This window comes from Carex rostrata, chromosome 12, assembly GCF_964058835.1.
Source record: "Carex rostrata chromosome 12, lpCarRost1.2, whole genome shotgun sequence".
Taxonomy (NCBI): Eukaryota; Viridiplantae; Streptophyta; class Magnoliopsida; order Poales; family Cyperaceae; genus Carex; species Carex rostrata.
The window spans coordinates 1,739,242-1,880,225 of NC_135929.1; the positions used below are offsets into that span (position 1 = coordinate 1,739,242).

Consider the following 140,984-nt stretch of genomic DNA (forward strand, 5'->3'; position numbering starts at 1 on the left):
AAGAAGAAGTAGTGAATTGGAGGTTATGGTCCCATTTTCACAAAGGAACATCTGGAGTATCTGTCATTGGGCATGAATATATAAGTGACAAAATTTCATGCTATTCACAAAGGAGAATGCCATGGAGGGTTCTTCGAAACCTCGCCATGGCACCTTTAGAGTCAAGGACCTCCTGTACGCAAATAGTTTGATTAGTACATAATTCAAAAACATGAGGGTGTGCAGTGGCTAACGAGCATTGAGCATGCCATGTATCAAGCCAAAAACCACACACTAGATCCATTTCCTAATCGATATGTACAACTCATTTGACCAAGATGTTGCAACTTACATATTTCTCTCCAACTCGTCCCATTCTCTCATAAGCTGAGTTTCAAAATTTGCATAACTCAACCGTAAGAGAAATAGCAGGGGTCCGGATCTCCTAAAGCAACCCAAAATTTGAGTTTAGATCAAGACCGTTCAATTAAAATCCGGACCAATCTGGTCCGGAGGTAAAATTCAAGGAGCTTTTTAGTAATCATGCAGATTATGATCAAATGGTCCAGATTATGGGGGTAAGGCTACGGTGCTATGACTCAATATTCGAGTTTTCAAAATTCTAATGATCAATCTGAACTGTTTATCTTGTTCTCCATATTAATAAGTGTTTGGAGACCAAAACATTTTTTGAAAATTTTTTACTATTTTTTTAGATAGGTAGAAAATCAAATATCTGAATGGTGCATAATTTTTAGATCAACTGATTTTCAAACCTATTTTAAAAAAAAAATTCAAAAAATGTAAAATTTGATCTTCAAACACATATTAATATGGATAACAAAATAAACAATTCAGATCCACCGTTAGAATTTTGAAAACTCAAATATTGAGCCGTAGCACCGTAACTCTCTATGCAACCCATAGCACCGTAGTCTTGCCCCATATTTTGACTTAAATTTTCATTTTTCAGTTACTTCAGAGATCCGAATTCGAATAGCAGTGGAGCTAGCCCCGGAACAGGAAGAAACCTCATCCGCTCGATGAATTGAAAGGATAGGATAAGGCCACGTAGAGCAGCTTGCTCTGTCTGTTCATCCTCCCTTCCTCCTCGATTCATTTTGTCTGTTTCGCATCTTTTGTAGTAATGCGTGTAGCTTTCCATTTTATAAGTGCAATGTATGGTTTTGACCCACCACATTTATCGTTGTACTAAATACAGGGCAGAATATCATTTAATGTAGTAGTGTACTTAATAAATTGACAATCATTACAAATAATTTGAAATTTGGCATGATTAATAGTCAGTCTAATATGGTGCATTTCTCAAGCATAAGGATAAGTATTAAATAAATTCAAACTTTTTAATCCTTTTGAATAGACAAGTATTCGTTTTGAATCATGCATAGTTCACGAAAATGATTTGAAACTTGTTCTTTTTTTTTATTTAAATTTAACGTGTATTGATGTTTCAACAGATAATATTCAAACGTGTGGAATTTTAGCTATCGATCTGTCCGCACATATATATAAATTTATTTGTTTTCATATTCAAGCTTTATTTAACAAGTTCAGACTTCAGAGTGACTGAAAAAATTACCAAAATTTAAAATCTAAATTTTGAAGCTCCGAACTCTAAGAGAAGTTTAGAAGTTTGTGGAGAACACAACTATCAATCCATGTTAAAATATTTATTATTTTTAAAACTAAAAAAAGTCCAAGAAGAGGGATATTCAAGTTTTATTTAACAAGTTCAGATTGACTGAAAAAATTACCAAAATTTAAAATCTAAATTTTGAAGCTCCGAACTCTAAGAGAAGTTTAGAAGTTTGTGGAGAACACAAGTTACACAACTATCAATCCATGTTAAAATATTTATTATTTTTAAAACTAAAAAAAGTCCAAGAAGAGGGATATTAATGGTCTAAAGCCTGATTATATATAAGCTGAAACTTCTCCAAATTCCAAACTGGAAGAGGACGGATATCATTGTTCACTATCAATCCAATGTTTGATATTGAGCCACCACATCTCTCACTAAATTTTAATCAATGTTTGTAGTTATTAATTAACTGGAATTTTTGTTTTTAATTCAGTACAAAATCAATTGTATATTCCTCTTTCAAATTCAAAATTTTACAGTGCAATCATATATCAATTTCTATTGCGGCGGACGAGTCGCCAATTTTGGTAAAAAAAAATTACTTGGAGAGTAAATTAATATATTCGAGAATGTTTTCATTTTTTAAAATTTATATGATAATTTACACAGTATAGAAATTAATTGTGGCTTTTGTAATAGCTGAAGCTATTAGAGATATATTTTCGACCTTCACCGTAACAAGGTACTAATTACTATTTTTCTTAAGCAATCATCAATTAATAGAGTAGAAATTGAATGGTAGAAAATATACGTGGAATAATGGGAATAGATTCGCTTTACTAGATCGATTCTTTACTAGTTTATCTTGGGAAAATATCTACCCAGCTAGCTCTATTCTTGATTTAGGAAAATATGGTTCTGACCATTGTCCGCTTATCCTTCAGATTTCTTCAAAATTTGACTCCCCCACAAAATTATTTCGTTTTGATCCCCTTTGGCTAGACCAGCCCGATGTTATCCATTTAATCAATAAATGGTGGCAAGAATTTCCTTTAGATAATACTGATATAGCCAAAAGTTGGAATGCCAAATTGAAATTCCTTCGACAAAAAATTTGGGGTTGGACCAAAAATTTCTATAGGAAAAAGAGAGAAAAAGGAGCTCTATTATCAAAATTAAAGGATCTAGAAAGGATTTTAGAAAACAGAGATCTTACAGAAGAAGAAAATGAAGAATGAATTTTTACCAAATGTTCTTTAGACAATATATATTTAGAAGAAGAAAAACATTGGCACGATGGAGCTAAACAGAAATGGCTAGAGGAAGGGGACAATAATATTAAGTTTTTCCACACAATAGCCACACACCGATCTAAGAAAAATAAGATTCGAGCTCTCGACATAGATGGCACTACCACTACTACCAAATCTGAAATTTCACAGCACATACAAAAATTCTATAAGGACTTGTTAGGTCAACCTGGACATATTTGTGCTTCCTTAGAACCAGATTTTTGGGACCCAAGTGACAAACTTACAAATTTTGAAAAACAAACGTTAGAACTGCCATTTACTGATGAAGAAATTAGACATGCTATTTTTGCTTGTGAGCCAAATGGCGCTCCGGGCCCCGATGGTTTCACTTTCAAATTTTATCAAGTTTTTTGGGATTTGATCAGTGGTGACTTTTGTCGATTATGTTCACACTTTTATAATCATTCCACCAAGCTAACTAGTCTGAATAGATCAATCATTTGCCTTATCCCCAAAGAGAAAGATACCAAATTAATCACTAAATTCAGACCGATTAGCTTGGTAAACTGTAATTTCAAAATTATATCTAAGATATTGACTTTTCGTTTAGAATCAATCATGAATAGGATCATTGATAGTGGTCAAGCCGCTTTTATCAAAGGGAGATATATTCTAGATAATGTCGTACTTAGTCAAGAACTCATACATTCTTGTCAGGTTAGTAAGGAAAAATGAGTGATTGTCAAAGTGAATTTTGAGAAAGCTTACGACAAGATTAATTGGACATATTTGTTGGATACATTACATAGTAGAGGTTTTGGGGAAAAATGGATACAATGGATTAAAGAATGGCTAATTAGTTCCCAATCGTGTATAAATATCAATGGCGACCTTACTAACTATTTCTTTTGCAAGATGGGGGTTAGATAGGGTGATCCCTTGTCTCCCTACCTTTACATACTTGCAGCTGACACTCTAAGTAAAATATTCATGAAAGGGCGAAATACAGATACTATTATAGGATTAGGACCTCCAGTTTAGTGATATCTCCATATTATATCTAAATTACAGCCCTGATTTACACTGAAACCTGTGCTTTAAAGCCTATAAATGTGGACTTTTTACTTATATTTCGATGAAATGTGGTACTGCTATGCTTTGTTTGGTATTTTGCAGGAAAAAGGGCGAAAAACTGGATCTGACTACTTTTCATACGGCCCGTATGACATTTTGTACGGCCCGTACAGGATCTGCCCAACTGCACATAAGGTTCCACAAAAGAGGCACAAAGTCTCCAAGACAAAGCACAGGCATACGGCCCGTACGAGGTCCCCTACGGCCCGTAGGGCGCTAATTCGAAAAATCCAGCTGGAATCTGAAATGAGCATAATTTAAGAAGGCCAAAAAGGAAGCCTCTGGGGGTGCGATCTGGGGCATTAAATGAGATATTTCCTCACCAAAAAGGGAGATTCACCACTGGAACTTGGACAACCTTTCTTGGGGCAAAAGACAAGAGGAGAAGAAGAGGAAGAGAAGTGAAAAACGCGAGTTTGCAACGGATCTTCGGATTTCTCCACTGTTTGGTCATGAACTCTTTTATTTTCTGTTATTTGTGTTATCTTGTGAACATGAGTAGCTAATTTACTTTGTTTCTAGGGTTAAGATGTAGTTTCTAGTTTGGTTTTGCTTGCATGCTACTTGGATTTTGTGTTGAATGCTTTGTTTTTATCTTGTTGAGTAGTATTTTGATTGCTTTATTTGTGCTTGCTTGAATTGATTAGTCATCCCGTTAGATGAATGCGCACATCTAAGTGTTAGGAGCCAAGTCTATGACATTTAATCCAACCGAATAAAGTATATGAAGTAGGGTGAAACCAAGGAGTACCCGAAAGGTGAAACTTTCCTTGAGGCGAAAGTCCTTGGATACTTTTAGTAAACCAACAAGTAACTTAGATAAATTATGCCAAAATGCGAAAGTTGAGGTTTAACGCATCTAAGAGGGAAGTATTTGAGTCCGGTAATCGGGTACTAGGCCAAAATGCGAAAGTTGAGGTTAGGTATCTAGATCTGGTCGATAGAAACCCTAAACATTAGTATCAACACAGAAAACAGTAGCTGCAGCATTAACTCGGGGTCCCCTACGGGCCGTATGCCTCGGGGCTGAACAGAAATGAAATATGAACCCTAGAAACGCCTTTCTATCAATTGAAAACAACTCTAATTCTCTTTTATTGCTTTTTAAACTTGTCATAAATCAGTAGAATTATTAGAATTAAATCAAACCAATTTCTCTCACTTCTAGAATCTCAAGTAATTTTAGGATAAGTCCGGTCATTTTCTTCCGTCCCTGTGGATCGATACCTGAGCATACTCATCGATAGGATAGTGCACTTGCTATCTGATTTGACAGAGTATAACAAAGGTTTAAAAGGTATAGCTTGCTATACTGAAACTTTGTAGCATATATTCTGTGCGAACATTTAGCTAATCATGCACATACCAACTGTCATTATGCGGACGATACTATCATTTTTCTTAAAGCTGATGAAGCTAACATAGAAAATGCTTGGTGGGCTCTCGTAGCTTTTGAAGCAATTTCAAGCATCAAAGTCAATTATTCCAAGACTTCTATGTTTCCTATCAATATATCTGATGTCTCTACCTATGCTTCCCATTTTAGATGTACACTTGCATCTTTTCCAATGTAGTACTTAGGATTACCTTTACATACCCACAAAATGTCTTCGATTGAATGGACTTTTCTTATTGATAAAATAGAAAAGAAATTACAGAATTGGAAGGGTAACCTGTTATCAATAGGAAGGCGTTTAATTCTAATTAATTCTGTATTATCTTCAGTTCCACTTTATTTCTTATCTATATACAAAATTCCTGATGGTGTGATAAACAAAATTGATCAAATTCATCATAGATTCTTATGGCAAGGTAGTAGTACAGGGAAAAGGAAATGTACACTAGTCAACTGGCAACGAGCATGTTTTGCCAAAGAGTATGGGGGACTAGAGATTTTAGATCTTAAACAAATGAATCTCGCTCTTCTCTTGAAATGGTGGTGAAAATATCGAGACCCTTCATATGTCAGCCCCTGGAAGGATCTGATTCAGTTCAAATATAACACCCCATCTACACTTAAATCTGAATTTTGGAACAATATCTTAGCATACGAACCGGGAGTCAACTCAAATATTCTGTTCTGGACTGATATTTGGTACCAAAACTGCCCTATGGCCTCTAGGTTCTCTTTTCTATTTAATATATGCTTTAACCCAAACATCTCCTTGCAATCTGTCATTAACTCTCAAGGGGAAGCCCTTCAATTTCGTAGATCTTTCGATGAGGTTCAATATGCCGAATCGCTAGCCATACTAGATATTCTTAGTCATTTTTCTTATACTCATTTACAGGATAAGCTTAGTTGGAGATGGGAGACAAATGTGAACTTTTATGTTCGATCCCTATATAAGATTTTGAATTTTAGAGGAGTAACCCCCAAAAATGCAATGTGATGGTGGCAAATCCTCATTCCAATTAAAATTAGGATCTTCATGTGGCTTACCCACAAAAACAAAATTTTGACAACCGAAAACCTCAAAAAGAAAGGATGGGTAGGAACAGATAGATGTCAGTTTTGCCAACAACCAGAATATGTTGACCACTTATTTGTGTCATGTCAGTTTACCAAACAAATCTAGTTCTACTTAGGGTCTTGCCAAAACATTAGTATTGTTTGGAATAGATTTTCAGATGTCATTAAATATGCCAATCAACTCCCCAAAAAATACAAAACAGCTTTCTTAATAGTTATAAGTGCATTTTGTTAGACTATGTGGAAATATCGAAATGAACTTTGTTTTGCTCAAGGGAATAAAAAAACAGTTAGACAAGTTGTTTTGCTTATTATTTCTCTTGTCCACTATTGGTCAAGTAAGGTGAAATCCCAAATCTCAGAAGCAACTGCACTGTGGCTTCCAGAGGATCTGAATGTGCAGCCCCTTGCGAGTTGGTGTCCAGATGATGAAGCTGATGCGACTCAAGGAGCTGAAGATGAAGGGATGCAAATAGTGATTTATGAAGAATGAAGCAAGAGAAGGTCCTGGGCTTTTCAGCCAAATTTTGTGTTTGTTTGTGCCTTAGCCTCATTGTGAAGCTTAGATATAAGGTTGTTTTGAGTTGTTTTATGCTGTTATGGTTGTGTTTTTTGAACAATGTGTTGATTTTGCTTTTATGGTATGCATCTTTGTGGGGTGTTGCAGCTTGCATGCTGCAATTCTTGAGTTCAAGTATTTGCTCCATGAGCATTACGAGTTTAGATGGGTTTGTTTTTTAATAAGGTGCAGTAGTCAACTGAAAACAGTGGTAGAAGTTAACTTTTTTTTTTCAATGAAAATAGGTCTTTTTAATCAAAAATTACTGTTTTTCTTACTATCCAGTTTAATTTGCCCAGAATCAGACTTTTCAACATAGCCCCGGTCCTTTAATTTTATTATCAGAATTTAATTTAATAAAAAATTACATTGAAAATTTCTAGAATTTAATTTAATAAAAAATTTAGATGCAAGTGTCATTACATAAATGATAAGATTTTTGTGTCATACTTCCTACAATGCCATTATCTTATTTCTTTCAGTTTTTTTTTCTCATTTCAACGCATGCTTATTTGCTCAACATACCAGAAATAGTAAAATCATCTTTTCTTGTAGACAAAAACGGAGATAATTCGAACCTTTCAATGTCGACACGGAATAAACTGATCAAATTAAACAACGCTATCATCCTTTTATTTCCGAGTCAATTAGTGGACCCAGCCGGGCACCTGTCCCGGTCCGGTCTGAACCGGGCAGGAAGCATGCGATCCCATGAGTCGACACGTTTTCAGTGGGCCACACATTTGATCATGAAACCCAACTAACAGATAAAATAAAGACAAGCAAGTACAAAAACCGACGGTCCCGATCTAACCTCCGGTAAAATACGAAATAAAGACACGGGCCCTTCAGCCCCTGTGTAGATAAATAGTCGTTATCGTCTAGAAAAGCGGGCCCACCACCCAGTCACCCACCACACCTGTTTTCCACTTTCCTGTTATTTGTCATCAAAGACACGTGTACGACTATTAGATGACCATCTGTTAAGTGCTCCTTTCCAGTTGTCCACTTGTCCTAGTCTAGACCATTACGTAGCGACCAAGTCAAGGTGCGTCTCTTTAATCCCTGCAGTGTCACGGTCTAACTCAGAATTTAATGCCATTCATTCATTAACTATATAAAAATAAAAATAAAGTTTCATGAAAATAAATAATATTCATGGTTGCGAGGAGGGCTGGGCAAAAAAAAAATCGAAATTGTAACTCGCTCAACTACAGCTCGTTTAACTCTGCTCATTTACAACTCGAATTGGTCAACTCGTTTAATAAATGAGCTGAGTTTGAGTTGGCTCCAACTAGCTCATTTATAATTCGGGTTACATAAAGTTACATAGTATTAGTCACAATAAATCTCAAAAATAATTAAATTCAAATATCTAGACTGTTATTTGTGCTTTGAGATTTGTGTAAAATATGTTTGAACTTGTATTGTATATCACTGGTTAAACGAGTTACAAATGAGTTGTGAGCCAACTCGAGTTGATAACGAGTTGAGTTCAAATTGGCTCTACAACTCGTTATTATCATCTTAACTCGAGTTAGCTCACTCGTTTATTAAATGAGCCGAATTCGAATTGGAGATAACTCGCTCAAACTCGGCTCATTTACAGTTCTTACTTCCGAGATTTAGATATTTTCATGAAAATAAATATCTTCAACGAGAAAACTCAATCAGTACTTTATTTATTTTTAGTACACTGCATCTGCACAGACTGAAACGAGGTATTCACGTGAACACGTCCTGGAAAAAGAATAGATTCATTTGCTTGGTCAGATTCACGTGGCATTGCCTGATTGGTCGGGCCACTTCAGTTCCCAACCATAATCTCAGTTGGTGCATTCAACTAAATAGCGGGTCAAATCTCGGAAACCCAAACCATAAATTACTGTCTTTAATGTTACTACACATATTCTTAGACAGACATCGCCACAGAATTTTGAGAAGATCTAGCTCAGTAACGCTTGTACCAGTCTCCACTTCCCTCCCGACGAAGTAATCTCCTTAATGCACCTCTAGAAAAACATTTAATTATCAATTCTAGAAACGCTGTCTCTTTCCAGTCGCTTGACATTTTTGGCCCTTTGCACGCGCTTTCCCTCTCTCTCTCTCTCTTTCCTGGAAATTTCTCTCAGCTTCACCTAATAAAACGACCTCCTCCCCTCCTTTCCCTCTCTCATTTCCAACACTCCCAAATTCACACCCCTCTACCAAATTCAGTTCTAGTGAAAAAATTGTTAATCGAATTTAGTAAACATGGAGGGGCTAATTAACGATTTGAACATGAGATCAGAGCAATCGTCGTTCTGGCAATTCAGCGATCAGCTCAGGCTCCAAACCGACAACTTCTCCGGTCTCTCTCTCGGCGACAGCATATGGAGCGACGGCGACCACACCTACTCCTCCAAGCCGGCCTTAGAAGATCGCCGGAATGTTGATGTGGTGAATCCTGATTGGAAGTCCAGTTTCTTGCCCCAGAAGCTCGCCTTTGGCAACAGTAACAACCTGAATCGGTATAATACACTTAATACTATTGAAACTGGTTATTCTAAAAACAGCACTGGAATAGCTAACAAAAATAACAACAACAACTACAACAACAACAACAACATCAGCAACGATTTTAATTATAACAACAACAACTTCAATGGGGAGATTAAGAGTTATTTCAACAAGGCTGTGACGAAGCCGATCGGCAACGGGTTTGCAAACTCAAAGAAGAATCATAGCAATAACGAAGGGAATGGGAAGAAAAAGAATGGGAACAATAACAATTACAACAACGGGAATAACAACAGTGCAGTGGATAAGAGGTTTAAGACTCTGCCTGCGTCAGAAGCACTGCCGAGAGATGAGGCAATTGGGGGTTACATTTTTGTGTGCAATAATGATACCATGGAGGAGAATCTCAGGAGGCAGCTCTTTGGTATGTCTAAATGCCTTTTTAATTTTATTAATTTTAATTATATTTTAGTCATCAGGAAAGAAATCAAAGAAAAAAACTATGTCACTAAAAGATTTTGCCTGCATGTGAACGGTTTATCTCAATTAGATTATTATTTCTAGAGTTTAAAAGATAGAAACAAAGACATATGGGTATGATAACTCCGATTTGGAGTATTGTATAAACTTCAAGCCAAAATTGAGTAATTAATGATTTCCTTATCACAAAAATGTGGTATTGGTGTTTAGGTAAAATTTCCTGAAGCGAAATTAAAAATCATATTATTGTATTAAGCATAAATTGTTGCATAGTTTAACAAATTTTGAAAAATTAACAGGATTGCCATCGAGATATAGGGATTCAGTAAGAGCCATAAGGCCGGGGCTTCCCCTTTTCCTCTACAACTACTCCACGCACCAACTCCATGGCATTTTTGAGGTCCTTTCTCTTTATAATTTCTTCCAATTCAAATTGTATCGTTTCTTCCACAGTAGTACTCGAAAATAAAAAAAAAACATTAATCAGTGAAAACTCTTGTGCTATATAAATTGTATTGATTGTATGTACTGGTTGTTACAGGCTGCTAGCTTTGGAGGAACAAACATTGATAGAGCTGCTTGGGAGGATAAGAAGTGCCCCGGCGAGTCTCGCTTCCCTGCTCAGGTTTTTTTTCCCTTTCCCTTCTCTTTTTCCTAAAAAATAATTAATAAAGTAAACGACCCGTTAATTTGTCCCTTCTAGGTTTTTGGTGGGACTTCTTATTTTTCTTGGTAATAACTTTCCAACAAGAACCATTAAGAAACTCCTTTTCTGGTTGAAAAGCTAGATTTATTCATTTTTGTTTGGAGTTGGCTGGATCAGTTAATTCTATACTATAATTATGGTAAAATGTGCCTGTATATAGTCCAGATCCAATTGGGACCTAATTCCTTGCGCAAACTGAAATATGTGCTATGGGAAGCTATTTGCTTTACAAAGCACTAGTAAGTCTGATGAGCGTATCCAACCACCTCCAAGTTCATAATTTCATTAATAATTTGCCTCATAGGCGCGGTTATTGGAGTAGGTTATTGGAGTAGATGTAAAGCGATACCTTTCAAAAACCACACAAGTCTAACATTAAAACCTTTTGCTTTTATTTAATTAATTAATTTTGGTTTGATGTGGATTGGGATGGGCCAACCACCAACTAATTTTGTAATAATTGTTATCCTTGCTAGGCTGATTGCTGAACCTAACACAAAAATCTTTCATTCACTTCAATTAATTCATTTCGTTTGATGTGGTTTGGATGTCTCGACCACCAACTAATTTTCTAATAATTTTCTAATAGTTGTTCTCCTAGCTATCCTAATTGCCGACATAATTGCTCTGCTTACTTGGTCCAAGATTGATTGCTGATATGATAAATTAATTTATTTTCATTAGGTGAAAGTTCTTACTAGAAAGATCTGCAACCCCCTTGAAGAGGATGCCTTTCGACCTATTCTCCATCACTACGATGGCCCAAAATTCAGACTTGAACTTAGCATTCCAGAGGTACATATTACAATATTCTTAGTTTAACAAACCATTGAACATTTCTAATTATAACAACCATTGAACTTTTCTAATTATTGAGACATGGTCTGATGAAATTTTCCAACTTGGCCTACATACAGAAATTGATTGTTTAATCTTATCTTTTGCAAAATGACAAAGTACTATTCAAAGTTCATTTTTTTTCCTTTTTGACTGGTAGTAGCATTCAGAGTTTGCTTTACAAAACTTCATAGTGTGTTGAAATGTCAATTCACCTAGTCACCATTAATTGACTTTTTGCAATCATGCATTTACTAATAAATATATGGTTATTTGCAGACGATTTCTCTGCTTGATATTTTTGAAGACAGCAATGCTTGAATTAAGGAACCAGGGCTTAGATGTGGTGTTCTGCTAATATACTAGGCCACATGAAAGTGGTGCAGGATTTTGAAAGAATGAAACATGCCTATGCTTGTATAATAGCGAAAAAGAAAAATAAATTATAGCGGTATTATTAGAGGATAGAAGTTTGATGTTAAGGTGCGCCTGTTAAGTGTTCGGTCTTGTAAAAAAATATCGAGATGTTAATAGTTACCATTATGATAATATTTTTACTGAACTTATGTGAGTCTTTAAAATCCAAATCTATTGGAGTGTGTACTTAATTATAATAAAATGCTCATTTATAAGCGATAGTAACCACAAACATATTTTGGAATGTTACCACGGTAATATATATTATCCACTAAGTTTAATCTGTGTAATCGGATGGAACTCATATGTTGAGAACGGGGACCGATGCGATGCGATGCAGAAAGGAAGAAAAAGGAAAAAGAGGAAATGACTGGGTTCGGTGCCTGTCAGATCTATATGCCAATGCACTACCAAGATATTGATATAACTTTCGAACGTATTGTATCGTGTGTTCCACGGTGTCTTCAAAATTAGGCAGCTATAAAACTGACCGCAGTTGTTCGTAATCCGATGTTTGAATTGAAAAGATCTCTCTGCATTTACTTTTCTTGGGGGAAATCAAAATGTAGATGCTGAAAAGTCAGCAAACTAAGTCAACAGTAGAGAAAAATCTAACACGCTCAAGCTCCTCTTATCCTCTTCTAGAAGCTAATTAAGACAGGTGTTTAATTCACTTTTTTTTTTTTAATGGGTCCGAAGTTACAATCGAGAAGCAAGTTTCTAATAGTTCGGCTGCAGCAATCAGTTAACAGGAAGTACAAAAAATGTGTTTTTTGTGTGGAAATATTATGTTCTTTTATTGAAGGACGAGAAAATCTTTCAATTGCTTCGATGAAAATTAATATCTTATAAGATTTACATTTGAAACTACGCGAACCACCAACTACTGGATAAGAAAACCAGAAATCAGGCCTAATAGGCCCCATACTACATTATAAGCTCAACAAAGAAAATTGAACTCAAGATCACATTTTTCTTATAGTCGGTCCAAGTAATTACATATTATACAAGACCCAAAAGAAAATTTCAAAAAATGCCCCCAGGTGCAAAAGCAACCACAAGTAAAACAGCGCACCAAGGGCTGATGGCAAATAGCCACATATCTCTACAATAACACTCTCAAGACACGTCTCAAGGAAAGAGAGGAAAAAAAAAATTGACATATTTGCATACCACTCGCATCTTATTAGAGAGCCAAAGGTGAACAGCACCCAGTGTATGCAAATTACGTCAAATCCACAATTACAGGAAATCTCAAATGTCAATTTTCTTAGACTGACTTGGTTAATTGAGCGTTTTAATAAAACAACCGTGCTTTGCATACTTGAGAGCTTTTCACAAATAACTAATTTTGTTAGTGGGACATTACAGAGGTTATCCTTCTACGGGCCAATCAATAGAGAATTTATGACTGTTTTTCTTTTTAGTTTCTTTGTTCTTTTGCAGATTTACTTGGAATTGCATGAACATGTAATTTTCAGTACTTACGATGGCTTTCAGCAATTTGAAAAATAAAATAAAAAGAGGTGAATTGTTGAAAATCATCCAAGAAAATTGAATTGGTTGGGAGCCCCGTCCAATAGTATAGGGGAGCTATGATGATGAACCATGTACCATCGGCCATTGTGAAACTCATACACATTGGTCACATGAAAGGGGCCTGCATCAACATCAGCAAAGGCTTTGAAAGTGAGCCATGCCATGTCACTGAGCACACGGACCCGCACATCCTGGAGCTGGAAACCCACTCCTTGGCCCGCTCCTGCTGCCCCTTGTCCCCAGTTGAATGCTAGTGCCCAGCTATCTATCACTGCACTGTACCTGTTTACAAATCCAAAAATATACATTAAATGATATGAATTGGAAACAACAATCATAAAATCTAGATTCAAATTAGAATAACCAGCAATTGGAAAGAACAATCATGAAATCTAGATTCACATTAGAATAACCAGCAATTGGAAAGAACAATCATAAACCCCAAAGGACACCACTCCCAATTAATGCAGTTTACAACGACAAAATACGGTAGGTTTCATTTCCATAAAGAGGCTTCGACAGTTAATGCAGCTTTTTACTTGCAAGAAAATAATGATGCTAGGTCACGATTCCAAAGCAACCCAAAAGTTGCATACACCAGTGCAACTCAGTCGCCTGGGACTGAGTTAGGAATCACAAGTAGACATACACAAACCCCCCCCCCCCCCCACCCAACCACAGGCTCACTCTTTGAACATCCTATACTGTCTGTATTCCAAAAAAGGAGGATGGTAGAACAGAGTTCACTCAAACAGTAAACAGCATAGCACACCCTTTCTGTTAAGAAAACGTATTGCTCAACCGTCATTTTTAACAAAAAAAAATCAACCAACTCCTTGGTTACTTCAAACATACAAGACACTTAACTTGAGTGCTAGGTTAGAAAATGCAAATTTCAAGTAGGGAACAGAAAGCCAGCTATGTAGAATTCAATACTTGTAAACATTGGAGGTTTATTAATTAGGTAGAGGCAATACCCGGAAAAAAGCTCTCCAGAGGAATGCACACACTTAACATAATCAGCATTAAGCCAGAATCGACTCATTGAAGGAAGTGATCTCTCTCTTATTATATTGTAGAATTCAGAGTTAACAATAATTACAGCTCTTGTGGCTGCATAGTACGCCTTCCATCCATCCCTTGGGTTTACATTATATTGCTCTGTAGTGAAGTCCTGATGGAACAGAAAACTTAAAATTAGAGTATAAAAAAGATTACTCACTGAAGTCCTCGGAATGAAGTGAACCATAAAAAAAAAAAGTAAAACGTTAATGGTTATCAGCTTAGCGAAAAAAAAATAGCTTCTGCAACTGACTCAAGTATTGGAAGTAATTTGAGTGATGTTTTCCTTGCAAAATATAGGTTGCAATGTGCGGTGCTGTCAGATCCTTGATCTTGGGGCAGCTGTTGGATCCGGTCATCAAAAGTGTACAACAATTCTTACATCTTTTTTTTCCACTTTTTCCTTAAGCAGATAACATGTATGAAATTATGAACTAAGATGAATTAAGGTGTCATTCACAACTTCAAAAAGATCCCAAAATTAAAGCAGATGTAGCAAAAGTAATAAAACTAAAGAAAATTAACATTAAAAAATTTCAGTAGCTTCAAGAAAAGGTCCCTTGATAAAATCACCAATCGGATTCAATAAAGTGTCATAAAAAGTATCAAAAGAAAACCGAAAGATGATGATGAATTCTTATAATTTCTCCTACAAATATAAAAACATAGGAAAAGGTCGAAAAGATTCGGAAGTATACGCCTTCGTTGCTGAAGAAATGTGAGGGATTTTACTTCATATTTATATGATATTTGAAAGCAGATTAACATTGCCTCCAAAAGTAAACACACACTTAAACTAAGTTATGCTAAGTACAAGACACGGTAAAAAGAACTTAGCAAGACAAAATAAATAGTAATGAAATAAGTTTATATTCCAGGTTAATTCAACCAGTTAGCGGTCATAAAATTAAAAGCCAGCAGGGATCTTAATTTCTTTTCACGGAATGACTAAATATCTAACAAAACATCAATTTTACATAATCATCCGAAACATCATCAATGTATACATTTTAATCCAAAAAGTAATTTCAGAGAGACCGAGTCAAACCTTTTTATAGAGAGCCTTCCAAGCGCCATCATCATTAGCAGCGCGCCTCATGGCAGAGTTAGTCATGGACAATCGACATAAGCTCGTATAATCTAGATAACTGAGCGCGTGAGTGGTAATCTCTGGTACCAACTGCTCCATCATGGATCCACCTTCTTTGACCTCCACATCCATTGCCTCTGACCCCATCTCTCCGTTCCTCCTTTCACCTTCGTGTTTCGCTCCGCAACAAGTGCAACCACACTTGGTTCTTCTCCTCTTCAACAGAATTTTGAAAAAGAGAGGAGCGGGATCGGATCGGACGGTCCAAAAAGCGCATATAGAGAAAATGGTGGCTGCTGCAGCGGCGATCAGGATCGGGCGGAGAGCGTGCATCGGGAAGACATGAGGAAAATCGGAAACCCTAGCGAGATTGTCGGAACTGAGCGAAAGAGACGTAAGGATTGGATTAGAGCGAGAGAGAGAGAGTCACAGAGACGAGGGCTAAGGCCGCTAGGGTTTTTTTCCTAACCTTTCTTGGAATATTTTCTTTTTGTCGGGATGGTATCTGACTCTCTGAACGGTCAAGTCGGGGGCGGTTTCTCCGACTAGTGGTAGGGGAAGCGTATCCTCTGCGGAGGTTTTACCTGCGGTGCTGTGCGATAGTTTTGATCTGGTCCGTTCGTTTCGGATCGGACGGACCAGATCAGATCTTGCCCGAATTTAAAAAAACTCAAAATTTGGTGAACCCTTAATCCAGTCCGTCTGATCCTAAACGAACGGACCAGATCAAAAACACCGCACAGCACCGCAGGTAAAACCTCCGCAGAGGATAGCGTTTCGTAGGAGTAGCGGAGAAGCTGGTTTTGCAAGGATCAGAATCTTTCCAGGTAACTGACTCAACACAATTAAAACGGACAGTCCAGATTTATTGTCATCCGGTGCCTATTCGGGATGGCGCAGGAGACAGTATTATTTTTATTTTGAGATTCGTGCCAAGTTAAAAGAACGGGCCTGAGCCGTCCATTTCAATTGTACTCCGTCAGATAACTGAGGGGATATGAATTCGTTTTGCTGCGTTACACTTTTTCGTTGGATCCCTTTAATTTCTTCGCCGACATTTTTATTTTTACCCCATTTAAAAATTATTTTAATAATAATAACCAAAGTTTAGCAACAATTTTAAAAATACCCCACCCGTGAAAAATTTTCACATGCTAGAATTTTAATTCTAATTTAAAAAAAAAAATTGTTTTTATTTTTTATTTTCTGTATTGAAATATTAGAAATGTTGGATATATTTCTTTGAAAATAGATGGAATACAATATAATTTGATTTATTAGAAAGACTGTAACAAATAACCCGGATCAATATTTTTCAGGTCGGATTTTTCGCAGCTGTAAGAAAAATTAATATATTTCTGTATGTGTTATTGGAAAAAAATAAAAATGCTTAGATTCTGAGTTATTGATCCCGGTTCAAAAGTCACTTCTATGTAATCTAGAAAATATTGTGATCACATTTAATTTATAAAAAGTTGTATCTATTTTGATAATTTTTTTTGAATAATAATTATTAAATAACTTAAGGTTTTTATTTTTTTTCAAAAATAGACACAACTTTTCATAAATTAAATGTCCTAGAAGGATCACAATATTTTCTATATTACATAGAAGTGACTTTTGAACCGGGATCAATAACTCATAATCTATGCATTTTAATTTTTTTCCAATAACACATACAGAAATATATTAATTTTTCTTACCGTCGCGAAAAATCCGACCTAAAAAATATTGATCCGGGTTATTTGTTACAGTCTTTCTAATAAATCAAATTATATTGTATTCCATCTATTTTTAAAGAAATATATCCAACATTTCTAATATTTCAATACAAAAAATAAAAAATAAAAACAAATTTCTGTTTTATAAAAAAAAAAATTTAAAATTTCAGCACGTGGAAAATTTCCACGGGTGGGGTATTTTTAAAATTATTGCTAAACTTTGGTTATTATTATTAAAATATTTTTTTAATGGGGTAAAAATAAAAATGTCGGATTTCTTCGGCAGCCCTCTTTTGTGTATTGAGGATTAAAAATCTAATTCTTATTAACGAACATATGTTTAATAAAATAATAGGATTAAGAATTAATATATAACGTGAATAAGTGTGGTTGTGATTTGATAGTGCGTGCACTGATTAACATAAGAAAATGTATTTGCAGACTAAATAAGTTTCATTCTTGTTCTTCTCACATTTTTTTTTTTTCAAAGACCCATTCTTTCTGGATTTTTCCTTTTTCCCTTTATTTAGTCGTTCTCGATCCAAATACAAACCGTTCGATTTTTAAATCAATAATTTGACTCATTTAGCCAAAACTTTTATCCATAGTAAAAAAAAAATGAAAAACGGTATAGGCAAATTTTAAAAATGAGAAGACATATACGAGATGTAGGCTCTGTTTACAAAAAAAAACTGGCATGCCATACGGTATATAGGTCCCGATTTTTCTTTTTAGATTTATGGTTTGGACTTATATGATGTTGTGTTATGTTATATTATGCTATATTAAGTTTATGTATTTCGAACTAGTTATGTAATGTTATGCTATATTATGATCATGTATTTTGAAATTATTATGTTATTTTTTTGAGAAAAGGTTTCTGTCCACCATTTGTCCACAACCTTATTCACTTTTATCTGTCTTTTTACAGTATACAAGATTCAATTGAAAATTTACAGTATTATTTGAAAATTTTACAGTATACGAGATTCAATTTTACAGTATATATTTTACAGTATGCAAGATTCAATTGAAAATTGTACTGTATACAAGATTTAATTTTTACAGTATACAAGATTCAATTGAAAATTCTACTATATACAAGATTCAATTTTACAGTTCTGCTGATTCAATTTTATAGTATACAAGATTCAATTGTAAATTTTACTGTGTAGAAGATTCAATTTTACAGTATACAAGATTCAATTAAAATTTTTACTGTATACAAGATTCAATTTTACAGTATGCAAGATTCAATTTTACAGTATACATGATTCAACCCAGTGCGGACGCTAATAATTAACTCTAACTGTCAATAACCGCTAATAACTTCCTATAACTGTAATTTTCGAAAGTACAGTTTGAAAGTACATTTATTTTGTCCTGTTGTGCAAGTTGCAATTTTTTTCTAACTATCATGGGACCACTTCAAATAGTTGCTGGATGTTTTGTGATTAACTGATATATTTTATGTGATATATTGTATAATTATACAGCATATAGAAATAATTTTACAGCATTCGCGCAAGTCAAAGCTGTGGACAAATGGTGGACAAAAAGCTGTGGACAATTAGACGCTTCCTATTTTTTTTATGTAATTTAGACATTTTATGTTATGTTTGTAACTAATTCAGATCACTGGTTATACAATGGTATTTCTTATGTTATGTTATGTTCAAATTTACGAGGCAACAACTCATTTTAGTTTGTATGACTTTTTAGAATTATATGTCTGTAGCCCTCATTTATTTTTTTTCATTTATTCTTTTTTAATATAATTAACTAGATAGTTTAATTAATTGGATGAGTAGAACTAAGGTGTTCTTAAGTTCACCAAATTCTTTTGCGAACTCAACTCTAAATTACGGATTGGCTTCAAACAATGAATCCGGATTGTTGAAACCAGGGTTCTAAATAGCGTGCTATAGTGTTCTCGGACCATAAAAGCTATGACGCTATCGAAGCTATAGCAGCGCAATATGGGCATAGCGTCGTTTTTTTAGTCATTCCGCTGTGATGCGATAAACGCTATTCAAACCTTTGGTTGAAACCCATCTATGCATCTACATGCGAAAATTTTAAATTTTGAATTAATTTTGCATAGAGTTAAATGGTAAAAAATATTACTCGTAAAATAGATTTGTTTCAACAGTTCGAATTCGTCATCTGATGCCAATCCAATAAGTTTTAAAGTTAGAGTTCATAAAAGAGCTTGGTGAACTTAAGAACACCCTAATTCTACTCATCTAATTAATTATTCTTAAGAAGAATAAATGAAAAGATAAATGGGAGTTACAAACGTATAATTCTAAAAACTTATACAAACTAAAATGAATTATTGGCTCGTGAATTTGAACATAGTATAACATAACATCACATCAAGTAATATCATCACATATCAAGTGATATGAATTAGTTGCAAACATAACATAAAGTGTTTGAATTACATAAAAGTAAGGTAATAAGTTCAAAGTATATTATCACATGATAGCATAACATAACAAAATTAGTTCGAAATATATGACCATAACATAACATATATAACATAATTTTTTTTTTGGGACGGTCTACGTCTCGTCCAAGATACATACTTTTCTATTTTTAAAATTTCCCCGCATCCATCTCCATTTTTAACTGTTTATTTTCTTCTATTTACTAGGAATACAAATTTTGGTTCATTTAGACATAGCCTTGTAGTATCCGCTTTTAGCCGCTCCGTCTATTTACTTCGTCTGGCCCAGTCCGACACGTAGCTTCTGGATTCAAAATCGTGATGGTCGGAGAACAGATCGGACGGTCGTAAACTGACTTACTCAAATGATAAGGTAAAAGTGGCTTGTAGACCCGGTTCATAAAATCCTTGCTGAGAGCTGCAGACCCGATAGTGACCAGAATTCGTATCCAGTAGGGTACCGCACAAGGGAATTTAGAATGATTCCCTAATTGGTGGATCCGGACCGTTATTTTAACTCGGCACAAATCTCAAAGCTCAAAAATATTGTCCCTTATTGCGACCCGAATCTCAAACAGATTGAGATTTAATCTCAAACCGTAAAGTGAGGGTGGTCCTCTACAATAATACGGATTCTAGTGACCAAGCCCAATAGCGAACGATTGCTCATTTGCTCTTTCTAATCGTCTCCATTTTAGTACTCAGCTCGTCGGCGCACCGTACAGAGATTCATTTCCTCCGTCTCTTTCCTTTCGTTTCTTTTCTCCTCCTCCAAGCAAGCAGCAGCCTCTTCCCTTTGTCAATTTCTGTGAAGATGCCTACCGGTACGATTGCCTTCTTTTGTACTTGCAATTAGCTGCTCTCTTAGACAGTTAGACGTGTGCTATTATCAACTCTCCCTGACTTAAATTCAGTTGATTTTGGTTCAATTGATTCGCTATTCTGTTTTGTTGCTCTAAGAAATTGTTTGTTTTGTGTGGCAAGCCATTTGGTCTGGATTTCTTAGTTATGGTTTTGGTTAATACAGCTGAGAGATCAAAACCAGAAAGGGGCATCCAAAAAAAAAATCTTATCGTGGCTCCTTCTGTTAGCTTCTCAAAGAAGAAACCTGTGAATTTTTATCTTATTACTTAGGAAGTTGTATAGGACCTGGCTGAACATTTTCTTAGGAACATTATTTTAGGGTTGCGTTCCTCAATTTTTGTTTTGTCGAGAATTGCAGATTTGCAGTACATTTTGCAAATGGTAACTTTGGAGACTTATTTAAAGTCTTTTTAAGCTAAGAAATGTGGATGCACAGATAAGAAAGAGCCAATATATTAAACACTGTCTTTTTGAGTTTTTTCATATCTATGTGCTTTTCCAGTGAGTGTGAAATGGCAAAAGGAGGTTTTTGCAAACATAGAGGTCGACATGAGTGAACCGCCTCTTGTCTTCAAGAGCCAGCTGTTCACTCTCACTGGGGTACCCGTAGAAAGACAGAAAATCATGGTCAAGGGTGGATTACTTAAGGTATGAGTTATACATCACAAATAAATTAAATCTCATTCTTCTATTATAGGAGTAAAAGGAGAATCATATTTGATTTATATTTTGTATCTGACATGATTTTGGTGTAATGTAGGATGATGCGGACTGGACAACTTTGGGGATTAAAAATGTGAGAATTTGTTACCAGATTTTTTTCTTAATTTGCTAGAACAGTAAATAATTTAAATATGGAGGGTAATTATTTGATGCAGGGTCAAAAATTGATGATGATGGGGACTGCTGATGAAATTGTAAAAGCTCCCGAGAAAGGGCCTGTTTTTGTCGAGGATCTTCCTGAAGATGAGCAAGTTGTTAATTTGGTAAGACTTTCATTTTTCCAATGATATATATTGCTATAGTGCTCTGTGCTTCTAATTTTTAAATAATAAAGAACATTTTCTGATCTACTGATTTGCTGTTGGTAGGGTCACAGTGCGGGTCTATATAACCTGGGAAACACCTGCTACATGAACTCCACTGTGCAGTGTCTTCACATTGTGCCCGAGTTAAAATCAGCTTTGCTGAGGTCAGTTTTTTATATTTATCTACAGGATAGCTCACATTTTAAGTGAAGTTGTGATTATGCTAATTTGATCTCTTTTTTTTAAATAATGCAGTTATACAAATGCTTCTAGACCGAGTGAGGTTGATTTGAATTCCCATCTGTTAACAATTGCTACTCGTGATTTATTCAATGAGCTTGATCGAAATGGCAAACCTGTTGCCCCTATGCAGTTTCTCTCGGTTAGTATTTTCGGAGCAAACATTCTGGTATCAAATACTTGTTAAGATATATGAAACCATCCAATTCTTCGTTTTTAAAGGTAAATAATATTATGTGCCTCCTGCAGGTGTTGCGTAAGAAATATCCCCAATTTGCGCAACAGCATAATGGAGCTTACATGCAACAGGTTCTTTTTTCAGTCATATCACATGAAATTCCTGTATTCATCTTTTGCATTTGAGCATTCAGTGATTTTTCTGTGTGATGGCGCTTTGTCGTACCTATTATAGGATGCAGAGGAATGCTGGACACAGCTTATGTACACACTTTCTCAATCTCTTTCACCATCACCAGGTTCAAGGTAACTAACATCAAATTTTAATGCAGTTTGAGGTTCTTTATGTCAGACTGCATCTCTTTGATTTTCCTGTAACAACTTTTGCCCTTGTTATCTTTTGTTGATGTATATCCAGTTATTTCTGTTGCTATTCAAGTGAACTTTTTTAAAATATTGTGATTAAAATTCTGAATGTAAAGAAGTAATAATGTAGTCACAAAACTTTTGAAAATTTGACAGTGATGCAAATGCAGCAGTGAAGACACTTTTTGGGGTCGACCTCGTCAGCAAGTAAGTTCATACTGAAGATGTATCATCTTTGTCCTCTGTTGAATGAATGCTTCCAGATAAACATTAATTTCTTCTGATTGTACTTGTATGTACTAGGGTGCACTGTCCAGAAAGTGGGGAGGAATCATTAGAGAAAGAATCAGTGTATGCACTGAAATGCCACATCTCACAGGAAGTCAACCATCTCCATGAGGGGCTTAAGCATGTATGTACTCTGTAACTTTGTACAATTGCCATGTTATTTTGTTATCGGACTTATTAGGCATCCTCATAAATTTTGCAACTCAACAGGGTCTGAAATCTGAACTGGAGAAAGCCTCTCCAATTTTGGGGCGCACTGCTATATATTTAAAGGAGTCACGAATTAGTGAACTGCCAAAGTAAAGTGTTCTTGTTTGTTCTTAATTCTGTGGACTTGAGTTAATTTGTGTTACTATATTGTTTTTGTTGTTGTTATCATGGTGTTGGCGGTAATTATGAAAGTGCTAACATCATTTGCATTTCAGGTACTTGACTGTACAATTTGTCCGTTTCTTCTGGAAAAGAGAATCCAATCAAAAGGCAAAGATATTACGGGTATCTCTTTGATCCACATTCTTTTCTTTTTTCTAATATTTTCTGAATGTATGTCTTCTCTTTTATTATAATTACTTATTTGAACATCCAGATAGCTAGGTGTTTGGAGGAATACAACTTTGTCACTTGTTACCTTTCTCATATAACGATAATTACTACATGGTTTTTGATTTGTCATTGTGTGAATGTCTTTTGAGTGCTGTATGTAGAAAGTGGACTACCCATTAGAACTGGATGTGTACGATTTATGTTCAGATGAACTCAAAGAACAGCTTCAAGGGCCTCGTCAGGTTTCTTTTTACTTTACCTTTTTCTTTTTCATCATTTGCTTAACTTTTTGGTGCACTTTCTTATGTTTAAAATTTTGTTGTACTATAACATAGATGTTGCGGCAAGCAGAGAATGTGAAATTCGGTCTGAAACCAGATGGCAAAAACAAAGACCAGAAAGATAACGAGTGCGATGCACCTACATCTGAGGTACTTCATTTTTCTTAATTGATTTATCTTTCTACTTTTATTTTTTTACTTTGTGATCATAACTTGGAAGAATGGTGAAATAGTGTACAATTTTTGGGTCTCTTGATGCGAAGAAACCTTTGGTATGTGTTATGGTCAATGTTGTTTATCAGTGTCTTTTTTTTTTTTTTTTTGACAAAAGTGGTATTTTTCCCATCGATTTGGGATTAATATTCTTAGGGCAAGATATTAAACGTCTAGTATCAATACCCTAAGTAGTATAGCTACCTACTACATCCATTACCAAAATATTACAATTCTTACCCTAATCAATAACAAAACCACTACACATCCAACTCCATTATTACATTTTCAATATTACCCCTAATCAAAGCAAAAATTACCGAGGTCTTAAAAGCAAAAGAAAACATGAACATCTCCTACAACTACTAGCCATACCAAGCAAAAAGTAAGCCCCGCATTTTCTACGTATCCTACAAGTCTTCATCTGAATCGGTTCCACACATTGCCATATCCATCGTACCTATCACTGGAATTATATCCTTGATATCACACAGGAGAATGAGAGTAAGTATAAAATATAAATTGTCCCCCCTACTCTTACACCAAAACAAAGCTAATGCAGTTATGTCAGCGGCTATACTACTTATCGGTTTACACAGTACATTATTAAAACATACTCTACTTCTTTCATTCCAAATCAACCACGGTATAGCCCCTCTTATTAATTCTATTAAAGGTCTACCTTTGAGAGGTATATATGCGTCTAGTATCCATATATCATTTATAGTTTCACAATCAAAATAAAAACCATTAAATTGAGCAATCCAGTTCCAAATCTGTAAAATAAAAGAGCAAATCACAAATATATGATTCACAGATTTTGTCACAAAAACTACATTTATTTTCTCCCTGCCAACCCCTTTTGATTAGATTATCCTTGGTCAAAATTTTGTTATGTCTAGCTAACCATAGAATTTTTTTGATTTTGAACGGTAATTTTGATTTCCATAAGTTGGTAAACTCACTATTGGGTATACCTCCATACTCAAGCCATTCATAAAAGGAATGTACATGAAAAATACCATTAGTAGCTCATCTCCATATCACTACATCTTTTTCAGAATCATTTAACTTAAAATCCTGTGATTGGGTTTCATTTCTAGCCTACCCCCAACTTGTTTGGGACTAAAGGCTTGGTGGTTGTTGGTGTTGTTGTATTTAACTTAAAATCCTGAAATTTCATAATTAACTGTTTGTCTATACTTCAATTTTATTGAATTTAGAATATTTTCCTAATTACGTGCTCCTGTTATCCTTTCTTTGCACTCTTTTTGTTGCAAGCATTCTAAAATAAATTGATGCCAAATTATAATCTGAGCTACTTCTCTTTACCAGGGAACATCAAGTGATAAAGGAGAAACAACAAGCATGAATATAGATACGCCTAATAATAAGCCCCAGTTGACTGGAATATATGACCTAGTAGCAGTGTTGACCCACAAAGGAAGGAGTGCTGACTCTGGCCATTATGTTGCCTGGGTTAAGCAAGAAAACGGTCCCTTCTCTTTGCTTTTCATTTCACCTTTTTTAAAGGTTTTATTGCATTCAGTTAGCACTGTGCAAGTTAAGATGGCTAATTTTTTACTTTGGTAAATTCAGGAAAATGGGTTGAATTTGATGACGACAACCCCGTTCTACAAAGAGAGGAGGAGATCACAAAGCTCTCTGGTGGAGGTATTTCTATATTCATAATTTTATGCTGTTTTCTTTTATGGATCTATAGAATGTATCTAATGTCGTTATTATGCGCATCACTAGAAAATATTGGACATTTGCAAGGCACATATATGAAATATTTGTATACCCTTGTAGAGTATATCAGTCTTTCCCAATTTTGAAAAATCCAAGATTTATAATAGCGTGTAGTGGTTTTTAGCGGTAAAGTGAAATGACTAGGATTGTGACTTGTTTTTTTTTTTTTATAATTTATTTTAATTATTTTTTGTGAAAGCTTTGTTCTCTGCACTTGCTAACTTGCTCCCTGGACTAGAAGAGAAAAGATAGGAAGCCTAATCAGTATTTTACATTATGTATATGGGCCAAATTATTTACTTTTAGGCCTAGTAATGAAAACAAAAGAGAGCCTGCTGAACTTTATGATGACAGCACCCCAAAATGTAAATGTCATGGAAAAAACTTTATTGCTGCTTTATCACCTAAATCGCTAAACGTGGTATCTTGCTCCACGGATTAAAAATTCCACTAAACATGCTTTACTGCCGCATAATTCTGATTTATAAATTTGGAAAAATATGATATTCGTACTAACATTGCTTTCATAAGAGGGAACGATGGTTTGAGCTTATGCACTTTTTCATATAAACAGAAGCACATTTAGTAAACTTTTGGGTGGTGTGTATGTTGGGGGAGGTGGGGGTTACTATTGCATTATATTATGGATTTATCATTTATGGAATATTTCTTTGCGACGGTACAGGAGTTTTTTTCTTGTTTCCTCAACCCAAAAGCTGTTGATAACAATGGGCGAGATCTTTTTTCATTTATGTTTTTTCTTTTTTGTTTGTAACAGGTGATTGGCATATGGCATACATCTGCATGTACAAGGCCCGTGTGCTGTGATTTTGAAATCATAAGTTTGAGTTATGGAGATTTGTGTTCTTTAAATATGAACAATAGTTGGTGGTATTTAGTATTCTGTGATTCAAGATTGCTTTGGAGCGCATATGAGATAGGCCGTGCTCAGTTGTATGAAGCATGGCATGTCGGCTTTATGTGCATAAATTATGCTTAGCTCGTACAATTTTCCTGTTCCTAAGGAATCATCTGGAACTGAAATTTCACTAAAAACGCCTTGTCTTTAATATTTTATTAGCTGAACTCTATATTGTATACTTGATGAGGTTTGTGGTTGTACTGGCACGTAACCTTATTTTCAATTTATATATTTATGAAATCCCAAACTTTTAGAAGGTTTATCATTCTATTAGAGAGCTAGGATAATAATGCAATTGCTCTTGAAGTCCTACTTTGTGCACACACAAAAAAAAATACTCGAATTGAAAAAATCATAAAATTAGTTTCAATCCCCAGAAATGAAAAATTTGTCAATTCAAAGATCCGATAGAAAAAAATTTGATCCTAACAAATAAGCTTATTCAGTATATTAAGAATAAATGAATGATTACTGAGATCGCTAAATATACATACGACCAAACTTTGCATGACTAATTTTGTTCTTTTTTTGTTTAAAAATAAAATTCTACCGCTATGGATAATTATAAAACAATACGTATTATATATTTTCCAAACAATGAAAACAACAAAAAAATTCTTCTGCCTATGTCTCAAAATATAGTTCTTTCCACTTCACGGCTAATCTAATGCACTGCCTCAATATTATTATATGAGGGATCAAGTTACAACAATTTTTGAGTTACAACAAGTTATCAGAACTATTTTTTATATTTTCAAAGTTCAAATTGTCGATCCAAACCGTTAGATGTGATCTCTACAATAAAATGCGCTTGGAGACCAAGTTTTATATTTTTTGAATTTTTTTTACTATTTATTAAGACGGGTACAAGATTCAATGATATGGATTTGACTAGTTTTTGTACCCATCTTAATAAATAGTAAAAAAATTTCAAAAAATATAAAATTTGATCTCCAAGCACATTTTATTGTAGATATTGCATCTAACGATTTGGACTTTGAAAATGTAAAAAATAGTTGTAATAACTTGTTATAACTCAAAAATTGTTGTAACTTGATACCTCTTATTATACAATCAAAGCTGAAAATATTAAGAGGAATTTTACCATGCAGCTTTGTAATTTCAATCTTCCATTGGAACCCTGAACCCTGAGACTGTTTTATCTAATTTGCTTTTATAAATGCTGTATTTTCAGCTTCTAAGTTTTCTTTTAAGCAAAAATACTTTTGCGTTGTCACCTAGGGCTGCAAACGAATTGAACCGAATCAAATTTATCTCAGTTTGAGTTTGAGTTTGAATAAAATTCGAATCGAATTGGTTTAATTTGTTTCAGAACGAATTAATTTCGAATCAAATTAATTGCAAACTGCAAATTTTTCGAATTGAAGTCAATCGAATTATGAACTACAAATTTTTTTAGCAACTCTAGTTATACTAGTAGTTTATGCATTAGTTTTCTTCACGTGGAACAAAATTCACACGGTTTCCTTTTACCTTTCACAAATTCACACTGATGGATCATGAGCTAGCTCAAAATTCTCTTACCTTTTACGCTGCTGGATTGATTAAAATCACGGCATGGACCTAGTCAAATGAAATTTATTCTGTTGTTAATTTGTTACACAGCTGAAATATTTTCCTATTATAAGTTATCATTATATTAACAGTTTTGAGTTATGATATAAGTTTGGTTCTTGTATTATTAAAGATTATTAAAGATTGATGGTAGAATCCATTAGTTGCATTATTTGATATTCGAACCTAAATAGTTTGCGAATCAATTTCGAACGAATTATACTCAGTTTGAGTTTGATTTGAATAGGATTCGAATCGAACTGATTTAATTTGTTTCAGAACGAACTAATTTTGAATTGAATTAATTGCAAACTTTTTTCAAATCGAATCAGGAACTACGAACTTTTTGTGCAGCCCTACTATAGGAAACTACCAACTAAATATCAACTCTTGTTGAAATATCGATTCTCATATATCTCAGTTAAGGATTGCATTTTGAGTACAGATCTATAAATAAATGAGGAGGGATCCGATTACACGCTTTTTTGGTGACACCGGATTACACGTTATGTTTACAAAGTCCAAACAGTTGATCTAAACCGTTCAACTTGTTGGATATGTTAAAATGTGCTTGCAGATCAAATTTTACATTTTTTTAATTTTTTTTACTATTTATTAAGACGGGTACAAAAATTCAACGGTTTGAATATAGTGATTTTGTTAAATATTTAATAAATAGTAAAAAAATTCCAAAAAATATAAAATTTGATCTGCAAGCACATTTTAATATATCCAACAAGTTGAACGGTTTGGATCGACTGTTTGGACTTTGTAAATTTTGAAAATGGAGAGTGTAATTCGGTGTCACCAAAAAATGATGTAATCGGATCCCTCCTCTAAATAAATATATATTGTCAAGCATTGAACAAACTTATATAAAGTATCGACCGTGTATTAACAAGTACTAACAAAACTAAATAAGCTGTAACAATGTCTTTGAGCTTATCATCTTCATTGATTTGGAGAAAATTTTAGCTCTCCGCCTAAATGTACCAATACAAAATGACTATATTATAGTAACTTTACAACATTAATAGCGTAATGGTGCAAGAATTTAAATAAGAAATAATAATTACCATGAAAATAATCTAAGATGAGCATTGACGAACTATGAAAATTTAAAAATCTCTAAGTGCTATTAGAAGTAATTGTTCTGTTTGTTGTATACTTGCATTGCATAATGCTTATTTTAAAAAAAATATGTTGTGGGCTTTTAAAAAAATATGCTTATTTTAAGAAATAATAATTACCATGAAATTGTGGGCTTGTGGTACATTTAACATGTTCAATCCATATAAATTTCAAAAATTGTATGTAAAAGGTTGACTGGACTGTAAAGGTCTATTTGAAAAAAAAAATTATATATTTATGGGGTTGAGTTATTTTTGACAAAAAATGTTCATTTTGTCATTATATCTGTAATTCTTATAATAATACATTAAGAGAGTTGAATTTTCAACCATCTTAGCCATATTATATCATTCATACCCTCAATCGTCTGATCATGTTTCTCTTCTCGTTTATCCTGGTTGGACAACTAATATTTTATTATTACATGATTTTATTATTTCAAAAACAAATCCTATACTTATTATTTGTGTTGAAATTTTAAGGTTTTCAATAAAATTATTTTATTTTAAAATTTTAACTTTTTTAAAATAAATTATTTTCTTTTCAGAATAAAATTCAAACCTAGTAACTGTATCGAGGTTTTGACATCTCGTATTTGGAGTCGTCATCTTTTTTTTTTTAATTATCAAAAAAGAAAAAAGGAACAAGAAAAAAAAAATCATGTGTTTACTTTAAGAAAAGAAAAAAAATCGTGTGTTAGAGCGGTAGTTTGTATTGCAGAGGTTTACAAGCCCAACCCAAGCTGCTCCGATCAGAAAAAGAAACGGGACACTTGATCTAACGACCGGAGCTGGTGTCTACTCCATAATCTCCTTTCGTGTTTCTTCGATCTCTCGCTCGTTCCGATTTGTTTCTAGCTTTTTGAGATGGTTTTGAAGCTGTAGCTACACCAAATCGCGAAGCCCTCTCAATTTCTGTGATTTTCTTGAACAGTCCAATAGCTGGTATTTGGAATTCAAATTCAGCTTGAGGATTGGTTCTTCGGGTTAATCTTAGCCAAACTGAGTTAAAAATCGGGTCGAATTTGGCTTTATTTTCACCGCAGTTCCATTAATATGTTGAGAGTAGCTATAACCTATCATTTTTCTACGAAGGTAATGTACGATTCTATTAGCCTGATCATGTCATACATAGAGTCGTGAGTGTAGTGAAAAGATGAATTCAACCATGGATGAGATAAGCCTCCTAAGACAGGCGCAGAGGCACCAGTTAGTGGTGAGAGGCATTGGAGAAGAGATTGACCTAGAAATCGGACCGGGTGACGACCCATCTTTCTCAGCTTCAGCCTTAGTTGGTGTACCTGGTACGGATTCAGTAGGACCTGAAGATCATGAAGACCAAAAGAACCTTCTATTGTCTTCTAGTGAAGTGGATCAACAAGATATGGAGATGAGTACAATGCCCCAACTGAAAAAGAAGAAGAAAGTGGTGAAGAAATGGAGGGAGGAATGGGCTGACACTTACAAGTGGGCCTATGTGGCAGAGCATGATAACACAAATCGAATATTTTGTTCAGTTTGTAAAGAATATGGAAGAAAACATAGGAGAAACCCTTATGGGAATGAAGGTAGTCGAAATATGCAAATGAGTGCATTGGAGGAGCATAACAATAGTTTACTTCATAAAGAGGCTGTCAGATTGCAAATGGCTTCTAAAGAGAAGGCTCAGCCAGTCGTCGAGACTCCAATTTATGTCAAAGGTTAGTACTTTGCTGGAATACTTTACTTTGAAATAGAATAAACAATTTTCAGACCATTATTCTGATTTTGTAATTGAACTTCTTTTCAGCTTTGTTGTCAAAAACAGCCGGGTCAATACTGGAAGCAGTACTAAAGAGAGATCCCCATGAGGTAGAATTTGTACAGTGTGTTCAAGAGGTTGTTCACTCCTTGGAACCTGTTCTGGCCAAAAATTCTCAGTAGGTTCCTTGCTATTTCACTGGATTGAACACAGCATGAGCTTTATTTCTTGAAGTAATTAACTGTCTTGTTTGGTTATCTTTGGACAGGTACATGCATATATTGGAGAGGATGATAGAGCCGGAAAGATGTGTTGTGTTTAGAGTGCCGTGGGTTGATGACAGAGGGGAGATGCATGTCAATCGCGGATTTCGGGTGCAATTTAGCCAGGTTTTGGGCCCATGTAGAGGTGGTCTTCGTTTTCACCCCTCCATGAACCTCAGTATTTCCAAGTTTCTTGCTTTTGAGCAGGTACTGTACTTTTTTTTTCCTTGTTTGTCTATTTATTTATCTATTCGTTTTTTTTTGTTTCAATGTGTAAATTCCCATACCTAGAGACAAAGGTGCGTGGGGAAGGGGTGGGGTACCAATGATTTCACAATCGTGTTTCATGCATTCTTGCATTAGTACGTTTTTAACTCTCGAATTTTCATTATTAGACTTCCACCATGCCTGTCTAATGATTCGAGAATCGATGAGATGGTCAGTGATTAATGAGAACCTTTTGAGAACCTGGGAAAGACATTAAATAGTAGTAATAATAAATCAATGATTGAATTCACACTTCTCCACTTTTGACTTTTCTGAAAAATTCAATTTCCATAGTTTAGCCTGCCCATGCTCTTATTCTGGCAGAGCAAACCCTTAAAAGGAACAATCTTCAAAAAGCACATTTCTGTATTGTCTTTGTAACTTTCTTTTACTGCAATCTCTTCCTTATAAAGAATTTGAATAATAGATGGGAATCTAGAAGTAAAGTTTTTAGTTTCTAATTAAAACCTTTTACTAACTTTTTTTGTCTAACTATTATAAAATATCCGTCATGTTATTTATGAGAGGCTTTCGTTAGTTTTTTATCCAAATAAGTCATTGATCAACAGTTGGACAGAACAAAAGTGAAATTTCATACGGTTTTCTGCTGCTTTGGGCCAAATGTACAGTTAAAAAGAAGTTTACAATCCATTGTACGTAACATAAACTATAATCCAAGTTTAAACTCATCTCTTGCTATTTTAATGTGAACTAAATCATATAAGACTATGTCCTCCAATGATAAAATCTTTGTTTTGGCCCTGCATATACGACCTGTTGGGAATTTGATTGCGCGATCATTGTGTGTAAGCAGCTAATCTACTGGAGTTCAGTTTCATGAAAATTTATTTATGAATTCTTTTTATGTAGACTTTAAAGAATGCATTATCGATGCATAAACTTGGTGGTGCCGGAGGTGGTAGTGATTTCGACCCCAAGGGAAAGAGTGAGAGTGAGGTAAAAGTTTGACATTTCCTAAAATACAGAACCTTTATGTTTATTTTGAAGTAAGTTAATGATTACAAAGATTTAGAATACTGGCAGATTATGCGCTTCTGTCAGAGCTTCATGGATGAGCTTTACAGATATCTTGGCTCTGATCAGGTAACAAATTTAACAATAGCATCATTTTATCATTCTGTTTTTATGTCTACTTGACTTGAAAGCAATTTAAGATTTCTTCATTTCTAATCAGAGCTTTATTAAAAAAAATGATAAATATAGGACCTCCCAGCTGAAGATGTAGGTGTTGGTCCAAGAGAAATGGGTTACCTCTTTGGGCAGTACAAACGACTTTCTGGTCACTTCCAGGTACATCTTATTTTATTACAAATTTCATACTACACTTCTTAATTTGGATAAATGGAGGGTTGCTTGAACGATTAATTTTGTTTGTTCGGTACAGGGAAGTTTTACAGGACCAAAGATCTTCTGGTCAGGTTCTAGCCTCCGTACTGAAGCTACTGGATATGGATTGGTGCGTTAAAACTTTTTTATATTTACAACTATTACCATAATTTCAACAAATATTATACCATTGATAATTGCACATGTTGTCTGCGTATGCAGGTCTTCTTTGCACGGCTTATACTTGCTGAGATGAACAAGGAACTTAAGGGACTAAGGTTCTTCATGTCATTAGTTCATACAATATCTAATTATTTGCGTCTCCTGTAGCTTTAATTTACAAAGTTTGGCATAGCAGAATTCATCTTGCCTGTGTTGCATACTATTAGAAAACTTTACATACAGCGGACCAGCATGCACTTGGTTCTAAGAAAAGTTCATTACCACAAGACCAACATATGACTATCTTTCATTACTTTCTAATCTCCAAAACCAACATGTGAAAGGGGAGGTAGCACAATTGGCTAGGAATAAGTCCTACAGTTGTTGTACCCAAAGGTCGAGAGTTCGATTCCCCCTCACGACTTCGCATCTTCTGCGAAGATTTTCAAAAAAAAAATATAGAAAAAATCAAATCCAGGGATTGCTTTAGTTTTGAATTTATAATGTGAAATGTTTCCTACCCGATGTAGTCTCTTTTTTCCCACTGTAATAGGTGTGCAGTAAGTGGTTCAGGAAAGATAGCAATGCAAGTTTTAGAGAAGCTCCTTCCATGCGGTGCTATCCCAATCACTATATCAGGTTAGTTGTCTATTCTATAGTAAGGCAATTTAACAGGCTAATGAATTAATTTCCCCTATTCATGTGATTTGACTTTTTTGGTTAGATTCCAAGGGCTATTTACTAGATGAAGAAGGTTTTGACTATGTTAAATTTTCGCTTTTACGGGACATCAAGGTTCAGCAGAGAAGTCTCAGGTCCATTAATTCACATTATGCAATCCAATATTTACAATGTGCCAACATATATTCTAATCTTATTTATCTAAACACAGAACATATATTCTAATCTTATTTATCTAAACACAGAGACTACTTGAAATCATATCCAAGAGCAAAGTATGTAGAAGACAGAAAGCCATGGAATGAGAGGTGTGATGTGGCATTTCCTTGTGCTTCCCAAAATGAGATTGATCAATCTGATGGCCTCTCTCTAGTTACTTCCGGATGTCGTATTGTTATTGAAGGTATTATGTTTTTTCATGCATCTTTTTTATTCTAAGAGTAATTTGCCTTCTTGTTGCTGTTTAATGAAGCTTCCTTTTAAATATAAATGAACAGGTGCAAATATGCCATGCACTCCTCAAGCAGTGGATGTCCTTAGAAAGGCTAAGGTGCTGATTGCTCCTGCTAAGATAACTGGTGCTGGAGGGGTAATTCAGTACTTTTGGCATACTTTTATTTTTGCCAAGTATTGTAAAAATAAGGCTTGTTATTTTTCTTGCTTGGCATCATGAATGAACAGGTTGCAGTTGGAGAGCTTGAGCTCAATCATGAGTACAATCTAATGCAGTGGTCTGTGGAAGATTTTGAAAATAAAATACATGTGAGTATTTTTAATTACCCTAAAAAAGTTTATTACTAGTGTTTTTGTTCCTCTATATATTTCACATGGGTAAGTTTTTATTTCTTCTTCAGATGATTCTAAGTCTTGGATTGATGATTTTTTAATGGACAACAGGATACAATGAAGCAAACATACGAGAGATCTATTAAAGCTGCTTGTGAATATGGAATCCTTAAGGATAACCCTGAGTAAGTTATTTTTTGCTGCACTTGTGTTACAACCAGAACTCTTCCCTAGCCCTTTCTGGAATACATCTCAAAGATAGTGTTTGTATAGTAAGTTGCTATCAAGCTTCAATATGAAAAAATCTTGGATAGTGTTCCTGCTATGCCGTGGTACCAAATAACTGTTGCCTGGGGATCTTAAATTTTTGTTTTCTTGGTACCTTCATTAAGACCTCTCTCTCTCTCTCTCTCTGTAATGCAGAGCACTGGTGCATGGTGCAAATATAAGTGCATTTCTTAATCTTGCTCAAGCTATGATTGATCAAGGATGTGTGTGAATCCATGTACACAAGTACAGATCATCTCTTGATTATGCTGGAAACCTGGCCTAGGATAACATTAGCCAAGCTTGTGCTGGTCCTTGTGGACAATGTGTGACTTTGTATGTAAAGTAGAAGCACATCAAAGGTAGAGAGCTTATTTGACAACCTTGTAATCATATTTAACTTGACTCATTAATTATTGTTTAGACAACAGTAGAGATCATAAGAAAGTTTCTTTTTAAATCATTCTAGAGGAGAAGTGGTATGTACCAATTTAATTAATTCTATGGTTTTTTGTGGATTTCTTCTGAAAGCACTTGAAAACTGGAGTTGAACATGGATTAGACGAATATCTTGCTCTAGGGAAGAAAGCAGTGATGATTATATCACCGGGAGAAAAATCATACATGAATTAGTTGCATTAGGTTGTTTAATTATAGCTTAAAACCTCACTCTTTCTATACCTCTCCAGTACGATGAAAATTATGAATATGATTGGCTTGTGTTTGAATCTTGATATTAACACTAATATATGCTTCTGGAGTGGGTAAATTTACCATAGCAATCAGAAACAACATCAAGCCATGTCAATATATCTTTTTGATAACAAATATATTGATAAAAAAAAATATTTACAAAATCCTGGATTCTATCTCCTCTTATAACAAAAAGTAAATATTTACATTCATACTCGATCGGAAAAGAGCATTTGGTACCTTCTCAAAATCTAACAAAATGAATGTCAAATATATTGATTGTCCCAGCTACCAAAATAAGTTATGCTTGTACCATCAAAGAGAATGAAAATGAAATATGAACAGAACACTGATAAAAGAAATGAAATAGATAAAAAAAAACACTCGAAAGAATAGAGGGTCTTTTGGGATTTGCACATATCCAATAAATACAGAAATCAAAACTGCAAGTATCCAGATGTTACAGACCATGAGATATATAATGTGGCATAATTGCCTTGTAAGCATGTAAGACTGGAGCAAAATAACAACATAAGCAATTTACTATTAAGATAAAGTCCTTTCGTATCCATAGAACTGATTCTGAAGTACAAAAAGAGTAGATTCGAGTCAAGAGAAAAGGTATAGTCTGACGTTCTACTAATTAAACTCAAACCAAAATTTAGGTCACTATATTTGATGGTAAAACTCAATTCCCTTTTCTAGCCCTTATTTTATGGACCCCTCAGCTGATTTTTCTGCCAAATAATGCTCGAGCATGTCTTCCTCGTCATCATCTACAAAAAAAAAAAAAAAAAAAGTCATAATTCTAGCACTAGTTATTTTTATCATTTTAACTCATGTAAGATGTCATGTACTTGCAACTTATATTGCTTTTGATGAAATCGTTGGTTGGCTTTGCGCCAACTTAACCTTTCAAAAAAAGTTATGTAAGATTATACTTTAAGACTGTTTGTTTAGTAATCTAAAAAAATGTAATTTTCAATTATAAAGTGCCAATTTGTACATAGAATTGCAACTCGAAGAAAACCTTGTCAGCTAATTACTTTTACTGGCTTTTAAGTTTTAATTTGCATATTCTTCAATTAACTTATTGGAACTCATTCTAGAGAGTTTGACTGATCACAGTGTATTCAAACACCAAGCAGACTGAAAGAGTGAATACTAACAGATAGAGACTTGTAGCAATTAACAACAGCAAAAAAGTTTGTCAAGAGTTACCTTCAAAATCTTCATCGAAGTCAATGTCTTCTTCTTCCTCCTCAGAGCCCTCTGCCACCAGAGTTGCCCCTTTCTGTGCTCCAACAAAAATGAAAATTGAATTTATAAAGCCGTAAAGGAACCAAGAATCTCACAAGTAAGATTATTATTTACATAATTAGTAAAGATGATAAAGCAGGAAAAAGAATATAAGGTTTACCGTGGAATGTCTTCCACTTTCAAAATATTGCCTTCCTGTCAGCCTTTTCTCCTTTGGAGCTGTCAGAGCGGACTCAGGCATCAGCCTGTTCCATATTTACAAATAAGAAGTAAATTCGATCACTGATAGGCACTACTATACAATTTAATCCCAGATAACAGAAATAAAAGAAGATCATTGTTGATAATTATGTACTTGGCTCGTTCAAGTGCAAGCTCAGCTTCAAACCGTTCTCTCCAGGCAAGAAAACTCTCTACTGTTACTGCTTCACCATGAGGCACTATTACCTGAATTATATCAGAATTATTTAAAACAGAAGGCATTGAAGGTCAATTTGCAAAAAGTACCCACACATAAAGACAAAAACAAATCAAGATAAAAGGAAAGAGACGAAAAATACATACCTCATCTTCTTGTTTCTCAGTTTCTACGGGCTCCTCCACAGCATCACTGCAAAATTTCTCAGTTAACCATTCTTTCGCTGATGTGGCAAGTGTGTACATCATTGCCATGCCAAGATTTTCTTTTGCCTGACCAATGGAATAAGTTATGAAACTGATGAATAGTAAAGGAAACAAAGATAAATCACTCTCATGTTCCTGAAAAAGCTCCAAGTAATGCTTTTATGGCAACACATGAAATATCCAATATGACTGTCAAAAGAATAGAGGATATAGCATCTGCTCCAATCACGAATCTGTAATCCCAGTTTAATTCAAACACAATATTATTTGACCATCAAAAGATTACAAAAATGCTGCCGTAGGAGTTTAAAAGGCAACTAGTATTTCCTCAAAGGGATACCTCATTTTCAAGATTCTCTTTGAGCAAAGCAAGATCTTCAGGCCGAATTCCTTTTATACTACACAGTAGAATGGCAATTCAGTAATAGAAGTGTAATCCAACTAAAAGGTAGGAATTAAACTGAACTATTATTTGATTGAATTTAACATAATAATGTAGTAGGCAAACCTTTTGACATTAAGGAGTGGAGGTTTATCAGGATATTCCTCAGTGTGGGAAAATACAAGTGCCAACTGAACTGAAAAAAAAAATATATATATATCAATTTTGCTTGCTGGTACTTTAACAAGTTTTTGATGCATAATGATAATATATTGTAGTATATTAACGGAGCAAATTGAAGGCAGCATTTAAAAAAAAAAATTGAAGAAAAAAAAAGACAAACCTGGAACTTGACTCGCTTCGTCAAAATTATCATCCTAGCCAATTGAGAGACAAACAAGTCCATGAGGAATATTAGCAAGAGAACAAAAAAAAATGGTATAGCCTAAGAATTAGCCATGAACCCTGGTTAAGAGTTACATAAATTGTTGACTTCTTTCACTAGCTTAGAGAAACTAAAGATGAGTATATGAAAGAATGAGAAATAATTTATTGTGTAAACCTGTGGGCAGAGCACAATTTGGAAGCATCTATTGCTTGTGTTCAGGCCACTCTCAGAGCTATCAATCTCTAATAAACGAACAACAAAAACACAAGCACATCAGCATAAGGTCCCAATTAAATAAAAAAAAAAAAAAATCTAGCGTCTAAACATTGAAAAGAGAAAAATTATTAAGAACAAGCCTCGAAATTCGTCCATTAAGATAGCTTCCAATGCTTCGATCTCCATCTCCTGCTCCTGCAAGTAGTCTGATACGAAAAAAATGAAAAAAAGAAACACAAAAAGAACTTCAGGATTTCTCCGAAACAGAGAAACAAAAACTTAAGAAAACAAGTAGCGAGAGAATCGCAACAGGCCACTTACCCGTCATGATTGCTTTGATTTAGGTTTTGGAGAGAATTTGAGATTGAATTGGAGCCTTCGGAGAGTGTACAGACCGGCGCTAGTTCTGGACCTTCTGGTAAGGTGGAATTTCTCGTGTACCCTTCTAAAATTATAAAATTACACTTCACCACTGCTAAGTGCCTGTATGTGCCAATTATTCGGATCATTAGTTCAATTATATATGGCTTTTGGATCAGTGCTAACTGCTAAGTTGGAAATAAAAGAATTTTAAGTAGCAGTCAAAAACTATAAAAAAAATGATAAAGGGAAAAGTTTCATATTTCTCCCTCCAATATTCATAATATCATATCTACCTTTCTACTCTTCTAAATTTACTCAATTTATTACATTTTCTATTAAAATTCATATAAAATATATAAAGTACCCAATTCACTCTTTATTAAAAATAAAATAGATAGTATGTGTAAGAAAAATATTCAGTTTTATCTACTTGTTACACTTGTATGGTGGTATTTAGGCATATGCTTGTGTTTGTGTCGCATGTAGAAAAAATAAATTATTTGTACTCACAAATTGATCAATAAAAAAAATTGAACGTTTCTCTTAAACATGCTACGTATTCTTTCTTTTTTAATAAGGGTTACAATAGGTACTTAATAAAATTAAAATGAGATTAAATAGAAAAGATAAAAAAGGGTAAGTTTGTGACTTTTAGAAATTTAGAAGGATAAATTCATGAATTTTAGAGAGAAGATACGCAATTTCCAAGTTTATAGAGGGTATAAATGAATTTTCCCCAAATTATCAAGTAGGCGTGTTGAATCTTATTTTTTTACATGTCACATTTAAAATAAAGTTAAACTTGCGGCATCAAATCAAAATATTTCATCTACAGAGCATTGCTATTGTTGTCGTTTGAAAATTGAAGATGCTAGCAATGACAGGTTTTTATAACTGGTGAAATACACTGTTAAAAAATTATAACATGATAAGACGTTATCACTGTCTCTTGTGAAGCGCCAATGATAAGATGAAATAACGGTATGTAAATAACGGTATGTAGTTATCGGTGTTGTAATACTAATCAGTATTGTAAATAAGGGTATGTAGTTATCGGATGGACAAAGTAACACTAAGCGATTAATCGAGAATAATCGTTCACATTCGAAAATAATTATCTAATTAGTCAAAAAAATCTATGACAGTTTGATCACGGTCAGACATTTTTTACAACACTATTACTAATAAAACGCTGTCATTGCTATATATTAATAGTTGTCATTTTACCATGTAGTATTTCAATTGCTACGAAGGTGGTTTACTTGGCTCGATACTTCTTTTGTGATTTTTACTTGTACAACAGTAAGTTGTAAGATACGATTAAAGACAATATAAATTAAGATAAAATTTGATATGATTTATATCACTTTTATTGTACATAGATAAAAGAACGCACTATTTTGGCTCGTTTGAAACAAAATTCACAAGTCTGTATAAATTATTGACACGGATGGTTTGTTTGTCTCGTCTCATTCTGTGCTTTAGGTTACTTATGCAATAATGCAAACAAATTTTATAATTTTACAATTTTTAAAAAATGGTATCGATGAGTTATAGTAATTTTATACTTTAAGATTATAAATCATTGTGGTACACTAGCACATAATTTCTGATGTGAGATGTTATGAGTTCGAAATCTGTATGGAAAAAATCATTTGCTATAATAATAAGAAGCAAATAAAAATATATTTATTTGTTACTCATAGATGGGTTATCAGAAAAAAAAAAACCATGAGTTTTTTATTTTTATTTTTATTTTTATCAAAAGCTAATTTAACAGAGGATGACCTCTTTAATAGATTTAAAAAAAATGCTTATTTTTATGTTTTTTAAACATAAAAATAAAAATATACTTAAATTCAATATAATTACAAAAATAAATTATGTCTCATTCTAAGATTTTATCCCATTCTATAGATTATTTTGACTTCAATCCCTATCTCTTGGAAAATAAAAATGTAAAAAAGTTGATGCATTTTGAATTTTTGATCCTTCTAAAAATATATACCACTAGCAACGTGCCTCGCATTGCTTCGGCAATGGTTGAGGTTGGTTGAATATTATGTTGGAACTTAAATGAATGTGTAACATGAGTAAAACAGTACAAAAGTCATAGTTTAATTATATTAGGATAGGAGCTGTACATATGAATTTGTGGCAAAAGTAATACAAAAGTCACAGAAGTTAAGTGAAATTTTTTGTGCTGTGTTTGGAAGAGGGGTAGCAGCTTTGTGAAAGCTTGTTATACTTACAAACACAGTTTTTTAACAAAAAATTTTCTAGTTTAGCTAAGAATGTGACATTACTACTGGTGGTAGGTAGTTAATTAACTAATATTTACAAAACACAAAAGATGTGACATAGTTTTTTCAGAGGTGGTGCTATTATTTTCTGCTCTTGTTTGTCTTTTCCTTTGCCAATTCCAGTGCTGCAAATATTGGAAATTTTGTTAGTTGGTGGCAGGACTGATGTGATATGAAGAAAAATATATTTAATCATATCGTACAATGAATAGATTAAGCAATCTGAAAGACTATTTATATTGTTTGATATAAAGTTTGTAAGATGTAAATGTTCATATGCATTACAGCATCAAGTGTAAGATATTGGATTGTTCTTTTTGCTCCTAGTACAATTTTGGCAAGGTGGTTAGGCCTATGAGGATGTGATTACAGTAAAGAATCATTCCTATTAAAATGGTGTCTTTTATTTTTGCTTTATGTTCTAACTATCATTGTGTTGTGATATATTTTACTTTAGATTTTCAACTTGTGGACAAGAGTAAAATTCAACTAAACTTGTTCATTATACTAGGCATGTAATCCAAAAGAATTGGAAGCTCAATTTGTGATAATATTTTTTTGAACAACCCTGAAATTACTGAAGAAAAGAGAAGATGTGGACCAGTGGACAATTACACTTGCATTCCCTCTTGGGCAGCAGTTGGATTGGAGCAGGCATTCATAGTTGGCATACTTAAAGAGTCAAAAGGTTCAATTGTGATCAACGCTGAGTGTAAATTATGGCTAATCCAAATAGAAGGGCATAGTTGGAAATTTTTTACCTTGTTCGTAGCTTTATGAGTTGTTGTTGCAATATTTAGTTCTTACTCTGAGCTGTGCAGATAAGTTAATTTTAGATTATATAAGAGCAAGAAGGAAAGATGATGAAAAGTAGATTAAAGAAGGCAGGTTGCATAATTGTTGGAAAGTAAGAAATTCTTTTTTGTTGTTTGAATAACATTCATTATAAGGAATAGTTTCGTAATTGATGTTGAGTTAATCGGTGGTGTAAGAAAGTGGGAAATGGAAAGAACATCTACTAAAAAATCTACTGTTGAAGAGCCATTTTTTGTGATTTGATATAGTGGTGTTTTGCAATATTTAATTTATCATAGTTTTCTATATTGTATTTATTACAAAGGCCAAGCTAGTGATGACTAATTAGTAAAAGAGACTATCAAAAAGTCAATTATGTTGTATTTTTCCTCATTGATTGTGAACCCTGGTTTTTCTTTTAATTATACTTTGTTTGATATTTTAATGATCTAATTAAGTGAACTCTGGAGTCACATATAGTAGTAATCTTTAAAGACAAATGAACAATCTAGTGGTGGATACCAAGTGTAAGAAAATCTGATTCGGTGGCCCAAAATAAAACATATTGATTTATGTGCACCCTTTACATGGGCTGATTTAAATGGCCTGTTTTAAATCACGTAATTAATTGACCTATTAAGTTCTGCACAAGGTTCATGCATGATAACATTTGATTAAAGGGCGCATATTATTAAAAGGTTTAATTAAAAGGTAGATAGCGCTGGATTCAGTGCACGTTGATATCCTTAATTAAAAGGTGCATAATTGACAGATGCATACTGACTAAAGGTGCGCTTAATTAAAGATTCCATATTAACAGATGCTTGGTGTGCAAGTCAACTAGTGTATATCTCTATATTCAGCACAAGATACAGTGTTAATTGACAGAGCTATTAAAGGGTTTGATTAAAGGGTGCAAATGTCCATGTAAGATTTATCTCCCCTGTAAATATTACTTTAATGACAAGCAATAGAATGAACGAAAATTATAATAGTAAGGTTGATCCTCTCTTCATCAATATTTCATAAAGAACAAGTTGTTATTGCTTAGAAAGAGAAAGAGGAGAGAAATCGCTTTGCAGTTCTTCTGACGGTTTGTGAATAACGATTCAAGTGTTGTTCTAAAGATTACTATGGATAAAGGTATGTAATCTATTTGATTGATTCACATGTGGAGACTTTGATTTCTAAGATCTTTGATTTGCTTTTGATGATTTTTTAATTCCGCTATCGAAACTTTAAAGATGATTAGTTGTACTTATTTTAATAATTGTGTAAGTAGTTGAGCACGAAAACATCTACTTACACCAAGTACTACAATAGGGAAGTAAGTTGGCATGAAATAAATGTAATGAGTTTAATTATAGGAGAAGGAAAATTGGTAATGATTTTCTCTATTTGTGTTTTGTACTTGTTGTTTTGGTTATCATCTGGTGGTATTCATGGTTGTGCTTTTGGCTCCTTTATTTCCATGGGTGTAGGGGATGTCGTAGGGACAAAATCTATCTCAAGTACTTGATAATTTGGAAAGGCTGCTTTGAATTTATTTTTGCCCCAGGTTACCGTGAAAAGCATTTTTTTCTTTCGGAGCTCGTCAAATTTTGGCGGCAATTCTGTTTTCTTTGTTTGTTGTGCCAATAGTTCATGTGCTATGTTTCTAGCCAGCTTTTCTGCCATTTTTCTGATGAGGACAAAGTTGGCTTCCCTGATGCTATCTTGAACTCAAAAACAGAAATTCAACCTGAAGATGAGAAGACTAATAAAAAATTCTGTCCTAGGAAAAATATTGTACATAATAAATAATTGTACAGAAAAATAGTTGTAAGAGTATATTTTCTAATATATTAGTAAATGAACTATTGGTAAAAAGAGTTCATCTTATTAGATTATTTCAATAGTAAGATTGGAGATTCAATTAATGAAGAAGCTGTACATCTTACTTTCAATGGCTTTGTTAATGTAGTGGACTTACCATAGCAAAGGTAGTTATAAGTCAGCTTCTCATTTCAGGCAGTAAAATGAGGTATTTGTCGTTATCACACGATTTCTGTGTATGGGACATGAGAGATACCATCCGTGTTCATCTAGAACTTCATTGATTTTTGTCACAACATCAAACAGTTTGTTCTGTATTGTGTGCAAACTATATAGTATTTTTTTTTGAAGAAAATTTACGGAAGAGAGCAATGTTGACAACTTTGTAATAGTATTGGAGTATTTATAGATATCTTAATTTTTCATGTATTGTGAATCGACTTAATATTGAATATCTATAGAAATATCAAAATGCTAATTAACTATTCCAACTTAAGCAAGATAAACATATGTAAGTAGTATATATTTTGGGTATTTGTTCCGTTTGATAAGTTTTTCCATTAAGTTAATAAGCAAAATTAAAAAAAAGGCAAACTTTAAATATGCGTTATAGATAGAAATTCATAGCAAATTTACTAACTTATTATAATGTAATTTTAAGAGGAATATCTTCGCAAAGGAGTTATGTATGAAAATGCTAGTTAATTAAGATTTATATCTGAATCTGATTGTTTGCAAAGAAGTGGTCAAATGAACTCAATAAGTACAACTTTTGAAGTAAGATACTTGCCTCGTTGTCTGTTGTGCATAGTTGTTGTAGATTTTTAATATAGATGCACACTGGAGCTGTTTTGTTGACCTCTTGTTGCAATGCTGGAGCTGGGTTTGTTACGGATTGAATCTTTTTTTGTGCAATTCTGATAGCAGAGATCATCATCTTTTGTTATTTTTGTTTGATAGTTGTAAAATATTGTCAGTTAGAATGTTAATTAAATTATTATTATTACTTGTTTAAGAAGTCTCTTATTTTTGGTATAGATTCGTCTTGATATATGCGAGTTGCCGAGTAGCTTTTCATGGAGTAGTTTTTGAAAGAATATTTGTCTGCAATTTTGTAGAGATGTTAGTATGTATATTGTTCGCACAAAAGCGTGCACACAAAGTTTCAGGTACAGCTAGCTGTACCCTTTTAAACCGTGATTGAGCTTTCGTATTAGGTTGCAAGTGCACAACCTTTGTCCAATGGTACAATCAGGTATCGATCCTCAGGGATGGTACAATTCGAGTCTAGATCACTACTTATCCTAGTTAGGTACTAGAAGTGAAGAGTTTGGTTTGAATTCGTTTCAATTTTCTAAATTCAATAACAGAGGATAACAGAAAATAAATGTTGGTTCAAATTGATTTAAAATGAAGTTTCCAGGGTTTCAGATTTCATCCTCAACCTTGCCTCTCTGGACCTTCATGCGACCCTTGTGACGCGACCCGCATAGTCTCCCATGCGACCCGCGTGGTCCTCGAGTGAATGCAACATTGAACCCGTTTCTGAGTTATTTACTTGTGTAAGGATCTATTGACTGTACCTAAAGTTCCTGAACCTCAACTCTCATTTATTGGCTTAATGAACCTAGTAAGGAATTGCAATTTCACCTTCTTAGATCTACAACCTCAAACTTTCGTTTACAAGTGTTCAATCTAAGTCATTTGATCGGTTTGCTAAAGGTATCCACTATCTCTCAATAGATGGAAATCTCACATCTCGGTTCAATTGATCTATCTTTTCAGATCCAAGACCTACCTCAAGTACTTGATCAAATTACAAGAAATATCAAGGTCTCAATATTAGAAGAAATGCAAGAAACATTCAACAATAGACAACAAGATTCAATCAAACAATCACAATCAAGCAATGGAAGAATAATACTCAATCAAATGAACACAACAACAACTCAAATTCAAATTCAATGCATTACAATCAAGGTTTTAGATTACATCAACCCTAAAAACAAAATAGAACTACTCAAGCATCATAGAGAAAGAGAAAGAGATAAAAGGAGAAATCATGATAAAACCAAATGAAACAATCTAGCAAGAATCTTCACTCTTTCTTTCCTTTCTTGCACCACACTCCAAGGATCTTGAGGTTTTGAATCTTCAAATTCGGAACCCCTCCCTCTGGTGGCAGGGGTGGTCTATTTATAGACTTTTCAAAACGAGTACTTCAATTTTGGGCCTTTATTGGGCCTTTGCTGTCTGCTCTGGAGACTCGCGATGCGAGTCGCGTCACTACTGATGCGACCCGCGTTGGAGCATGAGGGATGCGACTCGCATGAGATGGCATTGCGACCTGCTGGTGCGACTCGGAGGACTGGATGCGCCTCGCGTCAACCATGATGCGGGTCGCATCAAAATCTCTTAACTTCAGAAATTCTCCTGATTTCACCAATTTTCTGCAAAGTAAGAATGAAAGCGCAGCAGTACCAAATTCTACATGTATTCATTATAATAGACGTTATTTGATGGCTTAAAATACATGTTTTGGTACTGAAATTGGTCAAAACAATAGCTCAGATATAGCAATATCATATATGATATGTTTTGTGTTAGAGGTAAGTTATAACAAGGTGGCAAGCTTTTATTGCAATACATAATATGTGTAATTAGTTACCTATGAATACTTGAATCTAGATAGAGCTGAAAGCGAGAACAACATGTTGCGTTTTTTACTGGTTTATTATATTTTGAAAATTTTCGATGTAATAACTATCATGGTGAATAATATTAGTAATCTTACAAGTTTAAAGCTGAATTTGATTGAATCGGATGGAACGATAAATTTCTGACATTTGCTTTACGTACTCTTTAAAAAAAATGAAAAAGTCATTACCTTTCTAATTATATGACTTACTCATATGATTTAAAAATAAAAGAAAAATGTTATGAAGAAAATATGTCATTTCATAAACCATTGTCTCATAATTGTCAAGTATAGTGCATAAATTGCAGAGGAATATTATATATGATTTCAAAAGCGTTAGGGGTATGTGTGATATTTCTTTTCAAGACCTGCATGACATTTCAACATTATGCTATAACACATTAAAGTATTATTTTCCTTTTGCCAAACTCAATGGTTAAATGATATGATTAAGTGAAATTTAAATCAAATTTGGGTTTATGAAAGATGCATGTCAATAATATTCTAGAAATATCATATGTGATTTGGAAAGTGTTAAGGGTATTCTTACAATACTCTTAGAAGTGGGATGAGCAAAAGAAGGTGAAATTAAGAAGATGTCAAACTTTGTAGATAGTTTTATTTTTGAAGGGCATTTATCTATAAGGTTTATAAAGTTTGCAAGGATGATGTGGTGATAGTTTTGTAGATGTGATATGTAAGTAATAGTGGCATCAGATGTCTTGTATTTTAGAGATATAATAATGAAAAATTGATGAATTGGTGTAGGCTTCATGCAGTTTTGTAAGAAATATGATGGAGAAATGAGAAAACATTAGATTTTTTTTAATGTCATAATTTCCAAATAGTATGAGTCTAATGTGGTGACCAATGACCCTCATTTAGGAGGGCTATAAAAAAAGGTGAAATTGAGAAAGCATTGGAGATAGGTTGTCAACCTGATGACCTATAAAAATCTTATACATGGGTTGTGCAAGATATATGAAATTGAGAAGGGATATGGGTTTAATAGACATCGTAAAAGTCCAAAGGTTGCGACTCTAATGTCATGACTGTAGCACTCTTGTGCAAGAAGGGTGAAATGGAGAAGGCATTGGATTGTCTAGATATCTTGATTTCCAAAAGGGATGATCCTAATGCATGACTTATATGGTTATAAATAGGCTTTGCAAAACTAGTGAATTTCATGACCTATAGCACTGATGAACCTAACATTGTGACTGAAAATCATGAGCTGCTCTGCCAGTGATTTCATTTTTGCTTGCTTTTTTGTTCATTGGTAAAATGAAAAACTATTTTACGGAAGATATTACACAATCTCAAATTCTTAAGAATGTTGACGGCCATGAGTATAATCTGAACTGTGGTACCCATTGGTATCAGTATAATTTAGGTAGTGATAAGTACTTAGCTATGCAAGAAAGGTGAAACCGAGAAGATATTGGATTTACTTGAAATCGTGATTAGTGAAGGGAATGACCTTAATGTTGCGACCTACAGATCTTTATTAAGAGGTTTTGCAAGGAAGTTGAAGTAGAGAAGGCATTGGACTCTATACATTATGTGATTCGTAAAATGACATCAATCTGATGTTGCGACCTATAAAATCCTTATAGATAAATAGATGGATTGTGCAAGAAATGTGAAATTGAGAAGGCATTAGATTATATAGATGTCAGAAAAATCCAAAAGACATGACCCTAATGTCGTGAATGATGAAATTGTGAAGGCATTAGATTTTCTACATAACTTTATTTCCACATGGACTGTACATGAATGATGAAATTGAGAAAGGATTGTATTTAATATATGTCTCAAAAATTCGAAGGGCAAGGTGAAGACTTTCTTTAGTTATTCGTAATTTGGGAAATTCTCATAGATATGAACGAACGAACATATAAATCGAATTTATGAGAAACGTACAAATCTAATTTTCTCACAAACTTACAAATATAGTTGAAAGCATACAATCTATAAAACTAGAAAGCTAATTTCTCACAAACTTACGAATCTAATTTTCTGGAAAACCTAGAAATCTTGAAAATGTACCAACTTGATTGCTTTGAGCGCAACGCTGAACTGCTTTCCTCCCTTCTAGCTGGAATATTAGCAAAGAACACGGAAGGAAGAGGCCATCGTAAGGTGGAGCAAGGGGCGACAGGTTGGAGACTGAGAAGAAAATGATGGGAGAGAAGAGGAAGAGACAAAGGAGACGGAAGAAACGTTTAGGTTAGGCAAGGGTGAGGCGGAGGGTTCAAGGTAATGAAATGAATGAAGAAGGAAGAGGAGGTAATAGCTAGCTGAGGGTTTAAGAAAAATTAACGAACGAAGAACACGCGTCACACTAATAGACTTGAATTTGTGACAATACGTTGGATCCAATTTCAACTTCTGAGGAGATGACACCACTTCAATAAACAATACCAAACCCTTCCAACCTTATATATATAATAGATTATAGCTAGTTGAGATTGTATAGTCAAACTTTTTTTTACTCTTTCTTCTCACTTGAGGTCCTATTTGGCACTGAGGATTGAGTGAAACCAGTCTAATTTTAAAACTAGAGAGGTATGAAATACTTTCGAGGAGAAAAAATTAGTGGAGTTATTTTTTAAAATAAGAAATCTTTAACTCCGACATCAATTTTTTTTAGATGTCTTTTACATGAAATATATATTCATCCTTTAGACGAACCGTGCTAGACCTGTGATTTAAAATAAATTGAAATTAAAATTAAAAAGTTGAACTTAATTAATTTTAACTAATTATGCTCATTTTCGTATTAAAAAAATTACTATTATTGGGATATGGAAATAACTTTTTTTTTAGTAATTTTTATCCTAAAATAAAATATAAGTAGCTATTTTATATAGAGGAGGGTTCAAATGCCTCCATGTTTTTGTGCCTCCATCATGCCTCCATCTCTCTCCATCATTTTCAAAGTTCAAACAGTCGATCCAAACCGCTCAACTTAACCTCCATACTAAAATATGTTTGGAGACCAAATTTTATATTTTTAGGAATTTTTTTACTATTTTTTTAGATAGGTACAAAAATACTGTTTTTAGATGGTTCAGATTTACTGATTTTGTACCTATCTAAAAAAATAGTAAAAAAATTTCTAAAAATATAAAATTTGGTCTCCAAACATATTTTAGTATGGAGGTTAGGTTGAACGGTTTGGATCGACTGTTTGAACTTTGAAAATGATAGAGAGAGATGGAGGCATGATGGAGGCACAAAAACATGGAGGCATTTGAACCCTCCTCTTTTATATATTCTACCAAAATTGAACTGTTACTACTCTACCAAAGTATTATTGGTGCTGTTATTTTATTGTCATTAGTTAGTACTTAGGAGTTTTTTTATTCCAATAAAATAATTAATACAGAGGGTGTTTAATTTCTTTCCAATTTTTTGATACTGTAAACACTAAACAAGCATTTTCTAGGCAGCATATACTAGTCTAATTTCTAAACACGATAATATAAGAATTTAAGTAGAGTGTAAATTTCAGAAGAGGAGGGTTTCAATACCTCATACTTTTCATACCTTATCATATCTCATATTTTATATCTTTGTTTTGAAAGTCCAAACTGTTGATCCGAGCTGTTCAACATAATATTTATACTAAAATATGTATGGAGATGAAATTTTATATTTTTTGAAATTTTTTTTTACTATTTTTTAAGATAGATACAAAATTATTGTTTTTTGAATTCATCCCTAACTATATTTAGTATAGATATCATGCTGAATAATTCGAATCGATAATTTAAAATTTAAAAAAGAAAATATAAAATATGATGATATATGAAAGGCGGGCATTAAAACCTCCTCATTTCAGAATTAAGTACAATAATTCATTTCGAAATTAACGTGCATGTCAAACGGGCCCCACTGTCTAATAAGGGATGAAGGGAGCAGCAACGGGCCTGACACAATTTAGATCGGAGAAGTGGATTTATTTTATTTTCATTTTAACCTATCCCGACATCCTCTCCTTGAATTCAAATTGTATAAGTAAATTAAACTCTGAGGTTCTATAAAACGAATCCTGACCGTCAATCCGTATGAGGCACGGATATTTAAGTACTTCGTGCAATAACCGGATTGGCCGAAATTCTAATTGAACGGCTCAAATTACAAACCTAATATATGAGGTAATGCAGAGAATATGGGCTCTTCTTCCCTTCCCTTTATCAATATCCTCTGCATTAACGTACCGTTCGGCCGTGTGATCTAATTTCGGGCCAATCCAGCCCACGCCTATAACTCTCGGGGCCTTCAATATCTGTGTGGATTTAAATCAAACGGTCCAGATATTAAGTCAAACGGTGCGTTAATGCAGAGGATCCGGATTCCCCTCCCCTTCCCTTCCCTTCCCTTCTCTCTCATCAGCGGTTCTGCCTCTTACCCCTTTACGGCACTCTCTGTTTCCACTTACCCCTCCCTCCGCATAGGCGGCAGGGACGAAGCACAAAACCCCCCGAACCCTTTTTCCCCTCTTTCTTCTCCACCTGGCACCTAACAAGGCTTCCTCTTTCGCTCTCTCTCCGCATAGAGAGATACTAAACCCAGGTAACCCGGTCTCTCTTTTAGCTGCGTCTGTCCATCTCTTCTTCTCCCTCATTGGGCCGTTCCCTCTTTCTTCCCCTCTCTTCACCGCAGAAGAGTGGCTGTCAGGAGGAGTCGGTTGTAACGGAGAGGAAATCGAATCGGGTAAGGTCTGTCGTTTATCTCATAATCTGTAGATCAGAACCTTGAGCGGTTTTCTTTTCTCTCTTCCTCATCAATGTTGCTATTCTATTTTTCTCTGTATGGCGTGATTTTTTATGAGCGCTTTTTTGCCCTAATTTTTCACTCTTTTTTGACATAAAAGAAAAGGTTATCTCCTTCTGGGGTTTTTTAAAGGAATTTTAGTATTTACTTTATCATATTTAGTTTTCTTATAAACGATCCTCCTGAATAAAAGAAATACTAGTTTTTCATATAGTTTGTAAACCCTAAAAATATGTTATTTATTTATATAGTTATTTTTATCTCCAACTGAACTGATCCTCGTTTGCTTTATTAGGCAGGGTTTTCTACTGTAATGTGGTAAGAAAAGTCGCTGTCAACTACTCTATTTGCACATCTACAATCAGCTCAAAACTCTTCTGCAAAGAGAGAGATGAGTAGTGGTGATGAGAAGGTGGATGTGAGTATGGCAGATGAAAGATGGGCCCCGATCGAAGACAGGTCACCAGGGACACTGGTGTGGGTCCGGCGCCGAAACGGGTCATGGTGGCCTGGCCGCATCCTCTCTAAGGAAGAGATTCCAATCAAGCTTAGGAGGCCTCAGAGATCTGGCATTCCTATTAAGCTCCTCGGCAGAGAAGATGGAAACATGTAATCTCTCTCTCTCTCTCTGGCCCTACCCATGTGCATGCAAGTAATTATCTCACTCTATTAATGCGTGATCTATGATTAATTTCTGTAGTTAATAATTTAGCATAAGCTGACCTAGGCTACTGGACTGTTCTATTCTTTTCTTTTATTGCTGTTTGATGCGTGGCAAGTTTCTGCGTGGTGTTTTCCAAAATTGGAAAGGAGGCGTTACATATAGTGTACTTTTTTTCATATCTTTAATACCCGTCTGCTAATCGACAGCCCCAACTTCTTAATCTGATCACTTCCTTAATTTGTCCAAAATACCCCTTTTCTGTCTTACTACTAATTCCTATCTTCTATTTCTCAATCCTCACTTGCAACGGCACTTCGTCCTGCTTTGTTTGCTAGCCTCTTTGTTCTGACAAGCATCTTGCTTCTCCTTAATATTGGTGAATTTCGTGAAGTAGAGAAGATAATTTGGGATTCTGATGCAATATTTCTTAAATTGTCAAATCTAGATGGAGATTTGTTATTCAATATTTGGCCCAATTTTGCAAAATCATTGATTTACTCCTGATCTTTTCCAAAATCAAAATGACCTCAGAGCTTATTTGGCAAGAATCGCGAGCGGGTTCTGTTCATGCTACTGTTTCCTAAGGCACTTTTCAGTGGTGAATCACTAAGACACGGTTTGGCATCTAAAGTATCAGCAATCTACGTGCAGGAAAGGCATGAGGTCGGATGTCTTATTGCCACAGAGAAGTGCCTAGAGAAAAAATGACCGGGGAATTTGATTCTCTTGAATTACAGGCTCGATTATTTAAAGTTTCTGGGAGTTGTTTTGATTTTAATTTGGGTTTGCAATCCAGTATAGATTTAGCATAAAGAGGTCTCAGCAGTTATGCCGATATCTGTTTAATGCAAAGATAGCGTCTGGAACTTTTTTTCTGTGAACTAAACTACAAAATGAAAAACTAAAAAATCAACACCAATTGAAAAAAAAAAAAAAACTCTTCAACTCTCAATTTCATTAAATATCTAAACTTCGTCCATAAATGATTTATGAAGTCTAAGCAATCTCTGTAGAAAGTAGAAACAAATGTAGATTAGATACGTTTGGGAAGTTATAGTACAATCTAAGAGGCAGTCTTCCAACTTGATTCATGCATTGTTTATATTGGACCTTATCGATACTATATTACTATGGAATGAAATTGAGATGAGGTCGTTATCTCTGAGTTATAATTATGGCTGATGTTCATGAAACCCAAATCTTAAAACAAAAATTGAACCACATTTTTTAGCATTTAATGAAGTAAACAAGGTATGTTGCATGGGGAATGGTATGCAATGTTGCACAGGGGGCTCTAAGGCTTTGGTCTCAGAGAGCCTAAGTTGTGGTTACTACTACTTATCACTCCATGCATGGAATGTTGTAAAAAGGAAGTTGGAGGGGCATGGTATTCGAGGTACAAGAGAACTAAAAATATTAGAGATTAGAAGTAATGGAAGTTAGAAGTGATGCCTTGGTTTTTTTAGCCAGTATGCACAAGCTAATCTGACGATATAAAATTATGTGAAAACTTAAAACTCATTGCTAGTGCTCAATAGTTTTCTGTACCAATGACCTAGTGTATAGTTTGGTGAGGGGCTTTGAGTCTTCTCCACTAAATTAAATATCATTTGGCTATTTGGGAGAACTAACAAAATCTAGGTTGTTGTGAGGCAATTAGGTAGACAGTGGCTTAGCACGTGCTGCTATTTATTCAGAGAACCCCCACAAACTAAGGATACCAGAACTTGTAGAAATTCTGGTTAATACAGGTGCTATTCTAAACAACTGAAGATGGTCAGATAGAGATGTCCATTAGAAAGTGGATAGGACGTCACGATGAACAAAGGTTATAGTACTGTGAAAAACCTTGGTGCACTATTTAATTGGCTATCTGAATGGAATTTTATTGCATTTGATATCTCTTAATCATCTGTATTGACAAGTTCATTTATTTACTATTTAAAAACTAATAGTCCATTAGAATGCTGGTATGTGCTAGTGCATTTTGACAACCGCACATCGTGCAACATCAATTGGACCCATCTTTTATGTTATTTTGCTATTATTTCTTTCCTGAATATCAAATTTTGGATCTGGTGCAGTGATTGGTACAATTTAGACAAGTCAAGGCGGGTCAAACCATTTCGGTGTGGTGAGTACGATGAATGCATAGAGAAGGCCAAGAAACATGGCTCCCAAAAGAACACTAGAAAGTACCCTAACCAGGGAAAATATGTTCGTAGAGAGGATGCTATACTCCATGCTCTAGAAATTGAACGCAAGGCTGTGCGCAAAGCAGCTGCTGATCCTCCTACTTCCTCCGCTAGGCCAAGACAAATAAATGGGGTCAAGAAAAAGCCATCTCATGAAATATACAAGAATGCCTCCGGGGAGCGGCATCGTGCTTCAAGGAAGAGAATTAAAAACCCTAATGATTCGGAGGAGGATGTGAAAACTGAAGGGATGCTGAGAATGAGGGATTTGACAGAAATTGGGTCAGAGAAGGAGAAATCATCGACAATGAAGAGTGAATCCCTAGAACTAGCCCTTGTAAACCCTAATTTGGTAAATGATATGAATTTCCAATTTGGTGTAGGTAGTTTCGGCATGTCTACAAGTACTAGCTTGACTGCCAAAAAGAAGAGGTCTAACATGGCACAGGCATATGAAAATATGAGAAAAAAGCAAAAGAGTGTACCTTTGTCTAAGATTTGTGATGGCACAAGAGTAATAATCCCATCATATTGTGATTGGGTGGGCCCAAAGGCATCAAACAAGGATTATCCCATGGATATGGGGATAAATAACAAAGGAACTGACAGCTCAGAGACTTCATCTCACAGTACATGCAATGGTAGGGACTCTGAATCAGGTGGTGTTTTGGGGGCTGTTTTGGAAAATGCCGCCTCTGATGGGTTTATTAATGTGCCTCTTGTTATGGGAGACTTCTACAATGGAGGTAATTTTATATTTCCCAGTCTCACTTATGTTGGTTGTGTTGTATAATGTTGGTACATTTTGGAGCTCAAGAAATTGGTCTCTTTCTGATTTGGACTTCAGTTTGAATATCAATGAACAATGCTGCTCTATTCCTATGTATGGTTTGAAATCTTGAAGTGTACTGATGTACCAGGGAGTGCAGTACATCACCTCACTAGCATGGTGCAGGTTTGGTAAAAGGAAAATTCTTCTCTGGGTTGTTGGGGCGGTCCCCGTGCCCCTCATTTTTTATTTCTTTCCCTTTTTTTTTTTTTTTTTGGGTGTGTGTGTGTGTGTGTGGGGGGGGGGGGGGGGGGGGGGGGGGATGCGACTTCTAACTTCTTATGAGTAGCATTGGCTGTGACTGGTACTGAAATTTGCACAAACCAACAATAACCAGCTAAAGTTTGTATGTATGGTTTAATATGGTATGTTATTGCTTAATTATCTGTGTATTTAACTCTGTCCTTCTGACTTCTTCAGATCGTGCACCGTTCAGCTCATACACATCTGACAAGACTGGCACGTCCATGGGAGAATGGAAAGGCACTAATTCAAACCATGGGGCATCAAATTCTCAACACAACAACCTCACTTCAACCAGCTCTCTGGGCCCCACAGAGCAGCCTCATGAGGATGGTGATGCTATCGATTTCCCTTCTCCTGAGTCAACTGAATCAGAGACTATCAAGTCCATGGATGCAAAACCTGGTGTCCACTCAGATTCAGACGATACAATCCCTGAAATGGAATATCTGGTAGATTCACCTGTATCTGATGATCCGCAATACGAGATGGTAAAACCACTCAAGAGCATTTCTATGGAGCCTACTCTCTATGAAGTGGAGATGCAAGTAGAAGCAAGTTACAAGGGCCCGCGTGTACCCCTTGTCTCTCTCATGAGTAAGTTGAACGGGAAAGCTATTGTTGGCCACCCCATCTTGGTTAAAGTGCTGAAAGACGGATCTACCCTTCCCCTAGTTAGTAGAAGAGAGCATCACCGGCCAAGCACAAGCAGCATTAGTCAGCTGCTGAAGAGGGGTGAAAAGGTAACTTCTGGTCAAAGGAAGGGAACTAGTCGTAAGTCTTCCAAGACTTATAAAAAGACAGTTGCTGGTGACAATAGCAACAACAGTAACAATGCAAATAAAAAAACTGGGTTTTCTCCGAGGAAGATGAGGAGGCTTTCGTCAATTACAATTGATCAAAGAGAAAAAGGCGAGAGAAAGCTGTTGGTGGAAAAGGTTGGTGGGCCCAGGGTTGCATGCGTACCGCTGAGGCTTGTTTTTAGTAGGATTAATGAGGCACTGAAATTTTCTTCTAGGCTAGAGAACCCTTAGAAACTATAACAGAAGTTCAATAGCATGTTACCTCAGTGTGCCTACTTGGTGGGCCATTGGAATTTCCTTTTGTAAATTTCTTGCTTCTTTCAACTGCCGGAGTTGAGATACAGTTCAAAGGTTCAAATCAGCGTTTAACTCATAAAATTTTAGGAAATTCTGTGCGTGCTATTTATCCCCATTTACTGTTGGTTTCTGTGTTAGTGTTTATGTTATCTTTCCTCGTTGCCCCTTGCCAGCTTAAATTCCTCTGATGCATTATCTATGTTAGTGTTTATGTTATCTTTCCTCTAGTGGATCTCTTTACTCGCAAGCTTAGTTTAATTGAAAGAAATATCGTAGTTGCCTCCCCCCAACACTGGTCAGTGGATCCAAATCATCCTTTTCGTTTCCTTGTAAGGTATGATCTCAAAATTCACGATTTGGTGATGATCTCGAACAAATTTAATTAGTTGTCAGAACATTAGAACCACTACAGTTCGAACTGAAACACAAATACTGCAATTTTCTAGAAATAATTTTCTTTGGATCGTTTGATTTACTAAAAAAATACCGGATTTATCAGATCTTATCGGTACTCTGTCCCTTAATTTTCCTTCTCCCTGTTTAGTGTTTTTTAAAATTATTACTAACATTTCAGATAGGAAGTAGGGTGAAACAACGTGTTTCATTGAAACAAGCTTCTTCTTGTAAATCCGTACCAAACAACTGATCCTTATTTCAGCTTAAAGTAATGTCTCAGAAAATATTTTTTTCTAGAAATAAACTTAAATCAGTACAAGTGTACAACATAATAACAAATAAAAAGGATGAAACTAGGAAAATTTAGATTGTAGAGCTAAAACATGAAATACATAATATGTGACTGTTTTAGTCCTCCTCGTAAAATGTTAAATGGGTATTTGTAGGCTAGTGGCTAGAATTTTATTTTGTAGTTGGAAAGATATTGGTTTACAGTTTTATGCATAGCTTATATCAGGTTCATATTATGGCTTCGTATCTTTTAAAGTTTAAACAGTCAATCGGGTTGTTCAATATAATTTTATTATGAAAATTTACTCAGTGACAAAATTTACATTTTTTTAGTTTTTTTTTACTATTTTTAAAATAGATAGAAAATCAATAATTTGAATGATCCCAAATTTTTAGATCAAGTGTTTTTTTTACCTATCTAAAAAAATTTGGAAAAATTCTGAAAATTATAAAATTCTATCTCCGAGCATAGTTTCATATAGAGCGGTTATCTAACTAAATTAGGAAATATACAACTTTGAACATATTCACCATACCGTTCATCTAATTAAAATTTAAATGTCTTACTTTCAATGATCTATCTTTCAAAACACGCTTCCAAAATGGAGAAAAACCAACACTACTTATTATTCTATTGCTATATTTTACTTCTAATATTTTTTTTCCACACCTAAACTAAAAGATCTTTGCATTTAATGAGCCACTTTATATTAATAAGTCCTTATTCATGATTTCCAAACTCAAAACACAGATTTTTTTATTTATATCCAAAAAATAAATCAAATTACAAAAACTAACCACTTCGGCGTTGAATTTCGAAAACTACCCAATATTTTTTTTCCAGTTACCCAATTCCCGGATTAGTGAAATGGGTCCGTTTATTGGTTAACCGGAAATGAGCAAAATTTTTGGTATGGTATATGTCCGGTTAATGGTGCACCAGTTTAAAGTCACTTCTAGGTAATCCATAAAATATTATGATCTTTCTAGTACATTTAATTTATTAAAAGTTGTATCTATTTTGAGAATTATTTTTGAATAACAATTATTAAATAAATTAAAGTTTTTATTTTTTTTTCAAAATAGATACAACTTTTAATAAATTAAATGTACTAGAAAGATCATAATATTTTCTGGATTACCTAGAAGTGACTTTTGAACCGGGATCAATAACTCATAATCTAAGCATTTTTATTTTTTTCCAATAACACATAAAGAAATATATTAATTTTTCTTACAGCCGCGAAAAATCCGACCTGAAAAATATTGATCCGGGTTATTTGTTGCAGTCTTTCTAATAAATCAAATTATATTGTATTCCATCTATTTTCAAAGAAATATGAGATAGGCTAATGTGCTTTCGGTAGCATATGGGCCGAAATACACACGGTCAAAATTTGAAATTTCAAAATCCAAAAAGTCGATATGAACCGTTCATTTTGTTCTCTATATTAATATGTGCTTGGAGACCAAATTTTACATTTTTCTGAATTTTTTTACTATTTATTAAGCCACTTTGAAAATCGGTGATCCAACGGTTTTACTGTTTTGTTAAGCCACCGTTGGATCAGCAATTTTTAAAGTGACTTAATAAATAGTAAAAAAATTCAGAAAAATGTAAAATTTGGTCTCCAAGCACATATTAATATGGAGAACAAGATGAACGGTTCAGATCGACTTTTTGGATTTTGAAATTTTAAATTTGGACCGTGTGTATTTCAGCCCATATGCTACCGAAAGCACATTAGCCTATTTCAAGAAATATATTCAACATTTCTAATATTTTAATACAAAAAAAAAATCTGTTTTTTTAAAAAAAAAAAAAAAACCGGTGCACCATTGACCGGACATATACCATACCAAAATTTTTGCTCATTTCCAGTTAACCAATAACTGGACCCATTTCACTAATCCGGGAATTGGGAAACCGGAAAAAAAAATCCGGTTACCCAGTAACCGGATTGGGTAGTTTTCGAAATTCAATGCCTTATTTTTTGTAATTTGATTTATTTTTTGGATATAAATAAAAAAATCGGCTCAAAACACCTAGACCATCCTGTCTTTTACTATCTAAAAATCTACAAACTCACATATTTACTCAATTAATCAAGAAATAATTAAGTTTAAGATTATATATAATATAATTAATAAGTTACTATAGTCTCTTCTCCTTCTCTTTTCCGTTCTTTTTTGTGTACATATTTTCCTTCCGTCTTTTTTGATGTAACTTTCCATTTTCACTTAAACTCTCTCTTCATCTCGTCTCTCTCACTTAAACTCAGAGAGAACAGATAGCAGACTCATATTTAAGGATTCCAACTCTAGTTTTATCGTCTAAAAACAAGGTAACCACTTCAACTTTTCTAACAAACTAACTCGTACTGAATTCAACAATGATATCACAATGCGTTATCAAAGTAGTAGCTAAGTTTGAGAATCTGTGTTTTGTTACTGGCTCAGATTGAAATATTTGTTTTTAATCTTTTGTATTGGGTATAAAGGAGAATGGTTTTAAAGAAAGAACAGACAGCAGACTCAGATTTAAGGATTCCAACTCTAGCTTTATCATCTAAAAACAAGGTAACCACTCAAACTTTTCTAACAAACTAACTCATACTGAATTCAACAATGATATCACAGTGCGTTATCAAAGTAGTAACTGAGTTTGAGAATCTATATTTTGTTACTGGCTCAGATTGAAATATCTGTTTTTAATCTTTTGTATTGGGTATAAAGGAGAATGGTTTTAAAGAAAGGACAAACAGCAGACTCAGATTTAAGGATTTCAACTCTAGCTTTATCGTCTAAAAACAAGGTAACCACTCAAACTTATCTAACAAACTAACTCGTACTGAATTCAACAATGATATCACACTGCGTTATCAAAGTAGTAACTGAGTTTGAGAATCTGTGTTTTGTTACTAGCTCAGATTGAAATATCTGTTTTTAATCTTTTGTATTGGGTATAAAGGAGAATGGTTTTAAAGAAAGAAAGTGAGGGGGTTAAGTTAATCCTTGATTAATTATAGTTTTAAAAAAATTAAACATAATTAATATGAGTTTTGGGTATATTTGATATATACTAAAGTTATATTGGATAGATATGTGAGTTATTAAATTTTAGATGGTAAATATGTAATTATAAAAAATTGAATGATAAATATGTAATTTCACAGTTTTTGAGTGGTACAATGAAATTTAATAACTCACATATTTATCCAATATAACTTTAGTATATATCAAATATACCCAAAACTCATATTAATTATGTTTAATTTTTTCAGACACAAGGACCTGGAAATTTCATTGTACCACTCATAAAATAAAAGGCATAAGATATTTTGTTGGGAGAATTTCATTGTACCACTCAAAAACTGTGAAATTACATATCTATCATTCAATTATTGAGTGATGCTTCTATGGACATAAGGACCTATTTGTAAAATGAACATATTTTTATTTTCAAAGTTCAAACAGTCGATCCGAACTGTTCATCTTGTTCTCCATATTAATATGTGCTTGGAGACCAAATTTTATATTTTTCTGATTTTTTTTACTATTTATTAAGATGGGTACAAAAAATATCAAATTTAGACCATTGAATTTTGTACCCATCTTAATAAATAGTAAATAAATTCAGAAAAATGTAAAATTTGGTCTCCAAGCACATATTAATATGGAGAACAAGATGAACGGTTCGGATCGACTATTTGAACTTTGAAAATAAAAATATGTTCATTTTACAAATAAGTCATTTTGTCCATAGAAGCCTTTGCCTTGACGGCGCAAGTATGAACTATGAAGTATACTGTATACTCCCAGGTACACACTGTAAGAACGTAAAGTGTAATAACATATTTTGAGGGTTTAGATTGAAAAAAAATCAACCCCTGCATCACGTGCAGTGCACGCCCCCTCAAAACCCTCTCAAATCGACGGCGCGCCAAGTGAAAAACCCTAGCACCCAAACCCTCTTTCCTTCTCTGCTCGGCGAGTTGATTGAGGTTGTGCAATCATGAGGAAGAAGGTGGATGAAAGAATTCGAACCCTGATCGAGAATGGAGCTAATCTCAGGCACCGCTCCATGTTTTTCATCGTCGGAGACAAGTCCCGCGACCAGGTTTCCTGCCTCCCTCCATTTCCCCTTTTTCTACATGCTAGAAACATCCCCTTTAATGGTCTGGGTTACCACCAAATAACTAACCTGACTTGCTGTCACGCAGTTTTTAAGTGTTACCAGTATTTAATTGGGTGATCAGCCCAGCTGTGTCCCGATTCACCGCTTCCCTGCTTAGAAACAGTGAGCTTGCTGTGTTATATTCTGGTGTTTGACAATTCTTCATGTCTCCTGAAAATATTATGATCGAATTTATCGGTTTGGATTATTTGCATTATTGACCCGTGAAATTCTCTTCTTTCCTTTTTTGTGGAGAAGTTGCACAAGTTACCATCTAAGTTGGGTTGCTGTTGGTCTTTTGATAAGAGGGTTTTAAATCATTTTTTTTTTTTATCTTTTCAGCATAAAGACTTGATAACAATTGGAACCTTTTACCAATATGCAGATTGCAAATCTTAACATGATGTTGAAACATGCGTCACTTAAGTCACGCCGCTCGATATTATGGTGCTACAGAGACAAGCTCGAGATCAGCAGGTATACTATTGCAACAATTGAATTCTCATGCATATTTTCTCTCAAGGAAGCGCAAGTTGAAGTTGTTATAGCCTGATCATATTGTTTTGCATTTGATAGTCACAAACAGAAGCAAAAGAAACAAGTAAAGAAACTGATGGCTAGAGGGTTGCTGGACCAGGAGTTGGCGGACCACTACACACTCTTCCTTGCCACAGAAGACATTACTTATTGCTTGTACAAAGACTCTGATAGAATTCTGGGAAATACATTCTCCATGTGCATCCTTCAGGTCCTTATGTCTGCTTCTTTCTTTGGTATCTTACAGAAATGCATCATAGATTGTAATCTTATGCTCCACTTTGCCATGGGAGAATTGCTGAATTTTTGCTTGTTCAGTTCATTTGTTTTTGTTTAGAAAAGCTGCATAAATTGTTGTTTTGTTTTGTGTTTGCTGGGTTTTTGACATTTTAGGATTTTGAGGCCTTGACGCCTAATATACTTGCAAGAACCATAGAGACAGTGGAAGGTGGTGGTTTGATTTTATTGTTGCTTCGTTCTCTGTCCTCCCTGACTAGTCTGTACACCATGGTCATGGTATGTTTAGTCTCTCTCTCTCTCTCTCTCTCTCTCACACACACACACACACAACCACCTCTTTTCTCCTACACATACAGACAGAAAAGAGCACATGTCATAGTAGAAAACCCAAAAAATAATGGTAAGATTTCTATTGTGAAATCTTATTGCTGATGAGAACAGGAAGGGAGTAGGCGCTTAAATTTTGAATGTCTGTCAATCTAATATCATCTATTCTGGGACGAAATGACACAGGATGTACATGAGAGGTTCAGAACAGAATCACACACTGAGGCTGCCACAAGGTTTAATGAGAGGTTCCTCCTATCAATTGCATCATGCAAAGCATGTGTTGTAATGGACGACGAGCTCAACATCCTTCCGATCTCTTCTCACATTCGCTCTATCGAGCCTGTATCTACATCTGAGGTAAAACATAAAATAAAGGATATATTGACTATGATTTTATTTTGCTCTACTCCTTGTAACATGTCCTTTTCTTTAATTTTGTTTAAACACAATGAAGGACTCAGAGGGGTTGTCAGAAAGAGAAAGGGAACTGAAGGATCTAAAGGAGCAGCTACGTGACACCACCCCAATGGGGCAACTAGTTGGCAAGTGCTGCACCATGGATCAGGTTCTCACATATTCCACCCCTTTTTGGATATATCATTTCTGTTCCCTTTAATCTCTACAATTGGACTGAGACTGATTCTTCTCTTGTAAATTGTGGTAGGCGACTGCGGTGATTAGTTTTCTTGATGCTATATTTGACAAGACACTTCGACGCACTGTTGCATTACTGGCCAATCGCGGTCGGGGGAAATCGGCAGCTCTTGGCCTTGCTGTAGCTGGTGCAGTTGCTGCTGGGTGTGTTACTTCCTCTAGTTTTAACTAATGATATACAATGTGGTACTTTCATATTTTGTAGCTGGTAACGAGAGGGCATTTTTGTTAGACAAATTTGGCTGGTTAGGCCCAGAGCACCTTATAACAACATTTTTTATTACTTTTCCGTACATGCATTTTCTATGCTTGCTTTGTTTAAGGGTTTCCAGGTTTTCTTATGGGAGAAGCAATTGTGGAGTAACAACTTGGTTTGTTTTAGGCTTTTCTGCTAGATTGGATGCATTGTTTTGTTCTCTCTGAAAGCATAGCCAATTTACATGTTCTAGTCTTGTTTCAGGTACTCAAATATTTTTGTGACTGCTCCAAGCCCAGAAAATCTGAAGACTCTGTTCGAGTTCATCTGCAAGGGAATCAATGCACTTGAGTACAAGGTCTAATATGACCCCCTCATTTTGATAATAAAAGAAGTCAACTTTTGTATTGTCTTTGTGAATTTCAAGTAGGATTTACTGAAAGGTTACAGAATTTTATGTCATGAACAGTTACAATGGTCTTAATTTTATATTTTAAATGCTAGTTAATATTCTCCGTATAGCAACAGTAGCATATATTGAGTCTCCTTAAGTGGCCTGAATACATTAAATGCAAAGCATTACCATAGTGTACTAGGTTCTCTCTTGTCATTGTCCTGCCTTTAATGTTTTGTAATTTGTGAGAACTATAACTGTATAGTTTGCGCATGAAAACTTGCTGTAGGAGCATTTGCATTATGATGTGGTTAAGAGTAATGATCCAGAGATGAAGAAAGCAACTATTCAGATAAATGTCTACAAGCAACATCGGCAGACAATCCAGGTACTTTATTTATAAATTCAAGCCACTGGTCACCTCTATTGACATTTTAGTTCTCAATTCTCTGTTTCAAAATAAACAAGTCTTTGGTGTATGAATTCTTCATTTATGAAAAAATTCCTAATTGTGTTTTTCATTTGCAGTATATTAGGCCACAGGAACATGCAAAACTATCTCAAGTAGAGCTACTAGTGATAGATGAAGCTGCAGCTATTCCACTGCCTATTGTAAGATCCATGCTTGGGCCTTACCTTGTTTTCCTTTCATCAACTGTTAATGGGTATGGTTTGTATTTCCTTTTGATATTATCTATCCACTTGAATAGATTTACGCTTGCTAACTTTATAAATTATGTTTTTCATTAACTTGTAATAAAATCTCTGCGTGAAGGTATGAAGGAACAGGCCGATCCTTGTCTCTGAAGCTTATTGAACAACTGGAGTCTCAAAGCAAAGTGTCGGTTCGAAGTGGCAATGGTTCTAACTCTGGTAGTTTCATTGTTTTCTTACATTTTTCTGTGGCAACTTTTATAGTCTTAAGAGAAACTTTCATAACCTTGTGTATCTCTGACTACCAACAAGATAAGCTGGCCTTATCCAGCTATCTATTGATTCTTATACCCAAATGCCTTATTAAATTGAATAATTTATTATGTAACTGATCATTAACTAGCACTGGCAGATTAATTATTTACTTAATGCAGATAGACAAAATCATTTATTAATCCATGCATTCCATGTTCATAAGCATTTGAATAGAAAGAACATGCTTAATGATTCTGAGACTACAATATTACCCTCATATACAAGAACATTTTTTTTTTTCAATTTAAGGGATTCAGAGAACTTTTCACTCAATCTTACACAGATATTGCAAATGCTTGAGGAGCAAAAAGTTTACTAATGATTTTTTGGCCCCTGATTTAATTCGGCTAGTTATTCATTCATATATCCTCAGATACATGGACAGTACTTTATATATAAGAGGCTATTTATGCACTGCATACTAGAAACCTAGTTCAGTTGTAGGATTCTGAGTACTGTGATGCATTTTTACTTGTCAATAGGTGTTTGAATTCATTGTGATGTTAAGATTCTGCTGATATGTATATCTTTGTCCTGTAGGTCGAGAATTCAAAAAGATCGAACTGAATGAATCAATCAGGTATGCACCTGGTGACCCAATTGAGTCATGGCTGAATGGTCTGCTTTGCTTGGATGCTAGTAACTCTATTCCTAATATTACTCGGTTAGTTTTTCCTCTGCCTTTTGAATGCTGGTCTGTTGTTGTTCTTAATTTTTTACTTGTTAACTTTGTTGTTATTTCTAGATTGCCACATCCAAAGGAATGTGATCTTTATTACATCAATCGGGATACTCTCTTCTCATACCACAAGGAGAGTGAGATATTCTTGCAGGTAACTCTTAATTTATTCGAAGTTTTTGCTTATTTTCAAAATGTAAGGTTTTACTTTTACTTGTGGAATGATCGGTGCGTTCTGGAGTGCTTGAAATGACCAAAACTGTATGAACTTCAGTAGTTGTTAGAGAAAAGGAAACAAGAACAAAATAGTGGGATTTTTTTTAAGCAAAAGTTAGTATATTATGTTGATTAATAGACTGAAATTAAATATTTTTTACCAATATTGCAGAGAATGATGGCCCTTTATGTTGCGTCGCATTACAAAAATTCTCCAAATGATTTGCAACTGATGGCTGATGCCCCTGCTCACCACTTATTTGTCTTGCTCGGTATTGTTCTAATTTTTAACAAACCATGTTGACATTTAGTTTAATTGAGCATGGAAAATGCCAATTGTTTTTTACCTGAAAGGTGATTTTTGTTGTTGTTGCTAAAATGTACTTTCTGCAGGTCCTGTTGATGAGACAAAAAATCAACTTCCAGATATTTTGTGTGTCATTCAGGTTCTCGCCTTACCCTGTCCTTGATTTGCTTTTAAATTCTGCCTGATTATTTGAAGCATGTAAAAGAAAATTCTTTGGTTATCTTGGGTTGGACAGGTTTGTCTGGAAGGACAAATATCTCAAAAATCTGCAATGAGAAGTCTGAGCGAAGGGCGCTCACCAGCTGGTGATCAAATACCCTGGAAATTTTGCGAGCAATTCCAAGATGAAGTTTTCCCAACTCTCTCTGGGGCTCGAATTGTGCGCATAGCTGTCCATCCTAGTGCCTTAAGGGTACTCCTTTTAATGTCATGATGCTATTAATCCTAGTATTGTACAGCTTTTGCTTTGTTTAATTTAAATATTGAAACATATAATGTTTTATGATTATTTCAGCTCGGGTATGGCTCAGCTGCTGTAGATATGCTAACAAGGTAACAGTTTTTAGTAATCTGAATTTCATTTGGTGTAGATGCACAGGTGTCTATTTTCTTTCTTTCATGCATAGTCATTAGATGCTAACTTTTGTAGTACTAATAACTGTGAAGGTACTATCAAGGACAGGTTACACATTTTGCTGAGGATGATGATATGGTGCCTGAGGAGTCTTCTGTAAAGGTCACTGAAGCTGCTGAAAAGGTCTCTTAGTTGTGAATTGCAAGAGTTAACATAATCCATGTTAAGAGAAATAGTTTTTAATGTCCCTTTGTTTTTCTAAAAAATCATTAAGATTCTAAATTTAACCTCATTATTGTGATGACATGGTGCTGCATTGTTGAGCCTGAGACATCTGATTGTATCAGAGTATCCTGATAGGGAAAAAATCAACACCCTGTTATAATTAGAACAGAGTGGATCAAGTGTGTATTTAGTAATGGCACAAGCATGCACGATAATGGCAGCAGATGCAGATTTTAGGGCATACAGGTCTAGATTGCGTGATTCCAGATTTCCTGCTCGAAAATCCTGGCACAACTCCTTTACAAAGTTCTTACTAGAGCATGTCACATGATTTTGTTATTCACCAGGTCCACATTAAATACTGGTTGAACCTACTATTTAGTGACCTTGTAGCTGGGGCTGTGCCTGGGGAATGTAACAGAGGATTTGGATTTTGATCCTGTGGTACAAACTGCAATTCTGACCTGACCAACAAGTGCCCTATTTAGCCGCCATAATTAAACCAAACTCACTCTGACCAGAAGCAGAATATGAATTAATACGGACAGAAGTGACCGCAGTTAGGTGTGACTTGAACTTTACCTGAGTCAGAATCTGTCTAAGCCGAAACCTGATTGTAGATAATTGGTGTAATCAATCTGCTGAAATGAACCTGTTTAATTAGCGAGGTAATAAACCTAGTTACGGTCCTGATATTTTAAATTGACCTAAACCTGAGCTGACCTGAGATCCAAACCTGGAATGATTGGAATATGACCCAATCCATTCTAGTTGCCACCTATGGACAGCATATGTTGGTACTGGTAAAAGAAAAAAGTTGTATTGGTGTGAAGCCTTTTCAATTGTCAATTACTTCAAAGAACTACAGCATAAAATAAGCAATTTGACCTGGTACCAGATTATTGTTCTAGATTGGTTTATATATTCTAGTGTTTAGGTCATCACTTTCCTGTAATGTTTGCTTAAAGAAAGTATGGTGGTATCTGGTTTTATTTATTATCTTAAAAAGGATAATGTATAATTGTGTAGGCATCATTGTTAGAAGAGAGCATAAAGCCGAGAGCAAATCTACCTCCCCTTCTCTTACATCTCCGCGAAAGACGGCCTGAAAGACTTCATTATTTGGGTGTCTCTTTTGGACTAACTCTCGATCTATTCAAGTTCTGGAAGAAACACTATTTTTATCCTTTCTATGTCGGCCATATTCCAGTAAATATTTTCTTTTTGTTATTTTTGTTAAGGTTCATAGTCTTTGATTGTAGTACCGACTTCATAAATCTCAGTAATAATTGATTCTTCCTTCTTTGTCTACGTATCTTATAATAAATTTGACTTATAAATATGATCCATGAAAATCCATCCAAGAAAAAACGAACAAAGAGCAAGTTGCCAGATTTCAAATTTATTGCTTATGTGCTGACCAATTTAAGCTTTGAACCTGTACTGCAATGGTTGTATATTTGTATGAACTGTTATTGTTTTGATTTTAGCTGTACTATTTCGGTTGAATGCAGAGTCCTGTTACTGGTGAACACACATGCATGGCTCTGAAGCCAATAAATAATGATGATATTGAAGTCACTGGATCCAGTAAATGTGGCTTTCTCGAACCCTTTTACCAAGGTATATTTTGGTTTTATTTCATGTCAGGACCATTTCAATATTATTTAATTAGCATAGATAACTATTCCAATGGAAATTACTTTCTTAAATATTTTGTGGTGTGCCTTCAGATTTCAGGCAAAGGTTTAGACGATTTCTCGGTTCATGTTTTCGCAATCTTAATTTTTCACTTGCAATGAGGTTAGTGTTTAGTACCAAAAATCCCATTTTATCCTTTTCAATTATGCAAACCCATTTCAGTTGATAATTGTGTTTCTTAAAACTATTTCTAGTGTCTTGGCATCAAAGATAAATTTTACAGACCATGAACCGGATCCGTCTGAAGACACAACCGGTGGTTCGAAACAAGGAGGCGACTTATTAACCCCTTATGACATGAAACGGCTTGAGGCTTACACAAACAATTTGGTTGATTTTCATATGGTTAGTCCTCAATTTACATCTACATTTGATTACATTTTTATTTTTCTACGGGACAATCTATTCAAGTTTTTCATTTGGTACTATTTGTATTTTGCTGAACAGATTCTTGACCTGGTGCCTATGCTAGCACACCGATATTTCCAGGAGAAAATGCCGGTCACATTAAATGGCGTCCAGGGGGCTATACTACTATGCATGGGTCTACAAAACAAGGATTTGACTGCTGTAAAGGTAGGTTAAGTTTTCAACTTTCGAAAGTCGGTTTTATGGAAACAAAAATAGTGAGTCAGGATTGTAAGCTGTTGAAGTACCATATGTCACTTAAACAGTCACTTAAACAAGTGGCATTCTACCATTTTGAAGCAGTAAAAACATTGGAGCCTTTTTTTTCCTACTTGCCAGGATGAGCTAGGTTTGGAAAGGGAGCAGATACTTTCATCATTTATTAAGGTTATGAGGAAATTGTATGGCCATCTCCAGCGTGTCGCCTCTAAAGAAATGGATGTTTCTCTACCTCGTCTTAAAGATGTAATTAATGTCATTCAAGTTATTTGTACTATTTTTCAGGATTTTCTTTCCACGCTATCAGCAAAGAACTGTTTCTTAACATGTTTTAGTTTCGTGCTTGAAAACTAACATTTCTATTAATTTGGCTATGTTAGATTGATTTTGCACCTCTAACCAAATCATTGGATGAAGATCTGAATGAAGGAGCCAAGGAAGTTATGGTTTGTATTTACACACCTTCCTCTCTGCTTTTCATTTCCCACTTGATACAAATGTTAAGTTCTATTTATACTCACAAAATAGGAGAAAACATTGCCCATCTGTGTCCCTGTCCTCTCCATTTCAAAGGAGTTAATATCTGTAACTCATTTGGGTGCAGAAAGGATGAGCTAGAGTGCAGTTTGAGAATCTTTAATAAAATTAACATAAACTTATTTGGGAGAAGGTTCATATATTATTTCTGAAGGCAAATATCACACAGACAACTGAAAATTTTGATGACTGAAAGTAAAAGAAAATTCTTTTTCCTTGATTTGGTTATTGTATCAAAATTTTATAAAATTCTTTCAGGAGAAAATGAGGGCGAAAAATAAAAGCATGTTGGACCCGGAGTTGCATCAACAGTATGCAATAGATGATGAATTGGGAAAGGCTCTGAAAGGTGGAAATGTGTCAGCGAGTGGCCTTGTTAGCGTAAAATCTAACAAGACCCCAACAGATAGTAAGCATGGGAAAAAGAAGCACAAGGATGATGGTAATAGTTCCAAACGAAAAGGAAAACACGGCGACAAATCTTCATCCAAGAAAAGAAAATCATTAGGAAATTAGATTGATATTTATAGAAGGTATTGAGATTATTTGTAATGTGTCATGTAGTTTTTTTTTTTGTTTTTTAAATTATTTAACAACAATTTTGTCTGCTTATTGTTTTTATTTTCTTGAAGAAATTATTTAAACAGTGTAATGATTTAAATCATGAGGAAATCAGATTGATATTTCTGTATGATTTGTTTCCGGAGCCCTGCTTTGTACCTTTTCTATTTGAAGCATTTTAACATCATTTTTCACGAGTACCTTTTGACCCCAGATGAAAGTTTTATTACTCAATGCTGTACCTTTTTTGACCCAAGCAATACAAGAACAAGATATTTCATTTAGTCCTGTTGATTTCAATTTTAAATTATAAGTTCTATTCGTTTATTTTTATTAATTATTTATTTATCTATTTATTCTTTCGTGGTGGTGGTAGTTTATAAGATTAGCTTTTTAGGAGCTTGTGTAGTTGTGTTTGTCATTTAATTATTTTCCGGAGAAAGGAAATAATTTTGAATTCAACTTGTTCATTTGGATGCTCAAAACGACTGTAGTGAGATTAAAATTAAGGAGTCCAGAACTGGTGGGTCTAGTGAGCGGAATATTTTTTGGGAGAATTTTATGTCTATACTATGTTACTCGGATACTTTCAATATAGGCTCCGTATCCATATCGGATATTGATACGCGCTTGATACGTATCTGATACGCCACTTGGCGTATCAGATGAACTGGTGTATCCTTTACCACCTGATATGGTCTTCGATACGTGTTGACACGCAGGGATACGGTGTTCTCTGTCTGGATATGCACTCGGATACGGCCATACCCCCCTCGTAGACCCATCCACCGTACATAGACCAACTTCTAAAATTTATATTCTAGAATGGAACCTGGATCATTTGTATTATAACCGCACCCCTTCGCCACTGGAATACATCATGCTTTGTGTTAAAACAGAGTTTTTTTTTATTTAATCTATAGTTGCGTTATAGTATCATCTCCTCTCCAGAATTTTTGATAATTAATTTATATATACAAGTGTTCAATTAATATTATAATTAAAATAATAATAAAAAATATACATAATAGACGTATCGTATCCATGATTTTTTAAAATTATCGTATCGTATCTAATACGCAGGGCCGGCCCTGGTGCTGGGCAGCCAGGACGACCGCCCCGAGCCCCAAAAGAAACAAAAATATTTTGCATATATTAAAAAAAAATAATCTGTATATACTATATATTAAAAATAAATAAAATATTAGAGCCCAAACTTTGAATATTCAAAGGGTTCAAACTTTTCTATAAATAGGTATGATCTATTTACATATCAATAAAAAATTGTGTATATCAGTATTGTAAATAACGGTATGCGCTTGTCGAACGAACTGGATACTGTCAAGCAATTAATTTGTATGCGGCCGATTAATTAGAATTATGCGGACAATTTTGTATTTTCATTAAAATTATGTGTATATATTCATAATTTATTAAAAAAAAAATTATTTAACTTAGTTATATTATTATAACATGAAACTACGCTTAACAATACACACGCACTTTACATGTGTAAGTAACACATTTATTTAATTAAAAAATAAATTTGAGAATTAAGCATTTTCAAACACTAACAATATATTATTTGAAAGACATAAAACATTCCAACATAAAATCACTAAAGTTAGTTTCTAATAACAACTTAATTTAATATATGAACATGATGTACTAATTGAAAAAATTACATCAGTAAGTAAGAAAAATATATGATATATATATAATAGAGGAATTAATCAATTAATTCAAAATAAGTAAGAAGACAAAACATATATAAAAAAATTGAATGTATAGCCAAGCACAAATAAAATTGTAATACATGTTTATGAAACTTATTATCACACAGTTACAAAAAAAATAATGTAAAAATAAATAATCACTGGAATAAACAAAAATAAATGGAAATAAACGGACGATCAAACGAGAATAAACGAAATAATTGGGAATAATCGAGAATAATCGGCCAATTAATCGGAAAAATTCACTAATAGACTTTCGATAAGTGTATTCATAACTGTTTGACAGCCATTAACAATTAAACAGGCATACAATAGGCCATTAAGCCCGTTTTTTACAACACGGGTATATATAAAGGGTCCAAAAATTTCTTCCGCCCCGGGCCCCAAAATCTTTAGGACCGTACCCGTATACAATAGGCTGATACGATACCCGTACTCGTATCCATGCAACACAGTGTATATACCTCATAAATATAAAAAACTCTCATATTTATTCAATTTATTATTTTTTTCTATTAAAGCTCATTTTAAATTTATGAATTTCTCATTTTACTCTTTATTAAAAAAATATATATAGCTTGTGTAAGAAATATTTAGGCTTCTAATTAACATGTTTATGTTTATAAGGACAAATAATTTATTTCCCTACTTGTGACGTAAACATGTATATATCTAAACAAACTATTTGCTCTAACAAACTGACCAATTTGATTGTTTACATGGCACTAGTGTATTATCAAAACAAAAACAAAAATCAAATTTTGTTATAATGATATACCACTCTATTAAAATCATTTAATTCAAAAGATATGGTACGCACCTAAAGTTAATGCACTTTCCAAATTATCACATAAATGTCAGATTCATTGAATTGTAATGATATATCAGGCTTGGGTGTTATGGATAGCATAAGGTCATCCGTGTTACGGCCTAAAAAACCTATCGTATAAACTTCAAACTTCAATTTAAGTAGTTCAATAAATTGGTTATATAATAAACTTGTAGAATAATAATTATTACTATTTTTGAAATTTTTTTAATATTTTTTATGATTTATGAAAGATGGCAAAAAATGGTCTAAAAATAAAAGAATATTGTCAATATTTTAGGCCATTTTTTGCAATATTTCATAAATCATAAAAAATAGTAAAAAAATTTCAAAAATAGTAAAAATTAGTATTCTACAAGTTTATTATATAACCAATTTATTGAACTACTTAAATCAAAGTTTGAAGTTTATACGATAGGTTTTTGAGGCCGTAGCACATGACTTTATGCTATCCATAGCACCCAATTGGAATTTGGAAACGAGGTATAAATGTTATCTTAATTTATTTAATTGTTAAATAGATTTAGTTTTAGAAATCAATCAGAGAGTAAATCCTCGGCTTTTGTGAAGGAAAGACTGAAAAAGAAACTTTCGGTTGTCTTTTCGACGAACTTCTTTTAAACCTCGGCTTGAGTTAGAAGTAAAATTTTTATTTTATGGTTTTTTCGCAACTTAAGCCTAAGCAAAGAGAACAGCCGTTTCCCTACACGAAGATGAAACCTCAAACTACACATGCCTTAATAGGCAAAAGAAATTAATTGGATTATCAATTGTATCTATAATTATAAGTGGATTACTGTTAATCTTGGAACATTTTGTTGATGATACATTTCTCCTTTCCTTTCCATTTCATTTACAAGATATGTAAATAAAACGGTCATCTCTAATTTTTTATTTGTGATAAGAGCGCTGTCTTTCTCCAATCTTTTTATTTCCTAGATTTTTAATTTTTGCGACTTTCTCCAATAATCTTCTGATATCCAGTGTCAGTTCCCAATTTTTGGATTGATCTATGATTTTCTCCATTTCAATGTTCAAAATGAACTTCTATAAATGAGGAGAACGCAGCAGGAAGAAATTAAGCAACTAAATTATTGTCCTTGCTCAAATTCAATACAGAAATAGCCACCTGAAATTGTCAATCATAACACAAATAATCTTAAGAAGTACATCAATCTACCAGCATCATATGAAGAAAAAAGTGTCACCATAAACCACTAAATTAATTCCATGCATGGCAGTCCCATAATTTTATCTTTTGTTGTTTTCTAAAATGGCCAATAATTCTAGTATTAAAACAACTAAATTAATTCTACATGTACGAACTAAAATTATATTCAACAAAACAACTGTGTAACCATAATCTACATATTCTAACTGTTACAGAACATTGTTTGGGTTCATAAGAGAAAAATCTGAACTTCTGATTTTGTAAATATTAGCTGCATTTAAAAAAAAAAAAAAAAAAATTGATAGTTGTACTTAGCATTGCATCTTACTGTGTTGCTTGCTTTCTTTATGCTCAGATGTGCGCTTAAGTGCTGATCTGGAAACAGACGTACAATCAGGGTTAATAGCTGCCAAGTTGCAATGCCTTGCAGAATTCAGGTTTGCTAAAACTTGATTCTGATACTAGATTTGTAAATTATTATTGGATTTTCTAATTAACTAAATATTTTTTTTCCTTTTTCAGAGAGGTCAAGAACTTGAGATGTATTGTTTTTGTCGAAAGAATTATTGCAGCTATTGTGTTGCAATCTCTTTTAAGAAGCAATTTCAGTGCAAAATCATCATCAAGACCTATACTGTGCAGCTCTAATATTTTCAGAGAAGGTAGGTTTATGGAAGGAGGTCTAATGATAGTTTTCTGATCACTGGTGTAGAGCGAGAGACAATTCGAGTTCTTCAAGGCTTGCACATGAGAAAATATTGTGTAGGTTATTAGACTAGGGGAAAAATTTGTATGAAGTTATAATATCTTTTGCTTCATATAGAATGAAAGAAAAATAGTACAAGTAGTAGAAATGAGATGGATAAAATGAATATATCCTTGTTTTATTGTGTGTTTTGTACATATACAACGACTATAGATAACTATAGATAACCCAAAAAAAAAAAAACTATAGATAACAATCTAATAACCTATATAACTGTCAAACAATTTATCCAAATGTCTCTGACTGTAGTTTAAAGCAGTCAAAAAATAAATGCTATACATTTTCTACTTTATCTCTAATAAATACTCATCTAAAATTATCCAAACAGATATAATACAAAAATCTGTTTTATCCACAAAAAATAACTATTGGCGAGAGTAAGCCGTTATGTAATACATATTATGGTTGTGCTAAATTTTTTTGCAACTTTTTATCACAATTTCATACAATATCCAATTAAATCAGATTACGTTTTTGACCTGAAAAGAGTAACACATAGTTTATAAAAATATATTTTGGAAAGGTTTCTTTTAAGCATTTTATCACTTCTCTGCTTCTAACAAAAGAAAACAGTCATCTGTGTGTGATTTTGATACTAAAGTTCTAAAACACACCATAAAAGAGGGAATTCCAAGTTAAGAGCAGTGGTGTAAAACAGTCTTTCAGTACAACTTTGTCAATGTCATTTATGTAACCAAAGATTTCTGTCAATACGTAACAAATGCAATAATTCTAATATTAAAAAAAAGGAACTTTTAAAAATATAATTAGGTAACCGTTTCGATGCAGCATATCTGAACTCCTTATAATGCTGTTGTAGCTCCAACTTTTCGTTTTAGAGCTCGACAACCTCTCTTCCTTTCTGATAAATAGTACATATATTACATAATCTAATTAGGATTGCAACCATTGTAAATACTCACTGAACCACTTCATCATCACAAATCACAACCCCATAATATCAACTGACCTGCCAAGGCCTCTTCAACTGCTCCCCAGTCTGATACTGCTTCAACTAATGTATATCTGAATAAATCCACTATCAAGCTATATTTTCCAACAAAGCTACTTCTTGTTTTGTCGGCCCTTACTCTTGACATTCAACTTTCTATGAGCTACCTGTTGTTTTGCTAAAATCTCTGCTATTATCTGCTTACTTCCGAAGAAATCTGCATTCTTTAGTAGCAAATTTCTTGCAGTAGCATCAACACAATAGCCTTGCCCAGCCATCCATTGCAATAGATGCAATAGCAACTCTTTCTTTTCCTGTCTCTCGAAGTACCTAGTTATTGCTTTTGTAAATATATCCTGCAAATAGAAAAAGAGAGTCAGGAACATAGAAATTCTATGCATATGCAATTCCCACAATGGAAATATTTATCCTGCTAAATTCTATTCAGGAAAAGATAAATGCTATAATAGTTTTAAAACAGTTATTAGACCCACTAACATACATGTATAATAAGCCCAAAGTTTAAAAGAAATTTTAGAATCAAGAAAGAAACTAATGGACTAACAGAACAAAAAGAATAGCACAGCCTGAAATTGAATGAAAGCAAATACTAATCTTCTAATAAGAGAACAAATAAATTCTAAGTTTACCGTGCTTATTTTCTTCCTTGAACGATGGTAGGCTTTCAATACATCATTTATCAAATTTACATTGCCGGATTTCATAAACGAGTACGCGAACTTCTCCGTAGATCTATCAGATATAGATTCTGAGAAATCCTGTGATATAGCATCTTTTCAAAATTCATAGCTAAATTTATGTAAAGAAGATTGATGCCAAAAGATACTGCACCCTGCAATCCATTTGACTTTATAAAGACAGAAAATATGAACATAGCCCTCTACTCTCGATTTTCTTCATAAATTACCTAAATCACCCCTACTTTCTCATTCTCCTGCTCTCAGTGAAACAAGTGAAAAAGAAGGCATGGGGTATGAAGAACTTTTTAAATCTTTAGCAGAAGAAATTAAAAAAGGATTCTGAGACAATGAGATACCTTAAATACAAGGTAAGCATCTTTAAGAAGTCCAGCACTAACCAAGATCTGGAGAATCTTCTCATGAAGAGATTTTTGCAGATTTCTCTGGCTATATCTCAGCATGTTATAAACCGAATATGCTTCTGATGGAAAACCAGCCTTACCCAAATCGATCATCACCGAAGTAGATAAGTCCTACATATCAATGCTTCTGATTGGTATTTTTTTTTTTCTGTATGGACAGGTAATGCCATGATGACTGTAGTATCAAAAAATTAGATTGTTTAAGCAAACAAACGAGTACTACCTCATCTAGTTGGTGGCCTTTAGAATTCATATCTTCAATTGCCTTATAAGCAAGATGATGCAACTTCTCCTTGCTGAAATATTTTGTTAGTATATGAAATGTGTTCCAATCTGGAGATATACCAGCTTCATCCATTTTTTTTAACATTTGCATGACACTCTCCATATCTCCATTGTTGCAATATGCTCGGAGCAAGGTATTTAGTATTACCACATCATCATACTTGGCGTACTTCGATTCATATTCTATTGCTAGCTGTTTTGCTTCTTCGAGGAGACGGGAGCGGCACAAGGCCGAGATCATGATTGCATATGAATATCCATCTGGATAAAATCAATATCTCAGACAACTTATAGAATAATTCTACAGGTATATCCATATTGATCAGATATTTCGAGGTCAAAGTCTTGTATTGAAATTCAGTACCCCCCGCCCCCACCCCCCACCCCCCACCCCCCACACACACACACACAAAAATAAAATAAAATAAAATAAATAAACAAATAAATACCAAAAAAGAGATAGAGATAGCAGAGAGGAAGCACAGGGAGAATAAATAAACCTGATTTAACTCCTTTTTCATTCATCGCAGAAAATATTTCTTTGGCTTCCTCAAGCTTGCCTTGCTTTGCAAGATTGTCTAGCAATATGGCATATGCTATCTATAAATACCACAATCACATGTTATAACACATGTTATTCCATTTGATCACAATGCTATTTTTATCTGTATTAGACGGTACCTCATCTTGAGCATATCCCAAAGTCTCCAATTCAGCTAATAGCTCTTTAGCTTTCTCAAAAAGCCCTCCTCTAGCATATACTTTCAACAAAGTAGTAAATATAACCTATCAAAAAAATGAAAATTTACTCCTAATTTCTGAACAATGTTCACTTGCTCTTGAGATATATGGAGGTAAACCTAAAGCCAAAACCTACTCTTTCTTGGTTTACAAAAAATTAGCATTATTCCAAGGCGAGTATGGACATAAACAGCAGAGTACTGAGACCAGGTACAAATATGAACAGCTCTTTGAGACAGAACTAACATATGATTATTCTTCAATTATACGAAGTAAAATCTTAAATAAAAGAAACAATAATAAAAACAATAAATTAAAAACACAGACCTTATTGGGTGCTATGCCGAGAGCTTTCATATCATTGATCAACATTTCGGCTTTGGTATGGTCCCTATCTTCGGCATACACATTTAATAATGAGCTGTAATGAAACAGATTTGGACGATGCCCTTCATTTTTCATTTGCTGAAAGTATAACTCAGCCTCTCCTCTTAAATTATTAGAGGCACAAATTGCCAAAAGAGTCCCATATATTACACTGTCCATTCCTAGATTTTTGGCCTTTATTTCTCTGAGTAACTCCATTGCTGTGGTGTAGCCATTTTTCAATTTAGAACAACCTGTCAATAGCTAGAGCAAATGGAGGAAATAGCCATAAATTTGGGATGACAAGGATAAAAACATCAAATATGTAATACACTTCGAATCAAATAATATGTATGGAAATAATAATGGCCAGCTCAAACAGGTGCAGATCACATGCTGTATAGTGAGGCTATGGTACTATGCATACCGCTGATTGGTCCGCACTACAGATCAATATTTTTGTTTTCACAATCCTAACGGTCGATCTAAACCGTTCAACATGGTCTCCATATGAGTATGTACTTGTAAACTAAATTTTACCTTTTTTAAAACCTTTTTTACTATTTTTTTAGATGGGTACAAAATCACTGTTTTTGGATGGTCCAGAATTTTCAGATCAAGTGATTTTCTACCCATCTAAAAAAATAGTAAAAAAATTATAAAAAATGTAAAATTTAGTTTACAAGTACATATTCATATGGAGACCATGTTGAATGGTTCGGATCGAACGTTAGGACTTTCAAACCAAAGATTTGAGTCCATAGCGCGGGCCAATATGCGCTATGCATAGTACCATAGCCTCACTCAACCATAATATTACACTAGTTATAGAAAACTTCAAATCAACAAAAATATGCTATCAAAATAAAAACAAATTCAGTAAACAGCAATAGGCACAAAGCAAATATGGAACTCAGGTTAAGTAAACATACCGAGCTGTAAGTGAACAAATTTGGCAAAAGGCCATCACATTTCATTTTATCGAATAACTTGAGAGCACTCTCACTTTGACCATTTCTCACCAAGCAACCAAGAATAGAGTTGCAAACTGACACATTTAGTTTAATTTCCATATCTGTAATGCTATCATATGCTTTTAATGCTTTGACTGGATTTCGACTTAGGCCCATGTACTTGAAATAAGTGCTATATGAGCCAAAATTGAACATTTCATGCTCTTGCATCCACACAAAAAGCTGAAATAATATTGTCACAGAGATCATTAGGAAAAAACAACAACATAAATTACTTGTTTTAATCTCGCACCAGTCAAAACTCAAACTTATGCCTAACCTGGCCAAGGTGGCTCCATCTTTTTGACTCACCAAAGAAACGTAAAATAATGTTACAATCCTCCACTTGTAATATTCCTTCTGCTCTGTTTCAGTCACATAGATAAGGATAGAATAGCTCAGCTTACAGGAACAAAAAAAGTTTCTCAATACTTAAGAACTAATTAGTTTTCTGATTTATTATATAAACCAGTACATACAATTGGTATCGACAGAGGCGGAGGCACTAAGTGTAAATGGGGGTCAATTGACCCCCATTTATTTTCAAAAAATTTGTAAGTATTGATAAATTTTTATATAATTTAGTAGAAAATATTATGAAACTGTCAAATTTGACCCCCATTTGTAGTATAAAATTTGTATATACTTGACCCTCATAGTTTGAAAGTCTTGACTCCGCCCATGGGTACCGACCTGGTCACCATTCAGCAAGCAAGTTTATATTAAATAACTAACAACTACTACATAATTACATAGTTAAAGCATGACAGCTACCTCTGAAGAGCTGGTTCCAAATCGGTAGCAGTCTTAATTCCATCAATGGCGTCTCTCCGTGCTATTTTGTAAGGTTTGAAGGCTGAATTAAGTGGCGCTGAGTTGAGCGATGAATTTTTGGGAGAGACGAGGGTTTTTGAGAGTGCACAGGTAATGCAAATTTTATTCGACAAAGTCGAGGCTGTTCTCAGCTGAGGAACGACGGAGAAGGAGAGAGAGAGCGCCATGGCCTCCGTTTGGGTCTCGATTTCACATCCTATCTATTACTGTAAAAGAGAATCTTTTACGATTACTAGGTCTGGACCGTTCTTTTTAACTTGGCACGAATCTCAAAGCCCAAAAATACTGCCCCCTACTGCGACCCGAATCTCAAACCGGTTGAGATTTAATCTCAAACCGTAAAGTGAGGGTGATCCTCTACAATACTACAGAGGATACGGATTCTTGGATCACATAGATAAGGATAGAATAGCTCAGCTTACAGGAACAAAAAAAGTTTCTCAATACTTAAGAACTAATTAGTTTTCTGATTTATTATATAAACCAGTACATACAATTGGTATCGACAAAGGCGGAGGCACTAAGTGTAAATGGGGCTCAATTGATTCCCATTTATTTTCAAAAAATTTGTAAGTATTGATAAATTTTTATATAATTTAGTAGAAAATATTATGAAACTGTCAAATTTGACTCCCATTTGTAGTATAAAACTGTCAAATCCGAACCCGATCAAAGAGAGCTCGAGTTCGATTACATGGGTAAAGATATTGACGGATTCTTTTTTGCTTTATGCAGCGCATAGACAACAGAGTCAAAACAGCGTTAGATTAGTGCGCTGTATGAAGCAAAAAAGCTCTGTCAATAACTTTACCCGATTACACAAGGAAATCCGAAAGTGCATTACTACTTACTAGTATTCGCTGATGGGCTAGGGCTAAACTAAACGGAGTTCGATTACTTGGGCCAACATATAACTAGATCAACATTTTACTTCTGTTATCCTCCACGGTACCGTAATAGGGAATCTTTTAGAATTATTGGATCTAGATCGTTTTTTTTAAATTGGCACGAATCACAAATTCTAATAATACTGCCTCCTGCTCTAGCCCGAATCTCAAACCGACTAAGAGTTAATCTCAAACCGTAAAGTGAAGGGAATCTTTTACAGTATTGGAGAGGATACTTGTCCCCTCTCAATTGGCAAAAACATTTAGAAAGGCACAAAATACAATCCATGACCAATTGGCAAAAACATTTATAGAAAGGCACAAAATACAATCTATATCCCATTTCCATAGGTCAGGTAATTATCAAAATCGGGTTATACACAGTAGCAACTATCAACTAATTAATACAAGAAGAAAATAAGCTGAAAATTACATCCTACTAACTTCTTTTGCTTACATAACCAAATGTAGAGCAAATAATCTTGCCTCCAAAACTACCAAAGCAAAAACTTCCAAACAGTAAGTTTAAAGAGCTTTATAATTGTACATGTAGGTTTTAAGCTTGTTTATGTCTTCTAGTGATTCTGACAGCAAATGATCCACATATAAGCATAACGCAGCACCACTACACAAAAATAAACATTTTTAGAAAAGAAAAGTAACACTAATATTCCGGCAGGTCAACAATCGCACAAGATAAGTTTGTGAGCAGAAGTCGAATAAAATAAGAAGATGATAAGATGACAATACCCCAAAGGAGCCAAGGGAAGCCATACTACATCCCATCTGAACCTCGGCAAACTGTAAAGAAAATTAGGGGTGGGGGATGGGGGCAGGGGGGGCGGATGCAACACGAAATAAATAAAATTAAGATTTTAGCAGAGAAAACTTCAAATTTGTACATGGTGACTAATGTAATTTACCTCAGCATGTAGACTATCCAAAAAACAGCAACCAAGAGACTCACATAGCTAGAGTACCAAAAGAACTTTTTAGAAGAGCTTGACTTTTGTAAAAGGCCTTTTACTGCCAATAAACATGCTACCACAGCCACTAAATCTGTATAGAAAGTTTTAAGTATGAACATGAATTTGTCTAAAGGAATAGATGCAGAGAGGAAAACAAGAAATTATATGCATGTATAAAACATACCAAACAAAATGGGCATCCCAGGGTGCATCTCCTCCATGAAATATGCATGAAATCTCTACAAGAGAATACAATATACCAAATTATAAGTTCAACTAAGGTACTACAAAACATTTTAGCATTTATCTACAATCTAAAGTGATTCTTCATAACATTTTATCTTAAACAGTTGAGATTGTACTTGAGCTTAATTTTAGTTCTTATTACATAAAAATGTTAATTTTCCCAATAGTGCTACAAAATATGCAAAAAGAAGTAAATATAATATCTAAACATGACCAGAACAAATTCATCTTTAAGAAACATCAAGTGCGGTTAATTCTTCTCAATTCGCTAACCTGCCATACTTAGTCCTTAAAAAGTGCTGAAAGACTTACTTCTATCATTAATTAAACAACAGAATGCAACTTGGTACGTACCAGTTCCCAAGGAAACCAAGCTTGATTGAAAACGCAATATATCATGAACCCAGCATAGCTAAAGAGAAGTCCAGCAAATACTCTCTACAAATTACAAAGCAAGTAAATCTACGGCAGATAGAAAGATATAGAGGTGGAACTTGCCTAAATCAATGGAAGAAGAGCACAAATGAAAGTTAAAATTTCCCGTGACGCTCTCTATTTGCAAGCATATGTAGTAAATCGGTGCTGGGACGAACACAGAGATCCTACACGGTAAGGGCCTACACGAAACCCGAGGTGTCAAAACTAATTAGAGAAGAGGAGGAGAGAAAAGTACACGCCAGAGGAGGCTCTGTTGCACGTGCTTCTTCTCGAAGGATTTCACCATCTCTTCTTGCTCTGTGGATAATGTAACACCATGCGTGAATTGTTATTCTGTGCTATTTATTCAAGTATTACAGCGAAATTGCTGAGAGAAAGTAATGCCTTGGGAATCCATGGGGAGAGGGTCGTCGGCCTCGTCGAGAGGATCCTTGCCCCGGCGGCGACGCCACCAGGTAGTCGCGATGCTCATCCCTCGATTCGTTTTTGTCGCCTCCCTTCTCCGGCGAAGATCAAAGCACAAGTGACAAACTCACCCTCTGCACTAACGCGGTCATGCTTTAATGGGTCAAAGTCCAGCCTTTTCAAAACGTAAAACTTCAGCAAATGATCCAAGTCACTGGGCCGAGGGCCCATAGCCTGTGAACCGGTTTTATATGTACGGGAACTGTGCCTATATTCTCCTCTTGACAATTCGACACGTATTGCTCTCCATTCCATGTAGATAATGCGAACAACATTTCCAAGTTCGACTTAATATTTTTTATTTCTTGACATTTCATCCTCCAACATGCAACTATCCGCAACGGGCCTCTATATTCTCCTACCGTGGCACAAGTACTTTAACAAAAACAATTTAGTATAATCGGCAAGTTTTGTATAATGAGAACCTCTCTAGAAAGGGTATGAAGAGCTGCTACTCGATTGTTAAAAATATACACATTAATTCATCAAATATAACCCGTGCACTTGCAATTGAAGACAAAACGTGCTAAACGAAGGTCAGTAAAATTCCGTACCAAAAAGGGACTTCAACTTAGCAAGGCAAAAAATATTCTAAGCTGAAAACAAATTTGAAAGCTTAATCATGAATCTCTCCCTCTTCAAAAAGGTCATCATAAGTAACTGGTACTCTTATCCTGTCACGAATTGATTTACGCTCTGTTGCGGGCTCAGATGGCAATTCTTCCTCAAATGGTCCCACATCACTAGCCAAAGGCTCATGCACATCAAGCAGTTCAATCTCTTCTTCAGGTACAATGGTACTTGTCTGAGAGCTTGTTTCTTCATTCTTGCCTTTCATCGTTTCTGGTTTAGGTCTAGGATTCCTTAGTTTCTTCTGCAATTATAAAAAACAGTACATTTAGTTCGTAAGAGTCCATTGAAGTCGGATTTGTGGTAAAATTTTTTTTTTTTTTATCAAGATCTAATCCTCAAAACCATTTTTAATATCAAGTAACAATAAAACAGGAGTCCTTGATACCTGTGATAGTTCATTGGTTTCCGGTGCCTTAAAAACTTATTGTTAAATTCTATCAGTGGTGATACAGCTAAAGGTCATGAGCTGGTTGCTATATTGTTAATTACTTAGTTTTATTTACTTTTTTATTTATGATTCATTGGTTGTATTACCATACATACAGTGAAAGGATACTAGTTCTTCAGAAAGAATGTAATCATTGTACAAAGTATTGAGATAATATAATCCAGCATATAGCAAATGAAGAAACCAGGGTAGCAGATGCTTATGAGTTAATTGTACATAAAAAGTAGTGGAATGAAGAGGAGATACCTCAAATTCCTTCCCCTTTAGCATAATTTCTTTATAAGCCTTGGGCTCACGGGTTTTGAGGATATTCCAAAGAACACCACCACCTGTACGCAAGCGCTTGCCATCTGTTGTCATTTGCCCCCCACATTTGTCTATTGCTTCCACCTAGAACATTTCATTTTCACAATTCAATTAGAAAACGATCTTATACTTGACTTAAAAAGTTTTCACAGGAAAGTAGTGTCTGCCAGACTGCCACCGCCTTTCCAATTCACATAAAAAAATTTGCTGCTTTTAAGGATCTGACCAATATTGGAAGCTGATCAGGCAACAAAGTAATATTGTGTTTTGTTCTTTCAGCAAAATAATTAGCTCCTTACTCTTGTTCAGCCTTATCAAAATGAACCTTATTGTGGTGTAAACTTAATGCTAAATGCCCTAGTAAGTCCAGTTAGGCCTTATTTACAATCAAACTACAAAAACATGAAAAGAAACAGAACTAAAATGCAACATTTATGTGCGTATGGATCAAATAGTATTTAAAGACATCTCCTACGAAAAAGCTAGAGGCCATGAATTATGTAATAATTTAAGATTCCTCGCATCCAATCAAAATTAGATGCAAAAATAATGTGGGGAAAAGTTACCTCTTTGACAAGATCACAGACTGCAGAGACTCCTAGACATGCAACTGCATTCCATACCAAATATGACTTCTTCTCTTTTAAGCGCTTACACGTATCAAGTACAAACCTGAAAATAAATTAAGATTCATCACAGATTTGCAAAATGTATGGAGCTAGAGCGAATCGTTGTCCAGCTCTAAATGGACGAAAAGATTTACTAATATAATTTTCCAATTCAACTCTGGAAACTATTGAAAATTTAAAAGTGCTAGATGCTAGTGCTCTGCAGGCAATACAATTCTACTAAATTATGTTGCTTCACACAACAGTACACCAGTTGATCTCAGAACCCAAAGAGGGGCTAATGAATGCTCAAACAAGCATATCAATACAAAAGTATCAGCTTGACTAACTCATACAACCACACAAGAGACAACACCATTTGATATTTTACAAGAAAGACATGGGTATCAGAAAATGAACCTGTTAATATCAGCAATATTGGAAGGATTGCCAGCTTTGTTCTTCTTCCGATTCCTCCTCCGCCGTTTATTTTTTCCTCCTTGACCTCCATCCACAATCCGATCTCCGCTACCGCCTGCGGGGGCGGAGGAGGAGTCGCGAAGCGGAGACACGACGGCGCCGCCGTCTAGGGTTTCCGCATCGAGCATCTCCACATCGTCCTCTTCGTATGCATTGGCAGCTAGGGTTTGTTCTTCATCTATGGTACTGTTTCTTTCCATCGGAAATGGAAACGACGGAAACAAGAAGACAGTCGGATTGAAGGAGGGATTCAGCGGGAAAGGAGCAAACGCGAAAGGGTTTAAGGCGGTACCAGACTAGAATTCGTATCCTCTGAGATATCTCAAACTTTGCGTGATTTTATGGAAAATCCTAACCGTTTAAAGACGTTCTACGCGAATCTCAAAGCACACAAAATACTGACCCCTACATCACCCCCGAATAGACACCGGACACGTTGGTCACGCAAAATATGAGATATCTCAGAGGATACGCACTCACCAGACTACCCGGTCGCAACTCGAGTCCGTGTCAGGTACGTACAATTGAAAAAAAACGTACGGCCCAGATTAATCTCAGCCAGTCCAAATCCAATCCGGAGCCTACTGAGCCTGTGGGGGTTCTGCTTTGAGATTCATGCCACGTTAAATGAATGGTCCGGATTTATAACTTGCACCTCAGATACCAGGGTAATACGGATTCTCGCAACTCGCAGGGTTAAATTTGCGTACCGCTTTCCGGATCACAAATATTGAACACTGCTGTTCGTCTAAGACCTCTAGAGTTAAAACAGCCTCATTTATTTATTTATTTTTAGTCGCTTAATCTTATCAAATATTAATTCTTTAGCTTCATTTTGTCTGAATCTTAATCTCATATCATTTCTTTAATGCACCTCTCATCTTCCTTTAGCTTCATTTTCTATCTTAATTCTCTAGTTCTTTCTTTAGCTTACCGAACAATCCATCCTTAGCACGGATTAATACTTAATCTCCCATGTGTTGCCGAACAACGGACTGAGTGATGGGGAAGGTCATTCAGTTGTCTTTCTCTGACCGCTCCTTTCTCTCAAGTTGAACTGAGTGTTCTTAAGCTTACCGAGAAATTTAGTGAGTTAATTTCAAAATCAAAATTTATATCGTTTAAACAAATCTACTTAACTGATAATATATTTGCATGCAAAATTTATAAAATTTTGAATTAATTTATTTTTAAATTCAAGCGATAAAAATAATAATGAACAATTAATACACTAAGATTAATTTATAATTGTTTTGTTGACTGATTGTCTATAAGCAATTTTTATTCGAAAATTTTAAAATTTTACATATAGACGCGTTATCCGTAAATTAGATCAGTCTCAACAGTTTGAATTTGTCATTGGAATCAATCTAATAGATTTTGAAGTTAAAATCACATTAACTTGATGAGCTTAAGAACACGCTAGTTCTACTCCATAATCCCTTTCACTCAATAAAAATTAAATTTATCTGATTTTTCTCATTGAACTCCGACTTTTATGTAAATTATATTAATATTAATATTTTTAACTGAAATTATGCACTTGTAACATTAATTAATTCAAGTATACATTTATTTGTGGAACAAAAACTTATGTAATGACAGATTCTGAGAAGCTTGTATAACTTTGTGCAGTTTTGAAGATAAAAATATCGAATATGAACTTCACGTGTAAAACGTTATATGATCGAAAAAAATATATATATAACCAAAATTTTGAAATTTAATGTTTAGTGTTTTTCTTTTAATTAACAATTTTGGTGATAGAATAATGCTGAATGACCAAAACTAAAACTAAAGTATTGAGTGAATTAAACTTAATACCGATTTTTATCATATTTTACATGAGATGCATTATCATGTATATAATCGCTCTCGTTTTTTAAAATCTTCTAATCAATTTGTGAACTAAACAGAAGCTCCGGAACTTTCATTTTAGCATATAATTTGAACGATTTTGTTGATGCTAAAATAAAGTGGAAAATTGTACACTAAGACGAATAGCTAGATTAAAACAAACTGCGTTTCCTATACAATCGACCATTAAAATTCATCCTGCATCTGGATTGGAAATGCTGTGAACTCTCTGTTTTTTTTTTTTTTTTACTTGAACCGATTCCCAAAAGAAAATAATAGGACGACAGAAAAATGTCAATATGAAAGATCAAAATACTTCGTTCATACAGACTCGTCTGCTAAAGGTCTAACAAATTCTACTTTTATTTAGGTACAAATTCAAATTCCAAGAAACAAGGCACCAAGGTGACACTGCTACAGTTCCTCCCCTGGATCTTTTAGAACCGCAGCTCTCTTGTCTATGACAAAAAGATATATAAAAATAATGGAATTATATAAAAGCATTTAAATAGACGGACAATAAAACCCTAATTAGAAAACCTTGATTTGGTTTATTTTTTCCTACATGTTCTCACCTGTTAAGCTTACTCTACAGGTGAAATCCCACTACTGCTGTCAGATTTGGTCCTGTAAATAGAACAGAGAATTGTTTGAGCTCTTGCCAATTTAATAACTAGCAAGAAGATTCATTAAAGAGTCCGCATATCAATTAAGTAAAGCTTTTGGTTATGTCCCAAGAAGACCACCACAAATGCAACATTGCAAAACAATTCTTGTAAATACCAAGGCATAACTGCTTACTGCTCAGCATATACTTCCCCAAAAATGAAAAACTATCCCTCCTTTATTTTACTAAGGAGAAGAGGCCAGGAGTGCCACGGGCATTTTTGGTAAAGATTTGGATTAACTCGTGATCTTATGGTGCTTCGACGTGTTTGAAAGACTTGGCCATACATGTAATCGGCCTTTTTTTTTCTTTTTTTTTTCCAAATTTACTCCTTTAGTTTTCTTGTAATACAAATCACAGCCTTGAATTATTACCAAAAAAACAGAAATCATGTTAACAGTACTCACTTGTGGTCAGATGGATTCGGCGTAACTTCATAAACAATTGTAGCAACCACATCTCTTTTTAGCTGTCAGTGGGTCAAGATTTAGTATGAGACTCCAGTATAAAATCATTTATTTAAATAAAATAAAAAATCTCAAATTGAACCTGTGTTGCTTCACCACGTAGACCGATAAAATAAATCCGAGTAGTATCACCACCAAAGTTATTAGGAAAATGTAAAGTAAGGTTCGCCACACTTTGGAATTTTGAATACCTATTAGTACCATCAATTAAGACAATTCATCAGCAAAAAACAAAGCCATACAAACCCGGTATTTGTGATCAGCCATGGTACAGTAAGCACAGATCCATTTTAAACGATAAAGATTAAAGAAGCACAGAACCAATGCAGACTAGAATCAATCACTATGGTTGTAAATGTAAAAAAGAAAGTAAATAATGCGAATCCAGCAGCACCTGGTTTGATACTCGAGCGCTCCTTGCAGATTCTCAGCCAGTTCCCATTCCTGATACACAAAGATTGTCTAATATATTACAATGAACAAAAACAAATTGGAAAATGCTGTCCAAATAGATGTAAAAAAAACTGACCTGAACTGGTTGCATATTTTGAGCATCAGAAAAGTCAATCCCTTCCTGATTTATAAATCTGTAATAAATCAAAACAACTGCTTATAAATCCAGCAACAGCACAAGGTGACATGTTTTACTTGTATTGCAATCAGAAAAACATGGTGACAGTTATTGATGCACTATACTTCTATACCAGTGCAAGGACCAAAAAGAGGGAGAAAATTAATTGGCTTGTACTCGCTATAAGATCACCCATATTAATTAAGAAATTTTATGCAATGAAGAAAACATACGCTCTCAGTTTAGAGGGGCTGGTTCCTTCTGCACCACCAACAATAGAAATACTTTTGATCTTCACATCTGATGTGAATCTATTCACCTCATCAACAATAACAAAATAAGAAGAAAAACAAAACACCCAGAGATCATATTTAAGTATCAAGACTGGAAATAAGAAGTAAATGATCTTTGGTACAATTTAACTTTGCAAATTTTAAGTGAAGACAAAAATGTGGAATGTCAGAAGCAATTTGCAACTCACGGGATGAAAACAAGCAACTCAGGGTCATCATCATTGCTCTCCAAATAGTCCTATTAAATAAAAATATTTTAGAGAAGCCTTCTTTGGTAAGAAAATATGGCAGATACTTTCGACTTGAAGTTTGTATTATGCTAAAAGTGGAAAGAGCTCGAGGACATTAAATTGTGAGCGCTATCCTAGCTTTAGATGGACTGTAAGTATTGTATCTATATGCTTCCATCAAAAGACAAAATTACTTGGAAAATCACAAATGTCCAACAAATGATTCGCTAAATGTAAAGATGTGTCTTATATCTGAACGATTATGGTCTTTAGACAGAATTCTTTGCCCAAAACTAATTACAACAAAATATGTACAATGTAGAAGGACAAATGTGTAGTACCCCAGATGTCTCTAGCCTTTGCTCCCATGCTTTGAAAATACTCTTCACACTTCCAGGAACAGACTCGTTCAATGCTGAGACCTATCAATTTTGAAATAGAACAGCAAAACATCAAAATCTGGAGCAACAATTTGCATAAAAAGGTCAATTTTGAGTTATCCATTTGAGGGACTAACTGGATATCCTAACCACACATCTTATTTACTTTCTCAAAAGTTATTTAGAATAATTGTGGGAGTGTATTCTGGTACCTAATACAACACTCAACCTACACCTGATGGTACAAGCTAGTTTGGGTTACGCTTCAAGTTCCATGTAAAGATAGTATTTCTATGTACCCTGAAGAAAAGTGCATATTAAAAATAAATAAAAAAGAGTAATGCAAAAGAGCTAATCCGGAAAAAACAAAACTACGTAGAAGGTTATTACAAGCACAGTAGAACATTAAATTGAACCAAACATTCCAGACTAACACTTGATCAGAGCTGAACTACAATGTACTTGTGTACATCGCAGCTACAATAAAAAAAAATAATATGGAAACCGTTCGATCTAAGTAACCATAAACCGAAACTGAGGAAACTTTCTATCAATTGGAGAAATATAATGAGAGAGATAAGAAAACTAAACCTTAGATAAGTCGATGTGCTTGTAGAGAGACCAATCGGAGGAGCAGTTGTGCTCCTCGCAGCTGTGATCATGCATACACGCCATTCTCACCTCTCTCTCTCTCTCTCTCTCTCTCTCTCTCTCTCTCTCTCTGTCTTTTCGTAAAATTTATTTAGCTTCGACCTTTCTCGGCTCGTAATCGGGGTCCGTTTTGGGGAAGAAAATGAAGGAGATGAAGAGCGAGAAAGAAAAGCGACAAGGGTTTTACAACTTATATGTTTTCGGTTTTTTATTTTTTTTTAAAGGAGAACTTATATGTTTTCTAGATGCTACGAGAAGAGATCGGATTGGATACGAATTCATTATCCTCTGAGTTAACTCAAATTTTGAGTTAATATCTGGACTGTCCGATTTAAATCCACGCTAATATTAAAGGACCCCGTGCGTTAAACAGAGGTGATCCGTATTGGCTTGGATTCTGATCGCACGGTCTAGAAATATACTCAAACGGTGCGTTAATGCAGAGGTGCCTCTACCGACATCTCTTCATACCCCAGTTAATTTACTGACGAGTGGGGACCATAATTTGGCACAAGATTTCCTTCAGCACGTCAGGTATCTCCACCCCGAAATGTTGCTGATAAGCGGGCCAGATGCCACGTCACAGAAGTTACTGTTGTTATAAGAAAGATTTCAATAGTTAGAAAACAAGACAAGTCGCAAATTCAAAATTCCATATCTACGTTGAAAGTGAGTTTGATGTGTTTAAATTATCTTACTAAAATTAAATATTATTTCTTTTGTGAATTCAGAAAATTCTCCCTAGCATTGTTGGAACTTTATTTGAAAACTCAAAATTTCAACTCAATATTTTATATTTGATTAAAATATTCATTTGTGATATATGAAAATTAAAGGGTTAAATCGAATGAGTATTTCTCTAATGGTGAATTATTTTGCTAATTATCATCATTATTGTGTTAATGACTTTTACTGTTACACCTCTTTATAGCATCTTTATGATGCTTTTCTTTTCATTTTGTAATTATCATTAATCAACATTAAGTTTCTTGACTGGATCTATATAATTACATATGTTCCCCTCTGTTTGATATGGGAGAAGAGAAATAAAAATAAATACTCTCAACCCTTTCTCCTTTTGATATAATCCTTAATATATCTCTCTCCTCTGTTCGTTTGTATCTGAGAAATAAATGAAGAGGAGAAAAAACTTTTTCTTTGATTTACTCCCACATAATGTCCTTTGATTAATCCTCCATTTGTATCTTATCTCAATTAATTAAATTCTGATCTATGCTGGATATTGCGAAGTTATCGTCAGTTGCTTCCATGGCGTGCCTAAGGAGTAACAGCCTCGGATTATCTTGGTTGCGGTTCCATCTTGCACGATGAAACAAAATACATTTAAGGAAAATGTTCCGTACACGATCCGGGTAACTCTATTTCAATTTGATTTATTTTAATTAATTTCTAACTATCCGAATATTCTGTAAATTTATACCAACAAACGCTACCCCAGCATCCATCACATCACCTCCATTTCCCTTATTACCCTCTGGTAATAAACAGTCTACGCCATTTATTGTGATAATAAAAGTGGGATTAAATTTAAATTCGTGTTAAAGAGTTCATATTCAGTTATTTTAATTCATAAATATACGTTAAGAAAACTTAATTCATAAGTAAACACTTCTAAAAGCTTGAGTAGGAATTCAGATTTCGAAAAAAATGAGGTTAAAGAGAGGAGAGGGGTTCTTAATCCTTATTAAGAAATCAGTGCTTGGAAGGATTATCCATCTAAAAAAGCTAAAGTATGTGAAATTTTTTTTAAGAGGACTTAATTCTTTCCTACCGAATAATTCTTTAGCATTTAAAAAAAAATTCAAAATTCAAAAGTCATCGGACTTTCTAAAAACACTTGAAAATTAACAAAGGTACCGGACCTAGTTTGCACCCGTCACATGTGAGGTACGCATATATGAATATTTTAAAGAAGATGCACATATTTTATGTATCTTTGGTCAAAATTAGAAGGTTAATAAATTAATTTTAGTGCATTCATTTTTGAACTTTTTTTGACCGCTTGACTTTATACTAAATTAATTCGAATGTTTAAAAATTTCACATGTAGATGCATCACACGTAAGGTATGCGAGTTTCAACGGTTCGGATTCGTTATTTGAAATCGATTTGATAAGTTTTAGAGTTAAGCTCACCAAAACTTTGGTGAACTTAAGAGCACCCTAGTTCTACTCCTATATAATATCAATTTCAAAATATATCAAATCGGGTTTAAATGGTGAATCCAAACCATTCAAACCGATCTACTTCATTAGTTGTGCGTTTACATGTAAAATTTATAAGTTTTTGAGTTTATTTGATATTAAGTTAAGCAGTCAAATGTTTGAGTTTTTAAGTTAATTTTAATATATTTATTTTTCAATTTTTTTGCCACTTGATTTGATACTAAAATAACTTGAAAATATAAAAAGTTTGCATGTAAATGCATCAGTCATAAGTAAATTGGTTTGAACAATTTGGATTCACCATTTGAACTCGATTTGATAAGTTTTGGAGTTGATGTTATATAGACTGAAATGACACTGATATTATATTAGTCATACTCGTGATAAATAGACTGAAAGTTTGCGTATCTTATTTTCTTTTCTTTTTTGTGTGTGTTCCACTTTTGAAAACACAAATTCAGGAAGGATTGAAGGAAAGAAAAAAAAAATGCCAAAAGACCAAAAACGAGGCATGCAGAAAGAACTTTTAGTAATTAGTCGCGGAGACAATAACGAGACAATAAAGATAAAAAAAAAATAGAGGTTACGGAAACAGGGCAAAAAAGAATTGATAACTCTTAATTTCCTTGGCGTTACATGTGACATGAAAAAAATAAAAAAAGAGATACGCAGGTAAACTCCGTAAACTAAATCTATACAGCCTTTTGAGAGATGTGTTTTGGGGTAACGCTAAGGTGTTATGGATTGCATAGCGACCTACGGTGCTACGGTTCAATATTTGAGTTTTTAAAATTTAAATGGTCGATCTGAACCGTTCATTTTGTTCTCCATATTAATATGTATTTGGAGACCAAATTTTACATTTTTTGAAAAAAATTTTACTATTTTTTTAGATAGGTAGAAAATCAAATATCTAAATGGTGCATAATTTTTTAGATCAACTGATTTTCTACCTATTTAAAAAAATAGGAACAAATTTTTAAAAAATATAAAATTTGGTCTTCAAACACATATTAATATGGAGAACAAGATGAACAGTTCGGATCGACTGTTTAAATTTTGAAAACTCGAATATTGAACCGTAACACCGTAAGCCTTTATGCAACCCATAGCACCTTAACCTTACCCTACGTTTTGAGATGCACATATTATATATGCGTACCTGCTAACTTTTTAATTTCTTTTGAAAAAAGGGGCTGATTCTGGATTTCGTTTCTTTAAATTCTAGCAATAAAAAAAATCGGTCATTGAACAAAGAGCCATTACAAGCATAATCGATCGGACCAAAAAAATATGTCAAACTTCGTTTATAGGCTAATTTTTTTTTTTTAATCTTTTTGTTAAACATGACTTCTTATTAATAAAGAAGATCAATTTTGGTCAGATGTTGAGTGTATAGAAATGACTAAACCTATTGCAAAAAGGAAAATACTAAATTATAATATATATCTTCTTAATAAAGTGATCAAGCAGCTGAAAGTTTCTTTTTCTTTAGGGATCGACTAACCATTTCCTAGTCAATTTCTCTCATTCATCATCCAGTCAATAACTATCTATGAGAACCGTTAACTAATTGTACTTCATTAATTACATGAGGACCATCTAATATTTGATAGATTTTATAACTAACGTGTGCAAATATAGATACCTATGCACGCAAGTGTTAATATATAATATATAAAGTATTCATATCTAAGATACCAAATATTTCAAAAAAAATTTGACACATTACACACATTTTTTACACGTTTTTGGAGTTTTTTTTTTTTTCTCCGTTCAATCTCGTCATTATTTCACATTTTTTACACGTTTTTAGAGTTATTTTTTTTTTTTCGTTCAATCTCGTCATTATTTCTAACGATACGTGAGTTTTTGATACTGTACGAATTTAATATTATTTTTATGCTACAGACAGGAGAGTCGGCTCCAAATTTCCCTGGATACCGGGGACAGTAATATTTTTACTTTCAAACATCAACCTTAAAAGGTTGCCACTTGGCAACATATTGCTCATTTGGTAATTTAAAATTAATTTAAATATTGTAACATGTCAATTTTTTAGGTAGAGTATAATTAAAGCAACTCATAAAATTAAAACATTAAAATCTCTATTTTCTTTTTTTAATTCAGTTACCAACACAATATATAAGAACATATTGAACTATTCATTCACCGATAATTCACCAAATTACTACAGCTCACTTTAATATTATCAAATCAATACTTTAAAATGCTATTAATCTTATTTCGTATTAAGTTTATTTTGATAGTCAAAACTCAAAAGCAAGCACAGGTTACAAGAAAAGAGAGAACTACCATGAAAACAAAAACAAGAAAGTGGACTACTTCACCAGCACAGAGGAACGAGGGGCACCAAAACTATGATTATGGTGTCCCGCATAGGGAAAAAAAAATGCACAACAAAATAAAGAAATTAAATAGAACTCAATGGTATCTGAATTTAGAATTTTACACTATGAATGATCATCCAAACAACAAAAAATAGTGTGTAGTTTACCCTAAAAATATCTAAGAACATTACGCATGTACACAAAACCAGTAGGATATGATTGAAGCTATGCCTGATTCTTAGCAAACTATGTATTATCTTTACCATCCTTGGCAAGTTCATATATGAAAATTCAGCAAACAATTGCACTGTTCGTTAAAACAACACATCAAGGTACCAAATTCAAATTGTTATTAAATTCTTTCTGGGTACTAACTTGTGGAAATCAAATATGTCACGGGGGCAAAATGAGAACCATTATTCCTAGAAATCAAGCTGTAATATAAGCAAAATTTCTCCAGCCTTGAGACACCAATGGCTGAAAATGATATTAGGTCAATTCTAATCATACCAAAATAGCGTAACATTGTTATTGTTGTTAAGACCGCAAAGTGCTTCTACCATATCTCCATAGACTGACAGCTAGGACCACCGCACCAGCTGCACTTGCTAATATCTGAAAACAAGCACATTCCAACATAGGTTCCCACAATTAGTAACTTTGGATATTCAAATAGAAATATACAAATAAGGCAAAGAAAAAAGGAAATTTTAGAAGAAAACTCAAACCGTAGCATCTCTGCCGAAGCCTTTGGTCCCCCAAAGAAATGGCGGCGACTTAAAAAACTTCAAGCTAGAAGATTTAGGCATAAGAATCACCACGGTGTATTGCTTTTTACATGGTGATGGCAGTAGCTTTTGTAGTGCTAAATTCACCGATTCTGGTGTCAGTTCTCTCCTTACTTTGTTCCGTGCTTCGTCTTGTGTCTAAAAATCAGGAAAAGAAAATTAGAATTAAAAATATTGCCAACCAACGATTGTAGACATACTCGTAACTAGATGCTCATGGTCAGAGGGGTACTAGCGCATATCAACATGCACTTGAAATCTGCCAACTTTACTTTATATCTCTAGTCAATTGGTTTTGTTTCAAAAATTCCATGGAAGTTGCAATAAGGTAAAAGAAGATGTACCTCGAAAGAAGCACTGACATCTCCTACATAAGATCTTGATTGGTAACTCCTTAAAATTCGATCCAACCAGTAATAGTTTTCCTATTAAGAAGTTCAAGGCAACATAAATACCCAAAAGTATAATAGTTTAGAGTGGAAAAGAATTAATAGAAAACCTGCAATCCATTTTCATGAGCTCGTTGTTCAATTTCAAGAATAGTTAAAACATCCTGCTCAGAAGGTCCTTTTTCTTGGAGATGTGAGATCTCCTCTATTGCTAGATCAACCTATCGAAAAAGTTCATAAATGATAGGAAAAAATATTAGAAGCAAATCCATTTGACAGAAGTGCAGCATAATATATTAAGTGTGAAGTTGAACATACAAGCTTAGTAGAGATGTCTGGGTCGCAAGAAAAATTGACACTTATATCCCCACGCACGTCCCCAGTTCTAGAAGGTCTATTGCCACCCAAAAAGGCAGAGACACTCACAGAATATATCTAGAAAGTTTAACAAATTAGGAAAAGACATTAAATCTCAATTAAATTAGCATATTCAAAATATGAGAACAAAACTAAATTTAATCAGATTTTCACAGCTAGGACTATTTACCTGGCCATGTTTGAAGCGAAGGACTTGCATAATTTTGGTCTCTAGAAGTTTACTCAAAAACCCAACATAATGAATCTCTTCTATCTTGAGTCACAGGAAAGCACAGAAAAAAACACGTAAATGACAGAATCATCAGAATTAAAGATGCATACACACAAGAAAATATCAAACAAGTACCATAGACTCATTCTTCAATGTCACTGGAAAGGCCAACTGAACAGAGCACTGAGCTTCCACCATAGGGCTTCTGACAACTTCCCTGCACAAATGAAGCCCCTCAAATGATAGACATAACAAATTGCATTGTTATCCTCCCAATGTTTTTGGAACAAATAAGAGTTTATATCAAACAAGAAAAGAAATATAAAATGAAATTCGAACATAGAAAAGGCTTACCTGACAATTTTGGTGGGAAACTTGAAAGGCAGCCCCTTCAATTCATCACGATTGAATTGCATTTCAGGCTCTTGAGGCTTTGGTATTCCACCCTACACAACATGAAACTCTATGCAAATTAAATTCTGTTCCTTTGTTCTTTTTATCTATCTAATCGCTCAGTTTAAATGAAAACTAACCAAGTATTGCAAAATTAAAGGGACAGCTATGGAAGGGTTAATGTTGCCGACGATCACCACAGTAAAAGTAGAAGGGTCCTTGAAACATCGACTAAAATATTCACATGCCTTGATGGGATTCACTTTCTTCAAGTCGCCAATCCTAATTGGCTGCATCATCATTGTAAACAGAACTAAATTATAGCATAAAAAGAAAAGAAATTTATCAACTTCTATGTATTTTAACTTCGAAGGAGGAGGTGGTTCATATGGCACCCCATCCTGAATTCAAATCATTCCAAGTCTCAATTAAATTAAGAAATCAAGTCACATCAATCAAATAGTAACCATATAATGAAGTAGTGAGGAATTTGACATACCCTAAAGAAATAAGAGTTGCCATAATTAATTTCACGCGTGCAATTAGCAAAAGCAGTATAAGGATCCCTCTCTTGGGCACGGATTGCTTCTTCCGCCATTTGCATTACTATCTTAACCTCTTCTTCCCGTGGTTCCACATTTGTAGTGAATAATTGGTAAACTAGCTGGATCAGATGTTGGAAGAAATTTCATCAAAATGGTGCGCTTCAGCAAACTATTAGTAAAAAAACAGAAAAGTGTGCAAAATGTATGGGGTTCTGTGCCACTTAAGCCTAGACTACTAGCCCAACCCTTGGTAAAACACCTTCTTCTTTATTCCTTGTTTTCTACTAGGGGGGATTTCAACATATTATATTAGAGTTAGATATATATGATTTCTTCAAACACTTCTTCCTGTATGTTTACCAACATTTTTTCCCCTTTGCGAAAATGTCACACATAAAAAATAGTTCAAACTTCAAGAGGCAAACCTGTAGAGCAGTTTCAAGATCAGTAGGAGAACAATCACCACAAAACGTACGCATGTAGGCGCCAACTTTTGTACCAACTTCTGCTCTTTTACCAGCAAGCATATCCATAAGCACTGATGGCTTATATCCAAATACACCAATCTCACCTGATATGGTTGAGCCCATTGAACATGAAATGTAATCATCTTCTGACAGTTCTGATAAACCGCCATATGCAAACCCAGTAAAAACCACCTGTAAATATTAAAATTAGGAGCCACACCATCAAAAGCCGTCTAAAGGATTAAACAGAAGATATAAATGAAGGAAAATAATAACCTGATCATCAAGGAAATCGGTACATTTATAGCATACTCTCATCCCATTGGACAGTACAAATTCAGTTGCTCCTAGGCTTGGGTACTCCCCTTCTTCTATTATTTGACTGAAAAAAGTAATGATTGATATCATTTTTAATGCTTTGATGCATAGAAGATAGATATCGGTCATGATTACCAATAGTAGCTGTCATATTCTATTATTTGACAGAAAAAAAAAGTAATGATCGATATCATATTCAATGCTTTGATACATAGAAGATAGATATCGGTCATGATTACCAACAGGTGCTGTCATATTCTACCAGTCAAGCCAAATTCAGTACTGTGCACCAGCTGGTAACAAACTAATGCTACATCTGGGGCATTTATTAACAAAGAAAGAGGGAAAGAGCATGTTGATTGACAAAGAAATAATCTACTAACACATAGTTCATGTACAGTACCAAAATGGAAACAGTTCAGTACCCAGGTTCGGGACTCTGTGCAACAATTTCTTCAGGCACATGCTCCTCATTCCAAGGGGTTATGGTTCTGCGATCCTCCATTTTGTTCACCCTTGACACAATTGAGGTCAGATCCTCTGGCGTTGCATGCCGTCTCGGCTCCACCACCTTAATTACACAGCTGCATGTAGTTCGAAAATTCATGGCATATTTTGATACCTCCGCTGGAGAAATGTCTGGCAAGAGGAAAGAAAAATGTAATAAAAGATTAAAGATACAGACATGTCTTAACAAATCATACAGAATTTTTTTTTTTGTTTTTCCTGAAGAAACAAATTGAAATAAAGTTACAGATTATGGATCAACATAAGAAATAAAGGAAGAAAAACATGCCCCTTGAAACAGGTAGTTTCTAACTTACGAGGAAGGAGAGTCTTCTGTAATTGGGCTTCATATTCAATACCGACAACAGGTTCGTTCCGGAAAAAATGCTGCAAAAATCATGACTTCAAACTCTTAGAACCTTCAGAATATCAGATAGCAGCCCAATTATTTAATATACTAAAGAAGTGTTGACAGGAAAAAGATGACCCGACAAACCTGTAAGTATTCATCTCGCAGGCTTGTAGATTGCATCTGGTCGCGTTCTAGATATGCCGACTCAATTTCTGACATCATCAATGCACGTACTATTGATATTTCCCGCTCAGAAAATCCATGAAGCCGAACCCTTGCAAGCTAACCAAAAAAATAAGAAAATAATAATAAAGAACTACTTCGACCGAAAAAGCCCTAAAGTAAAATTTTGGTAGGGAAACTCCCCATTCATGGGAGACAATATTCTCAGCTGTTTTTCGGTTGGTTCTTAAGCAACTTGCACCCATTATGAGGAATAAGGAAATTGTAGGTTTGGGTCATCTCCTTCTGATTACCAAATTAACTAATTTCAAGACAAAACTTGAATGAAGTAACTCCAGATGAGATATTTTAATCTGTGAAAAGGATCAGGATTGGTGCTTAGAAGAAGGGGCCTTAAAAATGAACACCAAGCTCTTTCCTGTCACTTGTTCCCACCCAATTCCTCTAAGCAAACACAAGCTGAGAATTTCATTTACTCAAAAGGTACCTCAGTTAGCATTGACTCCAGAGCTACCAAAGTGCCTTTCTCACAGCAACTGGAGGTCATGATGTAGGCCTTTGCTGGACGAACCAGTACATCCGCAGAAGAGGAACAAGAGAAAAACGGTGGGTCGTTCCTTCGGGATATTTTGAAAAAACGTTGGTTTAAGGCACAGTGAAACATCGCCTCTGCCAGCGAATCTCTGTAGTCCTTCACTGTTTTCATGTCACTCACAGGTATCTTGCAACTTATCATAACTGCTGACTGTTTTTTTTTTCATTTTATTTTAACTGTCAGTACAGAATTGGAATAAACATAAAATATTAACAGATTTTGAACGCTGAATACACAAATCAGCTGCTCTAGTAAGTAATAACAGTCTTTACCACCATGTATTATTTAGACTTTTTCCTCTTGTTTACAAGAGTCTAGAACCAAACTACTTTAAGCAAAGTAAATTTTTATGTAAATGGTTTGGTACTGGCAGAAACCCAAAGGAATAGGATACGGAAGTTTCTGTTTCCTGTCTACTTTCTACAAGAAAAATAAACTAACCCCCGCAGCTTCAGATTCAACAAAACAAGAGATACGAGGATCTCCATGCGATGGTACAGGAAAGTCCGGTATTGGCAGTGGTGGGCAATTAGCTGGAGATTTTTCACCAAAATGGGTCTTTATCAGATCAACAACAACCTGCAATGACCCAACATAACCAGTAAGCTTCTAGTGCTTTAAACTATTACTAAATTTACTATAAAATAATGATATATATATATATATATATATATAGAGAGAGAGAGAGAGAGAGAGATAGGCTAATAAACAATCGATTGTTCCTGAGGTCCCGTACAACCAAGTCGTTTTCCGATTTTTAAGTCCAAATGATCGATCCAAACCGTTAGATGTGATCTCCATATTAAAATGTGCTTGGAGACCAAATTTTACATTTTTCTGAATTTTTTTACTATTTATTAAGCCACTTTGAAAACCACTGATCCAACGGTGGCTTAACAAAACAGTAAAACCAGAAGCCGCCGTTGGATCAGCAGTTTTCAAAGTGGCTTAATAAATAGTAAAAAAATTCAGAAAAATGTAAAATTTGGTCTCCAAGCACATTTTAATATGGAAATCACATCTAACAGTTAAATCATTTGGACTTTAAAAATCGCTCTCTCTCTCAAATTGGAAAAGAAACAAAATCATGAGGTCCCTCAATAGCTCAATTCTTAGTTGCAGTGTTCCCAAAGTTTCCTTTCAAATTTGATTATTTTAACAAAAAATATTTAAGTAAACCAAAACCTGCGGGTCATCGAAATCTCCAACTGCAACGACAGCCATGTTGCTTAGGTGGTACCACTTTTTATAAAACTGCTTAACAGTCTCAGGTGTAACTGCCCTTATGACCTTCTCCAAACCTATTGGTAAGCGTTCTGCATACTGAATGAAAGCATCTCAAAAAATATTAGTAACTTATCTGAAGTCTTTGACATGTCAAAATGCTACTGAAAATTAGATACAAGGAGAGAGAACCTTGGAGCCTTCAAACATGAGAATCCAATGAGCATCTTGCATTCTACCAGCAGCATTGCGCCCCCCTCTGTACTCTTCTAAGACAGCCCCTCGTTCCTTCTCCAAATCCTCAGCTGAGACCCTAACCTATATTATAAGAACACTAAAAATTTATAGAAACTGAACAAGTGTTTAGAAACAGGGATATAAGATTTCAATTCACTAACCTCTATCTTTCTGAGATAATACTATTAACACTGGTAATAAGACAGTAGCAAGTACCTGCCAGCACTCAAGAGTTTCTACAGTCTACTGTATAACACAGCACCTCAAAGTCAAAGTTTCACTGAAGCAAATATGACCAAATAAAATGGTCTGTGAACACGAGTCCTTGGTACTACTTTACATCATTTTGCCTGTTTTACAAGACCGATAAACTAAAAGGACCATAATATAAACAATTGAAAAAAATTCCGTACCTCAGAACTGAACTCAGCCAAGATAGAAATAGCCTGAGACAAGAGATCGGGCTTGTCGACAGGCACGAGCAATTCGTAAATAGTCTCTTCTGATGAGGTCATAGCATTCTGACAAGCACCAAACTCAGCCCCGATACTTTCTAGAAACTTCACAATATCATGGTTTGTGTACTTCTTTGTGGCACTGAAGGCAAGATGTTCCACTATGTGAGCAACTCCCCTTTCGTCCTCTTCTTCTAGTACTGAGCTGCCAATAAAAAATAATGATACAATAAAATAAAAGGCAAAACAGATATCTTGTTAGGTCTCTAAACAACCGATGCACTAGACGACTCGTATAAGTGCCAAGCTAAGCTAATTCAGAACCACAGGTGGCTTCACGCCAGTCGCCAGATAGGCTGAACCTGTGTAAGCTGTTAACTTTTTGATAGATATTGGCATGGCTTGATGTTTATAGACCTGGTCTGTTCCTCAAACTATTCTATATCCATAATACAAGTAAAAATTGAACCAAACTACCAGACCGGTACAGTCCAGTGCATGCCATACCTGCAGTCAGCCAGACTTGCATGGTACCAAAGATATAATTTGTAATCCTGGGTCTACTACGAGTAATTAAAATAACAATAATTATAGCATCATGGATATGCCTCTGTTAAGTGAGTTATACTTGGTTCTATCCATTCAGACTGAAAAGTTCAACAAACAAATCAACAACTGTCGATAACAGAGTAAAATACACAACAAACAGACATTATAACGAACAGGTGAACCAATCCCGTCTTAAGTTGATTTACTTGACAAAATGCGTTCCTTGTAATCCCATAATCTTCCCTCCTGTACTTCTCAGGCTAATCAACCGATGGAACTGAGCAGCATTGGTTTCAGTATGAGAACCAAACAGATTCGACCTCTGAGCTAGCCAATCTAAGCTTGATCGAGAGTAGAAAACTCACCCGACCTTGACGGCGAGTGCCAGAGCGGCGCGCATGCGAGGCTTGGGATTGGAGCGCACATAGTAAGTGAGACCGTTGTCCAGCACACCGTAGACCGCGCCTACAGGCTCCTGTGCCAAGACCTCATCCATGGCGACACTCACCAGCTTCAGAGATCGGAAACCGCCTCGCTTGATTGTGCTCATCATTGGTGGGCCCTCCGCTGGTAGCAGATCCATCTCTGCGTATGTATGTCCCCCACACCGGATCTGTTGGACAGGAAATGGAGGGTCAGAGACTCAGAGAGAAAGAGGAGTCTGCGCCAGAAAAGACAGAGAGGGTGGTCGGGTCGGGGTCGATGGGGTAGATTTTCCTTTTCCCTTTTCTTTTTGGTAATTGGGATTTTTTTATTGAAATGATCTAGAACTTCCGCGGTGCATCGAAATCAGCACCGGGTCCAGATGGGAAAGTAAGTGGCTGAACGGAGATAATAGACACGTCAGAGGAAGCGATGTGATGTGCGAGTAGGAATGCTAATTAGCTCAGCCGACTTAAGAATAACACTCTGATCGGAAATAACGGAGCATAAGAAATGAGTTCATTTCATGAAAATGAGATGAATAGAAATGATTTTGATTTGAAATTTTCTGATCGGAAACTATTTACAAGTGAGTAGAATTCATTTTCAAGAGGAAAAAAATCATCCATCATATTTGTTGAATTTATAGAAATTGTCATTGTTAGGGTTTCACAAAACTAAGAAAATAAATGTTAAATTGAAAAAAAAAATTTACTGAAGAACGATACAAGTTTGGAGAAAACAATTCAATACCTCATCGGACCTCCTAATGTGAAGAAAGGAGATCGATTTCACCGTGCAGTTGACGAAGGAAGAGAAGAACGAAGAGGGTAGACAGGTCTTCTCACGAGCAAACAATCAATTCTCGCCAAATACCGACGTTTTGGCGGAGATTTGCTGACGCGATTTGAGGGTCAAAAAGTCGCGTAAATTGAACTCTTCTCTAGCTTCTCCTTCGCTTCCGATCACGAACGCGACATGCGATTCTAATTCTATTTCGCGTTTGTCGCTCCCTTCACCTTTCCGATCAGAGGGTAAATGAGTTGAAAAAAATCTGAATTTGACACAATTTAATTTTAAAAGAAAAAAAAGTCGGTTCGGTTCGGTTCATGTAAATACTTAATTCGATTTAATCTGTTTTAAAATTTATTCACGCTAGATCTATACGAATATTAAAGTAAACATGTACAAACATTAAAACGATGCGTACAAATTCTAAAAAGCAAACCGAACCCATTAAAAGCAAATTTAAATCTGATGGGTGACAGTGACAGATCCAAATTATTTTCTAACTTCATACCCATATAAATACCCAATTCAACACAACTATACTAATAATTGTAGATGGGAAAAAAAAAATGATAATTAATGGTATTTAATCCAACCGTAAATGATATACATTTGTCAATTTATTGTACGTTTGGATGAAACGAGGAATAGAGCAAGAACAGAGCTAATTTCAAATTTGAGAATAGTAGCTGACTCAACTTTTAGTTGGATTAGTAGAATAGTGAGCTAATCCATATAAGACAAACAAAAAATAATGGATTAGTGTTATTCTTGCTCCATCCAAATATCAAATAGCTCAAAAGAATAATGCAATTCTCGGATTAGTGTTATTCTTGCTCCATCCAAACACACCAATTCTTCTTTCTTCAATCTTAAAAGAATGTATATCCTCCCTACTAAATAGAGCGTTGAAAAAATTAGGATCCAAAGCTCTATTTGTCCAGAGAAGATCTGAGCCGTTGATTGTATAAATCTCAGCCTCTCATCAAAAACACAACTCAATCACAGCCATTAACGAATACTTTTGATTTTATACACCTATTTCATGTAGTCAAGCGTGTAGAAACCTAAATTTAATTAAAGAAGTATACACCACATGAAAAGTCACATAGTAATGGTTTCATTTATGTATGCTTTCCTTCCCTTCCCCGCGTGTTTTCCTCTTCTCTCCACGCGTTTTCTTTCTGACGCGTCTGTTTTTTTTCTCTTCCCGACGACACCACACATCGAAGAACACCCTAAACTCTAAACAGCGCCGCGTCTCCTCTTTTTTCCTTCTGTTCTTCGAGATTTTGGGTTAAGGGTCTTGTGGCATGCTAATTTGTCTTCTTCTCGGCTTTTGTGTGCATGTTGCATGGAATTCATATCATCTAAGGTACCACAAATTTTGATCTTCGATCCCGACTGTCCCATATGCTTTGAGTTACTTCAGGGGATCCGGACTCTGTGTGCATGTGTGTGTGGATAGACAAAACACAAAAGACGGAGTACACATCTGTGAGAATTTTTTATTTATAGAAATTATAATAAAAATATATAGGCTATTAGGCTGATTTCTCTGGAAAAAAAAAATTAATTGTCCCGCCATTTGGTTCTTCGATTTTTGCTCTGTAAAAAATTGTAGAGATATCCCACCATTGAAAGTTCAAACGACATTGGTGAAAACAAATTATTTACTGTGCTGCCTTCAAAAGACCAAGTTAATCCCGTTTTCTTTCTTATATTTATGGCTGCGATTTGATTTTGGTTAATGGTACTGTGTTTGGTATTAGAGTGCGATTTCATTTACTTTTGCATTATGTTTTGATTTCTTAATTGAACAGTATAAAACATACGCCAATGAGGAAATCAAGCAAGAAATAGTGTTGAGGTATATATATTTTTGTTAAATTTAGTACTTTCAATACTTTTGTTAAAACAAATTTCCATCTGATCTTTAAAACAAATTTTCATCTGATCTTTAAAATACATATCTTTGTATAATTGACTACAAAAATTCAAATAATTGCATTTACATTCATTTCATAAAAGTGAGCAAAGTTAAAAAGATGAAATAATTGTATAATTGATTTTTCAATCTCCACGGCAAATGAAGAAATTAATTAAAATTAATTACATTTAAAGAAAGTGATCAAAATAATATTTCACTCTCCGTTGCAATGCACGGACACTTAACTAGTTTCACAAAAGACTGATCCTAATGCATATATTTTCTGCAAAATGTTGCACAAGAGAAAAAATATTTAAAATTTAATAGATTATAATTAGATTATTTTACAACGATTAACAATATTTTAATTTGAAGCTTTTTTTTAATTTAGATCGTTTATAATAAAATATTTTATGAGAGATGCACAAGAAAATAAGTAAATTTCGGATAAACCTAGGAAAATAAGTAAAAATATGAACCAGCTCGTGAGCTCGTTAGACAAGTCGAGCTTTTTTTTTTTTCAAAATTGAGCTGAGTTAGAGCCGAATCATTTTGCTTCTCTCATTGAACCGAACCTTAATCATTAGCAGCACAATGCGATCGATATGAATTTGAATTTGGATCAATCCGATCAGGCATGGAGCCGGTAACTCTTTACTATTAGTGCGGATTTAAATCACACAGTTCATATCTTAATCTTAACTTAAAATTTATAACGGATATGAATCAGAATCCGTATTTGAAAATCCGAATCAGAATCTGAAAATTATTTGAGCTATCTAATTTGAATCTGTATTTGAAAATTTATAACGGATAATATTATCTAGAGGAGGGTTCAAATGCCTCCATTTTTAAAAACTTTAATAACTCAAAATTTAAATCTTAAAATTCAAAATAAAACCATTGGATATGAACTATATCATTTTATCTATGCACATGTAAAAAATTATGGCATTTCAACTTTGTTTTGATTGTCATCTTGAGCTTGTAATAATGTATACAAATGTGGATAATTTCTAGACGTTGATTTTTCAACTTATTGATTCATATAAAAGCAAAATCAAAATGTGATAATTTTTTATGGACACAGAGAGAAAATAACATAGATCACATCTAACGGTTTTATTTTGACGTTTAAATTTTAAACTTTGAGTTATTTAAGTTTTTAAAAATAGAGGCATGATGGAAGCACAAAAAATGGAGGCATTTGAACCCTCCTCTATTATCTATTAGTATTTGATTCATTTACATCCCTCAACAACAACAAAAATGTACTATTTATTTTTAAATTAATTTATTAAATTACATATTCATACTTATAATTTATTAAATTGTGTGTGTGTATAAATAAATATTTTTATATTTGAAACTAATTGTATTTATGTGTGTATCCGTATTTAAAATTATATGTAGTTATATATGTATCTTGAGCATTATAACGGATAAGAATACATTTTGGTAACTATCCGCTCGTATTCGATTTTTATATATTTATTTTAAAAAATAGTTTTACGTTTATTTTAAATTCCATTCATATTAGTCGAGTTACGGGCATTTTGAATTCATAATAATTGTAGTTCAAGCCATTCAATCGATATCTTTCTTTTAAAAAATATTTTACGTTTAATTTAAATTACATTCAGATTAGTAATTATTGTCTAGCTATTTCTTTTGACACTTTTAATTCATAACTAATTATTGTCTAGCTATTTCTGAATTAATAACTAATTATTGTCTAGCTATTTATGAATTAATATTTAATTGTCTAGCTATTTCTTTTGACACTTTTAATTCATAACTAGTTATTAAAATTGTGTTCGTACATTACAACAGTGACATATTATATTATAAGATAAACAAAACAAAAATCGCATGCAAATTTTTTTTTCATAAAAAAGTTTATTCTAAATGACATATATCTTTTTTGGTGTTATAAATAATTAATTATAGTTATGTTATTATTTTTTTGGATCATAAAAATTATGTTATGAGATAAAAGTTCACTAATTTAGCTATGACTGCCATAGCTGTAATAGTTTACCACTACGCACTATGTGTTATTGTTGACTGCTATTCTACATGGACTTCTATTTTACTTTTCTTTTCTTTTTTGCAATTTGCATGGACTTTTGTGTTTTTGTTCCTATTTAAGATGTTACATGTAGAGTGGGAAAAATGGCACAAGGGAGCCGGCTTCTTTACGGAACAGCACGAAAACGGCACGGTATGCTTGCCGTGATCATCTTTAAAAAAATTGACATGACACACGAAAGATCTAGTCACGGTATGGCATGACATGTGGTCACGCGAGTCACGTATGATTAGAATCATTAGATTATTATCAAAAACTTGAATAAACTAACCTAAATTATGATCAAATGGTTACGCGAGTCACATTTGGCCACGGTACGTTTGGGCACGACGGGACTCACGTGGCGTAACCATTCGCGTGTTGTGACCACCCCTTGACATTTTAGTCACAGCACGGCACATAAAAAATTAACTTGATCACGACACCGCACAAGACCAAAGTCACCGCGTGTTAGTCACGGCACGACACATTTATTCCACTCTAGCTGCATGGTTTGCTATGCGAGGTATGCTAAACAGAACTCTGCATGTGCTTATGTTCTTATTTGCGATTCAGTCTCTCCTTTTATATCATAAATATTTAAATATGAATTCTTCCTTTTGTTTGCTCTTCATCTATTATTCACTTCTAAAATTATTGTCTTTCATTTCAATTGAAAACTGATTTCGATTAATTGTTCCAGCCAAGCCAGTATGGATTATATATGGGTTATGAACAAAATAGCCTAGGATATAATAAATCAAGGTGCCTGGAAATCATACATTGTGCATTTGTGCTTGCTGTTCTTAATTTACTTCATTTTTTATTATTTTTCATACATGTCTGAATATTATGCTCTTTCTTGTGAAACTGGGGATTTTCATAAGTACTAGGTTCAGGAGTGTTGATCAAGAAGGAACTTAAATTTTATTTTATTTTTTTATTTTTTTGTTGCTTAATGTACCTTTACCTCACTTGGCATCAATTAAACAATCTATTTCAATGTGCTCTAATTATTTTACTTTATTATGTATTCAATGTGCTCTAATTACAAGTTATTTCAATGATTCAATGGCTCAGTAACAAACTGCAAATTAATATACTTCAATTTGTTCGGTTCAGCTGAACAAATCAAAATTTATTTTGGTTTGGTTTTAATTGATTGCTAAGTTTAATTCGGTCGGTTCGGTTTTATTTTTGGAAATCAAATAAAACTCTGGTTTGCCTATTTTTATTTCGGTTTTAACCTAATTGAACCGATGAACACCCTATTATTTTATACTTGTGTCTACCCCTAGATATAATTTATGGTCCAGTATAAGAAAATTGCGCGGAAATGAAAGTTAGTCCGGACTAATTCGCGTAAAAGAAAGAAAAAAAAAGATGCAGTCCGATTCGCTACTCTATTCAGAAGAATCGTTGATTCGCAAGAAGATAAAAGAGATCCGCTACTAGAGATCTAAATATGTACCTTGTCGTGACCTGGATCACGTGTTGTGTCGACCAAATTTAGAAGGATGGTCAGGGCACGTGCATGGTCAAAACACATTACTCACGCCGTGGCCACGCGTGACGTGTCCAAATGTGATCGGTCACGTTCAGAGGCGGATCTACTTGTGATGAATAGGGATCAATTTAGAGTATAATTTAGACACAATTTTGATGTATAGCGGTCAATTTAGAGTATAATTTTGACACAATTTTGATGTATAATTTAGAGTAACATTAGAGTAAATGTTATGAATACTATAAAATTGACCTCCATATTTTACGAAAATTTAATAAGATTGACCCCCATACGAAACTTTTAAGACTTGATCCTCATAACTTAAAAGTCTGCCTCCACCTCTAATCATGTTTGTCATATTTAACTATTTTTTTCATAATTTTAGATAATTTATTCAAAATTCACCATTCGATCAAAATCTAACGGTTCTAATTACACGTGACTCACTTGACCATGTGTCATGTCGTATCGTGCCAAATTTTCTAAAGATAGTCACGTCATGTGAATGGTCATAACACGGGACACGCAAGTCACGGCACGTAACCGACACGCATGCTATCTTGTCAATATTTTGTGTCTATTCCTGATCAAAATTCTACATCCACCTCTGGATATGACATTGTTTTTGTAAGAATGAATGTGCCATGGTGCCATGATATTAAGAATGAATGTATGTATGTGTGTTATAGTGTTAGAGGGTCAATTTGGTGCTAATTGTTCTTAATTAAAGTTTCTGGAATTTGGTGTCGAGAAAGAATGATTTTTAAGTAGTTACACTTGCACAGTTCAATGTTCACAGTATTTTAGTTTCATGTTTGTGTAATGTGACTGAAATTAATAGGAAGAAATGTTGTTTTAAATTTTATTGTACTAGCAAGATTTGGTATTCAGTGTAACACCTGTATAGGAAAAATGTCTATCATGCATCTTTTTCCTAAAAGAAATTTGATCAGACCTCCGTTTTTTTTTTTTTTTTTTTTTTTTTTTTTTTGAGTGACGGAGTTGCTTCTTAGTTTAAGGGAGCTATATCCTTTATTAAATTTATTAAATTGATCATTCATTCGTATTGACGGAGCTTCTTAATACAAAACAAAAGACCAAAAATATCATGTGGATAATTTATTAAATTCATTCATTTGATCATTAAAAATATCATTGGTGGAGCTCTGTTCATTAAATTCATTAATTTGAGCATTTACTAAATTTATTAAATCGTAATTAAGCTAAAATAGTTTAAATTACATTTAATACAAATTACATTGAAACACAAGACTAAAAATAATTTCAAATAGCATTTCAACTTTACAACAATAATCAATCACACACAAAACTAAAACTAATTAAACAAAACACAAGACTAATTTTTAAAAACCAACTTCCTATCAAATTTTCCATACATTTTCCGAACACTTATATTTTAAAAATTTCATGAGTTAAATGACTTTAATTTTGACAAATTAAATTTTCATTTTCATATTAAAAAATTTCATTCTCACAAAATTTACATATTACTTAACATGCCATGAAAACAATAAAAACATTGGTCCTCTCATATCACAAAGTTGTCATTTGTGTGTGTGGAGAGAAGGTGGGAGCATGCAAGATAATAAAATTATATACCAACTAAATTTCAATCTGTATTAGGATCCATCTAATATCCGTTCCGTTCCGCACCATATTCCCTCCGTTTTCACCCGTCTCGCTGGCCGGTGGGTCCCACAAACGTTTGGGCCTAATGGACCGTAACAGGCTGGCCTTCGAAAGCCCATATCCAGCATTCCTCGCTATCCGAGCGCGGATATTGACAATAGAACTATAGAAGCACCGAGTTGGATTGAAGAGAAAAACGAACAGCAGAATGCTTATCCGAGAATTCCTCACTATTCCTGCCGTTATTCCATACCGGAATAACAACAGCATCCTTCTATCCACCCCCTCCGTGCTTTTTTCTAACCCCTTCTTCCGTTTCAAAGCAAATAAGCTCTCCATTAGGTCGCAAACCTCAAGTCATTTAGAACCCTTCCTAAACCCCCAAAACAATGGAGAAGAAGAAACAGATCCGATCAAGTTTCCGTTTGCTCAAGGAATTGTAGGAGACGGAGTGGTGGATGGGGAAAGTACGGGGATGTATTCGGATTTCGATACTGATGGAATAGGAGAAGAAAATTACGATAAGGACCCTGAGTTTGCTGATATTCTCAATAATTGCCTGAAGGACCCTCAAAAGGGTCGAGATCGCGTAATCTCTCTCTCTCTCTCTCTCTAAATGCACATATGTAGTTATTTCCAATGATTGTGTGATACCACGTTTGGGTAATCCCTCTCTAAATGCACAGATTGTAGTAATTTTCATTTACAGTGTGTGATACTACATTTGTGCAATCTCTCCTCTCTCTCTCTCTAAATTCACAGATGTAGTAATCTTCATTGAGAATGTGGATACTGTGTTTGTCACTCTGTGTGCAAAGTGCGCTGAAGCTAGTGATGACTACTAAAAGTTTGTTAATAACCATCAGTCCTTTGATCTGATCTCGTATATTGATTATGTGAGTAACTGTATTGTGATTATTAGGGGTAATAGTCTGATATATTTAAGCTTCTTATGGATTTGTAAAGTGTCTGTTTGTATTTTATTAGATCGAAGAGAGAATAAAGAAAAAGAGGAACAAGATACTGCAGACAAAAACAGGCTCTTCCACTGCTCCGAAAGTTACATTTAACAAGTGAGATGAGTTCACGTTTGGTTTCATTCCTTCAAAATGTAATTGAATCTATATGCATTTGTTGTTGGAAGTCAGAAGCATAAAATACTTCGGTAATGTAATTGAATCTATGCTTTGGTTGTTGGAAGTCAGAAGCATAAAATACTTTGGTTTTAATGAACAGAGAAAACTGACTATAATTGATTATTTGACTGTACTCACCAATACGTCGTAGCAGTTTGTCTGGATGGTAATTTACTGAGTCTCCTTCTAACTTCTATACGTATTGTAAATTTTATATAGAATGCATTCATGTGTGCCTGTGTGTAGCCTTTTTTCTATATTGATATTGACATTCAAGTAGTCACGTACAAGCTATACCTTTTACTTAAAATTTCCAGCTTTTATGTAGGTTTGCCTTTTCGAATTCATACATCTGGTTTGAATTCCACAATGCTCCATTGCCTAAGGACATAACCTTAATATGTGATGTAAGATAATACACTGAAGTGGCTCTCATATTCATTTTATATAATAAAGCAGTTCTGAAATATATCTGAAGAGGATTTTTGTTGTCAGGCTATTAGATGTTGGCATATTGTTGGTCGCCTCGGCGGGTGCAATTCCATGAACATGCAGGTACTACTACTAAATAATTATTGGTTTTATAAATCATGGTTAGTATTGACACGGAAAATTTTGTCTAATAGCTGTCACAGGGACCAATGGATACAAAAATACCAGCCTATGATCCGGTAGAAGGCGCAAATGCAACTCCGTCAACTTTTTACAATATTGGAGATTTTGAGCTCCAAGATAATATTGCACGTGTATGGTGAGATCATTTTCTCTTTTTATTTCCATGTGATGTTATTTTGTTTTGTTCTATGAAGTTAGGACAGGGGAGGCCAGGTGTTGCTTATCAGATGAGCAAGTTTGTTCCAGTATTGACTAGCTTAGTGTAGCCAAAAGAGAGAGCTAATTCTTGGAAATAGAAGTTGGTTGGCACCAACTGGTGTAGCTGTAGCATACTGATGAGCTTCACTGATTTTGTATCAAGACTCAGGACTTTAGTCATTCATGTCAGATACTAATAAATTAATTGTGACTTCTTTGTTTTTCCTTTTTCTGAAAATAACAGGGTTGACATTGGCACAGTTGAACCATTGCTATTGGATGTGCTGCTTAATGCTCTAGTCACAATTAGTTCTGAGTATGTTCTCTACTTCATTTTTATATGCTTGTAGAAGTTTTTTGAAGTTCGATATGTTATCCTGTATATAATTTTCTTGGCTGTTATTTTTATGAAGGATTACCACACTTGTAGGTACTTAAACGTATTCCATTGACCATTGTGGTTGGTATGGTATCAGTAGAGCACTTAACTACTATTTACCTAAGTTTATAAAGTCTCAGTCCTATTAGAGAATGTTTAGATTTATAATTGTAATTCTATACTTATTGGGTACGCAATACAATCAATTCAATTGAACAAGCAACTCAAGCTATGCCTTCCTCCATGATGTATAGTGTTGATCAAGCTTGAATACCCATTCTAGGCAAATTAATCATCATTTTGGTTTTCAACTCTTTCTGCAGTTATGTAGGCATAAAACAAATAATGTTTGGAGGAACCCTATTTGAGAACTGGAAAGAGAATTTCAACGTAGAAGAGGCTGGGTGCAGTATCCACAAGATTTAGAGAGAGGAAGGTTCCCATATATCTTTCAAGAAAAGGAGGGGGGGGGGGGGTTCTCAAACGTATCAATATATGACATGGAAAAGTGGGTTCTGCCCCAACAAAGTATATACTTGGTCAGGTCTATATTAAACAAATATGGATGGATTTTTTGTTAAAAGATTTGTACCTGAACTAAGTTGCTCATATTTCAACACTGTGAGTGCCACAAAAGAATTGGGTGGTTATGCGTGTTCCAGTTGACCACTAGATTCCACTAGATTCCAAAATGAGTTGTATTTACTTCCGTAAGCTTCCTTCCTTCCATTTGTTGCTTGAATTAGCGAGCTGAATATTCAATTGATAAAGATAAGATGGTTGATTGTGAAGGGATGGATTTCTACTGTGCCATGTCTACTGTGCCTTTTGTTGTTGCGTACATGATAAATTGTTTACTTGTCAGCATTGTTTAATTTATGATTTCCTCGTAGGTTAATTTAGTTGGCATATCCATATCATATTGGAACCCCCTAGTTTTTGGGCAGTGCTTTTTATATTCATTGCAATATTTCATACGCTATCTTATTAACTAATTAATTAGAGTGATGCTTCTATGGACATAAGGACCTATTTGTAAAATGAATATATTTTTATTTTCAAAGTTCAAACAGTCGATCTGAACCATTCATCTTGTTCTCCATATTAATATGTGCTTGAAGACCAAATTTTACATTTTTCTGAATTTTTTTACTATTTATTAAGATGGGTACAAAAAACATCAAATTCAGACCATTGAATTTTGTACCCATCTTAATAAATAGTAAAAAAATTCAGAAAAATGTAAAATTTGGTCTCCAAGCACATATTAATATGGAGAACAAGATGAACGGTTCGGATCGACTGTTTGAACTTTGAAAATAAAAATATATTCATTTTACAAATAGGTCCTTATGTCTATAGAAGCCTTTGCCAATTAATTAATACAAAGTTTATTGCTGTCTCATTCTTGGTGATGTTAAAATTAGTTGTACCAATTAGTAAGAGCAAATGCGAAGAAACTAATAAAGATTGTTACAAGGGTGTTTCTATAATTATAATTATCACCTGTGTGGCTGGGTGTCAATATCCGTCTAGATTCAGCCCCTCTTGGCCTCTTCTGAGAAAAACCTAACTTATTGCGAGAAAAGAGTAGCTACCACCTCAATTGAATCAGCACTGATAAATTGAATGATTGAGAGTACTTCCGTGACAATTGAAGCAACGGTCCATTGGTTCTACGATGAGTAATGGCGATAATTAAGTCTCCCGTTTCAAAAGAAAAATTAAGAGCACCTTGAGACTTTCTAAAGTTAAATGTTGACTTCGTGTCATCTAGAATTCTAGATAGCAATCCTTACTTAAAACAGATTCCCACTAAGTCCTATCAATAATCAAAGTGTCAATTGCTTGCAAATGTGTATCAAAAAAGTTGAATCAATATTATACAAATAACTAATAAGGATTGAATTCTTATTTTCTCCTCAAAAAAAAAAATATATGAATAAAGTGAAGTCGACAGAGCAGAAGAATCAGAAACACCATCAATGGTGCTTGATCAGAAGTTGAATAATCTAAGCTGACACCGGTGAGAAACAAAAGCAAGCTTCTGATTAATATAAACGCAAAAATGAGCACAGAGGAGTGAAGACCGGGAATAGCTTCCTTAATCATTAGAGAATAGTAATAAACAAATAATGCGGGGTTTGGTGTAGAAAAATATCACAAGCAAAGAAAGATTCCTTAAGCAGTAACATATCTGATAGCGACCTCTTTTGACCCCTTTAATTATTTGTTATCTCTCAACCTCTTCTAAACCAGTAAATTCTCACGAAAATATCAGATGTTTTTTTTATAATTTTTTTTTTTGAGGCCGGACAGGTTCGGAAAGTTTCGGGTCGTAATTTGATTGGGCAATTTTACGTATGTCTCCCAAAAACCTTAGTATTCTCATATGAGTGAGTGATTTATTTTTCTACTTCTTACACATACACAAGCATATATTAGTGTTTATAAGTCAAAAGCAGAGAAATGAACTATTTGTAATCGAAAACTAATCAACTATAAAACTAGTATTTTATGTTAAAATGCTACATATTATTTATTTTTTAATAAAAAAGACAATAAAATGGATAAAGTTTTTGAAATTTATAAGAGTAAATATAATAATATGAGAAGAGTGAGTCTATGGTACTATGCATATCACGAATTGTTACCGTGTTACGGCTCTATATTCGAGTTTTCAAATCCTAACGGTCGATCTGAACCATTCATCTTGTTCTCCATATTAATATGTGTTTGGAGACCAAATTTTACATTTTTGGAAAAATTTTTACTATTTTTTTAGATATTTAGAAAATCACTTGATCTGAAAATTCTGGACCATCCAAAAACAGTGATTTTCAATAAATCTAAAAAAATAGTAAAAAAAATTCAAAAAATGTAAAATTTGGTCTCCAAACACATATTAATATGGAGAACAAGATGAACGGTTCGGATCGACCGTTAGGATTTGAAAACTCGAATATAGAGCCGTAGCACGGTAACAAATCGTAATATGCATAGTACCATAGACTCACTCTTCTCATATTATTATATTTACTCTTATAAATTTCAAAAACTCACAAATTTATCCATTTTATTGTCTTCTTTATTAAAAAATAAATAATATGTAGCATTTTAACATAAAATACTAGTCTTATAGTTGATTAGTTTTTGATGACAAATGGTTCATTTCTCTGCTTCTGACTTATAAACACTAATATATACTTGTGTATGTGTAAGAAGTAGAAAAATAAATCACTCGTCCTCGAAAACCGACTAATAAGAAGATTAATATTTTTTTAAACATATTACGTATCTTATATATTTTTTTTTAATGAATGACAAAATCAGTATATCCTAATTTAATATGAATTTTAAGATGAGAGGAAATAGAATGGATAAATTTGTGAGTATTTCAAATTTAGAGGGGTAAATAATATTCTGACTTTTAGAAGGAAAATAAGAATTTTTGAGGGGGTATGCATAAAATTCCCCTAATTTGGCAGGATGCAAAATATCTAGATTCCACTGTACCAGACAAAAACAAACAAAATAAGAAATAATAATAATTAAAAAAACACAGAACCTACCGACATTTTTATATGTATCCAACTTTTTATATATTTTACCACAAAAAATCATATTTTTGAACTTTTATTAAAAAAAACCCCAACCGCAATATTTTATTGCGGTTTGGGATTATTTTTTTTTAGTTTTTGCACTATAAAAACTCTGTTTCTCTCTCCTCTCTCTCAAAATCACCAGATATCAATGACAGGAAGAGAGAAACCGAAGACAATTTCGGAGGCGAAAAAAGGCGTAAAAAAAATTCTGCAAAAAATTAGAGTTATGACCAATATGTATAGGTGCGTCATCGATGTTTTGGCAATAATAAAGTTATGGTCGTTTAGAGAGCATGGGGGGACGAGACAGTTGGGACCTGTCCCTGGGGATCACAGGGATCATCACTGGGCACCCTATGGAATCAGAATTGCAAAAAAAAAAACATTGTTTAGTGTCTCAAAAATTCAGTTTAAGTTTTCTATCAACGGTAGGCATACAACAACTGGTATTAGTGATGTGAATTATGCAATGCAAGTAATAAATCCTAAATTGCACTCAATTTGGTTGCAAGTGTACAACCTTATCGAGGAGTACTTAGGGATCGTCTCCACAGGGACAAGTCGGAATATTAACTCTAACCTAATCAATTTAATTTAGTAAAAGAAAGTAAAAAAAAAGGAATTTGTTTGTTCAAAGGTTGGTTTGGTTGTGATTAAATTAAATTAAACTAAAGTCTTAAAGCTAAATTCGGTTTATAACAAGTATGAGAAATTAGGGTTTCTTAGGGTTCCTATCCACTAGTGTTATGACTGGTTTATTAAATTTGTTATTTTGGTTATGAAGGCACAGTTGGGTGTTGTAGGTACAAAGGGATATCTCTATATTAATACCATCTTTAAATTAGAATAAACGTCACCTCTCGGTACTTGGCTACCCTAATCTAAAGTCATTAAGTTCTTACTGTCCCAATAAATCTAGAAAACAATCTTTCACCTCTCGGTACTTGGCACAATTCTCTAAACCATTAGGTAAAACCCGTATAAGAAAATATTACGGTTTGAATATTTTTATTTTTTAATAAAAGATCAAAAACTTGGTTATTTGTAGTAAAATATATTAAATATTGAATATTAATAAAAAATGTCGGCAGAACCTAGTCCTCTCTATAATATTAATATAGACGGGGTGGATTCAGATACGGACGGTTACTTATCAGCCACGGATCTGCACACGAGTGAGTTCCCTCCCTGACGAGTGCGTATCCTCTGAGATATCTCAACTGTTGCGTGACCTACGTGTCCGGTGCCTATTCGGGGGTGATGTAGGGGGTCCGTATATTGTGTGCCTTGAGATTCGTGCAGAACGTCCTTAAACGGTTGGGATTTTCCACAAAATCACGCAAAGTTTGAGATATCTCAGAGGATATGAATTCCTCCCTGACACTGACAACGACATTTGATCCCAGTTGTCAAGTAAATGATTCCTTCTGACCTCTGGATCTTCTGCGAATAATGAACAATGGATTTCTATTGCCGAGCGTGCAGCATCATTCTGTTCTCCGTTCAAATTAAAACACCAAGACATGCAGTATTTTGACGGAGGACAATTTCGAATATTATCGTTGATAGATGATTTTCATCCCAACGATTGAAATGAATTTTTAAATAACTGTTAATTATTGTTTAGAAATTAGAAGAACTAAATTTTTTAAATCTTCACGTCTCTAAAATTAATTTTTAAATTTTTAAATTAGTGTTTTAAATACTATAATGGCGCCATAGCTACACTATAGTTTTCTCAAACCATAAAAGCTAAGCTATGAGATAAAAGTGCACTAACTCAGCTATTACCGCTATGTGCGTCGCGCTATTGCTACTGCTATGCTACATGAGCTTTTTTTTTTGCAATTTATATGGGCTTATGTACTTTTATTCCTATTTTTAATGCTACATGGTCTTCTACGATAAACCAAACTATGTGCTTCTGTTTTTATTTGTGATTTATTCTCTCATTTTATATCGAGAAATATTCAAATATTAATTTTTCCTTTTGATTGCTCTTCGTATAGTATTCATTTGTAAAATTATTATCGTTCGTTTCAATTGAAAGTTGATTTTAATTATTATTATAATATATAAAATATTTAAACATGTATACCGGCTTCATTTACCTTATAAAATTAATTGCTCTTCGTCTATTATAATATGTAATACTATGAAGTATGAACTATTAAATAATGTTACTTTTTAGATTTTTTTTTTCCTTCTTATTTGTGTAATTGATAAAAATTATAGACATAGATTAGTTGTCATTTAGTTGTTACCTCAATTTTTCAATATTTATTATGTTGATAATTAGTAGAAATATAGAATATAAAATTTGAAAAGAAAAAAAAAACGCCATGTATTATAGCTTCCGCTATAGCTACACTATTCGCAATAGCTTTTTTTTTGTCTCCCCGCTATGCCGCTATAATCACTATTTAGAATTTTGTTTTAAATAGATCACATGAGCGATTAGAAATAATTTAAACGAATCGTTTTGCCAGCATAGTAATTAAAAATAGTTTATTAATAATAAATTTACCGAATAATTTATAAATAAGAACTCGCTTGAGTACATCTATGAAATTAGAATAGAAATTAACCCATCAGATTATAAATCTAAAAAAAAAAATTGAAATGAAGATGCTCGACTCGTATTAACATATTAAGGATTTTCTACTTGATCAGAAAAATTATGTCGTTTTATTAAATAATTAGTTTTCTTATATAGAAAATAATGAAAAATATTATATGTATTTATATAGACGAAATCTGATTACTATCCTAACATTAAGATTTCAGTTTTTTAAGTGTTAATAACATAAAAAAAAACCAATTATATAAACTTTAACGAAGAATTTAAACCGAGATACTTAACGTGTAATGCGCTTAATATATTTTTTGACCACTCGATTTGATACTAAATAAATTTAAAAAATTATAAATTTTACATAACACATCGATCTCGTGAGGTAGATTGATTTAAACGATTTAAATCTATCATTTTTTTTAAGGTTAGTGGCTTTGATGCCTACTAACAATTCTACTGATAAAAAAAATATTTTCAACGAATCAAACAACTCTAATTTCTAAATATAATCCTTATTCTCACGAAATCCTCTAAATTATTCAAAATTACTCTAATCGTCCTTAATTAATCACCATCTAAATTTTTAGATTTACTTTTTAACTAGATCTACTCTTCTAATTCTACTTATATACACTCATAATTATTCTAATACCTTAATTCTCATATCGCTCCATGACCAGATCCGCTCTTCCGACTGTCGTCGCATGCCGACGACTGAATCTACTCACCGTCGCGATTCGATCGAGATGAGGACTCTACACTATGAGTTCCGATGATACCGCGCTCTCAGCTCCGCTCAATTTTTTCCTCCCAGCTTAAAGAAGTAGAGCCGAGCAAAAGAGAGATATGATAACTACAAGTAGTGAAAAAAACGGAGGGATATAAAATGTGGATTGAAGAACGAAGAAAGAGAGGAACAAACTCATATATTCAGACGGTCCTAAATATATCTGAATATTTTATTTAAAGTATATCTGATGAGTTTTGAAAATTACTAGTACTTAGATTAGATTGATATTCTAATATTAGAATAGTAGTCGGACTCTACAAGAAATATCATATCATAGTACTTTTGAAAAATATGGTACTGTCGTATTCTCATTATTTTATATTTATATTATATATTTAAGCGCAATTAATATAATACCAATATATACAAGTCGAGCAACGTACTGACACGTGCCAACATCTTGCTAATGAGTATGGCTAATATAACATCAGTGTCATTTCAATCTATATAACACCAATTTCAAAACCTATCAAATCGAATTCAAATGGTAAATCCAAACCGTTCAAACCAATATACTTCATTAGTTGTGCGTCTACATGTAAAATTTATAAGTTTTTGAGTTTATTTGATATCAAGTCAAGCGGTCAAATGTGTGAGTTTTTAAGTTAATTTTAATACATTCATTTTAAAATATTTTTACCGCTTGATTTGATATTAAAATAACTCGAAAATATAAAAAAAAAATTGTATGTAAACGCATCACTCGTAATGTAAATCGGTTTGAACGGTTTGGATTAGTCGTTCGAAGTTGATTTGATAGGTTTTAGAGTTGGTGTTATATAGGTCAAAATGACACTGATGTTATATTAGCCAAACTCCTTGCTAATGGGCAACTTTGCACGAGCGAGACTAAGGCCAGACGTGAAATCGGAATTTTTTTTTTTCGGTAATTGAATGTTAAAATCGGAATTTTTTTTTTGTTGATTTGGGTACTTTTGAAAATCCAGTCCATATTTGATTATCTTTTAAAATTTTATTTATTTTTTGGCGTATTCATAGAATTTTCGGTGGAATATTTTAGTCTTATTGAAGTAATAATATTTTCTACATAAATACAATTCAATCTTGTCAAATTTAAGAAAATTTCTTGTTCCCCATAAACATTTATGATAATAGAAACAAGTACAAAGCGTGCATGTAAAATAAGTTATAATAACGACTTCAATAAGACTACAAACGAAAAAATTGTATTACATGAAATTTTATATAATTTTATATAATTGTTTTGTACACGTAGTTGGCGCATAATGAATATACCTACGATATAATTTTTAATTTTTTTTTGCTAAATACAAATAAGGCAGAGTGAAGGATGACTTTTAAAAAAAAAATTCAATATAATGCACTATGTATATTGTACATGAATTACAGTTTAAAAGAATCATTAATTCATTATAGTATTTTTTTTTTCTGTTTAATAAAGGCTGAAGCCCGTTTTATTACCACAAAACCTCTCATTATAGTATATTTTTGTTTATTTGTACAAATAGTAAATGGACAGTAATATGGATTAACTTCTCTTAGAAAAGATACAAGAGATAGAACAATTACACATGGGTGCTTGGATCGTGAAAGAATTAGTATAAAAATAGAGCAATTGAAGTTAGTAAACGAGAATAGAGAGAAAATAGTGATTTTATGATTAGTAGATAAAAATAGAGAAAAAATTAGTACAGGAGTGGAGAACAGTTCGGATTTGAATGGAATTCAAGTATAAATATAGGTGAACTTATTAAGATATATATGTGATTTTATACTTAATAAGAATTTTAAGAATTAAAATGCAAATTATATTTGAGATCATCATAGCAGATTAAGGATCAGTTTCGGATTATATTTGATATTTTAGCTAAAATGTTAAAAGAAAAATGAAATATGTACATAGCACGAGCAAAAATAATTATTTTATATTAATGATATATTATTATTAAAATAGTTTATTTGATTAGTTATGATATAGAATTTTGATATTAAAACAACATTACTTATTAAATTCATAACAATTAGTTTAAACCCCTTACTCCACGCTTAAGGAGCCAGACGAGAAGTAACATAGGCGGTTTAAGATGGAGTAAGATTTAAGCTAAACCGGAGTAACTTACAGCACCTAGAGAGGTGGTTTAGCTTACTCCACCAAACATGATTAACTTACTCCGGTTTAGCTTGAAGTAAGAAATTTAATCCGGTTTAACTTTATTTCACAACCAAACATGGCCTTAATGAATAAAACACAGACCATATCAATCCACAGTCCTAAATCCTAATTCACGCCGCGCGGCCACAGACTACGCGTCTACGCCACATAATATCCGGACCGAAAGAGAAACTCCCGCCTTTTTATAAGGTCACAAGTCATAGTGCTTCTTGCCATCTACCGGACCTAACAAATTCTCTACTTTCCTCTCTCTCTCTGAGACACCCTCCGGACAACAGAATCAGCTGCCTCATCCAATCCATGGCTTCTTTACTCGCGGTTAGCGCGGCCATCCTCTTCCTCATCGCGGCCTCAATCGTGGATTCCCGACCCGACCCGTTAATCCGCCTCCCGTCGGATCTAACGGAGCAAAGCGGTGACGATGACTCGGTCGGGACCAGGTGGGCCGTGCTCATCGCTGGCTCCAATGGTTATGGCAACTACAGGCACCAGGTATGATATTTTTGCTTAATTTTAATCAGATGATTTATAGGGTTTTGTGGTAAGTTGTTTTATTTTTATTTTAGGTCTTGCATAATTATAATTTTCTTTTCTAAGTTTTGAGGAAATAGAGGTTTGGTGATGGTTAGGATAGGTTTTATATATGCTACTGGATATAATTTCTGCTAATCTTCTATCTTAGCTCTCAGAGACTAAGTGGAAATTTTTTTCTTAAAAAGGTTTTGACTAATTTGATATGAAATTCTGTCACAGTTGCCCCCTCCATTCCAATTTCTTTTTCTTTTTACATTATGCTTTTCTTTTTTTACTTTATGGATGAAACTCAAGATATTTTGAGCTTATATAAGTAATCCGTGTGAATCAGTCAATCAGGGGCAGAGCCAGAAAGTGTGGTATGATGGGGCATAATTTTATAATTATAAATTTTTTTCTTGAAAAAGCATAGTAACATAATTTAGAACTTGGTGGTGCCGCGCCAGGCATAAGTGCTATTAATTTTCTTAGTTCCCTCAAGGAAAAATCTAAGGAAGGGTTTGGTTGAATTTGAGATACATTCCCACTCCAAAATATTCTTTTTATTAGTAAATTTGCATGCTCCTTGGCTTCTTTTGGTATTTCATAGTTTGAGATATGCATTCACTCCATTTTAAGTTTAGGCTGAAATAAAGGGTTTGGTTGAATTTGTGATGCACATTTAATTATTTATGCCAAGGAGCATGCCAAAGCCCAAAGGTACCAAGTAAACGCAAAAAGGAGCAAATTGGAATACCCAAAATATTTTCCTGATTGTGATTTTGTCCATAGCCTGGCAGTTTCACCTTCCTGAATAAAGGTGCAATTTTGCAATTTATGGATGAAATTCTACTTAAATTTTTATTTTTATTTTTATTTTGAAAACGTTACGCCAAGATGGGGTACTAGCTTTTGTTTCTTTGCAAAAGCAGTTCAAATCCAAAAGATAGTACAGCATGGCTATACTGAATAAGTCCAACAAAAACCAACATAATCCCTTGCTAAAGCACTTCTACTTAAAATTAGTAGTAGAATAACTCCTCTTCGATCTGAATCTCGTAGGCTGACATATGCCATGCATATCAAATTATGAAGAAAGGAGGATTGAAGGATGAAAATATAATCATATTTATGTATGATGATATTGCCTACAATGAAGAAAACCCTAGGCGAGGAGTTATTATCAACCATCCCGAAGGGGGAGATGTCTATGCTGGTGTCCCCAAGGTATTTTCTTTGGATTAATATTATTCATTTCTAGTTCAAGCATAGCACCATCAGTTGTCATAGAGGAATGAGTTCCTTTTTCTTTATTTCATTCTTTATTTTTTATTTATTTTTGTAGTGCTGGCCACTAGTATTTGAATATTCTCTCTAACTTTGACATGGTAGGTAAAGGCCAATTCTAATAGTGAGCTATACAGATTAGCAACAAACTCAAAATCAATTTTTAGTGTTTTCATTTATTGTGAAAAAATAAAATTGTCTTTTTTCTAATGTGCATTTTGACGGGGCTTCAAGGTTTTTGCAAAATTGCTTAAAGCCTAAAATGGAAAGGCTGATACTGTCAGGTCATAGGAAACTCTGGCTGATAAACACTGCTGTTTCAATTTTGTACTTTGTTCTCCCACATATTGATTGTTTTTGTTCTTTTTCAGGATTATGTTGGAGAGGATGTTACCGTGAATAATTTCTTTGCTGTCTTATTGGGTAATAAGACAGCTCTGTCAGGAGGAAGTGGCAAAGTGGTTGACAGTGGTCCCGATGACCAAATTTTTATCTTTTATTCTGATCATGGCGGGCCCGGAGTCCTTGGTTAGTCTTCTTCCCCTGTTTGTGACTTCTTACCCCCAGTTGTCACTTTCTTCGAAGTTCCTAGAAATTATGTAATTGTTGTTTACCTTGTTGAGTGTCTGTCCTCAATAACATGATTTCCACATTTGATTTGGATTATGCCAATATAACTTCATTGATCTTTGTGTAGTATACCCCATGTCAATTAATTATGTATTTTACTATGTCAGGGATGCCGACCTATCCTTACCTTTATGCTGATGATTTAGTAGCAGTACTGAAGAAAAAATATGCTGCCGGGACATACAAAAGCATGGTAAATCACAAATCCCTTTATCTAATTCCTCTACTTCCAATAACTATACAATAATCAAAAGAACAGAATATCCGGACTGCATATGTAGAATTAAATTGGGCGTTTGCTATCGACAGGTGTTCTATCTGGAAGCATGTGAATCAGGGAGTATATTTGAGGGGCTTCTACCAGAAGACATCAACATATATGCCACCACAGCCTCAAATGCAGAGGAGAGCAGCTGGGGTTGCTACTGCCCAGGGGAATCTCCTAGCCCTCCTCCTGAGTACTACACCTGCTTAGGTGATCTTTACAGCGTCTCTTGGATGGAAGACAGGTTATTTGTTTTCTCTTATTCATGATTATTTCATCTTTAGTTTAGTATTAAACAATTCTCTCTCTCTCTCTCTCTCTCTCTCTCTCCAGAAAGAAGTTATTTTAGTGAGAGGGTTCATGGAAATGCTGGTTTCAAGATACATTGCGATAGCTATTCTAAGGATGGGGTTTATGAAAGATATTTAACTTTTTGCATAACCACTAGCCCCTAGAGAAATATATCTGACTTCATACTCTAATTGCTGAAGAAGTCTTAGTGGACACTATCTTACTAAGGATAGGGTTTATGAAAGATATACATTGCAATAGCTATTCTAAGGATGGGGTTTATGAAAGATATTTAACTTTTTGCATAACCATTAGCCCCTAGAGAAATATATCTGACTTCATACTCTAATTGCTGAAGAAGTCTTATTGGACACTATCTTACTGCTGAATGTTGAATTAGCATTGGGACGGTGTATACTGTTCAGTGTTGATTGAGAATACGTCTCTACTGAATCATTGTTTAACACAGAAGAGACAAATACAATAAGCAGCGATTCCTCAAATTCCAAATTAGAAATACTAATCTTTTTTTGGTAATTCTTGAAATATTGAATCTATCTTAATCCTTATTCCTTTTTATCAACAGTGATATACACAACCTTCGTACCGAGACTCTCCACCAACAGTATAAATTGGTGAGTATGCCAGCTCCCATCTCATATTTAATTCTAACTTTGAGCTTTATTTCTGCATTTGTTTTCATTGTTCTGACAAATGTTATCTCCTGTATGATATTTTTTCAGGTGAAAGATAGAACTTCAACGCACAACACATACAGCTTTGGTTCACACGTGATGCAATATGGAGACTTGAATCTGAACGTGAATAATGTATTCTTGTACATTGGTTCGAACCCAGCAAATGATAATTCCACTTTCATTGAAGCAAACTCTCTCCCCTCTTTCCCAAGGTCTGTGAACCAGAGAGATGCTGATCTAGTCTATTTCTGGCAGAAGGTTTGTTTCTATTATAAATAGCTAATTATATTTGAACAACTCAGCTCTTTCATAGCAGTTCCTGCTTGATTCATATATACTACCATCCCGCTGTTGAAATATATAGTTCTACCTCTATAAAATTATAACTTTGCTGTATCTTTTCCTAAAACTTGAACGTATATTACAGTTCTGGTCCTTAATTTATCATTTGGTTGGTTCCTGTTTTTGGCCCCTATTGTTCCAAACTTGCCAACTTGGACTTTGGACTTTATAATTGTTGGAAGTATGGTCCCAACCATAATTGTTCAGCTGAAAAATAAATATATGGATATCTTAGCCTGCACTGATATGGAATAAACCACCCTTGATTGGACCATTTGGTTAATGGAATAATACTGCAAATTAGTAAATTGTGGGGCCACATAGTTGCACATATCTTACTGTATATATTCTATTATTATATTTACTCTTCTTGGTCAAGTAATGACTTGAAATCCTTTTCTGTTTTGAAATTGACAGTATAAGACGTCAGCAGAGGGATCGTCAGAGAAAATGAACGCACATAAAAACTTGGTAGAAGTGATGAGTCATAGATTGCATGTAGATCAAAGTGTAGAGCTTGTTGGTAACCTCCTCTTTGGTGCCAACGAGGGTTCAAACATTCTTGGTGCTGTCAGACCCAGTGGTGTGCCATTAGTTGATGACTGGGTTTGCCTCAAATCCATGGTATCTCATCTTTCCTCTCATTTTGTACCTGTCAGCAGCTAACTCATACCAGTCTGTACTAAACAATCTATTTTTTGTATTATTGAAAAATAGGTAAGGACATTTGAGACACACTGCGGGTCCCTGGCCCAGTATGGTATGAAGCACATGAGATCTTTTGCAAACATATGCAATGCGGGGGTTAGTGCTGATACAATGGCAAAGGTCGCATCTCAAGCTTGCACTGCTGTTCCCTCTAACCCTTGGAGCTCTCTCCATAGGGGCTTAAGTGCATGAAAGTAGCGCAACTCTAGGAGGATTATTTACGCCAATTCTCAATACTGGTGATGTTGCTTAATGTTAGAAATTTGCTTCAGTTTGTAAAATGTGTGATGTGTATATATTAATTAGTATAGATAGGTGAAATGATTGTCGGTCGGTGGGACTTCAAATTGCTCCCTTGGGGAATGCTCTTGTTGTTGTAAATATATACATATTTACAAGATGTGGAGAACACGTATATCTGCTATTAATTAAAAAAAATCATCTTTATATTTTGTAGGAATTCTGAGTAATATGAATTTTAGTTGGACAAGTTTGCAAAATTGGAAAGGAACTATTGAGATTTGCTAGTTACTTTCAGCAAAAAAAAAAAAAAATATTGCACGACACTTTGAAAAAACTTTATCCAGGAAATGACTCCGAATTATCTCAAATTAATTATTTAAACTAATTAGCCTATGAGAAGTGTATTGTTCTGGATGACTGAATGGAGGAAAAAAATATTTCCCTTTTTCTTTTCTTCAGAACTAAATACTGAGCTCCTAATTTTGGCTGAAAAAGTTTTATTCCCTTTGCCAATAATGCAGTTCTATGATTAAGAAAGTGTACAAGGTATCGCATGCCACAGCACTCAAAATATGTTAGGTTTTATTCCTCGTCATAACTCATAACTCACAGCCAAGTTGGGGATATTTTAAATTTTCTAGTAATTCCAGAGAATATAAGGCCCAGGTTCAATCATATAACTACCAGTCTACCAGGTGTGTTAGAGCCGAGCCAGCTATGCAATCAAGTAATTCATACAACTATCAAACAAACAGAGCAATCCTTAATTGTCGGCTTGTTATAGAATTTGAGCATCTATTAGCACATCTTCGAGATTTTTAAATATTCAAAACTGTTGTGGGCCTGAACTTCCTTTTCAGCCCAACTAACACAGTTACAACAAAATCTTTCAAGAAATTTTTTGTGGAGTTGTTTGCGCCATTTCCTGTTGGTGACAACGAGGAATTTCGTATTTTATGAGGTAGCTCACAGATAACCTAAAAGGCCTGTGGCGTTTTCAATGTAGCCACACAGCAAGCGGGTCATTCAAATTGGAAAATGACCCTGCTACAAGGAGTACTGCAGAGTTACTGTACTATCAGGACTACTAATAGCATGCATATTCTGGCTGTATTCAATTAGTGGTGGAAGAGTAAAATAGCATAGTAATGAAAAAGTATTGGTAAGTGGGCCATATCTATCTTTTGGAAAAAGCCAATTCCTTTATCTACGTTTTCTAAGAAATAAAGAATTAGCTCATAAGGGAATAGATAATGGACCAAAATGTAAAAAATAGAAGATTGATTGCAAAATTCAAAGCCAGTTGCACATTTTTTTTTTTAATTTCTCAATTTCATTTACTTCTTTTTTTTATTCGGCGGAAATAAAATATTTTTTCCACTTTATTTCTCTATTCTACTCTTGCTGAATGCGTTCAGAGTAACTTGCTGTTGCCGAAGTGATTCTGACAAAGTAGAGACAGAGGAGAGTGATGTTGACTGTGGTGCAAAAAAAAAAAAAAAAATTAGGTTTGAATTAGTGATTTCTTTTCTCAGAAATTTTTACGTTATTCTGAGAACTAATTGGGATGAAAAATGAGTGTGAAAACATGACCATTGACCTGGAATTTTTTTTCATGTTACTCCGAAATCCCACCAATTTACGTCAAAACTATAAGGGCCTATTCGGCGTTTAAATGGGCTGGAGAATGGGAATGGTAATTGAACTGATTTTTACTGTGCTCGAGAAAAAAAAAAAATTTAATCTAAGTGAATTTTTTTTTCCCACACGCACAGTAGCGCACCGAACAGGCCCTAAGACTTCCACCCTACTCGCGTGGTGCCGTTTGACAGCCCAAGTTTCCTGAAAAAAGAGTCATTGAAAGACCAAATGCGTAAGTTGAAAGTTCAAGCGAGGTTATTGTTTTGATTTAGGATCTATCCGCGTTGTTTATCACCTATCTATACATGCGTTCTTTTTTTTTCCTACACGCACAGTAGCGCACCGAATAGGCCCTAAGACTTCCACCCTACTCGCGTGGTGCCGTTTGACAGCCCAAGTTTCCTGAAAAAAGAGTCATTGAAAGACCAAATGCGTAAGTTGAAAGTTCAAGCGGGTTATTGTTTTGATTTAGGATCTATCCGCGTTGTTTATCACCTATCTATACATGCGTTCTTTTTTTATTTGGAAGAAAACATAATTTTAAAAATAATTCTACCTTATTTCTTTTCTGGCGGTTGGTTGGAGTATGAAATGGGGAGCGCAAATTGTGGTCCTTGATTGGTTGGGGACGAATTTATAAAAAAGAAGAAGAAGAGACCATTGGTTGGAGACTTTGGAGTGTTTAGAAGTGGTCAACTGGATATGTACCAGACATGATGATCCGGACGGTTCAACGGACATGTTACCACCACAATTAATTAAGTAACAATTTATTTTTCGTCTTTAAATGAAAAATAAAAATTTAGCTTGAATCCTAATTCTTCAAAATAATGCATGTGACCTTGCGTAATTGGGTAGGTCTGATGTTGTTAATTAGCATCCACAAGTATTTATTTAGGGCTTAATTAGTGATACTTTTATGATGACGTGGGTATATTATTATTGGTATTTGATATGAACCATCTGATTAATTCCAGGCGTTTTGATAGACATCATTTAATTCGCTAATCGTCGAGGAATAGGCAGGGGTGTAAACGTAACGTATTGGATATTATCCAATTTTATTCCCATGTCATACGTATTGTATATTTATCTGTTATAATTTTTTAAATATACAATTTGATAACTATCTATTTGTATCCGCGTTGTTTATCACATACTAAAAATTTATTAAACTATATGTGTGTATGTATATGTATTCGTATTTGTATTTGTATCTGAGACTATCTGTATTCGCATATATATCTAAAAAAAATACGATGAATAAGGACTGAAATTTTTATTAATAACTATAAATTTTTTTTTTCAAATTTCACTAAATACACACTTTTATTTTTTGAAATTTCCAGAATAATCAAACCGCTGGATTATCTATCCAGCAGAAATCTAGCCTAAATCTGTTGGATAATCCAGCAGAAATATTCCATCATTTTTTTATTTAACTAGAAGTGATTTTTTAATCGGGATCAATAACTCAGATTCAAATCATTTTTTTTCAGTAACACACCAAAAAATATTTTAATTTTTTACAGTCGAAAAATATCTTGCCTGAAAAATGTTGATTCGAGTTATTTGTCGCAGTCTATTTAGTAAATTTAATTTTATAGTATTCCATCTATTTCTCAAGAAATATAAAATATTTCTAATATTTCAATAAAAATAAAAAAATCAGAACATCTTCTATTTTATTAAAGGTTTAATTTTCTCGATATCCTTCAAGACCTCTTGAATTTTTTATTTACCCTCGTGCTCTTGATTATATCTAACATATACCTCAATTCTGATTTTTTTTCCAATTTATCACTTGAGTTAATAATTCACAATTAAATATCGTCTAATTTCTTTTTTTTTTCCTACCATATCCTTGCCCCCCCCCCCCTCTTTTTCTTTGATTTAAAAAGAGTTGAGATCCAATTGCATACATAAAATTTTCTACTAAACATTCAATCTGTCTGTCTGCTCTGAAATCCTTGCAAAATCTGTTTTTTTGTTTTTTGAAACTTTGGTAGCAGCTACCAATTTACAGTAAATAGATGTACTTAAAACTTCGAAACATTCTCCTAAAACCTCACTGCACTACATAACATTGCCTATTCCAATCTATCTCCTTCAGCACCTTCAACACGACCTCGTCTACAACAAAATAACCACAACTCAGTAGGGACGGAATTAGAAAATAGAGATTGGGGGGCTGAAAAATCAAATATAGTGTAATTTTATTTTATAAAGGGGGCGAAAAGATATTAATGCATATAAAAACTACAAAATTTAATGGACCAATCACCAAACTACAAATTTTCAAACTATAGGGGGTGCTTAGCACCCTTTCCCCACCACTATGTTCCGCCCCTGCAACTCAGTCTCTTCTCGAATTCTGGCTGCCAGTACCACTAGATGCACTCTCTTCCCTCCGAATATGGTATCATTTATCTGCTTCTAAGTATTCCACAGTACCGCCATAGACCTTGTTGTCCTGATCCTCTTTCCTTCTTTCGTCACTATCTTGAAATCCTTGCAAAATCAATCTAAAATAAATCCCCTTATAAATTAGGAAGCACTTGTATAGTCCACACGGATATCGATGCAGTCGCACAACTTTTGATGTGTCAGCACGGTTTTTGATGCGACAACACATTATATCCTTTTCAAATTGGCAGATAACCATAAAGGTTATTATATATAAGGATTGGTCCTCAAGGCACAAAGTAACCAAGAAAGCACATAAATTGAATATACGTTTTTCTCTTCAGAAAAATACAGTTCTGTGTGCATTTTTTTTCTTCCACTATCAAAGAATAGATAAGAGAAATTCATTAGAAAATTTGTAGATAATTTCTCAAGGGCCACACCTTGCTGTCTTGGAAGACTTATTCCTCAACCCGACGACAAAAGACGAGAATGACTTCTTGTCATTGAAGACTTGTCTCGTGCTCACAGAGACAACAGGCTCTACTATGGCTTTGGTTATTCCATGACAAACGACATGGAATTAGGTATTATGTTCCGCACTTATGATTTATGTTTTGGGTCTCTTTGGCACAGGATGATCCTTAGGTTAAGGTGGGAAACTGTTTCTCCTTCTCCGGGATGTAAGTGTTTGACCTCTAGATGAGATGTAATTGTTTGATCTCTAGATAAGACGTAATTGTTTGACCTTTATGATTCCCCAACATTCAAATTGAAATTACACACAAATAACCAACGTATCATCCAAATGAAAATAATTTAACTATAACCAGGGTTCTAAATAGTTAGCTATAGTTACGCAATAGTTGCGCTATATTTTTTTTAGACCTCAAAAGCTACAACACTATTTACTTTTTCTTTATGATGATTCAAAATAACTAACTATGATTGCGCTATGGTTTTTTCAGACCTTAAAAGATATAGCGCTATAATCGCTATTTAAAACATTGATTATAACACATCATTATAATTAGTTTATAATTAATTATGATATTTTAGAAACTATTTTTGTTTGATCACATAGCTAGGTTTTAAGATTTTTTTTTTTTTGTTTTACACGCGATGCTATGTGATTATTAAACAATACGAGATTATCTGCTTCCAATCTAAAGTTCATGACTATAAACATCGGTCCTAAATCTAATTATTTGAAAATTTATTTGATGATTCGTGCACAATTTGAATTTTAGACGGAAAATGCGACTCAATTTGGATAAACATTGAAGTTTAGTGATTTGAATCGATAAATCAAAGTCAGGCAAAAAGAATATACAAAGATGAATTTGAGTGACATTAAAAATTTTGATAATTAATTTGAACTTTAGAGTGACCAATTAGCTTCACGAAATAGTAATGGCTTTCATTCCCATCATATCTTAAAAGTTGTATTTGAATTTTGAAACCGAAAGACAAAAAAAAAGAGAGAGAACAATCAATAGGAAGCATGTTATGTGAGAACATAAATTCATTCATGTATGGAGGAAGTGAGAACTTTAGTTTTTTTTTAGAGTTGCAAGCAGGGGCGGAACTAGAAAATAGAGATTGGGGGGCTGAAAAATCAAATATAGTGTAATATCATTTTATAAAGGGGGCTAAAAGATATTAATGCATATAAAAATTACAAAATTTAATGGACCAAACTACAAATTTTCAAACTATAGGGGGTGCTTAGCACCCTTTCCCCACCATTATGTTCCGCCCCTGGTTGCAAGGCGAAATGCCCAAGAAAAATTTGTATTAATTAATAAAATAAAAGTTTATTAAAGGAGAATTTTATGTATTTTCTTCGAAATCTTCGACTTTTCCTCTAAAATTCATGATATCATATTTACACTCCTAAATTTCAAGAACTCGCCGACTTACACTATTTATTGTCTTTCCTATTAAAATTGATTTTAAATTATAGAGTTCTCATTTTACTATCAACAAAATAATAAAAATATATAGACTGTGTACAAAAAATATTTAGTCTTTTAATTATTATACTTTCAAGGACAAATAATTCATTTCTCTACTTGTAATGCCTATTAGATAATATTTAGACATACACTAGTGTATGTGTCATAAATAAAAAAAATTAAACTATTTGTCCTCACAACCTGCTAATTAGACGATCGAATATTTCTTTTAAATAAGGCATATTTTTTTCATAAAGCATGTAACGGGTAATATTATGAGTTTTAAACGGAGTACATTTTTTTAAATAAATAATATAAGGGGTGTTTTATAAATTTAAAATGAGTTTTAATAGAAAATTTAATAAAGATGAGGGTTCAAATGCCTCCATTTTTTGTGCCTCCATCATGCCTCCATTTTTTAAAACTTTAATAACTCAAAATTTAAAACTTAAAAGTAAAAATAAAACCGTTATATGCGATCTATGTTATTTTTTTCTCTATGTGCTCATAAAAAATTATCACATTTTAATTTTAATTTTATGTAAATCAATAAGTTGAAAAATCAACGTCTCGAAATTATCCACATTAGTACATTTTTTACAAGCTCTTGATGACAATCAAAATAAAATTGAAATGTCATAATTTTTTTACATGTGCATAGATAAAATGATGTAGATCAAATCTAATGATTTTATTTTGACTTTTAAGTTTTAAATTTTGAATTATTAAAGTTTATAAAAATAGAAGCATGGTGGATATATAAAAAATGGAGGCATTTGAACCCTCCTATTTAATAAATTAGATAAATTTTTGAGCTCTTGAAATGCGCAAGTTTAAAATTTTGAGGAATTCATATAAAATCCCCCTTGCAATTTAGATACAAAGTGCAATCTCTTTATAGAGAATTTTAGTTTTAACAGCTAATAAATGTTCTTTTTCAACTAATCTCAGTCTTGTTGCTTCTTGGAACTTTCTAATTAAATATCCTCGGCGCCTTTTTCTCATTGTTGCTACGTGTTCTAAAGCTACCTTTTTCATTCGGAAGCGTATCCTCTGCGGTGTTTTTTCGTGTGGAGCTGTGCGAAGCTTTTAATCTGGTCCGTTCGTTTCGGATCGGACGGATCAGATCAAATCTTGTCCGAATTGAAAAAAAAATTCTCAAAATTTGCGGAACTTAATTTTAATTTGATCCGTCCGATCCGAAATGAACGAACCAGATTAAAAGCCCCGCACAGCTCCACACGGAAAAACTCCGCAGAGGATACGCTTCCTTTTTCATTCTCCACCTCCCTTTTATTGCGCAACTTTTCAAACCTAAATGTATCAAATTCAATTGAGCATTTGATAGTCAATACTAATTAGAGGAATGAAAAATTAATGGAATTGGTGTTTGGTAGAAAGACACAATCACAAGGTCATACCTAGAAATAACCATGATCATTTATGTTGTTTTCAAGCTAGTTGTTATTTTGATAAATTCGGTATATATATGAGAATAATTTAATGAGGTCTTAAATTTATGATACAGATACTCATAGCTAAGATTATGATGTTTTTAAATAGAAAACAACATCCGCCAAAAAAATCAAGATAATTCACGAAAAGGTTCACAAAACCTGTAAAACAATTTATTTATAAATAAATTTTGAATTTTGTTACTATATATACCAGTTGGCAGATCAAAATATATGTTTAGATACGGACCTTTTTTGGCGCGTTTAAGTCCAGAGTTGTATTCCAATTTTATCAGATTTCCATCAAAAGTGGAGCATTATGGTAAAAGAGCTGATGAGATAGATAGCACGTGACTATCGAATTAGTCTCGCAGAAGTGGGCTTGGAGCGTACGTTCGTCAACTTGGTCGACGATGTACGCCTGATAAAAGTTAAGAGTCAATTCAGTCAGAGCTTTGGAGATAACCAACATTGTCCGGATTTTAATCAGGCAGTTCAAATCTAAATAAAAAAAATATATAATGTTACCTTAAGTGATATTCCACAATATATAGCGGAATTTGTATCATCTGCATTACCTTAAATTTTGAGTTAAAATCTGGACCGTCTGATTTAAATCTATACAATTATTAAAGGGCTCTTTTTCTTTGACAAGCGTGAGCCGGAATGACTGGGATTCTGATCGCAGAGTCAAAAATTAACTCGAACGATACGTTAATGTTGAGGATGCGGATTCATATATAGGGACATATATATATATATATATATATATATATATATATATAGAGAGAGAGAGAGAGAGAGAGAATGGCTAAGCTCAAATCGTTTGTTCCTGGGCTCAGGAACAAACGATTGGGTTCTCCAATTTCCGAAGTTCAAACGGCCGATCCAAACCGTTAGATGTTTAATCTATATTAAAATGTGCTTGGAGACAAAATTTCATATTTTTTAGAATTTTTTTACTATTTATTAAGAGGGTTTGAAAGTTGCTGTTTTTATTAAAATTCTGCACCATAAAAAAACAGCGACTTTCAAACCCTCTTAATAAATAGTAAAAAAATTCCAAAAAATATAAAATTTTGTCTCCAAGCACATTTTAATATAGATTAAACATCTAACGGTTTGGATCGGCCGTTTGAACTTCGGAAATTAGAGAACCCAATCGTTTGTTCCTGAGCCCAGGAACAAACGATTTGAGCTTAGCCACTCTCTCTCTCTCTCTATATATATAGAGTAAGGCTTGGGTGCTATGGATAGCATAGAGGCCTACGGTGCTACGGCTCAATATTCGAGTTTTCAAAATTCTAACGGTCGATCCGAACCGTTCATTTTGTTCTACATATTAATAAGTGTTTGGAGACCAAATTTTACATTTTTTGAAAAATGTTTACTATTTTTTTAGCTAGGTAGAAAATCAAATATCTGAATGGTGCAGAATTTTTTAGATCAAGTGATTTTCTACCTAGCTAAAAAATTAGTAAAAAATTTCCAAAAAATGTAAAATTTGGTCTCCAAACACATATTAATATGGAGAACAAGATGAACGGTTCGGATCGACCGTTATGATTTTGAAAACTCGAATATTGAGCCGTAGCACCGTAGCCCTTTATGCTATCCATAGCACCCAAGCCTTACTCTATATATATACTAGTATTATATCCGTGCGTTGCAACGGAGATATATTATAAGAAAAAAAAATATATCAATGAAAATAATAATTATCCAAAAATTAAGACATATGTTAATAGAAAATTTATATGATTATGTATTTTTAATTAACTTTAATCGTGATCTCTGATAACAATTTGATGATGTGATGATTCTTTATTTTTTAAGTTCCAATGATATAATAATAGCTCGATTCAAATCTAAAATCAAATATCGTACAACAATTCAATATCGACATATAATATGATATCAAAAAATATAAATAAAAAGTGTTATCGTGTGTATGTATAGGATATATATACACACACATACATATTATAAGAGAAATATATATTTACACACACGTTGCAATTTATATTCTTCTTTGTTTCCAATTTATATTCTTCTTCCTCTTTAATTTGTTTCCAATTTAGAATACACACACACAATGATATATTCTATATTGGAAATATATTCTAAATTGCCCACAACAATATGTATATAAACAAAAAAAGAGAAATAAGGAAATATAAAAAAATATTTTCCATTGTGATCCGTATAGAAACGAATAAGAAGTAAGAAAACAAATAAATAAGAAAATTGAATGTGGAGTCTTCTCAATTGAAGAGGAGAAATATGGAAACAAATAAGTATTTCGCTAAATTTCAGAGTTTATTCAATTTTAATTGTAACGTACTGTGTGACAGAATATGTGGTGAGTATGTTTTTAACTAAATTTAGACTTCTATACATAAAATATATGCATTTAATCAAAACAAGACAAATTATGCAATTGGATGGCTGAGATCTAATCGAAAGTTTTATCTTTCAATCGTAGTCGTTGGAGGATCGGACACCCAACATGCTTAATAATATAATGGAGATATATATATATATATACATATATATATGGACTTGGCTACGGTGCTATGGGTAGCTAAGAGGCCTCCCGTGCTACGGCTCAATATTCGACTTTTCAAAATTCTAACGGTCGTTCCGAACCGTTCATCTTGTTCTCCATATTAATATGTGCTTGGAGACCAAATTTTACATTTTTTGGAAATTTCTTACTATTATTTTAGATTTATTGAAAATCGCTGTTTTTCAGACAAATCTGGACCATAAAAAACAGCGATATTCAATAAATCTAAGAAAATAGTAAAATTTTTCCAAAAAATGTAAAATTTGGTCTCCAAACACATATTAATATGGAGAACAAGATGAACGGTTCGGATCGACCGTTAGGATTTTGAAAAGTCTAATATTGAGCCGTAGCACGGGAGGCCTCTTAGCTACCCATAGCATATTAGCCAAATCCTGTATATATATATATATATAATATCTGTCAGATAAGAGAAGCACAATTTGATAGCAAAATATCAGTAAGTGCAGCAATTCAACCATGTTTAATATTTTTTAAAACTTTATATATCTAATTGTAAAGCCTTTGAAATTTTCTTACTGGAGATTATCTCTGTCAAGACTCAAAATCAAAAGCTGGTGATTTCTCGTAAGCAAGGTTATTATTTTAATTAGATAATAATTCTCCCAAGACAACGATACGGAGTCTCTTACTGATGAAGACTCGAAGTCTCTTTAAGTCGATCTATGTTCATTTTTTCCAAAAAGCATTTACATTTTAGGTTTGAAAAACCGAATTGAAGCATTTTATAAAGTGCAATGTATGAGCCAGGACGTCTCCAGTATTTTACAATTGGAGAGGATATACATTATACTATGGTCGTCTAATAAGGACTTGGTAATACGTAACGGCGACCGGTACAGTATCATTCAATGAAGAAGCTTCTGGAGTCTCGAGTCGATACGGTTTTTAATATTCCAGTTTCCAACTGCTACCTCTTTATATACTATTCCAGAAGTACCCTTTCTCCGTTAGGAGGTACTTCTTTTCTTTGCGTGGATAATTTCGTCATTTATACTCAAAACGGTTTCTCTCTGTCTTCTACCCCGAAAGCGCGACGGTTATGAGCCGCATCAGGCGCCGCGCCAACTACTTACAAATTTCTTTTTAAAAAGATGAGGGTAATTTTGTCATTACATATTCCAAAGCAGAAGAGCTGGAATCACTCTCGTGGGACCACATATTTAACCTCTTTTGATACCTCTCCGCCGTGCTTGTTTTTGTACCCTGCAGCTAGAAATGACCTACAGAGATAGTACAGAATATTGACACACATATAGTAACACAGAATAAGTCTTAGAAGTTTAAGTTAGGGACCCCAAGTGCCAGCTGTTGCGGGTCTCTTCCATAGCTGTTATAGCTTCCAACTCTTGCCTAACCCCTCTATAAATATCTCTCAGCTGCTTTATTCGAGTCCGATAAAAAACCAGACCTCAGTACCTCACCTCTCCACAGGCATTAACTTTTACCAAAACCCTAACCCTCAAGACCAACCTAAAATGGCGGCTACTGGATCAAAGGATCTCGCCATTCTCGCCATGGTGGCTATCGCCATTTCCTGCCTATCGAGCGTCGTCGTAGCAGCGGAGGCGCCCGCGCCTACTCCGACCCCTGAGAACGGCGCTATCGCCGGAGCGATGACTTCTCCTCTCGCTGCCGGTATTATTACCTCAGCTGTGGTGCTTCTACTCGGATCTCTCCGACAGTGAAGCGTTTATATGATTTGGTGGATTTTGCGATTGGATCTCTGCTTTTGGTGGTTTGGGGGTTTAGTTTTGTTATGAAATATTATTTCTTCTGATTTCATTCCTTTTAGTAGATCTGGTTTTGGAAAAGCCTTGTTTTGGTTTTTCTAAGAGTCCAGATCTGTGCATTGTTGTTTGTTAGTCTTGGATGGAGGGGTGAGTCTGTAGATATACTGGTTCTACTATTTTATTATATTGATATAGTTTCGTTTTGGTTTTAATTAATCTCTTATTTCTTCAGTTATGTTATGATGTGGTTGTGTATTCAATAGCTCTCAGCATTAGTTCGTCTCTCAGATTGCGATAGACGATGATTTGGAAGTCTCAATTAAAAATCTGACAAGTGCTTTTCAAGTTGTTAAGAGAATAAGAGGCATGATTTCGTGTGCCCCGTGCACTAAATTATTATCCCTACGAAGAATAGTTGTTTTTACACTGATTTCCCACCTTTGTTGGGTACATTAAATGCTAGTTTTATATAGTCATTTGTACGGCTTAATTAATACAAATAATTTAATAATTCAGGTGTTCTTTTAATTCAATGCAAAACCTTGTTTTGGAATAACATTTGGTTTAATTAAATCAAGCTCTCTGACTCAGGCAGCCAGCAATTGGGGGCGGTCTCGGTTTTCGAAAATAGTTATTTTCGTACTATTTTGAAATCAATTGTTTATTTGATAGTGATTTCTCAATCAATTTAAAACTAAAAAAAACACGGAATAGAAAAATGAAATGGAAGTTCTTAGAAGATATTTTCTCCAAACAAGTTGCAGAAATCATGTAAGGTTATTCCATTGAATTTGTTTTATTTTGTATAACAATAAAATAAGATCTATAATTTTGTGAAGAGGTTTACTGTTATTATTAAATCGTGAAGAAGTTGGTAATGATAACGAAGAATAGCTGTCGCAGGCTGTCATGGTATCTTTCGACCTGGCATTATCACTGGATAGGCCCCATGCCCCCATTTGAAGTAACATCTACCAAGCCATGTTTGTTTCAAAATAATATTAAGCCGATCAGATTTCCTATTAATGAAATTTGAATGGGTCTTTTCTTCTTAATTTGTCTAACTTGTTCTTGGGGCATACGATTTTGACCTGGGAACCCGTAGACCATGTGTTTTAGTTTAGTTTCTCTACTACATGCTAATTAATATTGTGTTGAGAGAATGAGAGGAATGTATTTTTTTGCTCTGTTGACGGCACTTTGTAATGGCCTACCTTAGGGCTGCAAACGAACCGAACCAAATCGAATTGAGCCTAGTTCGAATTCGAATTCGAAATTATTTCGAACCGAATTCAGTTCGAAATTGAAACAATTTCAAATTTAAAAGGTTAGTTCGAATTTGATTCGAAATAATTCGAACTAGTTCGATTTGATTCGAAATTAGTTCGAAATTGAGAGCAATTCCAACTAGTGTTAACCGGCCGTAGATTCGTCATCTCAGGCGTCCTCCGTCACCTCCTCTGGTGGAGCTCTCTTTTAAAGTTTATGAGGACAAACAAAGGAGGAAGAAGGTTAAACGGGGTGGACCTCTCTTTTTGAGTTTCTGATCGTCTGTGATTAATACTAACCAACCATGTCATGAGGTCAAAGTTATTTATTATGTTCCTCTATGTCAAAGTTATTTAAACGGGGTGGACCTCTCTTTTTGAATTTTTTTCGAACTTTTTCGAATTGAACTCGAATCGAATCACGAATCTCGAATTTTTTGTGCACCCCTAGCCTACCTAGACCAAAGTAAACTTGCTAAAAAAAAAAAAATTGTTCCTTCCAATAATATATAAGAAATGAGTATTTTAACAAAAGACGAGTGGTCATTTATCAACCTACTTAAAAAAACCACAATTTAATTAATTTGATTGACGGTTGATTGGCAATCAAACGATATTTTAATAGATTTAATGGATTATCTATCTTAGCTTTAGCTATACAGAATGTATCTACTCAAAAATAGTTGTTCAATTTGATATCCGACGCTTAGAACATGAACGATATATACTCACATTATGCAATGGAGAAAATAATGAAATTTTATAAAATCAATAAAAGATTGAGATTCTTAATTATGAAGCTCTTGATTGGCGGCATAAGGGTAGCGGCTAATTTCAATTTTTTGAATTATCTAATTCAATAATCTTTAATGTGACATTAATATGTACTTAAAGTTAAATAAAATTTAATGTGACATTAATCTTTAACTTTCTCTTT

At 34.0% G+C, this 140,984-nt stretch overlaps 14 protein-coding genes and 2 long non-coding RNA genes across 27 annotated transcripts; 8 read left to right on the forward strand and 8 right to left on the reverse strand.

Annotated features, from left to right (window-relative positions):
* The first annotated feature begins 9,050 nt into the window (after positions 1–9,050).
* On the forward strand, positions 9,051–12,005 carry LOC144562609 (DCD domain-containing protein NRP-B-like). The gene is made up of 5 exons (XM_078311812.1): positions 9,051–9,924; positions 10,280–10,380; positions 10,522–10,605; positions 11,371–11,481; positions 11,803–12,005. The coding sequence occupies exons 1-5, from the start codon at positions 9,255–9,257 to the stop codon at positions 11,842–11,844; spliced, it is 1,008 nt and encodes a 335-aa protein (XP_078167938.1). The 5' UTR covers positions 9,051–9,254; the 3' UTR covers positions 11,845–12,005.
* A 488-nt stretch (positions 12,006–12,493) lies between these two features.
* LOC144562611 (uncharacterized) lies at positions 12,494–13,553 on the forward strand. Its single transcript, XR_013514168.1, has 2 exons — positions 12,494–12,601; positions 13,387–13,553. It is a non-coding gene; the product is annotated as an uncharacterized LOC144562611 (long non-coding RNA).
* LOC144562610 (Nuclear transport factor 2 (NTF2) family protein) lies at positions 12,894–16,104 on the reverse strand. The gene is made up of 3 exons (XM_078311813.1): positions 15,590–16,104; positions 14,457–14,653; positions 12,894–13,761 (listed from the first exon to the last, which is right to left on the reverse strand). The coding sequence occupies exons 1-3, from the start codon at positions 15,962–15,964 to the stop codon at positions 13,482–13,484; spliced, it is 852 nt and encodes a 283-aa protein (XP_078167939.1). The 5' UTR covers positions 15,965–16,104; the 3' UTR covers positions 12,894–13,481.
* Positions 16,105–20,471: 4,367 nt separating this feature from the next.
* Positions 20,472–26,725, forward strand: UBP6 (ubiquitin-specific protease 6). The gene is made up of 17 exons (XM_078312954.1): positions 20,472–20,628; positions 21,171–21,316; positions 21,429–21,464; positions 21,547–21,654; positions 21,760–21,860; positions 21,952–22,078; positions 22,186–22,245; positions 22,349–22,419; positions 22,636–22,686; positions 22,783–22,891; positions 22,978–23,066; positions 23,193–23,262; positions 23,472–23,552; positions 23,646–23,741; positions 25,140–25,299; positions 25,404–25,478; positions 26,335–26,725. Exons 1-17 carry the CDS (start codon positions 20,619–20,621, stop codon positions 26,382–26,384), a joined length of 1,440 nt encoding a protein of 479 aa, XP_078169080.1. The 5' UTR covers positions 20,472–20,618; the 3' UTR covers positions 26,385–26,725.
* A 3,161-nt stretch (positions 26,726–29,886) lies between these two features.
* On the forward strand, positions 29,887–35,187 carry LOC144563479 (Amino acid dehydrogenase family protein). The gene is made up of 15 exons (XM_078312955.1): positions 29,887–30,883; positions 30,973–31,102; positions 31,193–31,394; positions 32,325–32,411; positions 32,499–32,558; positions 32,679–32,765; positions 32,860–32,931; positions 33,024–33,079; positions 33,517–33,602; positions 33,688–33,778; positions 33,890–34,047; positions 34,142–34,233; positions 34,326–34,406; positions 34,542–34,615; positions 34,854–35,187. The coding sequence occupies exons 1-15, from the start codon at positions 30,340–30,342 to the stop codon at positions 34,927–34,929; spliced, it is 1,896 nt and encodes a 631-aa protein (XP_078169081.1). The 5' UTR covers positions 29,887–30,339; the 3' UTR covers positions 34,930–35,187.
* Positions 35,188–35,792: 605 nt separating this feature from the next.
* LOC144563480 (Ubiquitin-conjugating enzyme family protein) lies at positions 35,793–38,745 on the reverse strand. Its single transcript, XM_078312956.1, has 11 exons — positions 38,582–38,745; positions 38,401–38,466; positions 38,219–38,286; positions 38,000–38,033; positions 37,783–37,852; positions 37,615–37,672; positions 37,215–37,340; positions 37,006–37,097; positions 36,811–36,895; positions 36,612–36,684; positions 35,793–36,166 (listed from the first exon to the last, which is right to left on the reverse strand). Exons 1-11 carry the CDS (start codon positions 38,586–38,588, stop codon positions 36,099–36,101), a joined length of 747 nt encoding a protein of 248 aa, XP_078169082.1. The 5' UTR covers positions 38,589–38,745; the 3' UTR covers positions 35,793–36,098.
* Positions 38,746–50,655: 11,910 nt separating this feature from the next.
* LOC144563183 (Tudor/PWWP/MBT superfamily protein) lies at positions 50,656–56,156 on the forward strand. 6 transcript variants are annotated; one of them, XM_078312595.1, is made up of 4 exons: positions 50,656–50,961; positions 51,312–51,625; positions 53,765–54,621; positions 55,125–56,156. In XM_078312595.1, exons 2-4 carry the CDS (start codon positions 51,408–51,410, stop codon positions 55,979–55,981), a joined length of 1,932 nt encoding a protein of 643 aa, XP_078168721.1. In that variant the 5' UTR covers positions 50,656–50,961; positions 51,312–51,407; the 3' UTR covers positions 55,982–56,156. The 6 variants fall into 6 exon arrangements, with proteins under 6 accessions (XP_078168721.1, XP_078168723.1, XP_078168720.1 ...); XM_078312597.1 differs by having other exon boundaries at positions 51,316–51,625; XM_078312594.1 differs by having other exon boundaries at positions 50,656–50,956.
* Positions 56,157–60,635: 4,479 nt separating this feature from the next.
* On the forward strand, positions 60,636–69,788 carry LOC144563481 (RNA cytidine acetyltransferase 1-like). Its single transcript, XM_078312957.1, has 26 exons — positions 60,636–60,854; positions 61,297–61,388; positions 61,488–61,659; positions 61,842–61,964; positions 62,202–62,375; positions 62,473–62,583; positions 62,683–62,816; positions 63,133–63,226; positions 63,552–63,650; positions 63,791–63,927; positions 64,038–64,135; positions 64,772–64,895; positions 64,977–65,064; positions 65,299–65,398; positions 65,520–65,572; positions 65,669–65,845; positions 65,948–65,985; positions 66,100–66,190; positions 67,262–67,441; positions 67,747–67,855; positions 67,966–68,035; positions 68,128–68,278; positions 68,381–68,509; positions 68,681–68,806; positions 68,941–69,006; positions 69,356–69,788. Exons 1-26 carry the CDS (start codon positions 60,750–60,752, stop codon positions 69,611–69,613), a joined length of 3,099 nt encoding a protein of 1,032 aa, XP_078169083.1. The 5' UTR covers positions 60,636–60,749; the 3' UTR covers positions 69,614–69,788.
* A 5,007-nt stretch (positions 69,789–74,795) lies between these two features.
* On the reverse strand, positions 74,796–79,687 carry EMB3103 (Pentatricopeptide repeat (PPR) superfamily protein). The gene is made up of 10 exons (XM_078312958.1): positions 79,415–79,687; positions 78,921–79,005; positions 78,560–78,823; positions 77,589–77,891; positions 77,202–77,306; positions 77,021–77,120; positions 76,459–76,781; positions 76,170–76,346; positions 75,763–75,891; positions 74,796–75,468 (listed from the first exon to the last, which is right to left on the reverse strand). Exons 1-10 carry the CDS (start codon positions 79,639–79,641, stop codon positions 75,226–75,228), a joined length of 1,956 nt encoding a protein of 651 aa, XP_078169084.1. The 5' UTR covers positions 79,642–79,687; the 3' UTR covers positions 74,796–75,225.
* A 990-nt stretch (positions 79,688–80,677) lies between these two features.
* Positions 80,678–82,581, reverse strand: LOC144563486 (histone-lysine N-methyltransferase). The gene is made up of 7 exons (XM_078312970.1): positions 82,398–82,581; positions 82,249–82,310; positions 81,930–82,013; positions 81,514–81,568; positions 81,285–81,420; positions 81,112–81,162; positions 80,678–80,986 (listed from the first exon to the last, which is right to left on the reverse strand). The coding sequence occupies exons 1-7, from the start codon at positions 82,483–82,485 to the stop codon at positions 80,887–80,889; spliced, it is 576 nt and encodes a 191-aa protein (XP_078169096.1). The 5' UTR covers positions 82,486–82,581; the 3' UTR covers positions 80,678–80,886.
* A 305-nt stretch (positions 82,582–82,886) lies between these two features.
* On the reverse strand, positions 82,887–85,249 carry LOC144563484 (phosphorylated adapter RNA export-like protein). Its single transcript, XM_078312965.1, has 4 exons — positions 84,894–85,249; positions 84,432–84,537; positions 83,806–83,949; positions 82,887–83,352 (listed from the first exon to the last, which is right to left on the reverse strand). The coding sequence occupies exons 1-4, from the start codon at positions 85,151–85,153 to the stop codon at positions 83,095–83,097; spliced, it is 768 nt and encodes a 255-aa protein (XP_078169091.1). The 5' UTR covers positions 85,154–85,249; the 3' UTR covers positions 82,887–83,094.
* A 1,836-nt stretch (positions 85,250–87,085) lies between these two features.
* Positions 87,086–90,177, reverse strand: LOC144563485 (PITH domain protein (DUF1000)). 3 transcript variants are annotated; one of them, XM_078312968.1, is made up of 11 exons: positions 90,132–90,177; positions 90,010–90,099; positions 89,380–89,460; positions 88,997–89,046; positions 88,749–88,826; positions 88,474–88,531; positions 88,339–88,388; positions 88,027–88,135; positions 87,885–87,946; positions 87,386–87,437; positions 87,086–87,268 (listed from the first exon to the last, which is right to left on the reverse strand). In XM_078312968.1, the coding sequence occupies exons 2-10, from the start codon at positions 90,091–90,093 to the stop codon at positions 87,395–87,397; spliced, it is 615 nt and encodes a 204-aa protein (XP_078169094.1). In that variant the 5' UTR covers positions 90,094–90,099; positions 90,132–90,177; the 3' UTR covers positions 87,086–87,268; positions 87,386–87,394. The 3 variants fall into 3 exon arrangements, with proteins under 3 accessions (XP_078169094.1, XP_078169092.1, XP_078169093.1); XM_078312966.1 differs by having other exon boundaries at positions 87,086–87,263; positions 87,376–87,437; positions 90,010–90,144; XM_078312967.1 differs by lacking the exon at positions 88,749–88,826 and having other exon boundaries at positions 90,010–90,144.
* A 4,508-nt stretch (positions 90,178–94,685) lies between these two features.
* On the reverse strand, positions 94,686–102,962 carry LOC144563483 (Insulinase (Peptidase family M16) protein). 5 transcript variants are annotated; one of them, XM_078312961.1, is made up of 21 exons: positions 102,563–102,962; positions 101,607–101,848; positions 101,149–101,274; positions 100,918–101,055; positions 100,174–100,311; positions 99,625–99,882; positions 99,099–99,236; positions 98,920–98,989; positions 98,521–98,734; positions 98,054–98,159; positions 97,736–97,969; positions 97,265–97,429; positions 96,906–97,055; positions 96,727–96,818; positions 96,508–96,589; positions 96,331–96,414; positions 96,102–96,218; positions 95,894–96,004; positions 95,739–95,819; positions 95,335–95,532; positions 94,686–95,221 (listed from the first exon to the last, which is right to left on the reverse strand). In XM_078312961.1, exons 1-21 carry the CDS (start codon positions 102,621–102,623, stop codon positions 95,144–95,146), a joined length of 2,883 nt encoding a protein of 960 aa, XP_078169087.1. In that variant the 5' UTR covers positions 102,624–102,962; the 3' UTR covers positions 94,686–95,143. The 5 variants fall into 5 exon arrangements, with proteins under 5 accessions (XP_078169087.1, XP_078169086.1, XP_078169088.1 ...); XM_078312960.1 differs by having other exon boundaries at positions 101,607–101,853; positions 102,563–102,961; XM_078312962.1 differs by having other exon boundaries at positions 101,607–101,853; positions 102,568–102,758.
* Positions 102,963–110,708: 7,746 nt separating this feature from the next.
* Positions 110,709–113,686, forward strand: LOC144563392 (oxidoreductase/transition metal ion-binding protein (DUF3531)). Its single transcript, XM_078312861.1, has 7 exons — positions 110,709–111,156; positions 111,555–111,640; positions 112,032–112,110; positions 112,199–112,258; positions 112,330–112,454; positions 112,761–112,832; positions 113,219–113,686. The coding sequence occupies exons 1-7, from the start codon at positions 110,776–110,778 to the stop codon at positions 113,319–113,321; spliced, it is 906 nt and encodes a 301-aa protein (XP_078168987.1). The 5' UTR covers positions 110,709–110,775; the 3' UTR covers positions 113,322–113,686.
* On the reverse strand, positions 111,508–111,850 carry LOC144563393 (uncharacterized). The gene is made up of 2 exons (XR_013514340.1): positions 111,729–111,850; positions 111,508–111,669 (listed from the first exon to the last, which is right to left on the reverse strand). It is a non-coding gene; the product is annotated as an uncharacterized LOC144563393 (long non-coding RNA).
* Positions 113,687–122,220: 8,534 nt separating the features above from the next.
* LOC144563469 (vacuolar-processing enzyme-like) lies at positions 122,221–127,070 on the forward strand. Its single transcript, XM_078312946.1, has 9 exons — positions 122,221–122,512; positions 123,596–123,760; positions 124,192–124,348; positions 124,558–124,643; positions 124,760–124,959; positions 125,593–125,641; positions 125,750–125,962; positions 126,464–126,670; positions 126,764–127,070. The coding sequence occupies exons 1-9, from the start codon at positions 122,321–122,323 to the stop codon at positions 126,944–126,946; spliced, it is 1,452 nt and encodes a 483-aa protein (XP_078169072.1). The 5' UTR covers positions 122,221–122,320; the 3' UTR covers positions 126,947–127,070.
* The last annotated feature ends 13,914 nt before the right edge of the window (positions 127,071–140,984 follow it).

Excerpts from the sequence above, each read along its gene's own strand:
- LOC144563483 (XM_078312960.1), bottom strand. The coding sequence starts at position 102,780 with ATGGATCTGCTACCAGCGGAGGGCCCACCAATGATGAGCACAATCAAG. Across the intron at positions 96,590-96,726 it reads TTTCCCACCAAAATTGTCAG|GGAAGTTGTCAGAAGCCCTA; the intron begins GTAAGCCTTTTC and ends TCATTTGTGCAG. Across the intron at positions 96,219-96,330 it reads TTCGCTTCAAACATGGCCAG|ATATATTCTGTGAGTGTCTC; the intron begins GTAAATAGTCCT and ends TAAACTTTCTAG.
- LOC144563183 (XM_078312593.1), top strand. The coding sequence starts at position 51,448 with ATGAAAGATGGGCCCCGATCGAAGACAGGTCACCAGGGACACTGGTGT. Across the intron at positions 51,669-53,764 it reads CCCTACCCATGTGCATGCAA|TGATTGGTACAATTTAGACA; the intron begins GTAATTATCTCA and ends GATCTGGTGCAG. Across the intron at positions 54,622-55,124 it reads GGGAGACTTCTACAATGGAG|ATCGTGCACCGTTCAGCTCA; the intron begins GTAATTTTATAT and ends TGACTTCTTCAG.
- LOC144563392 (XM_078312861.1), top strand. The coding sequence starts at position 110,776 with ATGCTTATCCGAGAATTCCTCACTATTCCTGCCGTTATTCCATACCGG. Across the intron at positions 111,641-112,031 it reads CCGAAAGTTACATTTAACAA|GTTTGCCTTTTCGAATTCAT; the intron begins GTGAGATGAGTT and ends GCTTTTATGTAG. Across the intron at positions 112,833-113,218 it reads CTAGTCACAATTAGTTCTGA|TTATGTAGGCATAAAACAAA; the intron begins GTATGTTCTCTA and ends CTCTTTCTGCAG.
- LOC144563486 (XM_078312970.1), bottom strand. The coding sequence starts at position 82,485 with ATGAGCATCGCGACTACCTGGTGGCGTCGCCGCCGGGGCAAGGATCCT. Across the intron at positions 82,014-82,248 it reads AACAGAGCCTCCTCTGGCGT|AGAGTATTTGCTGGACTTCT; the intron begins GTACTTTTCTCT and ends TGTAATTTGTAG. Across the intron at positions 80,987-81,111 it reads CTTCCCTTGGCTCCTTTGGG|TGGTGCTGCGTTATGCTTAT; the intron begins GTATTGTCATCT and ends ATTTTTGTGTAG.
- LOC144563484 (XM_078312965.1), bottom strand. The coding sequence starts at position 85,153 with ATGGAAAGAAACAGTACCATAGATGAAGAACAAACCCTAGCTGCCAAT. Across the intron at positions 84,538-84,893 it reads AATATTGCTGATATTAACAG|GTTTGTACTTGATACGTGTA; the intron begins GTTCATTTTCTG and ends ATTTATTTTCAG. Across the intron at positions 83,353-83,805 it reads TAAAGGGGAAGGAATTTGAG|AAGAAACTAAGGAATCCTAG; the intron begins GTATCTCCTCTT and ends TTATAATTGCAG.
- LOC144563479 (XM_078312955.1), top strand. The coding sequence starts at position 30,340 with ATGAATTCAACCATGGATGAGATAAGCCTCCTAAGACAGGCGCAGAGG. Across the intron at positions 33,080-33,516 it reads AAGGAACTTAAGGGACTAAG|GTGTGCAGTAAGTGGTTCAG; the intron begins GTTCTTCATGTC and ends CCACTGTAATAG. Across the intron at positions 34,048-34,141 it reads ATGTCGTATTGTTATTGAAG|GTGCAAATATGCCATGCACT; the intron begins GTATTATGTTTT and ends ATAAATGAACAG.
- LOC144563485 (XM_078312968.1), bottom strand. The coding sequence starts at position 90,093 with ATGGCGTGTATGCATGATCACAGCTGCGAGGAGCACAACTGCTCCTCC. Across the intron at positions 89,461-90,009 it reads AGCACATCGACTTATCTAAG|GTCTCAGCATTGAACGAGTC; the intron begins GTTTAGTTTTCT and ends CAAAATTGATAG. Across the intron at positions 89,047-89,379 it reads AAAGGCTAGAGACATCTGGG|GACTATTTGGAGAGCAATGA; the intron begins GTACTACACATT and ends TTTATTTAATAG.
- LOC144562610 (XM_078311813.1), bottom strand. The coding sequence starts at position 15,964 with ATGCACGCTCTCCGCCCGATCCTGATCGCCGCTGCAGCAGCCACCATT. Across the intron at positions 14,654-15,589 it reads GGAAGGCTCTCTATAAAAAG|GACTTCACTACAGAGCAATA; the intron begins GTTTGACTCGGT and ends CTGTTCCATCAG. Across the intron at positions 13,762-14,456 it reads TCTGGAGAGCTTTTTTCCGG|GTACAGTGCAGTGATAGATA; the intron begins GTATTGCCTCTA and ends ATTTGTAAACAG.
- LOC144562609 (XM_078311812.1), top strand. The coding sequence starts at position 9,255 with ATGGAGGGGCTAATTAACGATTTGAACATGAGATCAGAGCAATCGTCG. Across the intron at positions 10,381-10,521 it reads AACTCCATGGCATTTTTGAG|GCTGCTAGCTTTGGAGGAAC; the intron begins GTCCTTTCTCTT and ends TGGTTGTTACAG. Across the intron at positions 10,606-11,370 it reads AGTCTCGCTTCCCTGCTCAG|GTGAAAGTTCTTACTAGAAA; the intron begins GTTTTTTTTCCC and ends TATTTTCATTAG.
- LOC144563469 (XM_078312946.1), top strand. The coding sequence starts at position 122,321 with ATGGCTTCTTTACTCGCGGTTAGCGCGGCCATCCTCTTCCTCATCGCG. Across the intron at positions 123,761-124,191 it reads TCTATGCTGGTGTCCCCAAG|GATTATGTTGGAGAGGATGT; the intron begins GTATTTTCTTTG and ends GTTCTTTTTCAG. Across the intron at positions 124,644-124,759 it reads CCGGGACATACAAAAGCATG|GTGTTCTATCTGGAAGCATG; the intron begins GTAAATCACAAA and ends TGCTATCGACAG.
- UBP6 (XM_078312954.1), top strand. Across the intron at positions 22,246-22,348 it reads ATGGAGCTTACATGCAACAG|GATGCAGAGGAATGCTGGAC; the intron begins GTTCTTTTTTCA and ends TACCTATTATAG. Across the intron at positions 25,479-26,334 it reads CACAAAGCTCTCTGGTGGAG|GTGATTGGCATATGGCATAC; the intron begins GTATTTCTATAT and ends TGTTTGTAACAG.
- LOC144563481 (XM_078312957.1), top strand. The coding sequence starts at position 60,750 with ATGAGGAAGAAGGTGGATGAAAGAATTCGAACCCTGATCGAGAATGGA. Across the intron at positions 61,965-62,201 it reads GTCTGTACACCATGGTCATG|GATGTACATGAGAGGTTCAG; the intron begins GTATGTTTAGTC and ends GAAATGACACAG. Across the intron at positions 64,136-64,771 it reads TGGCAATGGTTCTAACTCTG|GTCGAGAATTCAAAAAGATC; the intron begins GTAGTTTCATTG and ends TTTGTCCTGTAG.
- EMB3103 (XM_078312958.1), bottom strand. The coding sequence starts at position 79,641 with ATGGCGCTCTCTCTCTCCTTCTCCGTCGTTCCTCAGCTGAGAACAGCC. Across the intron at positions 77,307-77,588 it reads TCGGCATAGCACCCAATAAG|GTTATATTTACTACTTTGTT; the intron begins GTCTGTGTTTTT and ends TTTTTTTGATAG. Across the intron at positions 76,782-77,020 it reads TGAAAAAGGAGTTAAATCAG|ATGGATATTCATATGCAATC; the intron begins GTTTATTTATTC and ends GATTTTATCCAG.
- LOC144563480 (XM_078312956.1), bottom strand. Across the intron at positions 37,673-37,782 it reads CCACTCCTTAATGTCAAAAG|TATAAAAGGAATTCGGCCTG; the intron begins GTTTGCCTACTA and ends TCTACTGTGTAG. Across the intron at positions 37,098-37,214 it reads CTGAGAAACAAGAAGATGAG|GTAATAGTGCCTCATGGTGA; the intron begins GTATGTATTTTT and ends GATATAATTCAG.